Source organism: Oryza glaberrima, chromosome 2 (genome assembly GCF_000147395.1).
Source record: "Oryza glaberrima chromosome 2, OglaRS2, whole genome shotgun sequence".
Taxonomy (NCBI): domain Eukaryota; kingdom Viridiplantae; phylum Streptophyta; class Magnoliopsida; order Poales; family Poaceae; genus Oryza; species Oryza glaberrima.
This window is the reverse complement of record NC_068327.1, coordinates 20,369,404-20,510,566: the sequence shown is the minus strand read 5'-3', so window position 1 is coordinate 20,510,566 and position 141,163 is coordinate 20,369,404. Positions and strand designations below refer to the sequence as shown.

Genomic DNA, 141,163 nt, shown 5'->3' with positions numbered 1-141,163 from the left:
CACAAACAGGCGGGGCCGAGATAACCTAGTACAGTAGAGAATCTTTTGGTCCCAGAATAAAAATGGCACTATTCCACTACAGAGTGCTCGTCGTATGAAGCATTTGCCCAGCAGTTCGTTCAAATGGGACAACAATTGGATATAAAGAATCCTACACATTCTTTGTGAATTTGTACGTTACATAATGCCGAAATTCCCTTTGTCGCCGAAGTATTCCCTTCGGCATATACCAATGGTTGGGGCCTTAGGTGTGTACAATGGTAATTAATGAGACTATTGATTATGAATCTTTACTAAAATGTTAGAGATAGAAAGAAGAAAGGAAAAACATCATTTCTACAGTTAACAACAACGATTATTTGCTCTCTATAAAATGGAAGCTTGGCTTTACTAGGGTGCTTGGCTTTACTAGGGTGCGAAAAAGGAAATAACAGTAATAAAATAGTACTACCTCCGTTTTTAATAGATGATGGTTGACTTTTTGTCACACGTTTGATCACTCATCTTATTAAAAAAATTATATAATTCTAATTTGTTTTGTTGTGAGTTGTTTTTATCATACATATATACTTTAAGCATGATTTATATCTTATACATCTGCGTAAAATCTTTTAATAAGACGAATGGTTCAGAAATGTGTTTAAAATTCAACTGCGTTATCTATTAAAAAACAGAGGAAGTGGTATTTTGTTTAGTTTAATGATTAGAACCTTTGTTATGTCAACTATTGTAGAGGTATATCCGCTAAATAAATATGTATTATCTAACTGTACATATCAGGCTCTACCTTTGTACATAACCACCATTTACGACAGTTCAAAAAGATATTTATGCGAATATTGTAGTAGTATGAAAGTTTCCATGGAATACCATAGGAAGTACTCCATGCGTTCCAAAATATGATAATTTTTGTAATTTAAATTTTATACCATAATATAAAGAATTGCGCGCTGTTTCTCATGATTATCATTATTTCAATGATTCTAAAGCCAATCGGATGCCTCAAAGGAAATCCAAGTAAATAAAAGTTTTAAAATCAATAACTGAAATGACTTAAAATTTTTTTTACCTAAATTAGGAATTGATAAACAACGTAGAAATCATTATATTCGAGTACTAGTTTATTTCGGCTGAAATGGAAAATAATTTTCATGCTCCGAATGCGAACTTGGAGTACCATAAGAACTTACTACTTGTACAAACTACACATAAGTAGCAATAACTGTCTCTAACATATCCTCTCAGCTAAAAGCCATTGGACATGATATTCATCCAGGTTGGCATCTTTCGGTTTTAGGTCAATTCTACATTAAAAATTAAGAAACTTATAATAATTGCATAACTTTAGAAATATTACTAAAATATTATAGGGTCAATCGATCTACTTCGATCGTTTGGGCTCCGGTTGATAAACTGTGAAAAAATAAACAAATTTATAGGCTAATTTTTTTTGAACGGCGAATTTATAGGCTAATTTTTCACATCTACATTATTAGAGGTTTCAAAACTATGCTAAAAGTAGATTATGACAAAATAACTGTCAAACTCAACTTTTTTTCTCAAAAATATCAACCTTTTTTTTTAAAAAAAAAATAGATTTTAACTGCGGCCGATAATAATCTGATAAAAAGAAATTGAGAACTTAACCTTACCACGGATCAAATGTAACTTAATCGTGGCTGTGTTTAGTTCGTGTGCTAAAAATTTTTTAAGTATACAGACATTAAATATAGACTAATAACAAAATAAATTATAGATTCCGCCTGTAAATTGCGAGACGAATCTATTAAGCCTAATTAATCCATCATTAGCAAATGTTTACTATAGCACCACTGTCGACGTTTGATGTCGCGATTCCGGTATTTGATAGTATGAGGATAGTTGGTACTAGGATATACACGAGACTGAGGTAAAAGAGATGGAGACGGGGATTTTTATACAGGTTCGGGCCCCTGAATTGTCAGGTAATAACCCTACATCCTATTGGCCGAAGCCGGTATTGCTCTTATTCACCATAATCACACCAGTACAATATTTGGGGTAGCCTATCTAACTGTTGTCGACATGGCGGTCTGAAGGTCTGACTCGTAGTCGACAACAGGATAGTCTTCCTCCTCGAATCCGTGCCCGGCGAGATCAGAGATAGCGCTTTCGTCTCTCCTGACAGTACCCGGAGACACCGTAGGGGACTAGCCGTGCTTATCCCTGAAGTCAATATCCGGTGTCTTGTCTTGTCGTATGTTGGCTTGTATGTTGATCTTATGTCTTGATCTATTGTTTTGTGTATGTTGATTGTGGGTCTCTCTCCTCCTAGGGGGCCTTGTATTTATACCCATAGGTGTCCCCTTATCCAAGTAGAACTAGAAAAACCAATATGTATACAAACCGAATAGTCCATGTTGTTTCCATGTAGAACTCTGGTTGTCTTTCCTTATCCGGAACTCCCTCCATACCTCAAGTCAGTTTCCGTAAAAGACATGGTATGTGGTGGGTCCTGTCGAGATTTAGTCAACTACTATTAGGTATGTGGTATCCATAACCCTGACAACCATACTGTCAAATCATGGTGTAATTAGGCTCAAAAGATTCGTCTCGCGATTTATATGCAAACTGTACAATTGGTTTTTTTCTCTATATTTAATGCTCCATGTATGTGTCCGAATATTTGATGTGACGGAAAAGTTGAAAGTTTGAAGAAAAAAGTTTAAAACTAAACACGGCCCGTGTTTTTTTGTCGTGTGGAGAGAAGGAGAAGAGAGATTATGTAGGTGTGCCATCACCATCAACCCCAGCCTCAAACAAGTCAAACAAGTGCTTGGTAGCTGACACATATATACATCGTACATGATCATCACACACGCTCGTCCGGTCGCCCCCTCCCACGTGGCCCCCTCATGCCACCTTAATTAAGACTGACCATATGCAAATTAATATTATTATTGCCTAAATTAATTACCGAGGTAATCAAATGGTACATAATTAGGTGTTTCTCTCGTTGATCGTTACGCCTTCGTTGATCAGCTATCTCAGAGAGACGTGCCCTATGGTTTATGCAATTTGGCCATGAAAATCGTATCTTTGTGGATCTCATATCAATTTGGAACCGTCATAATATCTTATGCGTTGTCCGGGAGGAAAATCTGTTTGTCGATCACTTACTTGTGTTTAACTTATTAGAAGACCGGCTCTCATTGACAACACAAAAGTATGTATTTTTAGGCATCAACGATATGATTATGTATGTTTAGGATTGCCATGTAGGAAATGTTTGTGACTGATGTTTTTTTAGGAAAATTGCAAAACACCCCATAAGTCTCTTAAAGGTTGGCATTTGACATTATAAGTTATTTTGTTACAAATACCCATCCCTACTCAGTCTTGTTAAGAAAAAAAATCCCCATTATACACATGCTTAACTGAATTAGTCCGTTATCACCAATGTGAGCCACCCTAAGCTAAGCTAGTCAAGTCAATCTCATCCAAATACTTATTAGACTTATTCTCATGTTTCACTGAATTTTTGTGTGCATATAGTGAAACTTAGTTTGACAATGTTTGAGTTCCTATCAATAATTTTATTTATGAAATCTCCAAGAAAATTGTTAAGATTATAATCTTAGAAGTATTTAATTTTGGTAAAAATCACATTGATAACTCACAATTTATGAAAACATGTGATTCGGTTAAGCACGTGCATACTGGGGGGTGTTTTTTTTTTCAATAAAACTAAATAGGGGTGGGCATTTACAACAAAATTGCCTATGGGTTTTTCAAAAAAAAAAAAACTTATGAGATGGAATGTTAAACTTTAAGTGATTCTCTTGATTGGATAACTCATAGTTTTTGAATGGCATGGTTCTCTTGATCGAGGGGATGTTCAAAATTTCGAATATGGTTCTATCGCTACGTTGTGTCGATGTTTACTTCCATTGTACTAGTAACTTAAATTATTTACGCGTTAATTGAAACCAATGCATAGACTTTGGTACCTCCCCAACAAGTCAAAAGATATGCATACTAACCAACTAGTCGGATTTCACCCCCCCCTCCCCCCCCCCCCCCCCCCGCATACCACGTCGCTCGTAAGTGACACGGGTGGCGATCAACAGACAACGCTGTTGGTTATATTTGTCCTCTCCTCCGCCTTGCTGCCACTTGAGCTAATTACTAGCCACGCAATGGCAAGGATGATGGTGGCGGGGCTTCCTCTTTCCAATTTTCCCTAGTGCGATGGTGAAGACTCTAGGGATAAGAGCCAGTGGATCTAGGGCTTCTACGTCCGGATTTAGCCACACAACGACAGATGACGATAGTGAGTTCCTCTCTTTGCAAGCTTTCTCGGCTCCATCACTACTCCTCCTTGGCCTCCTGGCTAGGTTGTGGGGAGCTTCGAGGGGCTGGGTTGCCGGTGGTACGATGTTGCTGTGGTTTTAACTTTGGCTTTTGCGGATGACAATGTTACTATTTGGCATGTAGGCTGGTTATGTGTGATGAGGGAGTTGTCGAATGGTGAAAGCCTTGCTAGATTCTAGCTAGCTTCGATGACGGTGATGCTTTCGAGCATCGTTTTTCTTCTTGGAGGCATCCTCACTTCTTCCCATCCCTCCACATTGGCCTTCAGGTAAAACCTTTTGCTTTGGTCCTGGTAGAGTGGTAGCGGCATCTCACGTCGTGTCCTCCTCTGAGGCGTCGCTTTGGAGGACCTTCTTTGTGCGGCAATGGTCATTGTTGGGAACCTACGTCAGCTCAGTGGCTTTAATGGCTATGGCAGTGTGGTAAGATTTGGGCGAGCTATTGATTTGCACCAAAGTTATTCTCCGACGATATCTTCCACATTTGTTCGATATCAGTTGTCGGCGGTGATGTGAGTGAAATTCGACCAGTGCAATGATTGGCCACTGATTTTGGAGATTATATTTCCTAATTTGAGAAAGACAATGTCTTCTTACAACGTACTACTGAAGATACAACGGTTATGCAATTCCTCACCAACCATAGGTAGAAGTTATTAGTGTTATCTCTGTCATTAGTTTGGTGTTCTAAATATTTTTTTAGTTTTTAATTAAATTTTGATTTTGTAATTCAAACTATTGTTAGGTAATTCACTGTAATAATTGGCTATAGCTTCTTTTATTTCAAATAACGGAATGAATTATATTATTGAAAAAAATTGGTACCTCCAAATTTAGCTCCTTTTACTGTTAATTACTTGTGGGGCCTTTGGTACATACACATGTCTAATCAAGGTTTCATTTTCCAAATCGTTTAAACAAACTGTATGTTTGTGGAAATAATGTATATAGTCCTTGACTCCTTGTACCGCGGAACTCACCGTAGCACTGTCCCGAGAAAAGTTAGTGTGGAGTATAATTTATTGGGCTGCTTTACGGGAAGTTTGGAATTTTTATGTTCCAAATAGTACCAAAGAGAATGTACAAAGGTTATGTCTACGTTCTATAAGTACTTTCATATATATATTTTTTTCCTAAGGTGAAGAGAGAAGAGATGGGAAAAATGAGTAGACAACTGGTTTTTTTTCCCCGAAAGGACGACTTAAAGCACAAATATCCAACCAATTCATTTCAGATTTTACCTCCTCTCCTTGAGAAATACAAGGTGTATTAGATACTACTCCCTCCGTCCTAAAAAAATTCAATTTTTGGGTTTCCGTGTCTAATGTTTGACCGTTCGTCTTATTTAAAAAAAATATGAAAAAGTTTAAAAAGATAAGTCATGCATAAAGTATTATTCTTGTTTTATCATCTAATAATAATGAAAATACTAATAATAAAAAAATTCATATAAGACGGACGGTCAAACGTTAGACATGAAAACCCAGAAATTAAGTCTTTTTGGGACAGGGGGAGTATATAACCATTGATTTATCCTATAATACATAGTAAATTGTAATTTTCACCAAGTTAATTGTAACTTGTTTTACATTGTACAAGTATCAGATTTAGCATGTACTTTCACTTTACACCAGAGTACATTAAAATAAGTTTTACTTAACTTCAGAGTACACCATAAAACCTATATAAATTTCATGAAATTTGAACAACATTTCATAAAACGTGGTCTAAATTGAAAAAGTTTGATAATGTTCGCTTAGATTCACAAGATTTTTCCTTCAATTATATGACACAATTTAGTGTAAAGTGAAACTTATTTTAATCTAGCATGTAGTAAAGTGAAAGTATGTAGTAAGGCCTCCTTTGATTCAAAACAAAATCATAAGAATTTTGGAGGATTTCATTTATATATGATTTTTAGGTGAATCTTATGGAATCCTATAAAATTCCTATGAAATGACTCATTCCATGTAAGTTTCGGAGAAAATTTAACATGAGGTGAACTTCACCTCATGGGAAGTTTCATTTAAGTATTTCTCTCTCCTCAAATTCATGTGTTTTGTAATTCTCTATTTTACGTTTGCATCTATATCAGAATCCTATGCTTTTTCTAATCCTATGTTTTTTTATTTCTGCAATTCGAATGGGCTCTAAACCTGATGTTAAATGAAACGAGATACCATAATCTGTAATATATTATCAACAACTACAAAATTAATATATATAAAAATATTTTTAAATATAAATTCAGTGACACTACATACTACATAACACTAAATACATATATTTGTAAGTTTGGTTACTAGTTAAAACTTTTATTCGTTGACTCTGCAAAAAAGGACGCCATATATCTTCGAACGGTGCAGTACTGTACAAGAGAATTTATTTTGAACTTATCTATCAGTAATGTGATGTTGTCTATATCTATGGAGACAAAGGCGGTTTCAACTGCCGTACCATTCCAAGTTTCCAACACTTCTACAAAATTCGCCAATACACGTCGACTAATCACCGCATATGCTAATCCTAATCACTCAGATCAACGTTAACAATAATCACTCGGATTGCATGTACAAAGATTTATATTGACGTGCTCTCTTCGTTATGGTGCATGTAAGAGCATCTTCACTAGCTTCTTTAAATCGGATTCTCCAAACACCCATATAACCAACTCTCTATCTAATTTGGCTAGTCAAACTAGATGCTCACTTCAACAGACTCTCTATTGATCCTCTCTAAATTAACAATGGACCCACAACAGCATGTACTCTTCTTCCTCCCTCTCTCTCTCTCCCCTTTCTTCCTTCTCTTTTCTTCTTTTCCCCTTTCCTTCCTTCCCGTCGACCACGCAGATGCCAATGGCGTGGGGAGGCGGGAGGTGGCGCAGGGAGTCCGCAAGCGACGGGGACATCAGCTTGGGAGGGGCGGCGACAAAGCTCAGGGTGGGGATGGCGACATCGGCTTGGGGGGGAGCTCGGGATGGGGATGGCGACGGCGACTGGAGCGTGGATTTGCTCCTCGCCGGCCTGCCTTGCTCTCCCTCGCCGCCATGCCTTCCATCCTCGCCGTCGAGCCCTCCCTCCCTTGCCGTCGACGGCGCCCGGGGGGGAGACGGCGGCCGGCAAGGGGGAGGCGGCTGGAGGGGAGTTGGCGGCCGGATCGTGGGCGGCTGGAGAAGGAACTCGGCGTCGATGGGGGAGAGGCGGATGAGATTGCAGCTACTAGCCGTTGATGCTGTGTTTGGCCAGCCAAACTGGCTGGCTAGATTTGGCCACCTGAGCTGGTCATTTGGCCAACGAGATGGCTTAGCCATCCAAATGGAGAGGCTGTTGGACCTCATTTTCTTGCTATGTTTGCTAATTTTTAGCTTGGAGAGTGGGATGGCTAACCTATTGGAGATGATCTAACTCTTAGTGACGTGAAAAAGAAACAACTTTAATACAGATCATTTGTAGTACTACCCTTTAACTTTAAGTGACTAACATGTAAGTCCGAAAATCCTTATTCACGGGCACCCGATCAAAGAGAAAAATATCGGGCACGCCTCCCTCGCTCACGTCGCCTCCTCTCCCTGTTGATGCCGCCTCCTCTTCCACGAGTTCCCTCGCCCATGCTGCTTCCTCTCCCCCCTCCCCCCGCCAACCTCGCCCGCGCTGCCTCCTCTCTCCCGTCAACCTCGCCCACGTCGCCTTCTCCGTCGGATCCTCCGCCGCTTTTCGTCTTCCTTGACGTTGACAACATCTTCGTCCCCGTGGTGGCGGCCGACGCGGAGGACGACGCACGAGCAGCGAAGCGGTGGTGGCGGCAGTGGTGGTGGAGGAGGCTCGTCGGCTCCCTCTTTCTCTCCTGGGAGCACTCCCTCCTCATCTCCGCCATCCTCCCCCTTCTCCTCCTCCAGATCCGGTGATGGGGGCCGTGGAGAAGACCGACGCAGGCAACCCTGTGTTCGTCGGAGAGGAGGAAGATGCAGTCTAGACCAGGTTCTGTGTTTTTTTTTTGTGTGTTTCAGCTAGTGTACTCGTGATGTTCTTTGTGTTTGGATCAAATGTTGCAATAGATATTTGGACAGTGTTCTATATTTCTATTTTTGACATACGGGTTTGTTGATGTTTCAATGGTTCAAAAGCAATGTTTCAGCTAATATACTCGTGATGTTTCTTTGTGAGTGGATCAAATGTTACAGTGGATTTTAGATAGTATTTAATATTTTCATCTCGATGTACACGGGGTTTGTTTAGATGTACATGGGGTTTAAGTGCTTCAATGGCTTAAATCGTTTTGTTATATACGTTAAACCAAATTGTTTCATTTAGCGATCTCACTATGTTTCACATTTTTTTAAGAATTGAATCATTCTTTCGCTAAGTGCTAAAACATTATTTTTATAAAGGGTGAAACAACGCCAGACTTTTTGGGAAAAATTGAGCGCCTGATTTGTAGGCACCTTCATGTAAGTCACACACGTGACAGATCCACATATCAGTGATCAAGTCAGAGGACAATATTTGTTTTTACACATAGAGACTTATTTGCTTTACGCACGATAATGGCTCAGAGTCGACTCTTAGCATTTATTAAAAAAATTATTATATGGAGCTAAAATGGTTATCTCAGCAATTATATATTGAATAATTTAGTGATATGTAAGTATTAACTAAAGAGTCCATATCAAACCATTTGTACATGTTAAATCATGCTTAGAAAATTCCAAAAATAAAAGAACTTCTAATCACACCCAAATGGCCAAATCCCACCATAAAATGAGAGAAATCAAATTCACACAGGAGCAGGAGGAGAGAGAAACCGCTACTAATAAATAGGAGTATAAAAAAGAAGCCTCCTCGTTAAGCTTCGAATCCTCTTCCATTCCCTCCTTCCTCTCCTCTCCTCTCCAAGACCAAGAACCAGCAGGAGCAAGCAAGGAAGACGCCGAATTCGATCGGAGCAGGCAGGACGGGTCCGGGATCCCGCGCCGCCATGGAGAAGTACGAGCTGCTCAAGGACATCGGGTCGGGCAACTTCGGTGTGGCGCGGCTGATGCGGAACAGGGAGACCAAGGAGCTCGTCGCCATGAAGTACATACCGCGTGGCCTCAAGGTGCGTGCGTGATTCGAAGCGAGCTAGGGTTTCTTCTTCTTAATTTCTCGTTTTCTTGGCTGATTTTTGGCGGGGTTTGCGGGTGGTTTTTTGCAGATTGACGAGAATGTGGCGAGGGAGATCATAAACCACCGCTCGCTGCGGCACCCAAACATCATCCGGTTCAAGGAGGTGAGGCCGGCCGCGGAATTCGCGGGATTTCTGAGAAATTCGCGGTTCTTGCTCGCTATTTTTATTTTCTTTTTGAACATTTAGTTCGTAATTTTGGGGGAATTTTGTTTTGTTTAGGTCGTGCTCACGCCTACCCACCTCGCGATCGTCATGGAGTACGCCGCCGGCGGCGAGCTGTTCGACCGGATCTGCAGCGCCGGGAGATTCAGCGAGGACGAGGTGATAATCTAATCTCCTCGAATTAGACGGGTCCCAAGTCTTTTCCCTCTTTTTTTTTTGCCCCCTCAAAAATTCGTGAGGTTTGCGTGCTAATTTTAATTTTGTGTTTTCAAATTGGGGGACGTGTGGATTGCTACTGTTCTAGTCGAGGTATTTCTTCCAGCAACTAATTTGCGGCGTCAGCTACTGCCACTTCATGGTGAGGACATCAATAATTTGTTATTTTTCTGTTAATATAAAAAAAGCTTTAAGTATAAATTTTTCAAAATGTTAAGCTGATGAGGATTGCGTGTTTTGTTTGATCTCGCAGCAAATTTGCCACCGGGATTTGAAGCTGGAGAACACGCTGCTGGATGGCAGCCCTGCGCCGCGCCTCAAGATCTGCGACTTTGGCTACTCCAAGGTAACAATTTCTTCTCTCTTTTTTTTTTAAAAAAAGGAAGATTTTTATGTTCTTTCATACCGTGCATGTTTTTTGGTAGAAAGGTATACGGAAAGAAGCCTTCCTTGTTGAACTTGGCATGTTGGGGAGGACAAAAATTTTGACACGAAACTGGGTCGCTATCCTCATTATCCTTATTAAACTCGTGCCGCTATTGAGAATCAAACTTTGCGCCCTTTTTTTTTCTCAGTCTTTTTTATCGGATGATGTTATCAAGCAATCCTTTAGTTTCTTCACGTACATAAAAGAGGGACATCACTCGAACTAACTGATGGCAAAAAGAACACTTAGACTTACGAAAATATCGTATTTATTGCTCTTTAATTTAGCTCTATAGTGGGTTACTTACGCGTACTAAGACCGTTCTTTTTGCGAATGTTTTTGTGGTCAGTCATCACTGCTGCACTCAAAGCCGAAGTCGACGGTCGGGACTCCCGCGTACATCGCTCCGGAGGTGCTCTCTCGCCGGGAGTATGACGGCAAGGTCAGTCTCAGTCATCTTGCTCCTCTAGCTTGCCTGTCTCTCCAGTTGTGTCCAGGGCAGCTGGAGACTTTGTGCTTAATCCTTTTCTTTTCTTTCCTTTTTTGGTGTGTGCTCAATCCTTGTGTTATCTTAAGGCACCTGAATTTTACACGCAAAATTTTAATATCCCAAGGTAACTAAGAAGTTTCACACTAGAAAATGTATTGTAATTTTTTAAGGATGGTGAAATTAACCTTGTGTGGGTCACCTATGCTTGTGCTAGCTTGCTGCAGTCCCTCCGGCCCCAACCCAAACGTAGTCTGAACTTTTCATGTGAATGCCAGGACTGGAGTTTTAGTATGTGAACCCAAACGTAGCAGACATATATGCCTTGTAGACCAGGCTCATGGTATCATGGGGGCACCTCTCTAATCAGTGGTTTTACATTCTTGGAATTTTGTTCTGAGGTCAAGTAGACAGGGAATGGACCTGACCCCAATTGCCAGTGTTTTTCTTTGTCCTTACCTCTGTGGGGTGGGGATTCCAGTTTTCCAAGCTCCAACTTCCAAGTGCTCCTCCAATTATTTGTGTTGACAATTTTGTCAAAGGAGCAAAGAGGGGGGAAGAGATATTCTACCGAAATGTTCCCGATGTTGTCGCTGGGACATTTTTCTTTTTACTACCTCCATCCCAAAATAAGTGTAGTCGTGGGGATCCGTGTCCAACGTTTGACCGTTCGTCTTATTTAAAAAATTTATGAAAAAATTAAAAAAAAATAGTCACCCATAAAGTATTATTCATGTTTTATCATCTAATAACAATAAAAATACTAATAAAAAAAATTTCAAATAAGACGAACGGTCAAACGTTGGACATAAATAGTATAAAACTGTACTTATTTTGGGACGGAGGGAGTAGTAATCACAGCATGCTTGATGGTGATCTCTGCCCCCTCCGGGTGCGTGCCTGCTTTAATTGTTCCCTTGATCTGGTTCACAGTTGGTATACATGGTGAAGTCTTGTCTCGCATGGTGTTGTTGATGTGATGATCCAAAAAGAAAGTTAGATTTGATAGATAAGAGCACCAGATTCTGTTGATGGAGATCTTGTTATCATGCTTAATGATCTGCTTGATAGTGAGGATTAATAAAAACAAAATCGCTGTGTGCTTTGTTGTGTGGTGAATCCTTGACCAGCAAACAGACAGGATTCATATTGCCTAAAAAAATTGTGGAGTTCCAAAAACAATAATGTAGTTATTTCTTCAGAGGTAGTACATAGAAAAAAAAAAGCATGAAAAGATTTGAAATCGTTGCGCGTGATGATCTATGTATCGTGGGGAGGCCCCGTGGACATGTTCCATGAATCGAATTGTGTTCCCATTCATCATGCTTTATGTCCTTTTCTGGACCGTATTTCCATCATGTTGATGTGTACAATAGGGGCCCTCAGACCTGATCTTTTCATGTAGCCATCTTAGACTGAACATCTGGTTGGTAACCTGTGGTCCTTTGGGACTGTTTTTCTTCATCCTTTTTTTTGGGCGTTTCATTTTGCCATCTGTAGTTTGTCTGGTTAATATTGATGTTATTTGACCAATTGCTATTGCACTTTATTTCATACTTTTTTGGGATGCCATGCCAAACTACCAATTTAATTTCTTTCTAGCATGCAAGATTGGTTGCCTTTGCTGGTAGAGGCTATCATAAAGCGGCACTGAGATTGGTTCATTTTTTTAAAAGTGACATTGAGATCAGTTAGGAGAATATATGGTTGTTTCTAGACAAACTGCCCAAATGTCCATAGGCCTCTGCCATATTTTCTATTTTCTTCGGCTGCTTCCAGAACTCCGCTATCCTCAAATTGTGTTCTTCACTTTATTTCATCTGTCAGTTGTACATATTTTTCTTTATTTTTGATTTCAAAGATAATGACCTTCATGAATACCTATTTGCATATTATCTTTTTAATTAAGTGAGTGTAACTGATGTTCTCAAGCCACCATGTTGTACTCACATGTGACCAACTCCTAATTGACTCTTGCTAGTTTCACTTAAATTCGTTGCTTCACATTTTCCTGAACAATAGACTTAAATTCGCTAGTTTCACTTACTGGATACTCTTTCAAAGAGCTCTGTCCTTGAACTGCTGGGACTTGGGACTCTTCTGCTCCTTTTTTCTGTCCATCAGGATTCTTGAGTTCTTGATCCGTTAATATAGTGCCTTCTGTTTTTTTTTTTGACTACTCTCTAATTTCCTACGCTTTTTGAGGTTCATTCTTTCTTAAAATTATGCTTCTCTTGTTTTTGTAACACACTAACATTATTGTTTGCACTATGTGCAGATGGCAGATGTATGGTCTTGTGGGGTGACCCTTTATGTGATGCTCGTCGGTGCTTACCCTTTTGAGGACCCCGATGATCCCAAGAATTTCAGAAAAACAATCGGGGTAATAATTCACCCACTTCAGCCTCTCTAAATTCCAACTTCAAACGCCACACGAATGTACAAATATATTATGCTCACATTTTTATTTTGCAGAGAATCGTATCAATTCAGTACAAAATACCAGAGTACGTCCATATATCCCAAGATTGTAGACAACTCCTCTCTCGAATCTTTGTCGCGAATCCTGCAAAGGTATCCACTGAAGATGATACCTCGCGGAACTTCAATCCATGTTCCATTTAACATAATACCATTTCCACCATGTCATGCAGAGAATAACAATAAGAGAGATCAGAAACCACCCTTGGTTTATGAAGAACTTGCCGCGGGAGCTTACAGAAGCGGCGCAAGCGAAGTACTACAAGAAGGACAACAGTGCCCCTACATTCTCGGATCAGACCGTCGACGAGATCATGAAGATTGTACAAGAGGCAAAGACACCACCTCCATCGTCAACTCCAGTGGCCGGTTTCGGTTGGACCGAGGAAGAAGAGCAGGAGGACGGTAAGAATCCCGACGACGACGAGGGAGACAGGGATGAGGAGGAGGGCGAGGAAGGCGATAGTGAGGACGAGTACACCAAGCAGGTGAAGCAAGCCCATGCCAGCTGTGACTTGCAGAAGAGCTGATAAGATGTTGAGTTCAAGCTTTGCTGTTGCCGGCAAGAGGGTGTTTTTGTGCATGTTTGTACTTTGTGGTAGTTGTGGGGGTGATGAGATGTCGCATCCTTTTCGTTATTAGTTTGTCTTTGTAGCTTTTAACTTTCTGTTGTTGCCTTGGGTCTTCCTTTTCTTTTATCCTGTTCTTTTTTTTTATCTTGTGATATGTTAAGACTGTAAATTATTACTACCAAATAGGCTCTCCAGTGCCTTTGTAATGGTTGGATGGTTAAGGTAGCAAGGTTGTATATAGCTTGTGGAATAAACCTTATTTCTTGACAAGTGTTAATTTAGGGAGACAATATTTTTTCTTTTCACCAACGAGATAAGCAACACAAATGTGTATATATGCATGAGATCTGTTTAACCTCATTCTACGTATTGAAATAATTTTTTTGCCTCTGGACACATAGTTGAAATTGATCTAATAAAAACAAGAAGAAAATGGATATGTTTTCTAGATTATATTGTGCTTGCATGTTATTTTGGGAAAAAGATTGTTATTTTTTTAGTGTTAGTTGGAGCGTAATCGCTACTCCCTCTATCTACTTTTAATAGTCATATTTTATCTTGGCACACAGACCAAGGATAAGTAATTCTACTTATCATTCATTTAAACATGCTACTAATCATCCCTCATAAACAAGCGATTCATTAATATTTACATTTCTCAATATCCATGTAGCCAATCTTGTGTGGAAGAATGGAGAGTCATGCATTAAATCCGAGAAAGTAATTAAGATGATAGGTTGTTAAATTGAAATATGCTAATCAAAAATAAATTTTTCAGATTTGGAAATATGACAATCAAAAGTAGATGGAGGGAGTATAATGGAAGAGAACATCTTTAAAGAATAGTTTTCCTTTAATTTGACACTAATCAAATTAATTAGGTGCGACTGAGGTGTCTTAATTGATCTCATACATAGAAACATAAGAATGGTTATGCGTTTACCAAATCCTCCTATATGTTGTCAAATGTGTTGGGTCTTTCTGTGTCCACCCAGGCACGCATGTGCAACTCACAGCCCAAGAATAACACATTTCATTTAGCTGTGGGTTGTGTTGGCATAGCCCATCTAGCCACGTTGTGCTTGGGTTGTTACCTGGCCAGGCATGCCAACACGACAAGTGCATGTCGCGAGCAGGAGACAGGGGGAAATGAGAACTAAAGAATCGAGGAAGCTAGGGGATCAGGAAAGAGGAAGTAATGATGAACGCTCATTGGCGTAGGCCTGCATAGTAGCATTGTGGTGTGGCCAACCCTATTCACGAGCACAACCACTAAGCATGTCAGCAATTGGGAGCTCACTGGCTCGGGACGAAGGAAGTAGGAAGTGAAGGACCATGGTGGTTCTTGATGAGGAAGAGGAATGTGCTATCGGTGAGCGGAGAGCCTCGCTAAAGCTTCATCGAAGTTTGTGCAGCAGGATGCAACAGACTATGTTCACATTTTTTTCTTGGTATATATCAAATTTGGGGTAACCAGCCTCCACATAGCCAACGTAACCTAATCGTGTCAGGCCAAATGACATAACTCAACATCTCACTAGGTCATGCCTGAGCTCCAACCTAAAGCATGTAGGCCAACAGGGCACGGTCTATTTGATGAGCCATGCCTAATCGAGTAGTGTCCAATCGTACCTATTATATTTACCTACCATCTCAACCCTATAAAAAATAAAATAAAAATCCACGCCTCAAAAGTGCCAGTCAAGACTCCAGAGGCTTCATTTGAAAATTTGGGATTAGGACTGATGGACACTCTTATTTTTTTTAGGGACTGTCTATAGATCATTTGATAGAAAACCCCCTTAGAAATCTTGCAAATTTTAGACCATCCGATTGCTTTAAGATTCGTGCAGGCAACCAAACCCTAAAACATCACCTCCTCTCCCGATTCCTCCTCACATCGCCACTCTCCCTAGCGCGAGCGCGCCACCTCCACCGCCGCCCCAGCGTGCCGCTGTCCGGCCTCGCCGGCTGGTCGGAAGGTGTGAACGGCACCGACGAGGCCCATCCCCCCCCCCCCCCGGCCGGCCTCCTCCCACTCCCCCTCCCCCCTCACCTCCCTTCTCAAGCCATAGAAGGCGAGATAGATGCTCCCGCCCCGCCGTCTTCCTCGTCTCTAGCGACTCTTCGCCGCCGGATCCACTACCGTTGGCCACCACAAGATACAAGCTCGCTATGCCCCCGCCACCAACACCGGCCACTGTCACGCCCGGAAATCCACTAGTAATTTCCGAACTAATTTGTGCATAAAATCCTCGTCCAGGAATCAGCCGAGGTACACAAACTGACAATTTAATATACAAATCCATCTTAATAATAACGTTACATACTTACAAAAGAAAAGAAAAACAACAGCAGCGGAATTAACGGTCTAGCGATGGCTTCAGCTCCACTCCCACAGGCAGCTCAACTGGGGTATAAGCCAAATGTCTTCTCCTTCTGGATCTTTTTTCTTCAACTGAGGTTGATTGATTATTGCAAGAATGAGCATATGACATACTCAACAAGCCACACAGCAAATATGCAACTGCACAAGGATACCAAAGGATGGCATAAAATAGGCTCATTTGCAAAAGCAGCATTTAGCAAAGAGTTAAGAGTAGTAAAACAGTAGAGTAATTAATCAGAAATTTTAATCAACACTGAACAGCACACCCATTCTGCACAGGCCCAACCATCCTAAACAACCATACCCGGCTGTACAGATCTAACTCCAAACCAGGAGCTAAGAAAATTATTACCAGTTATAACATCCATAATTATTGTGAGAGGTGTGAGACTAATCACGAAAAACATTGCTCAACTCGCCCATAACCGCGGGCACGGCTATTCGAATAGTTTTACTCTGGCCAGAGGTGTACCACTGTACCCACAAGACACAGCCTCAACATCATGTCTACCATGCGTCGCGATACTAGAAAGTACCCGAATAGAGGCTGTGACAATACCCCCTGCACAACACAACTCACCACAGTGCACCATTCCTGGATCATAATCACCCCCTCAAAAACCAGAGGCATGGACTCCCTAGCGACCCCCACGGACTTCTCGCCGCTTCTCAGTCTGGTGCCCCGCAATGAACCATGCTATACAAAAGGTAAAGTTGTTGCCCACGCTGGCTTGTGGTTGGCACGGTTAATGTTTCACAACAGTAGCTCGCGAACCGGTCCTTAATTGCCATGAGCACGACCTTCAAAACCATATGCTCACAACCCACCATTGTCAAGTTTTAGTTATCAATTAATTATCATAACACGATTAACCATCGTGAGCTACCATTAAATATAACCATAAGTGATAGTGTAACATTAATTATCCCAATTATGTGATAATGTTTCTAAGCATGGCTAAGCAATTATATATATATATATATATATATATATATATAGCATTTAGCTGAACCAAACCAATATATAAGGTTCTAGCTAATCAAATTATAACCCATAGGAAAATAAAGTCATCTTCGGCCATTAATTAATTGGGAAAGGCTCACCACCCGATGACATTCGAAAATAATGCATAAGTTGAAATCAAACAATAGCTTTAAACGGGTTCAACATGCTCAAAGGATTGTTTGGGATCTGTGTGACTTGCCTTGAGCTTCCTCAAACGCTTCTAAACCTTCCTCAACGAAAACGCTCTCCTCCGGAGCGTCGGAAACTAAAGCGAAGGAACAAAATCAACAAAACAGTACAAAAACAAGCATAAACAGTACATGTGGATATTTTTAACATGTAGATCATGATTTTAGATGAATTTAGCAACTTGAACCACTCGATTCCGAGTTACGATGATTTAGTTATGAATTTCCGAAGATTTAATCTATTAAAAAAAACTGAAAAAGAGGAGATGATGACGTCATGATGATGTCATCGACGGCAGCCACGGCACGGGTGGCGACCTCGCCGGAGCTAGGGCGGCCGGCTGCGGATTTGGAAGGCATGCACACGTAGAGAACGACGAGACGAACGCAACGGTGCTCACCAACAAGTCTAACGACGGACGACGATGACCGGCGGCGAGATGAGCGGCGGCGGCGGCTCGGACCTCGCCGGCGGCGAAGCTCCGGTGGTCTGCGGCTAAAGGGGACGGGCGGCCAGGCTTCCCCTCACCACGGCGCACCTCTTGGCGACGGCGGCAAGCGGCGGCGACGTCGGAGGCGGCGGCGCGACGGCTACGAGGCACGAGAGAGGACGGAAGATGGGGCAAACGAAAGAGGAGGATTAGGGGGTCCTATTTATAGCCTTGAATCGAAGAGATCGGACTCCTCTCGCAAGAAATATCGGCTTGGGAAATCAAAAACTCGGTTTTGGAGATAAACTCGAAAACGAGTTCGATTTGGATAAGATACTCAACGATTAGCTCCGATTTTTAGGGGTAAAGATAGAGGATGATAAGAGGAATATTTCCCCTCAACTAATTTGGAAAAAGGAGCAACGGGGAGGCGAGATTTGGAAGGAGGAGGCGGCGGCACTGTGTACGGCACGGTTGGCTCGGGCTCTGCTTGAGCTGGAAGATGACAGTAGCGCATGGAGGGAAAGTAGACTTTTCCGGCTGGGCTGAGAGGAGAGGAGGCGGCTCAGGTTGGGCCGGCGTGGGCTGCACAGCACGCGCGTGAGGAGGGAGAGAAGAGGAAGGAATGGGCCGAAAATGGCCCAAGCTGAGGAGGAGGATTTTTATTACTTTTCCAGTTAAAATAATCACTTAAATGATCTTTGAATTGTTAAAAATACTTCCAATGCTCAAATAATTTCAAGAAAAATCCTGAAAATACTTGGACACTCAAAGTACTTAACAAAATTATAATTAGACCATTTAATAATTAATTTAATATGTGGGTAATTACTGAAATGTTCTTTGTATGATTAAAATTAGGAATTGAACTCCGAAAAATCCGAGAAAATTCCAGAGAGTATAATTAACCATGAAGAATTTAATAAAAATTAAATCCATCCATGCTTTATATTTAGGAAATTTTATTTCCCACATTTAACTTCACTTGTAAATTAATGAACATTTCATATAAATTCTAATAATAATTTATTAGATAATTTATAAATCCTGAAACGAAAATCAGGATATGACAGCCACCACCCTCCTCCATCCCCACGGCTCTGCCACCGGCGCCGACGCTCACCGCCCACCCGTTCTGCCGCCCACCGCCGGGCCGCCGCCTCCCACGACCATCCCTCTAAGCCTGGCGAACTCCCCCTTCTTCCCCTCCCCCTCCCACCCTATCTCACCCCGGGACCCTAATTCGTCGGAGTTTGGGTTTTCACCGGCGCTAGACAAGAAGAGGAGTTCGTCGGAGTTGGATAAGAAGCAGCTGGAGCACGAATCGCGAAGCATATCTAGTGAACCAAAATTTGCAAGATTTGGAGGTAGGTTTTTTGTCGATTGCAGTTTAGCAATTCCGTTATTTTTATTTTTCATATTTTCACCGTTTGGGTAGAGTGGTGGTGGGGTGTGCAAGCAATCCGGATGGATTGAGTGCTAGGCGAAATTACTACGTTACCCTCGCCATTTCGACGCCTCTGTCGTGCTTGCGTGACAGCCTGAGTGGAGTAATCCTGACAGAGGCCTCCTCGTCAGTTTGCCCTTGCGCACCGCTGCCGCCTCCGGCTCCGGCTCCGGCGATCCCCATCCATCCCGCCGAGCGAGCAGGGGGCGCCGTCGTTCGTCCAGCTGCTTCCGCCGCATCCATCCTGGTGAGCACGTCCTCCGCCACCGCCGCCTGCGCCGATCCCCATCCGTCGCACCAGCGAGCGAGCGAGCGAGCAAGGTCGCCGTCGCTCGTCCCACTGCTTCCGCCGCATCCGTTACGCTTACGCTCCCATCTCTCTCTCTCTCTACCCACGCACTTCTGTTTTCTCGAATTTGCGTTAACCCTAACTTCTGTTCTAGAAATTTTGCCTTAACCTTAATACTACTAACAGTTTGATGGTTTCCCAAAAACTGAACCCCCCATGTCCTATGTTGGATCCGCCACTATGTCCGTTAGGAAGGTGCTGCATTTCTTTATTTTATTTCTATCTATGTGAGGGTTTGGGATTTTTTCGGTTGATATATAGGAATGATGATAGGTGTGTCGTTGTTACACTTGCCTTATGATGTGGCTTTGACACATTGATCCCAATTATCTCGGGGTTTTGCAGTGATGGTGAACACTGACGGTGAAGGTGGCTGTGAAGGCGGGGGTGGAGATCCGATGTGTGTTGACGATAATGCTATCGTCGCAGTTGAGATGGGCGTTGGTGTAGATCAAGGAATTGGGTCGCAGCATGACGATGCTGGTGGCGACAGGGTCATGGAAGGACAAGGGGCGGTTACTAACTCTGGTGATGAAATGGGGATGAGGGCGTATGGTGATGAAGCCGAGACTGAAGAGGCAGCAACGGTTCATGGCAGCAAGGAGGGCACCGAGGAACTACTCCGCAAGGTAGTGTACAGCGAGGAGGCGGCGTACAAGCTGTACTGTGACTATGGGCACCGCATGGGGTTCAGTATCCGAAAGGGGAAGCAGTCCTACTTTACTGGCACGAAAAGGATCAGGACCAAGGATTACTTCTGCTCCAAGGAAGGCCTGAAGGAAGGGGAGAGGCTTACTGATGCAAACTTCAATGACCCACATACTAGGACGAATTGCAAGGCCATGGTTCGCTTCAGAGTGAATAACCACGGGGAGTGGAAGGTTATCCGGCTGGTCTCTGATCACAACCACAACTTGGCAAGACCTGAAGAACGACATCTTTTACGGTCTGCAAGATCACTTATAGCAGGGAGGTCAAGTTCTGTAGAGACGTCAAAGCAAGATTCACTCTCATGCTACATTAGTATGGCACGGACACTTGCCATAGGGAATGCAGATTTGCAGAACCTTGTAAGACACCTTAAGAGCAGGGCAAATGAAGATGGTATGTTCTATTGGGATGTTCAAATAGACCGAGGCGGTCGGATGACTAATTTTTTCTGGCGTGATGGCAGGAGCAGGATTGACTTTGACTGTTTTGGTGATGTTGTTGTGTTTGATGCAACTTATCGCTTAAACAAACATAATTTGATATGTGCTCCGTTTGTTGGTGTGAACCACCATTGGCAGAACACCATGTATGGCTGTGCTCTATTAGCTGACGAGTCTATGTCATCTTTTGTGTGGCTATTTAAATCTTTCTTGGAGGCAATGGGCAATCGGCATCCTCGCTCTATTTTTACCAATCAAGATCAAGTTATGTCAAAGGCAATTGAGGAAGTATTTCCAAATACATGCCATCGCATCTCTCGCTGGCACATACAAAAGAATGCTGCTTCTCGTCTTGGTACACTTAATGGTTCCAAAGCATTTAATAAGCTGTTCACCAAGTGTATGCAGGGATGTGACTCAGAAGCTGAGTTTGAGGAAACATGGGCTGGGATGCTCAGAGAGTTTAAGTTGGAGGATAACAAATGGCTTAAGAAACTTTATAAACTCAAGCAGAAGTGGTGTGGTGCTCTCAACAAACACACTTTTGATGGTGGGGTTGAATATGAGCCACAATGTGACAGTCTGAGTAACATCTTTAACTGCATTGCCGAGAAATTTACCTCTCCGTCTACAATTGTTGTTGTTGTGGACAAGTTGACTGAAGATTGGCGTGAAAAAGAGATCGATGAAGACACGCGGTGCAGCCAAAAGCCTCCTGCTTGTATTATAAAGCACAGTGATATTTTGAATCATGCAGCAAAAGTTTATACACACAGAATCTACAAGTTGTTTGAGACGTATTTTCTTGATGGATGTGGAGCCACAAAATTCAAGGAGCTTCATTGCGAAGACAATAACAGATTTCAATTTGAGATGACAATGCAAGGGCGAGGATCAAGAGTCTGCACAGTTCATTTTGATATGATGACAATGCAACTCAATTGCAGCTGTAGTAAGTTTGAAACAATGGGTTTGCTTTGTCCACATGCTCTTAAAGCTCTTAGCATCAAGAATGTGTGCAGTATTCCAGAAACCTATATACTGAAGAGGTGGACCAAAGGTGCTAAGAAGTGTGTTTTTAATCCAAAGCAATATGAATCATCCTATCAAGAATGTATGGATGATGAAGCTGCATACTGCAGCCATGTTATGCGCTATGCTTATGACCTTGTTACAAAAAGTCAAGGAAACGAGGAATTGAGGAAATCACTTTGGGAGACTCTTGAGAGTGGAGAAAAGGAATTGGAAAAATATCTAGAAAATGTTACCCAGTATGCACTTTCCTATGCCACTTGAAAGAAGCATCGACTAACCTTTTAGACTTACTGCTGACAATGAGAAAGATGTACTTCTGGGTTCTTTAGAAGATGTGCCCGAGTTTCCACCGACTCAGACTCAAACTGTACTCTAAGAAATGAAAATATAAACTTTTGAAACAAGGTACAAGTTTGTGTAAGTCGTTATTCTTTAAGCTTCTCTCATCTTTGTGAATACCCATGAATCCATGTTTATTAAATTGATACACAATTCAGTGGTGTTTTTAGGAATATATTGATGGTAGCCGGTTGGAACTGGGCAACTGGCCAGTTTGTGTTAGTTTAGATTGGTAATAAGGCAAGTGTAGTATGAACATAAGTTAGTTTAGATTGGTTTATTTTGTGTTGAATGACGTTTCTGAAGTCTGAACACCTCTTATGACAAGAACCAGTGTGCCAAACTATGTAGGATTGTGTAGCTAATGGACATGGTGTTGTGGCAAGCGCTAAGTCCTACTACCTCTGTCCCTAAAAGAGTGTCTTTTGACCACTGTCCAAGTTCATAGCTCAAAAGACACTCTTTAGGGATGGATGTAGTAATTCAGTGCCATAGTTCTGATCAGTAGGAAGACCGAAGACCCTTCTGTGGGCTGTGGCGTTCTAATAAGCGTGGCTTCATACTGTGATAATAGAAATAGGTACAATATAGATTATGTATGTTCCCTATCTGAATATTTTGCATGTGTAGCAGTTTCCTCCCTGTGTACTTGTGATTATGCATTATGATCGATAGCATGCTACTTGCATCTTTTAGATGTCAGTTGGTGCAAGTTCTTTAGTGCTTTTGTTTGGGAAAAAAGAAAGTTGAAATCCACAGAAAATTAATGTAATGATTCTAATGCTTGCATCAACCATGGCATGAACAACTGCTATAATACGAGGGATGAATAAGCTAATTTCTTGTTTTTGTCCTCTATATGATTGTATTTTTTTCTGCCCATCTGCTGGCACCTGTTCCATCAATTGATTGCTGAAAAAAAGACAATTATATTTCTTTTTCCTCAATAAAGTGGGTACTGTTCAAACATTCTGTGTCACTCCTACAGAGACACCACTATGTGTGCTCTCATTGTGGTGGGTCATGTCATTGAGCTCTCCCTCTGCCCAGATAGCATATGCCTCCTCACCGTGTACAGCATCATCTCCAATAAGCAGTTCTTGATCAGCTATACGGAGGGGCAGGATTAGGCTGATGATGACACAGATGATGGAGGTGATAACAATATTCCAGGCAGTGACAAATAGTGCGCCAGCAATCTGCTTCCCGAACTGTGATCCACCGGGGCCACCGTAGAATGCACCTTTAGAATCTGGGATAGATAGGAAGAGACTGCATAGGATGGGCTCGGCGAAGAGTCCAGTGGTGGCGCCACCAAGGAACCCAGCCACCGCATGGGTGTGGAAGACACCAAGCGTGTCATCAATCCTCTGCATGAATGACCATTTCTTGTGCAGCACCATCATGGTGTACCATGGAATGCTACCAGAGAGAATTCCCATCACAATAGCTGCCCAACCTTGCACCAGGCCTGTTCATGAATCAGGACACATCTAGTTAGTCTTTGCTGAACAATTAAAATGGCAAAATAACCACATATTTACATACTTTCACACCTAGCATGAAAATTGTTGAACTCCACATTGTTTTTTTTTCTGTCTCGTATCTTTACTTCTTCTGTTTTGTTTATTGTTATGATACTCAGGGGAACAAATCTAAATGGTGACATGGAATGTTATTGTTTCCTATGTGTTTGTGCATGCTAGCACACATTTTGTGGGTGGATAGGTTTGAATATTGAACCTGTAAAATTTCAAAAGTGTGCCTGGTCCAGAGAATAAAAGAAACGAGCTTGTACATAACAATTAACTCAATTTAATTACTAGAAGGCATTATTCCTCTATGTTGAAACCAATCAGGAAAGTTGCTAGCTTCCTAAGGCAATTTGGTAGAAAACCCAAGGTCAGCATCATGTTCAGTCAGTCATGGTTGATAATTATCCTTGCATAAGATAGAAAGTGACACATAAATTTTCTAAGCCAAGGAGAGCCAAAACAAAATTAGTCGAACTTGGGACAAAACAGAGGCTTTCTTACACAATGGATCGAGTTAGTTTAGCATTTATGAAAGCAAAATAGTAGTTTGTGAACAGCAGCTGAATCCATTTCTCATAAAATAATCAATCAGTAGTGCTAAATGGATGGATTCTGACTGGCACATGTTTTAAAATCCTGGGTCAATAGATGCCCTTTGCTGGTAACTTAGTAGCAAGAGTGTCGCATCAGAGAAAACAAGATTACAATATACACTAATAAAATTAGCTGTGTTCCTTAAGGCCATTGATGCTGTAGTAAGCACCAGCACTGGAATTAAAAAAAAAGCATTTCTTTTCCTTTTCAATGCAAACAATACTGTGCAGGTTATAGAAGATGCTGGTATTGGATTCTTGGTATTGACTTCGTCAGATGCAGACCTGATTGGCTGAAGGTACTATTGCTTGTTTTTCTTTAGTTTGAGACTTTTCAATTGATTCCTATGGTGACAAGGTACTGATGCAAATTGCAATATTTTAAGGGGTTGGTCTTAGCTGAGCTAGTCCACCTGCTAATGGAGGAAGGGGAGGCTTCTCACCTGCACCAGGGGTGATGCATACCAGGCCAGTGATCATGCCCTGCACCGCGCCAATTACCGATGGCTTCCCGAAGAAGAAGACATCCAGGATTGTCCACACGAGTAGGCTGGTGGATGCGCAGATATGTGTGTTGAGCACTGCCATGGATGAATCAATATTGGCTGAATATGGGTCTCCTCCATTGAAACCTGTCCACCCAAGCCACAGCAGCCCCGCCCCTGCTAGCACCAGCAGTATGTTGTTGGGCGGAAATCTCTCCCTATCTGATGCTGACCTTGGTCCAACCTGCATGGTGCGAGATGTCAGAAATCATAGATGCAGAAGTGGCATGGTGAATTTAACCAGAGAGAGATCTTTGCCGTACCCAGTAGGCAGCAGTGAGGCCTGCGATGCCAGAAGAGAGATGGATGACATAGCCACCAGAGTAGTCTATGACACCCCACTGGAAGAGGAAGCCGCCGCCCCAGAGCGAGAAGGCGCAGACCGTGTAAGAGAAGGTGATCCAGAGCGGCACAAAGGCCATCCACGCCTTGATGTTCATGCGCCCAAGCAGTGAGCCTGCGAGGATGATGATGGTGATGCTCGCAAACATGCACTGGAAGTACACCATGGTGGCGACTGGGTACATCGGCTTGAGCATGGGCGCCTCAGCTGACCCATTGTGGTAGCGAATAGCGGTAGCAGTGAGCTCAGACTGCGCCACGAGGAAGCTCTGCCCGAGTGCTGGCCGTGCCTTACCCCAGAATGGCAGGAGGCGGTCGCCGAACGACATGTTGTATGCCCAGACAACCCAGCAGATCCAGACAGCAGCGAAGGCATACAGCGCCATGAACGCCGAGTTGATAGCCCACTTCTTCTTGACAATGCTGCCGTACAGGATCACCAGCCCTGGCATGCTCTGCAGGCCGACGAGGGTCGCCGATGTCATCTGCCATGCGTTGTCGCCCTTGTTCAGCCAGTCTGGCGATGACGGAGTGGTCTGGTACGCCATTGGAATCGCTCCAGCCGCCATGGTCAGAACTCAGAACCTGGAAGAGCTGGCAGGAGAAGAGGGGAAGAATCTCTCTACTGATCACTCAATGAACTGGGTTGGGTGTATATATGCCTCGATCCCCGACTACAAACAAGTAAGCTGTCTCAACTCTCAAAACGACCTTAAACTCTGGAGTTGGGCATGATGCAAGTATATATTCCTATTGGTACTAACTGGCTTGCACTTGCACGAGTATAATATTTTGAAAGTTTTGCTTCGTGCAGTGCTGTGATCTTACTACTTAACTGCAATTCTGTTTTGATAATTAAGCTTACCCATATGAATCGCAAGGTCATGCTACTTCACATCATTGTCAAGGCATGAAGTAATCAATCCTCTGGAGTAGTCGCCTGACACAGCACACCAAGTTCAGTAAAAAGTTGCAAATATACTTTAAGTACTGCTCCCTCCGTCCCAATATAAATACACCTAGTATAGTATGTGACATATCCTAGGACTATGAATATGAACAGACAACTGTCCAGATTTGTAGTCCTAGGATATATCACATCCTGTCCTAAATGCACTTATATTGGGACGGAGGGAGTACTAGTGCTCTCTGCCTTATGTGACTTGGAACTAAATAAGATCTGGCCACTTGGCATGGAGTCATGAGCAATAGTACAGGACAAAGTATTGTAGAGAAAAACAGTAAAGAACTGATATTGGTATATTTTCCTTTGTCAATATCTTTTCCTTTTCTCCTTTCAGGGGTGGCCGAATGCGTGGACTAAACCGCATACTGAAACAATACAAAGAGAAGAAAGCAACATTCAGAAAGGTACTTGGTTGACCTAGAAGAGCTGCATTTCCATCTTGAACGGCTCGCGAAAAGGACATCACCTCACGAGGAAGAATAACTGAACAAAAGCAGCTGAGTATCTTTCCCTTCACTCTCTTTCACGACCCCTTCAATGAACTGTAAGAATCATCAAATCAACTCCGAGGTATAGATGGAATTATTCTACGCTTTGATACTTTCACCGTCCATTCGTTCAAGAAAGTTCAAAGATGTAGCAGTTTGGCATGCATGTTGTTCCTCTCCTATTGGAGATTCGCACTACTTTTCTAATGAGGCGAGGCTGTTTGGTACTGTTTTTTTAAGGGACTTTGGTGATACTAAATGCATTTCTGTCAGTGGCCGATCGAGACAGAAGGGGTTGCTGTTGACTTGTTTTGTTTGTGTGCTGTGTAGTACTTATACCAGCTAGAAACCCATTTACCACCCATAAACTAGCACATTGTAATGATCCTTGGGAATGGATGAAAAGTATTAAAGCCTAGGACATGTTGCATGCATTCCCAAGTGATGCCCATGCTTCCCCTGGCTGGACAACCAAAAGAATCACGATATTGGAAGAATGAAGGGGGCAGCTTCCAGTGTCCCCTGATATGCATTTCTTCCCTGGGTAGAACCTTTGGCGAACTAGAGAGCTGTAATGTTCAACTGCATCCAACTTTCTTTATTTACGCACATGTGGCATATTTCAATAGAGAGTTTCTGGATTTATAGTAATAAAGCTGAAAAATAGTACTCCCTCTGGTTGGCTTTCAATGATCGATGTTGTTGACTTTTAGACACACTTTTGATCACTCGTCTTATTTAAAAAAATATATAATTATCATTTTTATTTTATTTCTTTTATCATTAAAGGTACTTTAAATATTATTTATATTAATTTTTTATGTGTATAATTTTTTTTAATAAGGCAAATTGTCGAATATACACCCTAAAGTCAATGGTGTCAAATATTAAAACCTAGTGAGTATATATTAAAGTTTTTCTAAGCAATTTTAATGTAGAATTTTTTTTCCTTCTGAGAAATAGAGGCATAATCCATACCCCGTAAACTGGTCGGAAAGCCACAATTGTATATTTTCATTCTAGAAACTAAGCGGGATATTATCTGTAAAAATAAGTCCAAGTGGAGTATCATATACGGTTGAAGACGTTAAGTGACCTGGTTTTGAACAAGTGGCGAGAGAGAGCTCGGCTGTTCGGAATCTTGTGTGCATTGCATTTGCATCGCGAGTCGTCGATGCCCAGTGGAGATGCAAGAAACTTCGTCGTCGGCGTCCGCCTTCTTCGACTCCTGCACTTGAATGCGGCTGCATAACCGTTTCGTCTTTTTCCGTTGACGCACTGTGCTTTCGATTGTGACTAGTTAACTTTTCTGGGCTTCGTGAAAAAAAAAATTTTAAGAGTTACATCGGATATTTGATCGGATGTCAGAAGAGATTTTCGGATACGAATGAAAAAACTAATTTCATAACTTGTCTGGAAACCGCGAGAGCCTAATTAAGTCGTCATTAGCACATGTAGGTTATTGTAGCACATATGGCTAATCATAGACTAATTAAAAGATTCGTCTCGTGATTTTCATACAAACTGTGCAATTAGTTTTTGTTTTTATCTATATTTAGTGCTTCATGGATATGTCAAAGATTCGATGTTACTTTTTTAGGAAAAAAAATTGGAACAAAACCAGGCCTTAAAACATGCTTTCGTTTTCAAAGCCTATGACTTCACATGGATACTAGGTGCTACTCGTAATAAAAAATCAAGGTATTTGCTAGAACTCGGACAGATTGAAAAATATTATGTACAGTCAGCCGTGCTTTCAACGTAACATTAGTGAAATCAAAGATGTGATGTTGATTTTCATCTCTTAGAAAGTGTTAGGGAAGCACATTCGGGGGGTGTAAATGTGGTGTTACATGTGTATGGTTATTTGAGGGCTAAATTCTCTGTTTGAGAGGCTAAGTTCCTAATTTAAAAATACCATTCTTAAAAAAAAATAAGTGTAGGTGCTTTGTTACTCGAAACGAAAAAAAAAAAAACACAAAGAACAAGAGGAGGTGCTTTGTTTTGGGCCTTTTTGGGCTGAGAGTGAATGGGCGGCGCGTGGCCGAGGCCGGAGGTGGGCCGAGCACGGACAGCCCAACACAGCTCCAAAAATCCACTGGGCGTTAACTCTCTCTCTCTCTCTCCCTCTCGCTTTACCCCGCCGCGCGGCCGCTAAAACCCTAGCCACCACCCCCGCCGCCGGCGAGCGACGCGAACGGCGAACGCCATGGACCACCACCAGCGGTGGCGCCCCACGGTGAACGAGCGCGAGTTCATCGAGCGCGCCCTCCAGTCCGACCTCCGCGTCGACGGCCGCCGCCCCTTCGACTTCCGCCGCCTCAAGATCCTCTTCGGCAGGTCGCCTTCCTTGCGTCCCCCTCCTCCTCCTCCTTCCATGGCGTTTCGCTGGGGGTTTCGTTTCTCTGAAGCTCCTGGAGTGTGTGTGTGCGTGTGCAGGGAGGACGGCTCGGCGGAGGTGCAGCTCGGGGACACGCGCGTCATGGGCTACGCCACGGCGCAGCTGGTGCAGCCGTACAAGGACAGGCCCAACGAGGGGACGCTCGCGATATTCACCGAGTTCTCGCCCATGGCCGACCCCGCCTTCGAGCCGGGGCGGCCAGGGGAGTCGGCGATCGAGCTCGGTCGCGTCGTCGATCGCGGCCTAAGGTGGTCTCCCCCCTGAGATTGCTGTTTGGTATATTTTGCCGAAGAGCTCAGTGAGCGTGTAGTCTGATGAGCATCTTTTTGGTGATTCTCAGGGAGAGCCGAGCCGTCGATATGGAGTCCCTGTGTGTTGTTGCTGGGAAGCATGTTTGGTCGGTGCGCGTCGACCTTCATATCTTGGATAATGGAGGGTATGAGATATACCTTGCCTTGTGACATGACTGATTTGTGATGTTTCTGGCTAAGAGAGCTAAATGTGCCCGATGCAATGGTTTTATCCCTCAGGAATCTCATTGATGCAGCTAACATTGCCGCGCTGGCAGCTCTGTCTACTTTCCGGAGGCCTGAATGTACGGTCGGAGGGGAAGATGGTCAACAGGTTACAGTACATGACCCTGAGGTAAGCTAGTATTGTCTTGCAAACGTATTTCCCAGAGTTCAAAGTTCAATGATAAGGAATGACATTTCCTATTATGTTTCATCGATGTCAGGAGTAGTTAATTTGGGCATCTGTAGCTTCTTGTAGTGTGTAACTGAAACATGATTTCCTAGTTCAAAGTTCACCAATAAGGAATGGCATTTCCTAGTTTGTTTCAGCACTCATCAGTGTAAGCGGGACTAGCTACTTTATATGGTGTCTGTAACTTCTTGTAGTGTTGTTGAAACATATCCTCGTTAAAATGTCATATGCTACTATGCTAGTTACTTTGTTTGCGCTTACACATAAGTTATCTTATGCCCTATTTGATCTATTGAATAGTTTTAAGTATTTTACAGGTAAGGGACCCACTCCCTTTGACAATTCATCATCTCCCTATTGCTGTGACATTTGCATATTTTGGCGAGGGCAACATCATGGTATGTTCCAATATATTTCTAAAAATGCCAGGGTGTATTATTGATGTCCATCATGTTCTGGTCTTTTTATCCACAACTTTTTAATTGAATTTCATGTTTAGGTTATTGATCCGACATATAAGGAAGAAGCTGTTATGGGAGGACGAATGACTGCTACAATTAACTCAAACGGTGATGTATGTTCCATCCAGAAAGCTGGTGGAGAGGGTGTCATGTCAAGTGTTATCATGCAGTGTTTAAGAATTGCTTCAGTTAAAGCTGCTGATATAACAAGCAAAATAAAGAATGAGGTTTGTGAGGAAACATACGATGTTGCAATTTATATGCCTGCTTTGATGTTCTATGAACTGTGAAAATACTTGGCTTCTCACCATCCATTGTATTTCATTGATTTGGGTTTGCATTTCATCCTAAGCATCTCTTTGTTCAGGTTAACTCATACACCTCTGCGAAGGCACTGCAGAAAGTAAAGCGTTTGCCAGCCTCAGCACTGAAAAAGGATAATGCTCCTGATGTGGCTATGAAGGAAAGTTCTGATGGTGCATTGGAAACTCAAAGTACAAAACCATCCAGCGATGGTCAGCAGATAAACAAAGGTGATGATGAGGATCATCGAAATATAAAACGGAATTCATCCTTGACTGTGGACAGAACTGCTAAACAAAAACAAACATCCAAATTCATTGGTGGTCCATCAAATTGGTAGTTATTGGAGCATTGTACTTGTTTGTAAATCTACATTGAAGTTTTGCCAACCTGTTCTGATTTTCTTGCAATGTAGGGATCCATACTCTAAAGGAGTTTCATTAAGCTCCCTCAGAATTTCTCAATTGCCTGGTACTGTTAATATTGTTTACCTGTTATTCTATTTCTGATTATGATAGCCAGTGCATGAGCATGTGTTAAACATGTATGAATTTCCCCATTTCTCTATAATGTTTCTACCTTAGAGCATCATAGTACAGGGAGTTCAGGTTTTGGCTGAGTGAAGCTATAATCTATATGGCATTACAATATTTTAGATGGGACAATAGATATTCTTCCTCCTGCCAGTCCTCCAATATCAAGTTATCAACTAGTCGTGTCGGATATAAAGTACAGATTGCTTTTTATCTGTGATAAATTTAGGGAGAACTTCTGTTATCTTAGATGGGACACAAATGATTCTTAAATATCATTATGCATGCCCATCCTTGTGATAATTTATCTTGCAATATCAATATGCGGACATCTGATAAGTTACATTGCAATATGCAGAACCACCATCTGTGGTTGAGGACAACAAGCAGGAGGATGTTGAACCAATGTTATCTGAATGTAATCCTGAGGCGCAAAGTGAATCAAGGTTGACTGCTGGAGGGTCAGATGAGATGCAGGAAGCTATATCGCCAAAGAGTCTAAAAGACGCTGTCAAGCCAAAACACAAAAGAAAGAAAAAACAACACAGCAAGAGTTAGATTTCATGTAACTTATAGGCCTGTCAGGTAAGACTTTTTAGTTGTTCCTGCTTTGTATAAATACCCTCTTTTTAACATATTTGTACTGACTATTTTTATTTCATCTAATTGCAGCAGTGTTAGATAGCGCAATGTTTGTGGGCATGGTTGGCAAAATTCCGTTGTTCTCTTGATGGTGTACATGCTAGATTCTACAGCACGATGTATTTTCATGAGATTCAAATCAACGTGGAACTGTGGAAGGTTTCTATCATTTTTAGTTCCTCTATTTTTTTGTGGAAGTCTTCACTACCACCATTTGTTATGATGTTGATTGTTTCTGCAGTCAATGTCTGAACATCTCTGTAACACCTAGCCAAGCTTTCCTGACTGAAAAGATCCCTTCACCATAGCACCATGAGTTGAGTTTCTTCTTCTGATGTTTTGTGTAATTGTGCGCCTTCGTTGTGACGAATGCTAGCCGCAAAAATTGAAAAGTTTTGTACAAGCTGTAGAACGCCCATTTTCCAGAAATGGATCCTAGTTAATTTTCAAGGCAAATTCTACCATTTGTCTTTGCAGGCTATCGCAACATTATATCATTGCCCATATGTCAATACTTTGTCAGAAAAACTTCAGCTTCGGTCTTTGTTTGGATGGTGCTGCGTTGAATAGGGAGGATTGGGAACCTTCCCTCCGGGCCGTGAAATGAAGAGATGGTTTAATGTATGATTAATTAAATATTATAATAAAACTTGAAAAATAAATTAATATGATTTTTGAAGTAATTTTTTTATAGAAAAAAATTGAAAAAAAACACAGCCTAGCCCATACGGATATGGTTGTGCCAGCAATTTGCCTTGGACCCTTGGTGCAATTCGGTTTATAAAACAAGCTCTGAAATACTCCCTTCGTCCAAGTCTATATATTTTTTTTGAGATACTCCCTCTGTCCAAGTCTATACTCCCTCTGTTTCTAAATATTTGACACCGTTAACTTTTTAGCACATGTTTGATTGTTCGTCTTATTCAAAAACTTTTGTGAAATATGTAAAACTATATGTATACATATAAGTATATTTAACAATAAATCAAATGATAGGAAAAGAATTAATAATTACTTAAATTTTTTGAATAAGACAAACAGTCAAACATATTTAGAAAAGTCAACAGCGTCAAATATTTAGAAACAGAGGGAGTATTATTTTACGCAGTATTCAGGAAGATATTTTGACCATTAATATATTTCATGATATGTTTTCAACGAATATATGAAATTAGCATCACTTGATATAATACTTTAAAATATCAAACTAATGATATAACATTTATAATGTATATCAAGTATGATTATTAGTTAAAAGTTACCGAGTTTACTTTTTCTTAAAAAGAGGATGGTCTATAATTTGATTCGGAGGGAGTAAAGAAGGGCAATTCGGCTTTGTAGAACAAGCTCTGATATGGGGAAGGACCATGTGAAAGATACGTTATAATCGAACATAAGTGCATCTTATAAATTTATATTGACTTTAAAGTGTAGGGACTCCACATTCTAAGCATGCTCCATTTCTTATGGACAAATATCCGCTTTATTTCACCGTCAAGGTTCCCTTCTCAGATCTGCTTATCTGGCCTTGACTTGAAGCCTCCAACCCACGTGCTTGTTTGTCTGGTGTGAGAGATTTGCCAACATGAGGAGTATATCTCTCATATTTTTTTTTACACGTTGCAATGACGTAGCTGTTCATTTATCCAACAGAGACTTGATACACACTCTTCAACCAGAGAGTTAGCATTAATTATGTTCTGCACAGGCTTGAAAGCAACCGAGTATCAGCAGAGGGATGGGGTGGTGGCCCACCTGCCAGCTGCAGCACATGGCCTCTGACAAGTTAGCCCCAGCCTCCTCATCCATGGCAGCTGCAGTGATCGGATCAGATGAGATGGGATGAGAGAGATTCGCTGTGGCTAGAGAGCGAGTCGGTGTGTGTCTGAAAATGGGGAAGGGGAAGGCTGCCGCCGTTGGCAGGTCGCTGTGCCGGGCCAGTGCTCACCTGCGCTTTGCAGTTGCACTCAAATAAAAAATATTTCATCCGTCCTAAAATATACCAACATAGTATATATATATATATATATGTTTAAAATATACCAATATGTGCGAGCTTCAATAAAAAGATTGTTTAAAGTATATACCAATATGAGTACGACGGATCTTTTCTTATTCTCCTGGATTTTTTGTTTGCTATTAAAAAAATCCTTGAATTCTAAAGATGTGTTTTGTATAAAACTTTTCTATATAAAAACTTTATAGTAGTTAATTCTTTTATACCCTTAAATTACTAAAAAATCAGATTATTCGTCATTTTATGTTTTCCACGTAAAAATATGGTATATATTTTTTTCTTAAATATTTTTTAGAGTAAATTTTCAACTTCATAGTGGTTAATTCTTTTGTAATCTGAAATAACTATATCAAATTCGGATTATCCATAAATTTTAATTATCACAAACAAGAGTAGAGCCAGGGAGGTACTCCCTCCGTTCCGATTTTGACTTTTTCCTTACACTGTTTGATCACTCGTCTTATTTAAAACATTTGTGCAAATATAAAAAATGAAAAGTTATGCTTAAAATACTTTAGATAATAAAGTAAGTCACAAATAAGGACACGACTCCTCGTCGGGCGCCCGATCGGAAGGAGGTGAAATCAAGCGCTAACGTCAGCATGACGTCAGTGTCCGATTTACGTGCAAACTTACTTTAAACTGATTTTTCTCTTAAATTACTTATCCAAATTATGATCCGATTGCACCATTAAATTCGTTGCAATTAAATCTTCAAAACAAGACCACACATGGATATATTCTGACGAAATTTTTTTACCTAATTATTGAATTATTTTTAAATGTTACACGATGTTCCACCAGGTATATCGGAATTGTTGTACTAAGTAGATCGAAAATGTTTCACTCGTTTAAATCGGGTGTTGTTTCACCTTATATAAAAATAATGTTTCAGCAAATAACGAAAGAATGTTTCAGTTCACTGTAACATTTGATCCATACATAGTGAAACATTATAAGTACACTAGCTGAAACATTTTTTGGTGGAACAAAAAATGAAACAAATTCCCTTAATAGGGGGTTTCCAAAATATGTAGGTTTTTTGTTGCAATGGAATGTTTTAGTTCACTGCAACATTAGATCTATATATAGTAAAATATTGTGAGTACACTAGGTGAAACATTTTTGGTGGAACAGAAAAAGAAATAAATTTCCTTAATAGAGGATCTCCAAAATATGTGAGTGATTTGTTGCAACGATGCGTTATATAATATCAAAATCCAATGCAACATTTGATCCATATATAGTGAAACATCACGAGTACACTAGTTGAAACATTGTAAAACTATTGGTTGAAACATCTAAATAACCATATGCAGCATTTTAAAAAAATATCATTAAAAAAGCTAAAATATTTTTTTGTCGAAATATAATCATGTGTAGTCTTATTATAAAGATTTAATTATAACGAATACAACGACGTGATCGAATCATAGATTAGATAATTAGTTTATGAGAAAAATCATTTTAAAGCTATTTAAAATACTCAGCACGTGGTTCGAGTGTCCGATTTTTTTCGGGCGCTCGGGCGCCCGACACATAGCATTTCCTATGTAAAATAAATAATAATTTTAGTTTTTTTAATAAGACGAATGAATAAAGTAGGTTATAGGGAGTAAGTATCACTACAAATATCTTCTGAAGGTGGGCCCAAGGTGTCAGCAGCTACCAGAAGTTTTTCGTACGGAGTACTATCTATTGGAGGTGGGCCCGAGGTGTCAGGGCAGAGGCTTGACCGTTGGGCGAGGCTTCACGTGCGGTGCGGTGGGTTATAGGGTACTTTTTAGTTTTGGCGTGTGGACACGAAACGGAACGGAAGTAGCGTGTCCCGCGCGCGTGATCGCCGTCCGGTCGGGTCGCACCCAAACCCACCCACCAGCCAACCGACCCACCACCACCAGCCGACTCCGCTCCCCATCTCGGCTGCCCCTTCCACGTCGGCGGGCCCACTCGCTGCCCACTGGGCCTCGTGCCGCCGTGTACGGCCTGCCAGTGCCAGGCCCCGACTCACGAGCGCTGGGATCGTCAACGTGTGCTCTGCACGTGTACAGGTACTACTCTACTAGGAGTAGAATAAAAGGAAAATAAAAAAAGTAAAAAAGAAAAAAAGGGGCTCCCCTTGATTACGGCGGTAAAGCTAGTTTGTGTCTCCTCGTGATGCTGATGAGCCTCTTCTTTTTTTTCACCGAAATGGCCTATTAACTGGAGTAGCCTTTTCTTTTTTCACCCAAATGGCCTAACTGCATCAAGCTAGGTCCCGTCGAAAATCTTTGGGCTCGTCCGCTCTTGGCCACCGCGTAAGGTCAAGTGTGCATGTACACAAAAATGTTTTGAGAAACCATATTTAAGTCATACTATCTCCGTTTTTTTAATCTTTAATTTAATCAAATCTATAGGGAAATTAGCAACATCTATAACACCAAATTAATTTTATTAAAACTAACATTTAATATATTTTTATTAAAAAATATTGCTATATTTTTCTATAAACTTGATCAAACTTAAAAATAATTGATTAAAAAAAATCAAAATGACTTATAATATAAAATAGTTGGAGTATTTAGGAGATGTCAAGTTGGTGAGAAACAACTATTAAGTGTAAGAATCAATTTTTAATATATTTTTTTCTGAATTGTATAGCTATACATTCTCAATTGTATAGAACCAACTGTTAAGTGTATCCTTGTTGGCCAAGTGGCCAAAATAACATTATCATGCAGGACACGGGGGCGTTGAGGTGCAACAAGCGACATAGTCAAAGTCCAGAGAGAGCAAGAGGGTGATTAATAACTGGGAGCAGCATCTCATCCAACAAACAGCAGGATGCATTGTTTAACTTTAACCTGCATTTTTGTGCCACAACATGGTAATCAATCCCTTTTGCTGGCTGGGTGTCGGATATCCAGGACAGTACGCGTATATACTTCCAATGACACTATATATCCGACATGGAATGGTGCAAGAAAGCGCTGTTAACGGTAACAGGATCAGAGCGGGGCCATCTCTGATTTGTACTCATCAAGACCCCTCGAGAAAAATGCAGGCAATATGACAAAATTGAAATGACTATTAGTTTTCAGCAATCAACACGATGAACGAAACACCAAAACAAGCTCGACCGTGGAAACACTAAACGTTGTCCCTTTTTGTTTTGTCCAGCCTGATCGATAACTATTGCCTCGTTTCCCATCTCGTGTTCCTTGTGTCTTATTGGTAATTGATGATTCCGATATAGAACAAATAATCTTGTAAAAATAAGTAGATTATTTGTTTGTGTAAGTCTCCTCTAAGCTCGTGTTTGCTGTGCGTCATGCATGACGGCATATCATTTACTGTAGCATTTTAAGTTAGTGGGCTGTTTATAGGTCCTCGATCTCTTTTTTTTCTTGTTAGTTTTTTCTTTCACTTTTTAAATGTCATTTGCGATGCATTATTTAGGCAAGTTGGCGTCGTTCTAAGCATGCTTTATTACTTTATCGATTATAGCGCTTTGAACAGCTGAAATCATGCATCAATTTGGGGAAAAGATAATTACTCCCTCCGTTTTAAAATATTTGACACCGTTGACTTTTTAGTACATGTTTGACCATTCGTCTTATTAAAAAAATTAAGTAATTATTTATTCTTTTCATATCATTTGATTCATTGTTAAATATACTTTCATGTACACACATAGTTTTATATATTTCACAAATTTTTTTAATAAGACAACGGTCAAACATGTACTTAAAAAGTTAACGGTGTCAAACATTTTGAAACAGATGGAGTATTATCTTCACTTAAAAGGGAAGAGTACAGAAGATGATCTAAAGAAATCTCATAATATTATAACTGGCGGATCCATATGCCACTAGTTATATGATATTAAAATATATAACATGCCACACGATAATGTTTTATAGTATGTTCATCTTCAATCCATATAATTTTTTTTCTATCCTCAGTCGGAGTAATTTGTAATTCACACACAATATGATAATAATCAACTGCAGTACCTTTCATAAAAAGAGATACAAGTATCACTATTTTACACTAATTGATAAAGAGAAATCAAAATTTTTGTACTACAGTATAATCAATACGAAGTATATTCGACTACATACGGACTACGACTAGAGCCCAGTATGACCAACTCATATGGTGTTCTTTTTTCAATTATTGTGGCTATGTTGGCTGCACCAAGCAGCCAAATACGAATACTCTATTTGCATAGATTATACAAGTACATATCCAGAGAACTCATTTAGGTTAAATATACCAGCCCTCTTTAGAAGTTGGATTATTATCGTTCGATTCCTATCGATTATAATTAGTCAAAAGTGAAGTGTTAAACCAATCTACTGTACTTTCTTCAAACATTGATGACACAAAATAGTAGCAACTAAACAAACCAGAATATATTGGTGCAAAAGTCTGAGATATATAGTCTTGCTAGAACAAACCAGAATATATTTGTACAGAAGTCCGAGATACAGTCTTACTAGAAAGCCGTATAATAATCACTGATTTCCCTATCACACGGGTCTCGCTATCGTATGCTACGATTGAAATTGATTACCAAGAGAGGACCGGCCAGCCTACGAACACCCTTCCACGGCTGCCCCCGCTGCCCTCCTCCGCCTCCCCAAAATCGCCGGACACTCTCGCCGCCGGTCATCCGCCGTCGCCGTCCAACCATCCCCTTCCGGCGGCGACCAAACCCATCCGCTGTTGAGCCCTCCACGTCAGCGCCTCGTCCTCCCCCCTCCTCTTCCTCCAACCTTCCCCGAATCCCCGGGCCCCACCCGCCACCAACCCCACGTGCTCCCGTATTCGCGATAAATAAAAAGCGAAACCTAAGCACACCACCTCCGCGCCCGTTTCGCCTCCCCCCGAATTAACAAAAAAAAAGCCCCTCCTCGCCTACCCCCCACCGACGTGTGGGCCCCACTCTCCCGGCCCCACCCGTCATACACCCCGGGTGTACGGACCCCCGCCGGAATCCCGCACCGCCGGCGATATATAGTAGGGGAGCTCGAGGCAGCTAGATTTTTTTTTTCTCCCCATCGAGATTCGCGTGGCCTTGTGGTCACCGCCGCCGCCGCCGCCTAGATCTCTCGCTGCGTCTCTCCCTCCCTCCCCTCCGGCGATCCGCGTAGATCTGGGCGGGAGGCGGCGGAGATCCGCGGCGAGGAGGGGAGGGAGGGGAAGCAAGCAAGCAAAGCGGAGGGGCATGGAGCTGGCGGTGGGAGCGGGCGGGATGCGGAGGTCGGCGTCGCACACGTCGCTGTCGGAGTCGGACGACTTCGACCTGTCGCGGCTGCTGAACAAGCCGCGGATCAACGTCGAGCGGCAGCGCTCGTTCGACGACCGCTCGCTCAGCGACGTCTCCTACTCCGGCGGCGGCCACGGCGGCACCAGGGGCGGCTTCGACGGCATGTACTCGCCGGGGGGTGGCCTGCGGTCGCTCGTCGGCACCCCGGCCTCCTCCGCGCTCCACTCCTTCGAGCCCCACCCCATCGTCGGCGACGCCTGGGAGGCGCTCCGCCGCTCGCTCGTCTTCTTCCGCGGCCAGCCCCTCGGCACCATCGCCGCCTTCGACCACGCCTCCGAGGAGGTCCTCAACTACGACCAGGTTGGTTAGCTATTCGCGGCGGCGGCGCTTCCGGATTGTGCGGATTCAGCTCATCTGGAAACCGTATGGCTTGTCTCATCTGGGGAGCTTTTGCTTTGCTTTGCTTTGCTCGCAGGTGTTCGTGAGGGATTTCGTGCCGAGCGCGCTGGCGTTCCTGATGAACGGCGAGCCGGAGATCGTGAGGCACTTCCTGCTCAAGACGCTCCTGCTGCAGGGCTGGGAGAAGAAGGTCGATCGGTTCAAGCTCGGGGAGGGCGCCATGCCGGCCAGCTTCAAAGTGCTCCATGACTCCAAGAAGGGCGTCGACACCCTGCATGCGGATTTCGGGGAGAGCGCCATTGGCAGGGTGGCTCCCGTGGATTCGGGGTTCTGGTGGATCATACTTCTACGGGCATACACCAAGTCCACCGGGGATCTCACGCTCGCGGAGACGCCGGAATGCCAGAAGGGGATGAGGCTGATACTGAGCCTGTGCTTGTCTGAGGGGTTTGATACCTTCCCAACATTGCTGTGTGCAGACGGTTGCTGCATGATAGATCGCAGAATGGTAAACTTTACTGTGGCGCTCAAGTTTTTTTTTTTTTAAAAAAAACATGTTTCAAACTCACAAGTGTATAAACTATAATTAACATTTCTATTATAACGGAAGCATCTGGTCTGATTTTTGCTGACAGTAACATCACTAATAAACTTTTGGATAATTTACCATTTGTACCAAAAGTCATGACGCTGTAGATTTAATTTTACATTGGTATTGGTTAAATTATGTGAGATTTCAGTAATTTCATGACAATTTGCTTGATTTCTGTGATCTGCCTGCAACATATTTGATTCTTCATATGATAACTTTCTTGTGGTTTGAATGATTCTTCATCTTCATACAGTTAATATATTGTACATTGGCAGCACTATTTTATAACTGGGACAGGGCTCTCAGTTCGTTCTTGTGGGCGCGGTTTATATTTCAAATGCCATTACTATATTTGAACCTACATTTGCTAATGAGTGGAGAATATCATATAGGCATGTAGCCTTCTGCTTGCTTCATCTGCTGGATCCTGCTTTTACCATTTGTATGGGTCCATGCCCTAATACGTGGACATGCAACACTCTACTCAGTCCTGATAACTGTCCCCTTTCTTGTTATATGAAGTTCCAGATGCTATTTTGGTTACACAGAAGTGTAGAATAGAAATTAGAATTATGGAAATCGCTGATAGATCTGTTTACTCATGAACATTTTTTTCTGACTTTTCACATATGCTTCTGATATGTCTTATGTCTTTATGAGTAACTGATGAGCTCATGGGCTGTAATGCTTACTTAAATCAAAATGGCCTATGGCTAAGCTTCCTTTTGCTCACTCCTGTTGTTGATCTTTGTTGTAGGGTGTTTATGGGTACCCTATTGAGATTCAAGCCCTTTTCTTTATGGCACTAAGGTGTGCTCTTCAATTGCTTAAGCATGATAACGAAGGGAAAGAGTTTGTAGAGAGGATTGCAACTCGTCTTCACGCTCTAAGTTATCACATGCGGAGTTACTATTGGCTTGATTTCCAGCAGCTAAATGATATTTATCGCTATAAGACAGAGGAATATTCCCACACTGCTGTCAACAAATTCAATGTCATCCCAGATTCTATTCCGGATTGGTTATTTGATTTTATGCCTTGCCAGGGTGGTTTTTTCATTGGTAATGTTAGTCCTGCAAGGATGGACTTCCGGTGGTTTGCACTTGGAAACATGATTGCTATACTATCATCCCTTGCTACACCTGAGCAATCAACGGCCATAATGGATCTCATTGAGGAGCGATGGGAAGAGCTTATTGGTGAAATGCCTCTGAAGATATGCTACCCTGCTATTGAGAATCACGAATGGCGTATTGTGACAGGCTGTGATCCGAAGAATACTAGATGGAGTTACCACAATGGAGGATCTTGGCCAGGTTAGAAGGTTTTCTTATTATTTAAATCTCTCTTAAATATTACAGTTTTTAGTCGCAAAAATGTTATCATGCTTCCCTTTTATCATTATGTGATTTGGACGCTGAATTAAACCAATTGATAACCATATACCATCTTTCGGTGATTAGTGAAGGACCATATACATTTGTGCCCAAGATTTCTGTTTATGAGCTATGGCCTTAAATGAATCTTTTATGTGCTGAGAAGAGCAATGTTTATTAAATTTGATGCCTTCTCTTTTTTCCTCACGGAGTCAGGGTACATGTGCCCATGAAACCTACATATAAACATATAACATCACATTATATCTCTTCTGATTTTCTGTGTTATTTGTACTACAAACGGATAGCATGACATTGAGTAACTTCAACATGTTATAACTTTAACACAATTTTTCCCATTCTTTCTGCAGTACTACTATGGCTGCTCACAGCAGCCTGCATCAAGACTGGCCGGCCGCAAATTGCAAGGCGTGCAATTGACTTAGCTGAGAGAAGGCTGTTGAAGGATGGTTGGCCAGAGTACTATGATGGGAAGCTTGGGCGGTATGTCGGCAAGCAGGCAAGGAAATTCCAGACTTGGTCTATCGCAGGGTATTTGGTCGCCAAGATGATGCTTGAGGACCCTTCTCATCTCGGAATGATATCACTAGAGGAGGATAAGGCAATGAAGCCTGTTTTGAAGAGGTCTGCCTCATGGACAAACTAAGATGTCGACGAAAATTTTTAGGGAAGCAAAGTCAGTTTGGGAACAAAAATTCTTTTGGTAGCTCTTCTCTGCTCATCCCTCCGTTTGACTTTTCGAACCGGAAAGGTTTGTTTCATCTGGATTTCCCGGTTGTACAATATGTCAGCCCATTTCTTAGCTAAAAAGAAGCAATTGCGGAAATGGGTGTTTTGGTTTCAATCCCTGCTTGTAAGAAGATTCCTGCTTTGGGTCAAAAATCTTAAAGCTGATTCCAGTTTCCTGGTCTTTTGATGGAGAGAAGTGCTACTCTAACGAATAATAAAAGCTCATTTTTCTGCAGTGCCTCCTATCCAGAGGGTTAGTTAACTTGCTGCCTGAGAAGGGCAAGTCATACAAACTGTGTGCCTTGTATGTTTCTTCCTCTTTTCGTTCTCTTACAAAATTGAAGTTGTACTTGTGTTCAAGGAAAGATCTTGGCAAAAGCTTTTCCCTGGTCCCCTGGTTGGATATCACAGTATCTTGGGTTCTTGAGACATTGTTGGAACATGCTTGCTAGTTTGTGCAAGCAAGTGATAATAATTCATTTGGAGTTATCTCAACGACTTTATCTTCGAAAGTTGCAAAGTTTCTCTGCTCATTACATTTTCTTTGCTTACGCTATCCTTAACTGAGCCATCTCTTAATGAGAAAATCCAAAAAATGCTATTGATAATAAGAGTTCAAATTCCAGAAATAGAAATAACATTAACAAGTACGGGTTTTATGAGATACATCTTGCAATTGACTTTGTTGTTATAGAAATCCGTTAGGATTTCGATCGTAGCTCTCCATCAAGTGCTATGAGATAAATACTGCATTTAACGGTGATGGATGAAATCTTAACGGTGATGACTTTCTAGGATAAATCGCTTGTACGATGGTATTTTATGGTATTCACACTTTGTCGATGATATTTCTTAGATTTAGGTGTTTGTCAATAATATTTCTTGGTTTTTCTCTGAATAGATACTACTTCTTTCGTTTCACAATGTAAAACTTTCTAGCATTGCCCATATTTATTTAAATGATAATGAATCTAGACATATGTATGCGTTTAGATTTATTAACATTTATATGTATGTGTGTAATGGAAAAATTTTTGAAATTAATCGTGTTCTTGACCGGAATTGCAAGATTAAGCTGATTAGGGGCGGATTTGCGGAAATATACCGGTGTAGCGGTTTGAAACAGCGATAGTGTGATATCGCGTAATGCGTGCGCGAAAGCGGCGGCGCTATCGCTAATTGGGAGTGAGGGAGCGCTAATGCATCGGTCTCGCGGTCCTAAAGCGCGAGAGCGAGGCGGTGTCGCGCTTTTGTAAAGCAATAGTGCGGTCTGTATGATGCCGCCTGACGCACGCGGGACACGAAGCGGTCTCGCGCTTCGAGTGCGCGATAGCGCGTGCGGTATCGCGGTCGGGCTGCGCGAGACCGTAGCAGCATGGGCCGACTGATGCCTGTGGGGTCCGAGGAATGACCGGAGCGGTCTCGCGCTACCGTTTAGCGAGAGCGAGTCGGTCTCATGCGAGAGCGCCAGCGGTATCGCTCATTGAAAGCGCGATACTGTTGACGCGTGGTCCACGCCCCTAATCCATCTGCTAATCCTGAGAGGCGGCAGTGCGACAGGGACGGCTTCGGTCTCGCTCTTTGAAAGAGCGAGACCGCGAGCGATATCGCTCTCCCCGTGCGCAAGAGCGATTAGCTAATTACATTTTGCAAATCGCTAATATTTCATGTCACCGTTGGTACGTACTCCCTCCGTCCCATAAAAAACCAAACTAGTACTAGCTTTGTTTTTTTTTCGAGTGAGAGAGTAAAAAGTATAATTTTTTCCTTCCGTCCTAAAAAATCCAACGTAGTACTAGATTCGTTTTTTTAGGACGGAGAGAGTAGAAAGGATAATTTTTTTTCATAATTTTTTTATTATGTGTGCAACATATATATATATATATATACATAAATGAACATGAGAAACAAGTTTATATTGAAAATAGGCAAAGATTGTGTACGCGGCTACGAGAAGAAAGATAAATATCTTGGAATTTGCAAAATAATGATATCAGAGAAAGAAACAATATATTACCTATAGAAAAATAGAAATTGAATATATATTTATTAAAAATATATAAAGGAGTAGAGAGATCATTCGGGAGCAATTTTTACAAAGTTGATAAAGAATAGTAATTTAGAATATGTCATATTCACAAAGAAAACCACCTTTGCATATTCACAGGCTCGGTCTTGTGACAAGAACCGCGTAGCGAGTTAACGAACTACTCAGTTCTTGCTACAAGATTGGGTCTAAGAATATGCAACACCGAGTTTATGAATTTGCAGGAGTAGGTCATATTCACAAACGGATGCTAGAACTTGAAAAAAAGAGTGGGTGTAAGAATGTAGTAAAAAAAATCATATTTGTATATTCACAGACTCGATCTTGGGACAGGAACCGAATAGTGGGTGAATGAACAACATAGAGCGAGTTCACGAACTACTCAGTTCTTGCCTCAAGATCGGGCCTAAGAATATGCAAGACGAAGTTAGAACCAGCAAAACGTTTATGAAGAAGAGATGTAGTTGTGTGCTAGGTTTGGTTGTTATTTATAGGGGATGGCAAGAAGCTGCGCAGTTTCAATTATTAGAAAGAGACGACGGCGCGTCGGACTGCTTCACTAATCAATTCAATAGCGCCAGACTGTTTCACTCGTGATGACAATAATTGCAAAGCGACACCGTCACTTTCGGCAGCACATGCTGCATAACTGTTTGCTTTATTAATTACAAAGCGACGAAGTCACTTTCGGCGCAGCGCAACGGAATCTTGAAAGTTTAATTGTGTATGATTTGATGCTCTGGCGCATGTCCCGTGATTGGAAAGAGAGGATGCCATTGTAGGTGCGTATCATTGCATCTCTGTGAAAAGAAATTAGTAGGCAATTTAAGTCATAGTAGTAAAAAGTAAAAGTAATATGTAATTTTAACCGCACGAGTAACATCGAAACTGCACTATTAATTTAGTTTGTGAGACTATTATTTTTGTTAGCTCTCGTACGAAAAATTAATAGTTAACCAAAAATCATATTTGTTAACTAGCTACAAAATAGGGCATAAAAATGTGAGATATTTATGAACTACGAAACATCGTACATAACATGAAGAATAAGCAGTACAAATAAATAATGTTCATTGTAGTACAAATAACATGAAGAATAAGCCAAAATCACAGCAAGGTTTAGATAGGGTTGCCAGTGAACTGAAAGACATAATGTTCAGTTCTACTCGTCATCATCGTCATGGTCAGTCGTAGTCCTAGATGTTCCATCTCGCTTTTTTGTAGTTTTTTTCCTTTGTCCTGCGGCATGTCGAGGGCCTGAGAGTGACACACGGTTTGGCTCATGGCGCTCACGGTTAGATCTACGCGGGTCATTGTCATTTCCTTCGCCAACCTCTGGTTGTGTGGCCTATGTCACAGGGGGCGCATCATCAGTTTGTGAAGTCCGAAGCTCATTGGGTACCGATGACGACCCTCCACCGAAGCTGGACATGTCGTTGTACGATGCAGTGTAAGGCCTAAACCCTGACATTGGTTCAGGGCGAAATGACCCTACAGAAGCAATGTAGATATAAAAGAAATTATCAAAGCTGGAGCAAACAACAATAACACAAAAAAAAAATCCAAACCTGTTGACGGTGCTTGCATATATGGAATTTCATTAGGATGCGAGGAATATTGACCAAATAGCCAATCACCTTGTTGCAACAAGTCCATATAACCCTGTACTCCACCACCAAACGACGTGCCTTGCATCCATATAAAATGTCACGGAGTTATTGTCTTAAGTTGAAGTGGGAGTCATGTATGGCATGAAAGTGCCATCGATATATGTGTATGGAGAATGATGGCTGTGCGTACCACCGTAATCCATGGATTGTCCTTGCCATGGGTTGGTGCCATATGTAGGTGCATGCAGTGGAACCGACTGAGTAGGCCCTATTAATATCAGGAAGTAAATAGTTAATAAGATTCATATACATGAAAATTTAATAAATTGAAATAATAAAAATATGAAATTAGAGTTAGGGGAGACTGACCGCCTAACGACGTAAACCCTCCTTGACCGATAAAATCTGCAGACAATTGGGGTATGGTAGGGATACCTTGGCTAGTCCCTGTATGTGCAATTAATTAACAAAAAGTAAAATTACGAGTGGACATATGCATGCCAATATGGTACTGAATGTACACGGACCTACAAAAGGTGCAAATCCTCCTTGCCAGTGTGAGGTTGGCACATCGGGAGCCATTTGAGGAATCATTTGTGGCCTTGCAGGAGGCATATGAGGCACGGGACGGACCATTCGCGTTCCCTCTGTCATCAATTGGAAAACATCATTTAGTAATTTCACATAAACAATTGGGGAAAAAATTAGCATAATGATGAACTATCCCGTACCAGTAAACGACGCAAACCCACCCTGCCATTGAGAGGTGATGGGCGTAGAGCTATGTGGGGGTACCTGTTCCGGTTGTGCTGCGAACAAATAAATTAGTCTTTAATATAAATGGCATTTATTTTAGCATTCTGCAATAACGTATTTTACCTTGAGTTGAACCAAAGCCTCCTAGGCGTTCCGAAATTTCAGCGATTTCTGGGATAGTCGGAATAGGTGTGGCTCACGAAACGAAGTTGACCTTACTCCTGCACGACCATCACTGGATCGTCGCACGGAGGCTGAAGGGCGGGCTGAGGTGGACGGCCGGGAGGAGGTAGAGGGACGCTTCGGCATTGGCTCGAACGTCCTTCTTGATGTTGCCGGAGTATAGACGTCCGAGGAATGTCGGCACGATGCGAGCCGCATGATTCGCTTTCCTTTTCGACGGAGGGAGTCGACCGCGGCCATAACTTCCTGGTTGGTACCCGCCATTCCATCTCTAAGCTTCTCCCACAATGTTTTCGCATCTCTTTTTAATTCCCCTGCAATGTCGGTTTGCATGGAGCGTAGCAATAATGTTAAAAAGTGGAACCCCATGTATAAGGACACACCGATGCAACGAAATATTTAAATGGTAGTAGTATCGTCAAGTGAGCGGGGGGTGCTAGCTGCATATCATATATTTGATCAATTGTTGGTGGACCTTGCTCGTCGGGATCCTCGGGTGCAAGCAGCCGGATGCAAGTCTGCGATGAGTACCAGGCCATGTATAGTTCGTAATTGTTGTGGTCGTATGCCCTGGTCTCATGGACGACATCATTCAAGGCCTGTGACCATGCCTCTATCCATGGGGTCATCCTTGAGTGCATAGATCGACGATACCTGCTGTTAGCTTGCCTCTTTTGCCTGCAACAAAAATACAACAATTAGTTGTTAGTTATATCTGACAATTTTTAGTGCACAGAAATTAGACAGGATTGAAATAACAACATACATGTGCACATCTGGTGGAAGGTGAAGTCCAACAGGAACTGGGACTTGTTGGTACAGTCCCATCTGACGCATTACCCTTGAACATTATACCCCTCGACGAATATGTCGTACACCAGCATTTTTCGTGTCATCCAGTACGGTTCATCGCGGTAGCATAAGATGCTTACTCCATGTGGTGCACGCAAAATGGCCTCTTCGTTCGTGTACGGAGTCCACCGAACTTCGTTTTCCCTAAGGCTTTCGAACGCCTCGGTGAAGTACTCGTACATATTGTGCACCTGGATTCTCGCCCACTATGGCTGCACGATCAGAGATTGTAGATTTAGTTATGCAGTTTCATTGAAATGACAGAAATATTCCTTTAATGCAAGCATGCGTATCGGTCTGTAGCACCAGCGAGTACCGAAGGTAGGACGATCATCAACTGCGTCAGTGTAATCGTCCTTGTGGGCCACGGCCACGCTCATGTATGGACGTCCGAACGAGAAGTGCTCGTACGACCACAACATGACCAAAAGTGGACACTCCGTGAAAACTGCCTCCCTTTGTCCGGTCTTAATACAAGCGTCGCAGAATCCACGGTATGTGGCTGCAAGGACGGCTGATCCCCAGCTAAACTGTGTAGAAGGCGCTATATTACCTTTAGCAATTTGGCGAGCAAGGGGGATTAGCCTGGCGTCCACAGTGTTCCCGTGCGAGCCGGTGAACATGACCCAACCAAACAGCCAAAGTAGATAAGCCTCAAGGTACAACGTCAGTTGGTACTCCTGGACATCGTCGGGCATATATCGCACCTAACAAAAAAACAATGTGTTGTCAGATATGTGAATGTGAACGAAATATGCCTTAATTAAAAATATTCAATTACCTCAAACTGTGACAACCACTTCAATGTGGGGCCATGAGTTTCTTTTTCAGAGAAAAATATATTGTCCTCATCATCGTCTGTATCACCGGTAGCATACCGTGGCAAAATACAGGCATACCGTGATACAATATCATCTCTCCAATCTTCCGGAGGGTCCGAAAGTACAATTGCCTGGCCGGCTAGTGGCAGCCCCGTGAGCATGGACACATCCTGCAATGTTATGGTCATTTCTCCGCACGGTAGATGGAATGTATGTGTCTCTGGCCTCCACCTATCAACCAGTGCCATAAGTAGGGACTTGTCGATATTTTGTCATCGTTTGCTATGTGCCCCCATTTGTTTTTGTTTAGGTTCTCTAGTATCGTAATGCATCCTTGCCTGCGTCATCTGAACGAAGGTAAGAAGACCTGCAGCTGACAACCTATGAGGAAATTTATTAGTCACATTAGGCAATGTTATAGTACGATATCATGATGTTGCAAACTTTAACCATTTATGCACCTCGGCTTCCATCGTGGATCAATCCCCCACTATCCGGCTGTACGCGGTATCAGGACAGCTAGACTAGAGCAAGAATTTCCATCAAATATCTTCTTTGCACGATGTCGTGCATCGATCTCTTTGCTAAGCAACGGGTAAGGCCACTCATCTTCCATATCTGCATGTACATCCTGAAGGGTAAATTAGAAATTTTATCAAGTGCACATACGAAAAAGTACATAATGCATTAAATTAAGGAAACAAATTTTCTCATAGTACAAGTACAAACTCGAGCAGTATCATTGAAATAAATAGTACAACAATAGGTTTACAAACTTGGTAACACCTTACAATAAAATATTACAACATTACCATAATAAAATAAATATTACACATGCTTATTGACTAACATATTATAAACTTATTGAAATACAACGTCATGCAGCAAACATATCATGACCGAACATAAATAACCGGACAGTGTAGATTATAACTACTGTAGGTTTCCTTCCTCCCTATCGTGAGCACCCTGAGAGCCCCTTCTATTCTTCCTCGCACGTTGTTGCCTAGGTTCCATGTTTGAAGATGCACCCTCCTTATTATTCTTGCAATCTCTAGTGCGGTGCCCGTACTGAAGACAGTCCTCACATCGCCTCACAGGCCCTCCCGCTTCGGATGCATCCATATCATTTCTTAAGCGCCGTGTTTGTCTTCTACCCTTACCAGCCTTAAACAAATCCAAGTCTGGCACATAGATCATTTTATCACCCCCAGTTTCGACTAGGTGTTGGAGGGACCTCCACCCGAGGATCTCAGCACTCCATGCATTCAGAACTCTATCCTTTAGGTAGAACGTCGACACGTATGATGTTGAATCAAGCTTAGTTTTAGCGCACGCGGCCAGGACATGGCTACATGGCTTATGAAGAAGCTTCGGCTTATTGCAAGAGCACGAACATGTGTTATCAGATTTGTGCCCTAGAGTAACTTCAGGAGTGATGACCCCAGTAGAAGATCCAAAACCCCCCTTAGTGCGACATGTGACTTCCCACCTTCGTCTGACGTTCCCAGTGGTAATGACCGTGTGAAATCTTGCCTTGTTAGCCTTCTCTTGGAGGTACTCTGCCATCTTTTTGCAGAAAGGTGTTTGTGCGTTAGACATTTGTTGCAACGCCGCGGCCCACCTTGTCCTCATCCACATCGTTGTCCTGTGCATAATGCCTTCAACAATAGCAGTCAGAGGTAAAGGCCTTAATTTGTGAAGAACCGCATTGTACGCCTCTGCAAGATTAGTGGTCATTATGCCATGCCTAGCCCCATTAGTGTCATGCAGGAGTGCCCACTTATCATTCGGCTCGCACTCAATCCAATGGGTAAAACATTTGATATTCTTTGATGACCTACGCTTCTTTCCATTTGATGGAATAAGATCATCCATTGGTTCCAGGGCCTGGGGGACATGTACATCCTGCGGGTTGTTGTTGGTCCGCTTTGACCGGATATGTGTCCTTGTCGCCTCGTCAAGTTGTTTCCAAAGCTCATCGAACTTTGTAGACTGATTTGCCTTGCACAACCGCTTGAACATGTTCATCAGCCACTGGCTGTTGAATTGTTTGAAAAAATTGGCTCCCATGTGCCGCATGCACCAACGGCTGTGCATGTCAAGCCAGTAGTATGCACCATCACCATCCTCCTGGAGCTCTTTGATTGCCTTCAACAGACCGGCATTCCAGTTATGGATGATGCATATCGATGTGCGTGTTTGCACCACTCCCCACTTTAGATGTTGCAAGAACCACAACCAGCTTTCATAGTTCTCGCTTTCAACAAAAGCAAAAGCTACTGGAATTATCTGGTTGTTCGCATCCGCACCAACAGCTGTTGATATCTGGCCTCGGTACTTCCCATTTAGGAAAGTACCGTCGACACACAGCACCGGCCTTGAGCACTGGAACACATGAATGCATGCTCCGAATGCAAAGAATGCCCGTTGCATCACAAGATAATTTGGAGGACGAATTGACTCCCGATCCTGCACAGCAACATTGGTCCCAGGGTTCCTGCTCTTTAAAATGTTAAGCATCTGTGGCAGAGTGTCATATGCTTCCTCAAATGTCCCATATCTTTTCTCCATGGCCTTCTGCTTCGCCCTCCAAGCCTTGTGGTAACTAATTGTGTATTGTTCATCTTTCTCCACCAGTTTTATTATGTGCCGCACAGGCAGGTCATCACCTTCAATAATTTCTTTGTAGTACTTGTTCGTGACGTATGCCACGGTCAGGTTGCGGTGCGACTCCCTAGTGTCCCGAATCAGACAGGAGTGTTCCTGCAGTTTGGACACAATCCAGTAAGACTCGTACTTTGGCACATGACCATGAAGACGGAAGGTGCAACCTTCCGTCTCACAGACGACCGTGTACTCAGTCTTGTTAGACTTCACAACCCTGAACTGCCTTTGCATCTGGAATGACCATGACTACACTGCGTCTTGCAACCCCGTTTTGTCCCGGAACATTGCACCCAGATTGATTTGGCCGTTCCCGTAGAACCATATTGAATCATGACAAGAGTTTTCTGCAATATAACCAGGGTCTTCAAGGTTCAACGAAGCAGGCATAGGTACTTCCTCAACTTCTTGTTCATCTTCGTCATCATTCTCTTTAGCAGCGAGGTTTTCCTCATCTTCGACTGCATGTCGGTCCACCCTCTCAATTTCTTCAACTATAGCAGGTATGTCCTCCCCTTCATCGGCTTCATCTGTATGATGGCGGTTGACCACTTCATCTCCTTGTATGGATAGATTTTGAATGTCAGGACCAACATCGCCACCACGATGGGGAGCTACAACTTCATCTTCTTCGTGTGAACTAGACCCCAACTCCTCACGGTTGCTGGATTGCCCCGCTGCGTTCTTCGTGGGGACTCTTCCTTGACATGCTTGCACCAGCATGACATATTCATATCCCCGTCTCCTACAGCCAGCGAGCCAATCCTGCCAGGCCTTACTCCGTGTCACATTTTTTAACTCCCATCTTATGTTGTTGGCCGATCGGCTCCACATAACCCTCACGTTAACACTATATATACCCGGATCTAAAGAAAATATGCATGCTAGCCAGTACCAAACTTCGGGCATGGTAAGGGTGTCAGGATTTGGATGGTATAATGTGCATCGCCTAAAGTTGCTCAGATCGACACCACTTTCATTTTCCATAATTTCACCTTCACCGAAATACACTCTAAATGCCGACATTCCTGCCATTGCAGACAACACGGACTAGTCCGTAAGGAAGTCCTACAGAACAAACGTGTCCTATTCGCGACCAAAATTCGTTTACACGCATACTGTTTTTTTGATAAAAAATTCTTTATCAATAACTACTTATTTATATTTCTATATTATTTATAAATAAAATCATGTACTTGTAATAAAAAATTTACAAATAAATAATTACGTAAACATAAATTATTTACTTACGAATACATGACAATGCAATTCATTATTTATAATTTTACTACAACTTACATAAAAAATATACACATGACAATAAAATTAATACATATTAATTAATTAAAACACGTAATTAAACATAACTATGGCAATTAATTTAAGTAAAAGAGTACGTAATACTTAAAACAACACAACCATACCATATCGTACATAAATATGATGACGAAATATTTACCTGCGTTTATCAGATACCGCCTACTCCTTTTTAACCAGCTTGCTCGTATAACAATTGCTGCCTCAAAGTTTAGTTCACTGCATAATCCATATGTTTAACTAACAAATTAATTATACATATCAATTAATTTTAATACAACAAATGACTATTTGCACCGAAGAAACATTGACGGAAGCTAAGTTAAAAATCATTTTGGTTAGCTCTTTATATTCTTTATCTAAGACAATGACACTCATTGAGCCGCATCATGTTCTTTGCTACGGACTATTTGTACCTACTTAGATATGACCTCCGAAACAATACTACTATTGCAAATTTGGATGAGTACATTTAATATATTACTACTTTAACTATAAATTATCTAACGGACCGTAACTTTACTTAAATACGAAATATTTGTAACTATCAGTTAGTACAAAATTATCTTTAAATTTATCATAACATGATAAATTAATAGAACTAAGTTTAACTTCACTTGATTAATTACATAATCAAATTAATCATAACTACCAATTTATTATAGTATAAAACTATTTGCAGCGACATAAATTTATTTAACTGCACTTTAATTACAATACCAAATAAATTACAAACTGTCTATTAATTGCAAATTGTCTTCCATTATAGTACCATACCTTGTCTTGCCTTCTTCTTTTCAACCAATTTGCTCATATAAAAGTCCCAATTTCAAAGTTCCTTGTAGTACTGCATTTCTTTGTTCGTTCGTAACAACCTAAAATGTAAAGCACGTGTTTAAGTACACCATATATTTCCCGCTTCTTAACGAATATTTATACATTTTCCATTTCTTACAAAATAAATAAATGCATGAACTACTAAGTAATTGTAACTTAAAATTACTACAAATTAATTACAACTTTAATTTAATTTTTGTACCACATTTAATAATTATCAATACTATTAATATCAATATCAATAACTACAAATATAGTTTTTTTCATTTCTTACATATAATATTGGCCGTATATATAAAATTAAACATCACATGAACTACTAATTAATTATAACTTATAATTACTACTACGTACAAATTAGTTCTAACTTATATTATACTCATGTACCTTATAAATTAATTATGTCTACCTATTTTTTAACCTGAATCGACTCTATTAACTTTCTACATTTCTATTTTTACATACGACCTAACAGAATATAATGTAGTTGTAACTAATACATACCTAAATTTTTCTCTGACATAATTAAAAACAAATATTAACTACGTGAACTAATATTTTCTAAATCCTCATCGTAGAATTTGTGCTAATAGAAAACTAATCAACTTACGTGTCTTTTTTTCCTTCTCTCCACTGGCTACACTGCCTCCTCTCTTATCTTGCTCTTCCTCTCCTCAGTTCACTCCCTTATGTCTTCCTCTGTGAGGACCATCTCCTCTCCTCTCAATTTAACCCCGTGAGCGCATTGGATTCCAGCGCTAGCAGTTACAAATGGCCCGCATGATGTGACTGCAATAGTAAACTGATAAGAGAATACACAGAGCTCTTCCACCTCTCCCTAAAAAGCTAAGGTAGATGGCTAGAACCCGTGCAAAAAGCAGTCTCGCGCATGCAAAGCGGTGGCGAAAAGCGGCGATGCTCTCGCGCATGTGGAGCGCGATACCGAGGGCAGTCTCGCGCGTGCGTACCGTGATACCGAGCCTGCTGCCGTGCCCTTGATGCACTCGCTCTCGCGCACACAAAGCGCGACACCGCGCGGTCTCGCGCCCTCAAAGCGCGACAGCGCTGACCCACTGCGCTCCTCGCTCTCGCCTCGCTCTCGCGCACGCGTATAGCGACACCGCGTTTGGTCTCGCGCTCCCAAAGCGCGACGCCGCGGGCCCACTGCCCTCTCCCAGGCTTTCTCTCTCGTGCGCATGCCGCGTCAGCAGTCTCGTGCGCGCAAAGCGCGATACCGCGTGCCCACGTCTTCCCCGTCGCGTCATAATCGGTCTCGCGGTTTCATATTACGATACCGGCCTCGGTCTCGCACAACGAAAGTGCGAGAGCGATGGCTCCGCCCGAGGTAGTCGTGGGGATTTCTCCACGCGGCGCTCTCGCTCGTGGGAAAAGTGATACCGCTGCGGTCTCGCGTCTCGCTTGCGCGAGGGCACCAGCTCAACTTCGCTATCGCTTTGTCAGATCGCGATTTCGCCACGCTATCGCACTTTCAACGAGCGAACATCGGTATCGCTCTTCCAAAAAGCGATACCGATGGTTTATTTCCGCAAATCGTTCGCTATCCTGTATATTTTTGCACAATCAATCGATAAACGGTATAATTTCAAAAAATTTTTGTGTGTAATGCTAGAAAGTTTTACATTGTGAAACAGAGGGAGTAGTAAAAGGACCATATGTTAAAAGATTAAAATATAGAGCAAATCAGAATGCCTATTTGTCAAATTCTTGATTTCGTGTTAAATCTGGACAACTAGACTAGACTTGCTGCATCAGTTATAAAAACTAACCGTCTCTCTTCCCGATCGAACCCTTTCTTACTCATGCCATCCTAAGCTTTCCTCCGTTGCCACCCTCCCTCTTTTGCTGCTACCACTGTTAGCCTCCTAACAATTCAAGTTTATCACTATTGGCCTTTCACCCTCCTGTGAGGCTACTATCTCTCTTTCCACTAGATCCAAAGTTTGTCATTGATACCATTGCGAAAATACCAGTCTATCATCGTGTCTTCATCTCTTGTAGCTGAGTGACACCTCACCGTTTGGTTTTCACCCTCCCATGACCTTCCTTCCTCCCACCGGACCCCAACCACTATGCCGTAATTTAGCGTGTTTTCCCGGTAATTGATAGTACTGTGAAAATACTACTCCTGATGAGTTTACATCCGTCGGTCTTTTTTCCTTGAAATTGACTATCTAACCTTCAGATTTAAATTGAATTGGGGCAACTAATAGCAGAAAAGGGATCACCTTTTCTTTTTTTAATCTACTTATTCACTTGTGATTGTGATGATTAGCGAACAGAGTTGAGACAGCCCAAAAGCCCAATAATACGTTATCTGTGTACAAAGTGTACAACCCAAGCCCACTTCGTCGACCAGCCTCTGTCTTCTTCTTCTTCTTCTTCTTCTGATCCTCCGATTCCAACCTCCGAGATCCCGATCCAGCCATGGCGGAGGCCGCCGCCGCCGCGTCCAACTCCACCCCCGCCTCGCCTCCTCCTCCGCCCGCCGCCGCCGCCGCCGCCGCGCTCGGCCTCCCCGACCTCTCCGTGCCCTACGATCTGGCGACGCGCGGGCAGTGGAAGTCGCTGCTCTCCCACCTCGACGACGCGTCGCACCCGCGGCACCGCCTCCTCCTCTCCGCGCTCTCCGCCCTCTCGCTCGCCAAGCTCCGCCGCTACGCGGACGCCGCGGCGCTCATCGCCTCGCTCCGCCCGGACCCGGGCTGCCCGCCGCCGCCCTTCCTCCTCCGCCTCCTCCACGCCCTGCTCCCGCTCTTCCTCCCCGCCGACCGCCCCCTCGCCCTCGACCGCCTCTACACCCTCCTCTCCTCCGTCCGCGCCCGCCCCGACGCCTCCCACCCGGAGTGGCGCCGCCGCGAGTCCCTCGTCGCGTCCCTCCTCGCCGCCGACCACCTCGCCCACCGCGAGTTCGACGTCGCCCTCGCGCTCCTCGCGTCCGTCGCGGCGCTGGACCCGGGCAACCCGGCGGTCCTCTCCCGCCTCGGCTACGCCCACCTCCAGATCGGCAACCTCGCCGCCGCCGCGGCCGCGTTCCGCCACGTGGAGTCGGTGGCCGGCGGCGACCCGGCCCACGCCAGCCTCCTCGCCCGCAACCGCGCGCTGGAGTGCGTGGTGGCCAAGGACTACGCGGCGGCGGTGCGGGAGTACGAGCGGTGCATCGAGGCGGACGCCGCGGACGCGGTGGCCGTGAACAACAAGGCGCTGTGCCTCATGTACTCGCGCGACCTCGGCGACGCGATCAAGGTGCTCGAGGCGGCGCTGGAGGGCCACCCGACGGCGGCGTTGAACGAGACGGTGGTGGTGAACCTGTGCAGCATGTACGAGCTCGCCTTCGTCAACCACGCCGACGTCAAGCGCAGCCTCACCGACTGGATCGCCAGGGTCGCCCCCGACGACTTCGACCCCTCCTGCACTCGCATGTAGGGGAAATTGTTGGAATTCTGTTCTTCAAATTCGCTTGAATTTGTGTGAAAGATTTGCTGAAATTGGGATGTACAATTTGGGGGTTAGCAAACAATGGGTTTCGGTTGATTGTCCTACCTGGGATCAATAGCTTTCTGTTGTTGCTCAATTAATATCGATATATTACTCTTGTGAATTTCATTACTTAATGAAATTATCTATTATCTAAAAATGATGGAAAATTATCGAAAGCAAGTCGTCGATTTCCTTAGAATTGTTCTTTTTACACATGAACATAATAATAGACGATGCACATATTCAGATAATTTGAAGTGCAGAGAAGATAATAAACGAAGCCTTGAGGCTAGTAGCAAAATTCAATGAAATTGTTTCTGGGTTGGAACTTGGAAGTGAAAGTAAAACAATATCCATAAGCTAATCTCTTCACATTAAGAAAAAAAATGTGAGGGGTTGATAACTGACAAGTGGCACAATTAGATATCAGGACAGATGCTGGGATGAAACCCTCCAGAGATAAATGCCATGAAAATCAGATAACATTCTATCTGCCGCGCGGATTCAGATTGGATGACATAGTATAGGCATGTCACAGTGTGAGATAGCGTAGTACAGCCCACTACTTACTACAAGCCAATGTTAAAGCTAACATGTATAATAGGTTAGCTATAAGGTTGGCTTTATTTTTTCATCCTCTCTCTTTATCTCACTATGAATTTAATACATATTTCTTGGAGCTTGTGTAGAGCTAGCTCTTGCATGAGAGCCAACACTCCCCACTTTTCTTTATCTCTCTCTTCCACATAAACATATAGCTTGCTTAGCTCACCATTATCCTTGCTCTCAGCCCTCCAAACCAAATCCAACGGCTGAGATTCGTCCACGTTATCACGAGTTAAAATTTAACTCCAGTAAAATTTTAACTCCTGAAATTTTACTCCCAGTAAAATTTTTACTCCTACGAGTTAAATTTTAACTCGCGATGACGTGGATGAATCTCAGCTGTTGGATTTGGTTTGGAGGACTGAGATCTACGCTGTCACCTTGTGACATGCATATGCTATGTCATCCAATCTGAATCCCTACCGCGCTACCCCCCTCTCTGAGTCACAAGAGCCATCTACTGCAGACCAGAAGCAGGAACTCATTGGACCTTTTAATCTTTCAAGAATGACACTATTGTACATCTTCAATCTTCATGGGCTCGTTGTCTTGGTCGTTGATCTTCCTCGCCTTGCCCAGAGAAATACATGAGAAGAACAAGAACAGCAACCAGAAAGATGAGAATGTACACCGCATTCACACCAAGCAGGGTCGGGGATCGACCGCCCACTTTCTTCTTTATTGTTCTTCCTGCCCTGTATCCCTCAAGGAAACGGCTAATCTGGGACCCATAGTCACCTTCTTCAAGCCTTTCTGAACCCTCAACCTTGAACAAGAAGCATGCCAATTAGTCATGCGGAAAACTGAATAGATGAACAAGACAGGAATTTCAAGCTAGAGTAAGTAGTAAATATGAAGAGATCATTTCAAACAGAATGTGATGACAATATGAGAGTATGAGACATGAATTAAACTTAAGAAATAAAAATAGGCAAATTCTTTGGCATCTCATAAGAAAAAAACACAAGCGTTTGTTTTGAAAGAGGAATGTGAAAATTGATCTACTTACTATTTCATACTCCTCTTTTTTGTCCCAGACTATCATCGTTGGCAGCTCTGAGCTCTTAACATCAAAAGTCTCAGTGAATTCCTCCCACTGGTTGACTCCTACATAACCAAACACTAGATCACGATTTGCACTGGCTGCAGACCTCAATACTTTTATCAGCCGTGGGGATTTTTCATCGGATTCATCATCCTGTAAAATCATAAGAACTACTTTCCTCCCATCATCATTCAACATCTTGACAGTCTCTCTGTTCATGGGCACAACTAAAGGCAGAAGGGAATTCCGTATAAAATCTTCCAAGAAGGCTCCTACATCAACAAATGCAGCAACAAATCATCAAGCTTGAAAAAAAGGATGTATTCCATGTGTCCACGTTTGTTAGTTTGTACAAAACGTGGTGTCTACACTATGTAAACTACATGTTTACATTACTAGATAAGTGGAGAACAAAAAGGAGGATCGAGCAGAATGAGACTGTTATTGAGGCTTTCCCTCAGAGTACATGAATAAAAAATGAGTAGTAGATGATTATAGCAAGCATACCATCATCAAAAGGGCCATAGAAAATGCTCTGCTCACGATACTTTGGGTTAACAGAAACCAATGCAGGGACCTTGTCGAAATCATAAAAGACCATCATATCTTCAGAGAAATCCTTTGCTACAGAAAACCAGGCCCTGTTCTTGTACTTCGCTCCATACTCAACAATCAAGGATTCATCCACCCCAAACCCGAGAAACAATGGAAAACCCATGCCAGCATCCTCAACGAAGCTTTTGATCGCTGAGTCCGATTCGAGAACAGAAACATCAGGCGCAACAAGCTTCTTAAGGTTCTCAACGAGCAAATCGGCCTTCCTTGAACCAGTGTACTCTGTTGGGGTTCCGTGGTCAAAGAGCATCAGAGTGGGGAACCCACTGCATTTAGAAATACAGAAACATTAGGCATCTCAATCTTTTCAGTGTTCAGTGAACCACACATCTCTATTTAAGGTGGTGCCTTACTCTACTCCATATTTCGATCCGAGCTTTTTGTATTTGTCGGCATTCACCTTGGCGACTACGATGGGTGTGCTCAATCCAGCCAGCACCGGAGCAGCTTCATCTAACTGCAACACAAGCAACGGCTCACCTATCCACCATTTCATAAAGAGGCAAAGACATCCACACACAGATGAACAAAGCATAATAAAAATCGCGCTCAATCCATTAGGTGGCAAAACTCTAGAGTCACCACAAGTAGAGTGGAGTTGAATTTTTCTCTTCCCTTTTGAGATGTCTGCGATGACACCCAAGTCATCTGAATTCAAAATGGCAGTGTCAACCTGCACACCTTTGAATCACTCGCTCGCTGCTTAAAAACAAAAACAAAAATCCTCAAATCCCCCAGCCGATTTGCCTACTTGATCGTGAGTAGCACCACCAACACTGCAGTTGCTAACAAGGGAAACGGAGCCTGACGGGGGCCATGGTGCAGCGCGAGCATAGCAGTTCACCGGCGGCGGTCGCAGCAAAGCTATATAGTATGGCAGGGGCCAGGGGGATGGGTCGGTGGAGGTAGAGGGCAGGGGTACCTGAGGGGCGAGGCGCTTGCAGTGGCCGCACCATGGCGCGTAGAAGTCGACGAAGAGGAGGCCGGCGGCGCGAACCGCCGCGTCGAAGTTGCCGTCGTCCAGCTCCAGCACCCTCCCGTCCCGGGGGATCTGGAACTCCTCCGCCTCCCCTCCGCCGCCCGCGTCCGCCCCGCAGGTCGTCGCCGGCAGCACGACGACGAGGAGGAGGACGACGACGACGACAACGACGGGTGGCAGCGTCGGCTTGCCCATCGCCGGCGACGGGGGCTCGCCGCTCTCCTCACTTCGGCTTCGGTTCGATTCGATCTCTTTTCGCACCGGTCGTGTGCGATCTGTATGTAGTCTTGATGTTTCTCACTGCACTTTGACCCAAGATATATGTGTGTTTTTGGGCCCCCCCCCCCCCCCCCCTTTTTTTTTCTATAACACCACTGTCTCGGAAAAAAAAATAAAATTCTGTACGTCAATCTAAACATATCCTATATTGGAATATACGTATATGAAAGTTAAATTTATTTTACAAAGAAGGGATTACACGATGTTTAAAATCCTAGCACGAAATAATTCGGTTTTTACTATATTTATTATCATTACACACTAGTACTTCAACTATTTGTATTCAAATTTTGACCATCCATTAGTAAGTTCACAAATATTCCAAATAATACACCCTCCATGGCTCCGTCCTACTCACTAAGATGCGTACGCATAAACTCTTTAAATAGTTGATCAATAATTATTTTATTATGAATTAAATTTTATTTGATGAAAATAATAAATTTAGATTATTATTTAAATTTATTTTTATGTGATTATGATTTGTTGTTACAAACATTATAGTATATAAGAAATTTAAAGTAAAAAAATAGTTTTTAAAACTGTACCTAATTTAACCATGCTTAAGTGGGGACGGATAGAGTAAGTTCTAATCAACAAACGAGATGGTTGTGGTAAACCTTAGCTTAGTCAACCACTTCAATGTCAATCGGAACCTTACCTTACCAATTGGATCGTCAGAGTCGCTCCCAATGACCTCGACTACTCCGCACTCGCGTAGACGCATGTAGGAAGAGCCTTAAACTGACCACTACTAAAGTATTTTTGGAAATACTAGCTAATGCTCGTGCTTTGACACGGATAAAAGGAAAATATCACACTTTTTTCTAAAATAAATAAATTATATTTTCCATGCAATATATTACCCACATTTTCCTAAAATATGGCTATCCACGTTAATTTTATATGTGGATATCCATTTAGATTTAAGATTTATTAGTTATTATATATTTAAGAAGTTAAAGGGTGATACATAGAAATAGAAAATGGGAGTAGGTGGATTGGCAGATTCACTACTACTACCGCTGTTGGAGTCTTTTTAAAGGAGCAATGCAGATACTTGGACTGGAGAAGAAACCGACAAGATTGCTCAACACGGATAATAGCTCTTTATGCCGTAGTCGATGTTGAGATGATAGGCATATAATGATTTAATATATTCCATAAATAAATCATGACATTGCAGATGTATACTAGCATTAACGCATCATTAGATCTACACATGTAAACTAAGCAGTAAAACATGAACAGATCAAATATGCGCAACATATTGAATATGTACCGAGGTTGAGAAACAACCACTTGCTCGGCAGGAATCACTCACGGTTGCGGACATCGACGAAGGCGCGCAGCACGCGAGCGAAGAGGAAGACGAGCCGTCGCGAACGAACAGGGAGCAGTCGCGCGAAGCGCTTCCCAAAAACCTTATTACCGCCTTCTCCTTGTGCATGACGTCGAAGGCACAGGTTCCGAAGATCTGCTCTCCCGATCGCCGGTGCACGCCGGCGAACGGGATGGAGTAGTCTACGAGCGACGGCGCAGCACAGAGTAGGAGGCAAACCCTAGATTGATTTCGCGTGTGTTGTGTGAAGGCGGCGACTCGGTTTATATAGAGATAGGTCGCTTGATCAAGGCGCCCGCACGATCTTCACTCCGCATAACCGAACCGAATAAGTCGCGCGTAACTTATCTGGACTCCACGCCGTTTTCATGCACCGGATTTTTCGGAATGTTTCCAAAACAAAACAAATCTGAATTTCCCGTAGCAAAACAAAACTGCAAAAGGAGGCTGCATCTACGCAAGGGCGAGGAGCCAATTTTGCGGACCATTGACGCGTACGTCGTGCACGCACGCCGCCTGCCATGCCAGGCCAGGCCAGGCTAGCGAGCGCGCGCATGTGTTCCCTTTCTTCTCTCCACCACACATGCTTCAAGTGGCTAGGAGGGCATCCTCCCTTTTAAGGAGGTCCCCCTCTCCTAGAATAAGCAAGGTGGTACTAAACTCCCCATGCATGCCATCCCATGAGGTAGGCTTTTGTGATTTTCCAAAGAATTAATCTTTGAGTGGGCCTTAGCCCATCCATTAATTCCAACAATCCCCCACCAAATCTCAAAATCCCACTGAGATTTGCCTTTTCCAATGTACTGTTTATATACCAGTGGTTCGATGGAGACCGATTAAGATTGAACATCCACCTAGAACTCCAAGCTACACTTACTCACAACTTGACCAATGGACTGCGCCTTGAATTGCAAGTCTTGTGCAAGCAAGTTTCACTCAGAGTCTTATCTGGTACTAGACCGTCTATAGACTACCCCTCGGGTGGAGCGTATAAGTCATACTCCCAGGTCTTTAGTAAGCTTCCTAGAAGATTCACCCAAAATTTCCATAGACTGCGACCAACAGTCAAGCTCACAAAAGTGAGTTCTTTCAAGAATGTTCTGCAGGACAGCATCTTCGCTAATTAAAGCCAACAGAACACATTAAGGCATAGCCAACCAGCCTTGCAGCTCACGAGAGTACATGCATCTTCACTTAGAGAGGGTATAGATTAGTACTCTCCTCTAGTTTACTAATGGTTTGTTCTTCCCAGGTTCTAATTCACGGGATCTCCGATCACATAGATTGGGTTACCACCATAGTATAACTCACATGGGTCTCAAACCCATCTCCTTCGATGCATTGTCTATCACATTTCGTGATAGTCCCTTCGTGAAGGGATCAGCCAGGTTTCTAGCTGTTTGGATGTAATCCAACGTTATAACTTCGGAGTTTCTCAATTTCCTGACAGACTTCAATCGTCTTTTCACATGTCTAGACGATTTCATATATCCTTAGAACTATTCACTTTGACAATCACCGTTTGATTGTCACAATTTATAAGGATAGCCGGCACCGGTTTTTCAACAATAGGCAGATCCATTAATAGATCATGCAGCCATTCTGCCTCAACAGTAGCAGTATCCAGTGCCGTCAGCTCTGCTTCCATGGTTGACTTCGTCAAAATGGTCTGTTTGCAAGACCTCCACGAAACAGCACCACCACCTAGTATGAAGACATATCCACTAGTGGTTTTGATCTCATCCACATCAAAGATCCAGTTAGAATCACTATATCCCTCTAGTACTGCAGGATACCCAGTATAGTGAAGCCCCAATTCCATAGTACCTTTCAGATAGCGCATTACTCGCTCAAGCGCACACCAGTGATCATCTCCCGGATTAGAGGTAAACTGGCTCAACTTGCTCACAGCAAAGGAGATATCAGGCCTAGTTGCACTAGCCAGGTACATAAGCGAGCCAATGATTTGGGAGTATTCCAGTTGATTCCTAGCAATTCTCTTGTTCTTGCGAAGCAACAAGCTGGGATCATAAGGTGTTGGAGAAGGCTTACTATCAATGTAGCCAAAGTGATTCAAGATCTTCTCCACATAATGGGACTGCAAGAGTGTAATCTCATTCTCACCTCTAATTAGCTTAATGTTTAGGATAACATCAGCTACACCCAAATCCTTCATATCAAAATTTTGAGACAAGAATGATTTAACCTCATTTATCCCAAATCCTCAAGGTTTGTCCCAAATTTTTTGTTCAACCGTTAATCAATCGTTATTACTAAACTTTCTAAAGTGCATAGGAATGCCAAGATATCTAATATGAAAATCTCGTAGTAGCACCCAAAAATATTTGAATATTACTTATGACATTCCTTTGCTTGGCCAAAGCAAAATAATTCATTGTTATGAAAATTTATCTTGAGGTTACATAATTTTTCTAAAGCAGTGAAAATCAATTTCATATATATATTTTTTGCTTTCTCTATATCATTCTCTAAAAAATAATAGTATCATCAGCATATTGTAAAATAGATAAACTATTATCAAGCAGATGTGGGACCACTCCAGAAATCTGACCATCATCTTTTGCTATCTTTATTAATATATCTAACATATCAACAACTATATTAAAAATAATTGGAGATAAAGGATCCCCTTGCCTTAAACCTTTATAGGTTTGAAAATTCTCAAAGTTTGCTGAATAAAAGACCATTTTACACTATCATAAGCTTTTTCAAAATCAATCTTAAAAAGTACACTACTCCTTTTTTTTTGAGATAATACAAGAAATACCATTGACAAGTGTCCAAATCTCAGAAATGCCATCGACAAGTGTGAGTTCTAAGAAATGTCATCGTACAAATGACTTTGTCCCAAAAATGCCATCACCGTTAGGGTTCTGTCCATTCCACGCCATTAAGTTATATAGGATGAACAGTGTATTTAACGGCGCAAATTGGACGGAACCCTAACGACGATGGCATTTTTGGGACAAAATTGTTTGTACGATGGCATTTCTTGGAACTCACACTTGTCAATGGCATTTCTGGGACTTGGACGCTTGTCAATAGCATTTCTTGTATTATCTCTTTTTTTATGGTGAAATTTATGTATTGTTTCATGAAGAATGAAAAGCCCTTCCATAATATTCCTCCCAAGTATAAAAGTTGTCTGTGTGGGACTAATAACCTTCTGAGCCACTCCAGAAATTCTATCTGTAGCAACTTTAGTAAAAAATTTGAAACTGACATTAAGTAAACAAATAGGCCTATATTGTTGTATCTACATAACCTGTTTACACTTTGGCAATAAAATAATAGTACCAATGTTAAGAGAGTAAAGAGGTAAACTACCACTATAAAAATCTTTAAATAAATCAACCAAATTTGGCTTAATAACAATCCAAAAAACTTGATAAAACTCAGCTGGGAATCCATCCGGAAAGCTTTATTACGTTCCATTTGAAAAATTGCATCTTTAATTTCCTTCTTAGTAAAATCTTATACTAAAGCATTATTTTTTAATTGAGAAACATGGGGAATATCACTTATTTGACTTTCATTCAACGTCAAAGAAGAAGCTTCAGGAAGGCCAAAAAGATCTTTATAGTAAGTTTGTGATATGCACTTTCAAATTAGCATCACCATTATTTACCCGACCACCATGATGTAGCTGATAAATCCTTGTTTTCCTATGCTTACCATTTGCTACCAAATGAAAATATTTAGTATTTGAGTCCCCTTTCAAAATATCTTTAGTCTTAGCTCGTTGATACCATTTAATTTCCTCTTCTCTTAGCAAACAAAATGACCCATTCATCAAATAAAGTTTAGTATCAAGCTCTTCTTGACTTAACAAAGTTGAATCAGCTTTTTATCAAGAAAATCAAGATTTTCTAACAAAACCTTCTTCTCTATTTTATAAGAGCCAATATTCTACTTGGCCCAACCTTTTAAAAATTTGACCATATCCACAAATCCATCCCTTAACAGCCAACCTAAATCAATCTTAAAGTTTTGATGGCTATTACAAGTAGAAGAAGAATTTGTGTTTAAAAGTAAAGAAGTGTAATTAGTTATGTCTCTATGGCTATTACAAGTAGAAGAAGAATTTATGTTAAAAGTAAAGAAGTGTAATTAGTTATGTCTCTATTGAAAGCAAACACTATGGACAGTGGAATTTTTTTGTTCCCACACTGTCGACATTAATATTCTATCTAACTTCTCATAAGTTGGCATGTTGGCCCATGTAAAATTCCTCCTCAATATTGTAAGCTCTGTAAGACTAATGTCATCTATAATAACATTAAATAGAAAATGCCATCTGTTATCAAAATTATCATTATTCTTTTTTCACAGGACTACTCCTTAAATTCATTGTGTGATGGATCATACACCAAAACTAAAGCTCATTTAAACTTATCAATCTTATTCCAAAAATGGGACTTAATATAAAAATTACCATTATCAAATAAGCCAATATCAAAAGTCTGTAAATTAATCCCTAATAACATACCACCAGAATGTCCCTTAGGAGGTTTACAGAATGTCCCTTAGGAGGTTTACAGCACCATAAAAAATCTTTGCCAGCAAAGAGATTTTTAAGGACAGAATTTGTAAAATCTCTCTTAATAGTTTCTGATAAAGCAATGAAATCTAATTAATGTTCTTTAGTACAGTCAGAAATAAACTTATGTTTTTTCTGTTTGTTAAACCCATCATAATTCCAAAAATTTCTTTCATTAAAACAACTTTGATTTTATTTCTTGCACCTAACTTTCTTACCATTTCTCTTTTCCAGAGAAGATAATACAAAACCTAAGGTGGTATGAAAATTACAATCATAATCACCTCCTCCATAATTTCAGTACAAAGTTTTTCCAAAATTGAATTATCCTCCAACTGGTCATCAACCAAATCATTTTTAGAAGAAACAATAGAAATTTGCTTATCTTTCAATTCTAAACATTACTTAACCTAGATATTTCTAAACTCCTTATATCCTTAATAGCATTCACAAAATTACTATCGTTATCAAAATTAATAATTCCTAATTTGAAAAGTGAAGATTAAATTTCTTTGTCAGACAATTATAAAAAGGAATCATTAAATTTCAAATTACATTTAACATTCTGATTGTCTATATTATTCCCAGCTTTAATCTTTTATGACCTATGTAAAGTGAGCTGCCACTATCATTTGCCCGATCTATAGATGGTGTATAGATTATGAAATGCCAGATTCCGAATCCTAATAGTGTTGCTCAGTGATTTGGCTTAGCGGTTGTCAACCTACGCTAAAGTATCACTTTTTCGGAGGCATTACGACACTTTGTTGGACGATGATTGTGAAAGAATGATGTGGTATTTAATGGTATCAAAATTAACTTATTTTTGCAGGTGATCTTTAAAGAGACATATTGGGCACGACAATGGGCATTGTTGCTTGAGGATGAATGAGGAAGTTTGATGAAAAAAAAACTGCATAATATTGGAATCCAATGTGCTTAGCTTTTTATCTAGGAATGGCTGGAATTTTAGAGGAAGATTAAAAGCTTAAACTTTCTCTTATTCCTTTCTTTCATTTGGAGTTTTTGTGTGGTTATACTCTTTAAAGGTGGCTGTTCTCTTATATGAACCGGTGGGTCTATGAACCCATATACTTTGTTTGTCTGCATACACCCATGTTGGTCTATGAACCCATATATGGGTTTTACCTATTATCTAAAAAAGAATACTAAACATGCTGTGAAATTAAAGTTATTTGTACATTTCATTTGCAAATAGATTGACTTGATTAGAGGTATACTTTCTCACGCACCATGTTTGAGATGTTAAGAAAAACTACAGATATAAACATTGTGTAATTAACTGCAAAGAAACCACCCCCCCCCCCCGCTATGTACATTTTCAAATACATCATTCTATTTCTCACCTTTCTCACAATGGTACAACTCCATCGCTAGATCCAAAACAGAGAGAGGATGGCCATCATGGCCGATGCCAAAGCAAAGCAACGAGCTGGAGCATGGAGAAGGAAGGAGAACAGCGAGAGAGAAGAACTGCTGGTCAATTGTGTGGTTGCGTGAGGAGACGTGGTGCGCGGTGGTGGAGGAGGTGACGGCTTGTGGGCTCCGAGCATACTTGTTTGCACAAAGGAAACATTTGTAAAGAACCACTCCATCAACTTTCTTGTGTTGTCCTATACGGATTGAAAACCCAACTCTATGAGCATAGCATTCATAAAACTCCTTGGCTGATTCCACATCCATAAAAGTCATCCCTATGTGTGGCACCATGGAATCATCACATTCTGGAACAAAATATGAACCCTATGAAGTGCATACTGAGAAAAAAAAATCAAAGAATATATTGGAAATACTAAAGTTAACGAAAATAGGGCGTTGATACTACTTACACAAAATGGGATGCTTGTAGACTTTTGAGGTCTGATGTACTGTGCTCGCCGATGCGGAACACCTGTAGTAACTGACTCCGCATCAGAATGTACATCATCAAATTCTAATCTCCTTGCCATGCTCATTTCACTCTCCTGGAACACTTCGTAGGATTGGAATCCTATATGTAAGAGTTTTATTTTTATAATAGGGCACACCCAATTAATGGTAAAAACTAAGCAACAAAATATATGAAATGAAATCATCATTGTTGCCATGTTCTATTGTTGTTCATGTGTTAAAATGCACAATTCTATTAATTTGTACAAGAGGCATAATTTTTACATTGGATTTTTTTTCAGATCAGTCATGTTCACTAATGAACCATTTTAATTAGTAGTAGGGCTCGATGAGCACATCCTAAAAAGGAGGTACCGCATCAGTTGAACAGTAATAGTTTAAAAATGGAATAAAGAGCATAACTAGTCCCAGCCTCCCAAGCAACAGTTCGTGGATGACCTCACAGTAACCAGGACAACAACACAAACTAGTGAAAAAAGAACTGGCTATAAAATATAAGAGCAACATCAGCATCTTGTGTGTGAGAGGAAGGGCTCCAGGAGAATCAGTTGAACAAATAAAATGGAGGAACACCATTAGTACCTCTTGTGTGGAAGGAACTGGCAGGCCAATGGATGAGGGACCAGATGCAAGAGGGGGAAGAGACGGGAGAAGGATATGCAGGCAGCTACAGGTGGAGAATTCGCATGCCTTCCCTACATGAGCACCGATAGAGTCGAACCCCTAGCTCATCTGAAATTAGGAACATGTCCAACTCAACAGGAAGTACATTTTGGGGAAAAACAGAGTACGGACCAACGGGATAGGGGGGAGAGCATGTGGGAGGAGGGAGGAGAGTAAGACCTATAATGTCGGCCGAGGCAGCCGCCGACCGTCGACTCCCTGACATCGCTGGAGCTTGGAGTAGCCAATTTAGGGATGGATTTTGAATCGGAGCCCTGCCCCTGTGCATTTGGACAGTGGGTAGAGTGAGGGGGTTAACGTGCTAAATGTCTGGATGAGACGGGGTTGTTTCTGAAAGTTTCAACATGTACGACGTAGATACTCCCTCTATCCCAGAATATAACAACCTAAGATGAGATGAGACCTATCTTAGGACAATGTATTTGGACACGCCTCATATCTAAATACATTGTCCATCCTAGATTGATACATTCTGAGATTGGAGGTAGTAGATCACGGACGTACATTTTATATTTAACAGAAATTTACTATAGTTTACACGGTAGATGTAGGGGCTGTTTGGTTCTTAACTAACATTGCCATAACTCACTTTAGGCAATGTTAGATAAGTGTGGCTTGTCACATTTTTTATGGCCTACAAATTGTAAGCCACACTTGTGGCAAAGGTAGACAAAGAATTGAGTCTATGACATGTGGGGTAAGATGGTAAGAAAATGCGACTTGCCATAACCATGGCAATGAACCAAACACAAGGCTAAAAAGATGTGGCAGCCTAAAGTATGGTGTGGCAAGTTTAAAGCATTGAGCCCCGTAGTTTCCGCCACATATCTCTTTCCTTCTTCCCCACCCCCACCACCACCTCTTCTCTTTCCCCCACCAACACCAACCCCACGCGACCACCCCCAATCCTCGATCAAACGCCCTAGGGTTTCATCGCAAGCAAGGAAGGAGGAGACCAAATCCAATCCAATCCCCCATGGCCGGCGCGTCGACCTTCAGTGGCGACGAGACGGCGCCCTTCTTCGGCTTCCTGGGCGCCGCGGCGGCGCTCGTCTTCTCCTGCATGGGCGCCGCCTACGGCACGGCCAAGAGCGGCGTCGGGGTGGCGTCCATGGGCGTCATGCGCCCGGAGCTCGTCATGAAGTCCATCGTGCCCGTCGTCATGGCCGGGGTGCTCGGGATCTACGGCCTCATCATCGCCGTCATCATCAGCACCGGGATCAACCCCAAGGCCAAGCCCTACTTCCTCTTCGACGGCTACGCGCACCTCTCCTCCGGCCTCGCGTGCGGCCTCGCCGGCCTCGCCGCCGGGATGGCCATCGGCATCGTCGGCGACGCCGGCGTCAGGTTATCCCCATCCCGAAATCCCCCCCACCCAAAATGTGTTAAACTTTTTTTGATGTGGATTTGTTAATAATACTCCGGAATGAGGTAAAATTGCTGAACTGCTATAGTGCCTAATGCCATTAAATTGTGATTTGTTTGGAGTCATTAGAAAAGAAGAGAAATCCTTTACTCATTCTCACATGTCTACATCCTTAGAATCTTTGAGCTTTCTAATGTGATATGCGGATATGAGCAATGATCCTAAACCCACTTTACAGCTGTTATGGATGTAATTTATGTTTGATATGTTAACTTAGTTAGAAATAGCCATCATGTTTCACTTCACTAATAACTTTACAATAGTTACTGTAACTGAACTTTACATAAATTGTATCATCAATTTTTGATGGCATTGCATTTTCTTAAAGGAAAAAAAGAATACAAAGGGGAAACATCTCTATGCTTATGATTCTCAGAGTTTGGGCAGCAAAGTCAATCCCATGCATATCAGGGGTTCAGCGCCATGTAAATGTTGACCCTTATTCTAGGGGCTATTGTTCTAGAATGCAAAATTCTTCTGTTACTAAATAAACAGAGTTTCACTTGGCTCCAAGTAATTGACCCTTTCTTTAATAAATTAAAACTGGCTATATGTATGGTATGGATAGGTCTATGTGCTATTTAAATGCCTAGCAGAAATATTCAAATGTCTCAGGTAATTGAGGTTCTTAATGAGTTGAGTTTTGTATTTTAAAATTTGCTCTGATAGTCAAGTTTGACTTTCCTTGTCTTTATTATTATTTATTGAACACTTTTGGCCCTTCTAGGAACGTACCAATGGATGCGGTTATACTTTTTTTTTCCTTTTCAATGCAAAGTTATGTCCTTGTAGTTCAGCCAAACTTTACTAGCCATTTTGTCAATCTACATTACTGCACAATTCATGCCTGCGGTCAGTTCATGTGATCGCAGCTAAGATTCTTTTGGTATACTGACCTACTGGATAACTGGATGTTGCATGATCTATGATTAAATTTCAAATCATGATTTACAGTAATTTATCGTTGTACCTTGATTTGTGACAAAGGAAACCATGCATGTATGTCTCTCAATGGATATATGTTCCTTCTACAGTTTCATGGATTATATGATCGCATTTAGTACCATTTCATGACACTTTGTGCAGCTTGATTGGAACCACAGGAATTTTGATTTTTATGCTTTGCTTGGTGCGCTGTTCTAACATAATCTACTTTTGCTCTCAGGGCAAATGCTCAACAGCCAAAACTGTTTGTGGGTATGATCCTCATCCTTATCTTTGCGGAAGCGCTTGCACTCTATGGTCTCATTGTTGGTATCATCTTGTCATCTCGTGCTGGTCAATCCCGAGCGGACTAATTTATCAGGCTATAATGCCTGTAACACTTGTCTGTCATGAATATAATGGCATGTCAATATTCTTTTGCTGTATCTTTGTGGTTACGTACTGTTGTTCAGACTACGTTTTCTTTTGCTTATTCTTGGGATAGTACAACCAACTTATAATTTTTGACTCACCCCAGAGCCATGGCTACATTTGTTGCATGGGAACATGGACTTGTATGGTGCTAGACGATTTGGTGAATAAACAACAAATTTTTGTACTGAATATTTATCACTTGTGCTATGGACACATCGCTTGCCCCAATAGAGGATTGCAGGACTGTTTGTGTGTTCTGGGAAGGTATGTGTTGGACTGTTTGTGTGCTCTGGACGGATCATCTGTAGTGCACACATATTGCAGGACATATAAACGAGGTTAAGAGTTAATTATTCTGAGTGACGTCACGGCAGCATTTGTCCAGGCAGTTGCCGACCTGCGGTTCTCTTTTCAAATAGTTAATTCAACGGAACAGAACTGTCGTTTATATTTAGGTAAAATCTGACGAGGACATCCTGTTACCCGCTGGCAAAGACACCAAAGCTTAGCTTGAGAGTAGGAAGCCACCTTAAAAGAGAGAGCCACCCTTCTCCTATTGGACTAGTCTTTATTGGGCCTCGGCCAACCCCACCTGGGCCGGATTGTTATCAAAATCTATTTGGAGAGGGCTCTCGCTTTTGCCTTAACGAGCGACGCCCGAACCGTCTCATGCACGTGGAGTGGTCTACTATATGCATGCTATTTTTTAAAAAGATATGTATGTCTTTTTCCTCTTCAAATCAAGATTTCTCTCAAATTACTTATCCGATCTACAATCCGATTACACCATTATGTTTGTTACAATTAAATCTTCACAACAATATCTTACATGATTATATTACGATGAAAAAATATTTATATTTGTAAATTACTTTTATTATACACGTAAATTATTTTTATCTCACACACACACACACACACACACACACACACACACACACACACACACACATATATATATATATATATATATATATATATATGTTACTTTTAGATTTGACTAAATTACTTCTTAGACATATAAAAGTAAATTCAATAAAGTCTAAAAGTAATTTACATATATTATAAAAGTAACTTAAAACAAAACGGAAGTAACTTTGTCACGACATTAGAAGTAAATTCGTTGTAGGGATAAAAATATGACTTTATCTAGAAAACATTATTTAATCAGTACAGATTAACACATGTAAGTTTAACAATTTTTAAAAGTAACTTTAATGTGAATTGAAAATAACTTTTGTATGGTTCAGAAGTAACTCTCTATAAATCTGTTTAATCACCGATTTGTTTTTTTCCTTTCATTTTTGTTTTTCATGTAGAATGAGAAAAGAAGATAAAACCTTTGATGGATTGTAAATAACATTGATGAAATAACTAATGAGAATTAACCATGTATAAGATGTAATAGTTACTTCCTGATAACATGAAAGTTACTTTCTAACATGTAATAAATTACTTTTAAATTAATAAAATGTTTAAATATATTCAATATGAATATCGTTTTGTCACATATTTTGAATGGAGTACAATGATGCAAATAGATCTTAAAAACAATATGTGATTTAAAAGATATAAGTTATTAAAGAGATTAAAAAAGATATATAATATTGCATTTTTCAAGTTGAAAGGAGACACTAAATGGAGTATAAACCAGCTATCACTAGCTGTATAGTCACGTCCAATGAAAAAAGGCATTCATTAAAGTTACTTTCTTTTGGGTGAATAGCCAAAGTGGTCCTCGAAGTTTCATCTGAGGCTCAGTTTAGTCCTTGATGTTTCAATATATCCATATTAGTCCTTTAAGTTTTCACTTTAGTTCAAACTTATCCTTGAACCAACAACTCTCTTCATAAATGACACTTATACCCCTCATCATTCACATGTATAAGAGAGAAATTGCATGCTTGAGTTTTTTATAGATAATGCATAGTATATTATGTAAAACGAAAAAAATTATGTACTAGCAAGTGTATACAATAGCAATTGCTTAAGTTTCATGTGTATATGTTGAAATAATGGGAAGTACATCTGTAATATTGTTTATTCATGTTGGCTTTCTCTTTTCTAGTATACAGATGTATACAAATTAAGAGCAAAAATGACATTTTCTAATAGAAATATTGACTAGAAATAGCCATATGGCATATTAAGTGAACCCAAGGATGATTTCAAGCCAAAACAAATATTTGAAGGATCTATGTGGACCAAATGAAACGTGAAGGACCAAATTGAGCCTTCACTGAAACTGGAGGGACTAAATTAGCTATTCACCCCTTTCTTTTTGTTATAAGTTACTCCTATATAATATATATGTAAGTTACCTTTAGGCTTGAATTTACTTTTATATGTCTAATAAGTAATTTAGTGAAATCTAAAGGTAATTTAGATACACTATAAAAGTAATTTATAATTTTTAATCAAAATATAATCATGTGATATCTTATTATAAAAATTTAATTGTTACAAACACAACGGTGTAATCGAATCGTAGATCTGATGAGTAGTTTAAGAGAAAATTTTATTTGAAGTATAGGTGGATATGGTGTCTTATAGATGGAGTGGTAGTTGGTTTAGACGGACCAGCTACCGCTAGCTGTGTAGTCACGTCCTTATATTTAGCTTATACGAAAGTATCTCGGATCAAATACTCCTTTCGTCCCAAATTTGATGTCGTTTTGACTTTATGCTGGCAATGTTTAATCATTCGTCTTATTTAAAAAATAGTATAAATATAAAATATGACAAGTCATACTTAAACTACTTTTGATAATAAAGCAAGTCACAAACAAAATCAATAAATAAATAATAATTTCATAGTCTTTTAAATAAGACGTTTATATATTAGAAGTCGTTTATATTTTGAAAAGGAATAGAATTGCAGGATTAGTAATTTAGTATAAACGGAACAGAACTGCATATATTAGAAGTCGTTTATATTTTGAAACGGAAGTATATACGAAGTGTCTCGGATCTGCTTTGAAGTCGCTATCGTGCCAACGAGATAAAAACCCATTAGATCCAGACGCAGCATTTGCCTGTAGGAACTAGCATACACTGATCCAAACGGAATCATTCTACAGAACAGAACACCAACATATCAAAAAGGGAAACAAGAAAAAAGCTATCCATCCTGTGCTGTCCGGCTGTTTGGCCTTACACATGTCTTCTACTACACCTCTGATTAAACAACCACCATTCACCCCCAACAACCTGAGTACCAACGCTAAACTAAGACCGATACAGCATTTTCTTTGAGACGAGGGCACAATCTACTTTACTTATTCTCGCCTAAGCTACCGATTACTCAGGTTTATTTGTAAAGTTCCTCAACAATCTCAGCCCTCTTTGGGCAGCGGACTAGAAGAACTTCTCGTAGTCATCCTGTGTTGGCTGCCCCCAGACATCCATGAAACCTGAAACCATAATAGCATATGAGGTTAGCCTCTAGGCGAAAATCGGGAAAAAAAGATGCATGGGACTTTCGAAGTGCTAAACAATATCAAAAGGTTACACCATAGAAAACCAAAGCGGCAACACTTGCAACAAAAATGAACTTAACACCATGCCAACATTTCAACGGTGTATCAAGTAATCCTGAACAACTCTATTTAACAAGGTGTTGTACAATCCAATATATTCACTTTGGTTCCTAGTCTAATATAACTGGCAGATAGTCATATAGACTGTTGCCGTGTACTAATGAACAAATGTTTTGTGCTCATGTGCCAAACATCTATTCAGTAAAATTAGAAGCAGAGTTTGATGCAGTAATTTGCTGTACAGAACGAGAAGCATAGAAAAACAAGGGCATAATAAATCAGGTGGTTTGTGAAGGTAGAGTTCTGTGCGGTGGACTGTGGGGATGCATGAACATGAGGCCCACTCATACAGGGGTAAACATGCCCTATTATCAAAAGGAAAGCAATGGCATGAATCTGTAAATCACTGGTTCAAATCCCAGTAATGGCACGCAAGTTCCTCTATGCTATCCTATATTCCAGTTCCACGAAAAGTAACAAATAATAAGGTTCTAGTTATTATCCCAGTGCAGCTACTTATAGCTACATATTGAGCATGTTTTCTTTCGGCTGCTATAGAGGCCTTTAAAGCTTTTCGAGGGCTGCTAAAGTGGATTTCTAAATCTTGAAATTCGACAGATATGCACATGGCACCAGGGTAGACATACTATTACTTGCTGCCTTCATGGCGCCTGATGTTGAGATCATGAAGGCTGCTATTTAGAAGAGTGATTTCGTCACAATTATCTAGGCACTCTGGACATAAATGGATTTCTATATGGCAATCATGCCCGTAGAAGTTCTACAAAGACCTACAGTGTATACATGTGTTTTCTCATGAGTGATTAATTATTCTGATTGAATTCAGAGTTACTCCGACCTGAAATTTGCTCCCTCCATATTGTGTGGATCTCCTGTTGTGTCTAATTAATCTCCAAATTAATTGAAATCACTTGTAAACTGAGAGAATATTTTTTCTTAGTTTTGAAGTTAGCAGGAACTGCACCTTGCGGGTCTACCCATTAAAGAGTCTTCCAGCTGGAACGGTTGGAAGTCTAGAACATTCTACTTTTCTTTCCTAACACAAAGGATGTGGGTGTGTTTTTTTGCCTCGAAATCTCGTTGCTACGGGCCATTTCAACTATTCTAATACCAGAGAGAAGTTGACAACCATCACAGCCTTTTCCTTCCTGGCATGTATGGTCCTTCTATCCATGATTTTCAATGTGTGTCAAGTCTTGTTATTCCACCAGGAATCCCCATTTGTTCAACATGTGCCATCTAAAGGCTCACTTGTAACTTGTATGCGACAAGACAAAGTGAAGTATAGGATGACTCTATGGAGTAACTACCACCTGAAGAGGCCACACGGCATGGATTGAGGAGAAAGTGCTAAAGATGATGCTTGGTAGGAGAAGTGATTGAGGAGAGAGGACCTGGTTCTATTTTTATTTTAGGTGATTTTATTTTTATTTTTGGCTTCCAATTACATCAGATATAGTATCTTGGGAGGAACCAGCGAACATCTCAACAATTTGTTCCTGAAGGGGTATATCCATAAGGGAATACAACTAATGTTTTATCCCCTTCCTAAGTCAATCAACTAGCCACTGCCTTCCTGCATACGTGCTACTGCTGCTTCATGACAAGTTGACACTACCACTGTTGCTGTCCAACTTGCCATGGCCACTCTTGGCTATCATGGACCATTGAATCCAGAATCAGAATACATGCTCTGTTACTTAATTGTGGAGTTATCTGGGGTTCTCTGCATGGAGTATGTGATAAAAACAGTATATAAAATAGAACACGTTTGTAAATGTTTCTATACCAGAACCATACAACAGATCAGCCTAGTACTAGAATGTTCCATCCCCCCAAAAAATTAAACTGAAAATGGCAACTACTTATTATGTATCTTAGACTGACAAAGTGGCCATACAGAACAAGAAAGAAAAGAGATAATGCAGATTAAGGAAACTTAAAGTTTAGTCACAATTACCAATATCAGTGAGAGACCCATATATTGGATCATCCATGACAGTGATACCCTGAAAAGGAAAACAAAAACATCAAAACATCATCTACGGAAATAAATACAGTGCAATATTACATTCTTGCAAAGTTCTCTTGGAACTCTACTAGCCTCCACGTGATAACTAATCAGGATGTCTCACCTCAGAATCATTAGCACCTATACCACCATGAAGATCTGATTGCATTGATGGGTAGCATGGTATATCACCACCAAGATAATCAGAAATTGCAAGATTGTAACCATCTTGAATACCAGGAAGATCACCACTGTGTACAACAGGGCCCATCATGTTATCCATGTTAGAGCATATCATGTCGCTCCTGATCAAAAGCACATTATATCTTTTAAATACAAACACTACAATGAGATTTAACAATCATATTATTTATGTCCTGATGCAACAAGGTGGCCCCCATGAACAATTAACACAGCTCTTTGACCATGAAAGAAAAACAGTGATACAAATAGTTTTAAGGAGACTAGCAACTAATTCCTACACCATTATACAGTGACACTAATGGAAAAAAAGGGGCAGAAAACACTACGGTAGAAACAGAACAAATTCAAACAGCATGCTAGACAAGAAAAATAACTGGAATAGAAGCAACTCACTTTGCTTTTGAAGAATCAAAGCCACCAACTTCAATCGGTGTGTCATCTTCTATATCAATTACTTGGACACCCTTATTATTTAATGGAAGTTGGCACATATTATTTGTACTACCAGCAATATCACCTGAAGTGGTTACAAAATCTTGATGCTGGTTTTTCTGTGACTCTGTGCAAGATCCTTCTGTAGAGCATTGGGCCAAACCAGGATTATTATGTATCACAGAAACCTCAGAACTACCAATCAAGTTCTGATCGCATATTTTAAATGGATTTGGTTGCTCTAGATTTTCATCTTCCATTTTGGAGGCAGCTTCAGCTCCAACATTGGAAAATAGTTCACCACCAACACTTTTCCGTTGACCAGACAATTCAATCAAGTCTACATCTTGTGGCAGCATATCAATGCCACAACTTTCCTTAAATTGCAATTTCAAGTTATTCTCATGAGAAGATATTGTCTGAGATAAGTCCGTTTCCTGTTTCAAGTTGCCCTTGTGAGAAGTTGTCAAGGACGAGAGATTGGTTTCTTCAACCATGCTATCCTCATGGGAATGTGTCAATGGAGGTCCAGTTTCCTCAATCAAGCTATTGTGAGAATCTGTCAACAGGGGTAAGTTACCCTCAAGCAAGCTATCCTTGTGAGAAGCCGTTGATGGAGATAAGTCAGTTTCTTGCATCAAGCTATCCTTGTGAGAAGGCACGAATGCAGATACATTTACTTCTTCCTCTGGTTCCTTGACCACATGGAGCTGTACATCATTCTTTTCTTCTATTATATTTCCAGTCGCAGCTGACTCATTGTTTTCTTCAAGAAGAATTGGCTCCAATGTACCATTGCAGGAAGTGCTAAAGTCAGTGTTTTCTCGGTAGATTTGATCTTCTCTATTTTCTGACTTGAGGTTGGTCACTGAGATCTCATTTGCAACTTCACCAGGTACTATCTGGGAAGCTTCTCCAATAGAAATCTGATCGGTTGTTTCAGATACTGCTGGTTCTATTTGGACAGATGCTGCATTCCTTTGTGGACGTGATGACCTGCGCTTAGTTGGAGCTTTTGCATATTCACAGTATTTAAGCAAATTCCTCTCATCACCGTGCAAGTTATTTTCCGTATTTGCCACCTCATCATCCAAAGCAATACTGTCCAAAGCAGACTCAACCAAAACTTTGTCGTCATCTTCGGCTTTCTCACCTGGAACGTTACCATTGAGCGAACGCTGCAACTCTGTCTCCATATCAACACCAACAGAAGCATTATTAACATCGTCATTTGTGTCCATCCTTAGCTCCACAACCTCTGGTTCCGAATTCAACACCATGCCATCCTCCTCCATCTCACCTTCCTCATTCTCTTCACTCTGCACCATCTGCGGAGCATCAGCTTCCTTAACTTCACCACTGGGATTCGCGGCCCTTGACTCAGTACCATTCATTTCCAAATCCCCTAGTTCCTTCCTCATCAATGGTGTTGCCTCCCTATACACGTCGGCAACGCTACTCCTCGCATCATCATTCCCTCCACTGCCCCTCCGCTCCCTCCGGAAACCAGGAGCCCCATCCTCATCGTCATTCTCCTCATAGCGGCGGCCATTCGAACCCGGCCTCCCTCTCTCCTTCTCCCTATCCCTCCCCCAATCCGAATACCCTCTCCTGTAATCCCCATACTTCCTCTTGCCTCTCCCATTGTAGCTACCACCACTGTAATCATCTCTGCTGCTGCTGCTGCTGCTACTGTTGCTACTGTTCCTCCTAGGCCGGGCGCTAGAGTTGTTGCTATACTCATCATCATACCTTCTCCGGCCATAGAACGCCGGGTCCTCCCGCTGCTGCTGCGGCGGGGGCGGCGCCGCCCCCGCCGCAGCAGGAGGAGGAGGAGGAGAAGGAGCGCCCCACGCCCCGACGCCGCGCTGCAAGGAGGACGGCGGGAGCACGCCCTTGGCCACCAGGTACTCGGCCGCGAGGCGGCCGGCCTCCATGAGCACCTCGTACCTTCGCTGCTGCTGATGCTGCGGCGGCGGCGGAGGCGGAGGCGCGTACAGCTGCTTGTGTCCGCGGGGGTACCCGGCGCCACCCCCGCCGCGCCCGAACGGCGGCGGCGGCGGCAGCCTGCTCCGGTGCTGGTGGTACTGCATCGCGCGCGGTCCACGCCTTCCTCCACCCTTGCCGCGCCGGAGTCCACGAGAAATTCACCACAATTTTTCCTGCGGGTTAAAGCCAAAAGGACGCAACAACAACAAAAGAGATTACGATTTCCGCAACTTTTTCCTTCCCTCGCGTGGAGGAGGAATCGAGAACCCTAGAATCCAAAATAAAAAAAAAACTCACGAATTCGCAAATTAAACCGCCGATCGAGCCATCGAAATGGGATTATCCACCAACCGGCAGCAATTACCACTCGCTAATACGAATTCCTGTTCCTAAAACCTACGATTTCCATTGTGCTCTTGGGAAACGGACGAATCGAAGAGGAGGGGGGGCGACGACGACGAAGAAGAAGAAAAAAAAACCAGGAAATCCGGAGAAGAGTTCTCGATTGGAAGAATGACGCGACGCGATGGCGTCGCTGTTTGTTTCTGCTTCGGAATTGTGATTTCTACGGCGAAGAATTAGTCGCCTCGTTTAATATAATATATGTTAAAAAAAAGGGAGGAAATCAGTGGGGGGTGGGAAAAAAAATAAAGGAGAGGGGAAATTAAATTAAATTAAATGGATGCTGCTTTTGGTGGGTCGCAGAGTATCAGTTTATGATGCGGGCGTGAATGAGCACGTGGAAATGGAAGGTGGGCTCTGCGAAGGGGGAGGATTTGGGTTTCGTCGGTTGGAGTGTGCCACTGATAGGTGGGGACAAGGGATATGTGGGGGTAGAGGTGTCATTGACTGGAGTGAAGATAAAACCAAAGGAATTGTAAAAAAGAAAAAAGGACAGCTAGACTTGCCATGGCCCATGGGCAGCCCGGCCCGGTCAAGCCGGCCCAGAGGAGGATTGGCCTTCGTTGTCACTTTTTAACTCGACGAATAATGGGTCTTAGGGTTGTTTTGGTTTAAAGCTCTACCAAAATTTTGGTAATGCCAGATCTTAGGCAGGTTTTGGTACTATAAAATTTTTTTTGTTCTAACTGTATTAAATTTGTAAGATTTGGCCTCAATCCAAATAGCTAACAGGTACTATTCAAAACTACCAAATAATTGATAGGGCAAGAATTGGCTTCAATCCAAACATGCCCTTAAATCACTATTTACTTTTGCCACTTCTATGTTAAGTCATTGATTTTACCATTCTTCTTATTATTTTTTTTTCAAAAACGTGAGAATGGATCTTGCCTACGGCCTCTGCCATCCACAAGGTTGCTAGTATCGAGACTCTAGGTAGGGATGAAAATGGTTCAGATAGTTTCCGTTATCCGGACATATTTCGGAAACAGATAGTATCGGATGGATAATTTTCTAATACAGAAATGGATATCGATATTTTTTCCCTATAAAGGGAAACGAATATGGTAGACTAGTATTCGGAAATCGGAAACAGTCATAAACTATGTGGAGTTTTTTTTCTGGATATCCGTAGGTAACAATTAATTTTTAGAAAACACGTATATATACATAACTTTATCATATGAAGTTGGATCAAGAATAACTTCATATCAAAATTGTAGAGCTCGATGAGTTCTACTACTTTGTTATTGACAAATTTATCATTTGACATCATTTACAAGTGTAAATATTTGTTATAAAAAGCCATATATGTTTTTACAAAATCTGGAATTTACAATTCAAACGACCTTCTATGGAGACATGCTTTATATCAAATTTGTTGACCTCAATAAGGTCTAATACTTTGTAGTTTATGACATTTGTATTTGAAAATATTTGAAGCTTAAAACAAATATTACTAGTTTCGGAGAGGCGAAATAAAATGAATAGTATCTTTAATCTAGCCAATAAGAACTTGATAAATGAGATGGTAAGTAAGCTATGCATGAAGGAAGAGGTCATGGGTTTGATCAAGGGACTAGGATGTGGATAATCATATTGACATGTGGGTCTCTTAGAAAATGCTAGGAAAATAGATTTTCACATACGATTGTGGTCCTACCTACCAAATTGGTGATATAAAATTTGGAAATGTTGACCAATTATTTCAAAAAAAAAACAAGCGATATCTCTTGAGGGGTTTTTATTATTCTGAGAAATATTTGTTACCGTATTCGTTTCGTTTCTTATTCACTATGTTATCTGTATTCGATTCCATTTCCATATCCGGGGTTTTCGTTTTTGATTTCGATTCACAAAAAAAAGAAGAAAGAAAACAAATATGTTATAGCTAGTTTCTGTCCATTTCCAATCCATGTTTATCCCTAATTTTAGGTAGTATCGGATCGTAGGATTGTATTGTATTATCGGGATACTATAAGATTTTCATTTTTAAGTTTAATTTAATATTTATATTAATTATATATAGCCATTCTATAAAAATGTAGTCATAATAATATATAACATAAAAAAGAGAGATTTGTCAAGAGAAAACCACCCACTTAGTGCTAATAGTTTTATTGAACAACGATTCTGAAGATACATGAACACAAATGCATTCAGATAGTTTTGATTTTTGAATTCAAATATTGTTAGTTTGAAACAGTTAGTATCTCGATCCTAGCATGATTCTAATGGTCCTACGCTCATATCCTGATATTAGCGCGATACCACCGAAAATGATCCTAAAACCGGCACGTACCGTTTTGCCCGGGTAATATCATAGTGTATCTCGATACTGTCAATCTTGCTCACGACCAATTGACTGCTCTATCACAGTATCACCCAAATTGTAACCTGCTATCACTTATTATGTTTAATTATTTGCTCTTCTCCCATGTGGCGCAACAAGTATATTACTTTTCTAGTGGATAAGCTCTCAATCCAACCTATTAATCGTCTTATACTAGTTATTGTGTATAGACTAACTAACTAGCCTAGAGGATATAGCCCAACATGGTTCAATGGTCCAGCATGACTTTAGGTATCTCCTTCCGTAAGTCGTCAATCATCATCCTTGTTGCTCTTTGATGATGATTTGACCAACTAACTCGTGCCATAATGAAAGTATACGTAGGGTTCCAAGTGAAAGCCCAATGGATTGATTCGCCCTTGTACGTAATATATGAGGACCTAAGGAAAATACAACATCTAACAATAAATGCAAGAAGTGGGTTCCACTAGGCCACCACCACATTGGTCCATCTCCTCATCCTCCTCTTTCTTGTTCTCTTAGTGCTAACTAGCTAGGGGATAAGAAAAAATGGATAGTTTTCGTCTGCTCCGGAGAAAACTGAATATGAATACGGTTCGGAGCGGATAATACTTGGATAATCTAGATGTGAATACAAATACGGATATTTTTCATCATATACGAATACGAATATGGTATCTAAGTTTCCGATGGATATGGATAGTAATAAGGATATCTGATGAACAATATTATTCAAATATCTGATGAAGACATGAAATATACCCCTTTTTTTGCTAACTCTACGCCTACAACCTACCTCTTTAGATTTTAATAGTAGCCCATCTAACAGTACTAGTCCACACTATTAATATTAGTTAAACATTTAAATATTTTATAAAATATGTTATAATACTAGTTAGGCATGCATTTATACTAGTAATGTTGTATGTGTTGAACTTCATTGGTATTGTTTAGTCTATGATGAAACTTTTTATATAAAATAAGCTAATTATGTGTGATTTTATTTGTTTCTATTATAAGTTTAGGTGGTTTTTGTATTCTGAGAAATATTATTTACGTATTCGTGTCCATCATACGATCCTTATATTGGTTCGAGATAATTCGTATGTTTCCGTATCCAAGCTATTCATTTTTAGAGATGGCAACGGGGCCCCGCGACCTGAAACCCGTTGGGTTTTTACTCTACTAGAGTGTATATATGTTCCAAACATCATACCCATGGGTACGTTAACGGGCAAAACCTTCACCCATCGGGTACACGGGTGTGGGTACGTTCTCCTGTCACCCGAACCCATTAACCCGTGGGTTGAAAATACCCATAGGCCTAGCCCAATATGCAGATGGCCCAAGACCCACAACCATCAAAACCCTAGGTATAAATCCTCAATTCCTCACTCCTCTAAACCCTATTCCCCTTCTCCTCCTCTCCTCTCCATCCTGCCTCCGTTTCTTCGCCGCCCCTTCCATCCCCCAAGCGGCCAAGCCACGGCCGCACCACACGGGCGCACGCGGCGCGCCACCGCGCACGGGCGCACACCACACGCCGGCACGACACCGCGCAGGCGCGCATGGCCGCAGCACCAGCTGCCGGCCGGTCTCAGTCGCGCCGGTGGAGCAGGGGCGCCGCCGTGCGGGGAACCGCCAGCGTGGGGGCGGACATCCAATGCGTCGGTCGCCGCCTGGGGGCAGGAAGCCAGGGACGCCGCCTCCTAGGGTTGCATAGCTTTCTGGTTGATTTTGCAATGTGGTTGCATGGCTTGCTGTTGATTTTGCAATGTGGCAGTCTTTATGTATCCTGTATGGTTTGTTTGAGCCTTAGTTTTTCAATCCTACCGTGTACATATCACTGCAGCCTATAACCTTATTGAGTTATTGTTGTGCAATATTGAAATTGTTGCAACGGGTGTAGGTACCCAATGGGTACCCATCACCCGTGCGGGTGCGGGTATGGGGGAATTTCTCACCCGCGAGCGGGTGTGGGTTTTGTAGTGGGCAGATTTAATTTCAATGGGTGTGGGTACGGGGAGTGGAAACCCGTCGGGTCCATACCCGTTGCCATCTCTATTCATTTTCGTATCCATCTAAAAATATGAAAAATAATATGGTATCAATGTTATCTGTTCGTATCCGCTCCGTTTACATTCCCTATGGCTCAACCTAGGTCAAGCAAAAAAAAACAGAAGTCAACATTGTTCAGTACGTAATAGGCTATCAGAGTTACACGTGATTGCAGCATGTGCCTCTTATCATTACATCTTCTCAACTTCATGCCTATGCTGGGATGTCTCTCCGATAGAGTCAACTTTTTTTTTGTTCTCTATCCCTTGATCAACACAAAAAGAAAGTGGTGGCAACTTTGAGCAATGGTGGCAATATCCACTGAACCTAGCCATCCAATCCATGATTGCAACTCGCTTCTCCACATTGGTAGGTCATGCTTTATAGCTCATGATGATAGAGTTGATGACAGAGCTTGAACTTCGATTACATGGTCTTCCACAGATTGAAAAATGAACACTGGTAGAGTAGTTTGGCTTGTGCTCATCACCGTTGTGCCAATCCCTCCTTTTGAATAAAGCTGGTGGTACTTGTACGGACTTCCTCTCCAAGCCGATTATCATACTCACAAGACGTGAGCTTCTTCCTCGTCACCGGTAAAGGCGGAGGGGGGGGCGGGGTACAAGGCACATGCTTCATGCTAGGAACTACATACCCAACACCTAGTTTTCTTGAAAAAAATTGAGTTTGTGTGGAATTTGAAATCTAAGGTGTTACAGTTATTCTAAATTTTGAAAGTAAATAGTGGCATCTTTAGACCAAGTATCTAATTAATTATGTTTGAATCATTTACTCCTTATATTTTAGAAATTAGGCCATACTGCAAAATTGTATGTCATGTTCAAGGTAGATAGGACAAAATGAATCAGGTTGTTATTGGAACTTCCATAAGGTAAAAATGAAATGTTCAATGCATCATGTTTCATTACTATTACTTATCATCGATAAAGTTCCTTTGAGTAATTTCAGGAGGAATTGCTTAATGGTCTTTGTTTGGTTTCAATATATGTTCAATAAATTCTCCAATGATATTCAAGAGTTCATAGATTCAATATTAACATCAAAATTGGAATGGATTAATGTTCCACATGTCTAGTTTCAGTTGTTTTAAATGGTTTGTTCATGTCCTAGAAATTTGTTGATGATAGTATAGTGGTAAGACCAAGCAAAAAAAATCAAACTATTGTTGGAACATTATGTTTAATGTAAAAATTGGCGTCAAGAGACATTTCTCTAAAGATTTCATATACGATAGAACACATGATGGTTCAAACCGATCGAAAATCAATATTAAGAATTCCAAATTCAAGTAATGCATCAACTATCTTATCTTGTAATGGGATAGTTTTTGGTGGGCCACATGTTTCTCCTACCATTTGGGATGGTGCACATTACTCCCTCCGTTTAAAATTGCTTGTCATTCTAGCTTTGTCCTAAATCAAACATGTCTATCTTTGACCATTAATTTTTAGAAATCATGTTGTTTAACAACATATGAATTATATATTATCAAAATATTTATCATAGAGATTCTAAAAATATAAATCTTAAGAAAACTATGTGTTTATAAAAATTGATGGTCATAGATTAAAATGTTTGACTTAGGGCAAATCTAGGCGACAATTAATTTGAAACGAAGAGAGTAAGTCATAAAATATTTAAGGTAAAAACAAATGAAGATTGGAGGATGGTTAGATGATAACATTCAAATGTGATCACAATCTTTAAGATGTAATGATATTTAATTGATATATTTGCTTGGTGAATAAAATGGCATGCATAAGGTAGCTCATTCATCACTCATTCATGTTTTGATGTTTGGCAAATACACTGTTTGTGGCATGAGAAACCAAGTACTATTATTCAGATGAATTTACCATAAAGGAGGCCAGTTGCCTAATCAATATGTAGCTATACTCTTAGTAGTATAATTACACTATAATGTTTACAATATTGTGGAATGTAAATGAATAAATGCAACTAACAACAAGCATAAGTAACAAATTGGAAGCTCTTCCAATGCACCGAGATGATAAAATCTTATTTAAATGGTTTGAGGACCGACTATAAATAATCAAAAGAATTTGAAGACATGTTTATGCTTGCATTGAATACTTGTTACACACACAAATACAACACACATGATGATAGGCGACTCTCCATGCTGCATAATTTTGCACCTCTTACTGGAGCTTCTATTTGTCACTTTCTATGTCATCGGCTATAACTTCTTTGCCAATGGCCAAAGCACCATATGTACATATGGTGCAAGGTGTGGTGTTGATTTTGAATCACTTTCCTTTGAGGCCATTTTCTAGGTTTCAAGGCCACTCACATTGAGGATATCATTGTCCAGTAGGTCCGCCAAGTCCCTTATTTTTGCTAGTATGTTATTCATCAAATATGTCAGTTTTTTATTCAGAATGATGCTCACTGAATGTGTCAGATACAGTGCCTTTCAGATCACGTTGCTCACTAGGTGTGTCCAATGCATCATTTACTCTAGATGATTGCTCATTGGGAGTACCAGATTTACTATCTTGAGTAGTATATCGATACCAGGAGCACTTTAGGACCGCCTACTTGTTTTTTCCTTTTGTTCTGAAAATGCAAACACATATTAGTTCTTGTTAAAACTACATGAAAGGTACAATATATGAGTGATTAAAACTCTTATATATGATGATCTCCATCTTCTAATATAGAAGATAACTGTATATTTCCACCATTATCACCTTTTTTTTCAGAAATACCTTAGGGCACTCAAGGTGTCATGATCGGCAACGACCCCTTGTTTAAGGAGTATCCTTTTTGGGTAGCTCGGTATTATGAGCTTGAACATCATTTAAAGATTCAAATGAAAATGCATATATATATATATTTGAATTTTATTATACAAAATGAATGTGATCCAATTTTCTTGGTGCCATCAAAAAAATTAGGTTCCACATATAATTTTCACATGCGATGACATTTTTCCATTTGCTATCTTTATGATGGTGCTTCCTAATTTTCTCAAAGTATTCACAGTACTTACAAGTACGAGCATTTTCAACATTGTGAGATTCCTTTGGGATATGAACATCCTAATTAGTACCTTGAGCACCTTCTGAATGTTCAGAAATTGTAAAATGTAGTTTAATATAAATGTGTATGGAGTTGTAGAAAAATATTATGTAGCATCATGATTTCACCTTTTCCCGTCAGGTCGGATTCACTAGAAACTTTTGTAACATTATTGTTGATAGTAGCCTTGGAATCATGACCATCATGCACCTTACTCTGAGAGTTACTAGATTCTAGAGCATATGGAAATAGGGAATGTAGTTATATAGTAGAAGTGTGAAAAACTATAGAAATCAATTGCATGCTCAAAATTTACTAAAGGCAAGATAGTAGGTGAAGTGTGTACCTTTGCTTCCATCCCCATCACCCTCACAGCCTTTGCCCTTCTTGTTTTGATCAACTTCCTTTTGATCATTCTCCGACACCCGATGCTCATCCAAGGTAGAATCTGGTATGCCCATATTTTTTTTGATCTCCGCCATATGTTTTTCCTCTTCCTCCTTTGCCTTCTTTTGATCAGCTTCCTTTTGATCCTTCTCCCACACCCCATGCTCATCCAAGGTAGAATCTGGTATGCTCATATTTTTTTTGATCTCCGCCATACATTTTTCCTCTTCCTCCTTTACCTTCTTTTCCTTCTCCTTAATCATGTGAGGTTGTAGCTCGACATTATCTGTTTGATGTTTTATCTTTTCACTCTTCATCACCTTAGGATCCTTGTAAACAACTTCCACATAATGGAGATTGTTCATCATACCCAATATTTCTTCCCATTTCATCTTGAATTCCTTGAGATATCTTAGGCGCAGAGTCTCAATATGGTTATCTTTGGGAAGATTTAGTTTCTTAACGGCTCCACCTCTCACATATAGTTTCTTGAGCTTTGTGGGCTTAATGGCCCCTTTTTGTTCAAACCACTCAAATGGGATCTCTTCACTGGGATAGCATCGAACATCTAGTTTCACAAGACTTGACGGCAACACTAGGCTAGTCCACCTCTCAAGGAGTTGCTTTTTCTCCTTTTCTCTTTCTACAGATGTTAAGATGCTTGGCAACTCACCCCATGTTATTGTTAGTGATTGGAGGCTTTCAAGATGCTTAAGTTGCCCCATATCATTCTTGTCAACATTTGCATCAGTTGTAACATTGATACTGAGCTTCCGGAGATTCTTCATCGCCTTGAGGTCTTGCAAATGACACGCATGCCTATCTCGACATTGGAATACATATCTCCTTGGTGCATCAATGCCAAAGACAAAACCCTTGAATACTTGAAGCTCTGAGAGGGAGGTGATCTCCCATCCAATATGCTCCAGCATGTAGCATTCAGTGAGATCCAAATGGGTCAACTGCCTAAGGTTCCTGACAGTAGATGACATCACACTGGTCAGGTTTTGGCACCCACGAACATCCAGGACTTCAAGTTGTTGTAGTTTGTTGACATTCTTGGGTAGCTCCGTCAGCTTTGACAACCCACGAATGCCAAGGTATCGGAGTTTCTTGAGGTTGCCAATGGCATTCAGTTTCTCTAGCCCCTCCACCTCCATGTATGTGCTATTATCGGAGTTCCACCATCGACCAAGTTGTAGGACTACCAGGCGATCACCAAGATAGGATAACAAGCAATATGGGAGCCGATACACATGTGCATTGATGTTGAGGATTACATGTATGTTTTGAAACTTCTGGAGCTCAAGCTTGAGATTGATCTTGTCATTTTCATTTTGTTGCTCCTAGAGCAAAGAAGAGATAGAAGAATATCAATTCAAATGTGCATGCAGCACAAAGCACAACACTTTGGTAGTCTATGTTTACATCTTTCACACAAACTAGACCTTCACTATATGTACTCTATTTTTCAAATAAAAAAAGTGAACACATGGGAGATGAATCATGCATCTTTGAATCATTACCTGACCACTCCTTCCTCATGCATTCAAAATTCAAATCTAGGGTACAAATGTGTATTTATTTAGACATACAAATAATTAAAAAATTTATTGCCCAGATATGTGACAATATCTTATCCCCACACCGATTAGAAATACTTATTTGTTTTGGATATTCACACCACCTTCAAAGTAGAGTAAAAGTACTTGTTGCATGATGCTAATACATAAACATGTTGCTTTGCATCTGAATATAGGTTTGTATTTTTCATAAAGATCAAATGCTAATGGTTAAGGAGTATATAAATTTCCCATACAATTGAGTGGAGCTAGATTAAAGTTTATTTGAAAATGTCTATAATTGATATACAACCCTTTCTTCTAATAATATAAAGACAATTGTCTCTTGTATATAGCTGTCAATCAATTTACACCATTATAATCTAGACTGATCATTATGATCGACAAAATAAGTCTTTTTTTCCTTCGCTGATTAATGTAGTAATTTCTAACACATTGGGAGAAAATATGGTGTCTAGCATGGCTTTTATAGTATTATATATAATTGCATAAGCTTTTATATTTCTAACTGATAAAAAATCTGGATTGTTTTGGATATATGAAAAATAAGTTCTTCCCATTTTTCTCTAATAACTATGTTAATAAATATGCCAAGGATATGATGGACATCACATATCAGTTCAGAGATTTGGGCATATACAATGTACTGCTTCTATTTCTGAATGTATGCCATTAGATAATATTTATACATCATCCCGTTCAACATGGTTAACATAACTAAAAAATAACATTTAAATTTACAAATTAATATATATGTACATATAGGAATTTGACTAATATTTGGATATGACTTTATTTTTCCTTCATTATACATTTTTAGGCCAAATTTTAGGTACTTATGAGTTTTCTAGTTTCATAATTTCAAATAAAGGCCAAAGTGCTTTTAATTCTATAGCATGTGTACTAGCACCGGATAAATAGTGTGAAACTAATTAATAGGGGTTTTCTATTAGATGGAATATTTTTATTTGTATTTGAGCCACACTATTAGAAATTTACATTTCTTTTCCATATTGTGGTAATGCTTCCCTAAATTATGCACATGGTAGAAAAGAACTTTGTTACTGCCTCAATACCAAAATAACTCCAATTTTAGCCACTAGAATGCAAATTATTATTTTTTAAAAAAAAACTCACTAGAATGAAAATTAAGATAGGGCTAAAAAGACCAACTGCCCCTTATTAATTGAAAATGCACCATTCGTTTTAAATTACTAGTTGTTTTAGTCTGTCCTAAGTCAAACATTATAATATTTGACCATAATTTTCTATACTCATATAGTTTGATTTCTAAGATTTGTAATTTTAGATTCATCATGAGAAATAATTTCATAATATATAATTCACATGCCATTAAATTACACGGGTTTTTTAAATCAATGGTGAAAGATATACATGTTTGACTTAGGATAAAACTAGAACGACAAGTAACTTAAAACGAAGAGAGTTTATAAATAACCTTGGCAGTAGATTTCGTAATGTAGGATATATATATACCACGGTGCCCGGGCACCAAGGTATGAAATACACAAATTCACTCAATTTTTCACAACCCCTTTCTATTAATACTATCAAATATGGCAAACTATTGCCCCGCAAAAAAAAAGTCATACTATTTAAAATATGTTGCACCATATAAATATGTTATATTGTAAACCATACCCTAACCATATAAAACTATTAATAACAACAAAGTTGAAAACAGTAAATCGGTAATAATCCACACCCAATTTGAAAATGAGAGGGGAGTCTAAACGTACCTTCATCTCGCCCTCAAATTTGCTGACGGCCATTTTGGAAGGCATTCCTATTGGGTTTGGCTTCTTTTGCTGACGAGTCAAAGTTGAAAATAGTAATTCGGTAATAATCCACACCCAATTTGAAAATGAGAGGGGATTCTGTACGTACCTTCGTCTCGCCCTCAAGTTTGCTGACGGCTATTTCGGAAGGCGTTCCTGTTGGGTTTGGCTTCTTTTGCTGATGAGTCAAAGTTGAAAAGAGTAAATCAGTAATAATCCACACCCAATTTGAAAATGAGAGGGGAGGAGTCTATACGTACTGTCGTCTCGCCCTCAAGTTTGCTGACGGCTATTTTGGAGGGCGTTCCTGTTGGGTTTGGCTCCTTTTGCTGACGGTCTTCTTTTTCCTCTTTTTGCTGACGGTCTTGTTGGCTGGGCGTTTTGACTTTCGAAAGTTTTCTCGTCGGGGACGGTGGCGCCGACGGCGACTCGTCGGCCCTGCCTAGCCTCTGCAGCAGCTCGCGGTGGCTCGCCGTGAGGCAGAGGACCCTGGACTTGCCCGGATCGACGGTGGGGTGGCCGTGCTGGTCCAGGCCGGCGAATCCGCCCCTCGCCGTCCGCTTCACCATCCAGTGGACAAGCGGGTTCACGCGGCAGCCGTGGGACGCGCCGCTGCAGCGGCTGGTGATCGGCTCGAGGAAGCCGCTGGCGCAGAGCTCGGCGAAGATCTCCTCCGACCCGCGGGGCTCCGCCGCGACGCCGGGGGCGCGGCGGTGCGGGAGGCCGAACTGGGCGGCCCACCAGTAGGTGACCGCCTGCTTCTTCACCTTGTGGTTGACGGGGAAGAAGGAGAAGGTGAGGAGGCACTGCCGCCACTGATCCTTGAGCTTGTTGAACTCGCCGGCGAGCAGCGCTTCGAAGGCGGCCTCGAGGATCTCCTGCAGGAGCGCCTCCCCGCGTTCCTTCCACCTCCGCCGTGACTTCTCCTCCTCTAGCCGCTGCGCTTTCGCCTCTGGCGTCTCCTCCTCCTTCTCCTTCTTCTCCTCCTCCTCTTGCTGCGGCGCCGGCGTCTTCTCCTTCGCTTGCCCCAGCTCCGGGTCCGCCGGCTTTTTGTCCTTCCCCGTCGTCTCCGGTGGCTTTTTGTCCTTCGTCTCCGGAGACGGCTTCTGCTCCTCTTTGGCTTTACCGTCCTCCGGTGGGCGATTCCTCCAGTTCTTCAACCGCGTGATGAATTGGACGGCCCGTAGCACTTTCACGAGCCTCCTCCGCGTAGACCGGCTACGGCTAGCCGCGTCATCGTCGGGAGCGGGAGGTGGAGCCGGCGGCGGCGGCGGCAGCTTGCTGGCTTCATCGGGCCCGGCGGTCTTCTTGCTCTTCTCCTCCTCCTCCTTCCGCGGCTTCGTGAGAGCGGCGGCCTTCACGGCGTCGCGCAGTGAGCCCTTGTGGCGGCGGAAGAGGTTGCGGAGGAAGTTCCAACGGCTGTGCCTCTTTTTACCTCCGTCCTCGTCGTCGGCAGACGGCGCCGCCTGCTTCGCGTCGCCTGCTTGCTGCTGCTGCTGCTGCTGTGTTGGTTCCGGCGGCGCAGGGGGCTCGCTCGCCGGAGTACTGGTGGGCGGTGGAAGAGGCTGGCCATGGCCGGCCACCTCCTCTTTCACTCCGGTTGATGCCGGTGGTGGTGGCTCGTCACCCTTCTTCTCCTCTGTTGCTCGCGGTGGTTCCGGCGGCGCAGTGGGTTCGCTCGCCGGATCAGTGGCGGGCGGTTGAGGAGGCTCGCCGTTGCCGGCCACCTCCTCTGCACCACCGGTTGCTGGCGGCGGCGGGTCACCCTCCGCCACCGTTGCTTGCTGTGGTTGCGGCTGGGCAGCTGCCAGCGGGGGCGGCGGAACGGCCGTTCCGGTCAGCAGCGGTGGCGGAGGAACAGCCAGCGTTGCGTCGCCGCCGGCCGCGTTGGCCGTGTCGGTTGCGCCGCTGGGCCCGTCCATGGCCGGCCGCCGTTTGCAGTGCAAATGCAAATTAACACACGATGAGATGAGATGTAACGAGAAGGGTGAGGTTTTTATATAGACGACGGCGCGGATTGTTTGACGAGGAAACTATTCTAAACTCTCTCTCTCGGAGGGGACTGATACTTTGCTCTCTTCGGTTGATCTCTACAGCTAAATAATCTTCTCCTTATTTGCTCTTTATTACTTTTATAGCCCTCTTCTTTTTTTTTTCCTCCTTGTGACTAGTTTCAGTTTTCTATATACAATCACAGTCAAATTTTATTTATGTACTCTCTGTTCTTAAAAAAAACAAAATTCCATTTAGAAATATGTCAAGTTTCTCGAGGAACCAGCTATAAACATATTTTAATAATAAGATAAAATATGAGAGATAAGAGCAGCGGGCTACAGATCTATAGCTAGCTGCAGCACGGATCTAAGACGCAGTGTGTGTATGATAAGTAGGACCATATATTAATAGTATAGTAAGCAACTATTGTATGAATTGGCTCTATAGATGAATTGGAACTAGTAGTGGGCTATACTATTAAACTTGCTCTTAACACGGGCTAGACTTAATAGTAAAAGTTAGTTAAATGGAATTGCTTGAATACGTCCGAGTTTTTTTTTTCTCCCCAAACTTTTGAATCTATGACCGTTGGATTGTGCCTCAGGGTTCGTGCAGGGTAGGAAATCACATGCAAGCGCATGAACAAGGAGTTAAACTGTCAACTTGGTGTATCACCGCATTCGCTGCTAGACAACATGCCACCCTTCATGTGTATACAAGTTATATTATATAGTACAAGTTATAGTGTGTATAGTGTAATTATACTTTAGTTATAACTTTAGTTATATTTGAAAGTTTTTTAAAAAAACGGTCAAATGCTTTATATCTAGTTCCTATTTAAATATAAAATGTTGAATAATGAAGAAAATAAGAGAGGTTCTTAGGCTGAAAAAGAAAAGGAAAGCTTGCAGCTGTAGAGCTTTATTTCGATAGACTACTGTCTCAGCTAAGAATAAAACCCAGCTGCATCGGAAGGTTGTACTACCTCTGAACTCCACAGCCAGGCATCGAACAAGTACTTTGCTTTGGGCGCCACAAAAGCCATCCAGCAACCGGGGCAAGGCAACGTATCATGCGAACACTTGTGTGTGTGTGTTTGCTCAGCGTAAGCCTTTTTCTAGCTCTCGTCTTAATCTTCTCAGTGTAAGCCTTTTTCTTGCTCTCGAGTTTGTTCCGTTCGATCCCACCCAGAGAATATCCCAACCGTCAGATCAAGCAAGGCCTTATGCGGGGCATCATACTGAAGAAGGCATCATGTGTAGCGGTGAACTCTGTGTCCTAGCAAGGGTTTAATGTTTTGGTTTGCTGATTTGTATGAGGGGTGGCCGAAATTTTATGAATTTTTTAATAAAATTTGAACAAAATATTACCAAATTCACGAAAAAAATAAAAAAAATAAAATTTCGGCCGAAATTATATCATATTGGGGGGGGGGGGGGAGGGGTCCGATAGGACTGAAATTTCCAAAATTTCAGAAATTTTGATCCGAAATTGTGAACCCAGGTCCTAGCCAATGAGGCCGGCGATGCCACCGCCAGGATCTGCGCCATCACGATGATCCTAGGCCTCCGCGCCCTGAGATCAAAATGTCGCTGCCACTGTTGGCCCTCGCCATTTGTTGGTGGTTGTTAAAAGCCATCTGAAATCCTAACCATCAACTTCCGGCGAGTAAAAGGGCAAAAAATCTAGAGTTTAGTGCATCCTTTTCCTTCAAACTAGTGTATTTTCATGCGTTTTCATAGAATTGTCAGCGTAGGTTGAAAGACAGGCTGTCAAGGCTACGTAGGTTGTTGGCCAGCGCTTCCTAAGCTTAAACTAGATCTAAGATCTAGCGGGGAGGTCCACGTACCTATCATCCATCTAGTAGTACGCTTTAAAGAGGATGCACTCTATTTGGGTCAGCGGACCCAATTCAAGGCCGTGCCCTTAGAGCTGCTCGAAGGTGGCCATGCATCCTTTGCGTTGTTGCATGGGACCAATTGGCTAGCCGCCTGAGAACCGAGTCATGGCGCCATTTCAAGATGAGAACATGATTCTAGAGGTTGTCCGAGGACTGCTAGGTATGTGATTAAAACTGGTTAATAAGAGTAGGCAGGAACAGTCATCCTTCACGAGATGCAACACGTAGCTGCATTCGGGAACGGATTAAATCGTGCACTCCAGGATTCTTCAAACAAGAACCCGCCAACAGCCCAAGGAGGGGTATGTGGTGTTCTCGCTGACAGAAGATAGGTGGACGTGTATCCTATTGGATACCATTACATGTCGTAATGGCTACAGAGCACGTCCATCGCATTAAGTTCAGATTCCATTACGTTATCTCAATGTATTAATGAAGCGAGATATGTTGAATCTAAAGTCAAGTTTTCACATAGGCGTGGATACATAGGTTGTGGGAAAAGACTGGGACTGTGCGAAAGGGCCTTGCATTGCGTCCCACAGGATGTCTGCCACTACAACAAACCGGCATGGAGCTCGAAGAGTTAGTTCAGCTGTATTATTGCATACAGAGTTCTTCTTTTCTTGGTAGAGAGAGGGTTGGACGATAGAATCAGCAAGAACTTTAGGTTTGTTAGCTAGCTCGAGAGCTTCACACCCTTTGTACAAACCTTCCATACAGTGACCAAGAACATAAGTATGGTTATTATCCTTCGGGAATCCTGAATCTGTATACATGCCTCATGTTTTTTTACTCATGGGCACATCAATTGCACCAATTGCACAAGCCAGCTCTCTAGATTCGTATTATTACTAGGGTATGTCTCATCCAATACTAACTCGCTATTTTTTTTGGAACGAAGAGAGTCTTAAAGAGCAAGATTCTGGCAAGCCACAATTTGATCATATTGCTCTAAGATTTATAGACATGTTGTTCATAAACATGCATTGCTTACGGTACACATGAATTCAATCGGCCTCGGAGTGTATGTGTGTCTACAAACCAATGGACCAACCCAATAGTTACATTACTTTATGATATTTAATGAATATATGTTAATTGAACAGAATGGAGTGCACTTATTAGGTAGTATATATATTATTATTATTTTATGTGCAAGATAAACTACCTTTGCTAATACAATATTTGTGACACGAGGAAACCAAGTTCTATTATCTCGATTAATTTACCATAAAGGTGGCTGGTAAGATTAACCAATACATAACAATACTCGTATTGGCACAATTACATTGTAATATTTACATTAATACGGAATGGCGATGAACAAATACAACTACCAACAATCATAAGTAAGTAGATTGGAAGCACTTCCGAAGTGAAACTTTGGTAACAAATGTGGCCCTAAACACAATTCAGTCTTTTGGATATTCCATGTTTATGTCCAACAAGTTTACCATTAAGTTTGTCAACTACCTTGTTTTCCCTAGAAGTCATCCATCAAATGTGTCATTTTTTTGTTCTGAATGTTGCTCACCAGATGTGTCAAATACTTCTTCCTCAGCACATAGTTCACCGGATGTGCCAAATGCATTGTTTTCTCAGGAAGATTGCTCGTTGGGTGTACCACATTAACCATCTTCTATAGTAGATTTCTCATTGGATGCAAGAAGCACTTTAGCAACACTCACTTATTATTTCCTTTTTTCTGAAAATGCAAACACATGTTAATTTCTTATTAAAACTAAGCCAAAGGAACAATACACTAGTTGATTGAGAACTTTAATGATAATATTCTAAATAAATAGAATTGTATATTATAACATTAGCACTTTTTAAGCAAAACTTTAGCGTCACTCAAGGTGTGATGATTGCCAACAGCCCCGATTTTAGGGGTATCATAATTTAGCTGGTCTATATTAGGAGCTTGAACACCATCTGAATGTTTGTACTCTAAAAAAAAGGGTAATATCCAATTTTGGCCATTGAACTATTCTTGAAGTTCAATTAATTTCACCCTAAACTGGAAAAGTGGTTATTATTCAACCCCTAGGTTTGAAAACCAAACATAACACCTTAAAACATATTCCATGGTGGTTTTGGTCTATATATAGATGGCCAAACAGGCGGCCTGGCCCGGCACGGCCCAGGCACGACCGTGCTTGGGCTAAAATCTGTCGGGCCGGCACGGCCCGACCAACACACCAGGAATTGTCGTGCCGGCCCATGGGCTGCACCTTCGGCCCAGGCACGGCCCACCAGCAGTCGGGCCGTGCCATGCCAGCTCGAAGGCACGAGTGTCCCATCGTGCCTTTTTAAAAATAAGTCTATTTTCCCTCCCTCCTCTTTGGGTTGTGACATATATATATATAGCTAAAATAAGTCTAGTTTCCCTCCCTCCTCTTTGGGCTAACATATATATAGCTAAAATAAGTCTATTTTACATCCCTATTCTTTGGACCGTGGCATATAATATGTCTATTTTTACTCCATATTCTTTATGTGTCGAGCCTGGCCTGCCGGCCCATCGTGCCGTGCCAGCCCGGTCGTGCCGGTGGGGAGGCCCAGGCACGGCCAGGCGGTCGGGATAGGCCGGTACGGGCCTGACCCCATCGGGTTGTGCCGTGTTTGGGCCGGGCCAAAATGTCGTGCCATGGGCCGGGCCGTCGGGCCTCGGGCCTTATGGCCATCTATAGGTCTATATGAAAAGGTTTTCGCTAGCATGAGAGTCAACTTAGTAATTAAGTTTTATGGTTGTGAGCCTAATTAAGCGTGACATGTGAATCAACAAGACGTGCATGATAAGGGTTTGAACTAGGAAAACCACAACCACTTCAAACAAAACCAGAACAACATATGCTTCAGGGGTTTAACCTAATTTTGAAACTTGGGGAGTGGAAAACATTCGGTTTTGTAGGTCAGGGTGAAAATTGGACTTTGAGCAAAGTCTAAGGGAAAAAATGGACTTTACCCTGTACAAGAAGTAAAGTCCATTTTTTTGCATATCATGTTTTGTGTCATTAATGTGGAAACCAAGGTTCATACCATTCTCACACGTAATGACATTTTACAATTTGCATATATTCATCATGGAACTTTCCTAATTTTTAGTACTTAACACTATGAACATTTTCAACATTGTGAGAAACCTTCAGCATGCCTATATTGGTTGTGATTGGTACTGGTCCTGGTTTAGGTTATCATTACTTGGTTGCTCCCTACTAGAAGCTTGAGCACCTTCTGAATGTTTTGAAACTTAAAAAGTGTAGTTTAGTATCAAGGTGCTTGAAATGAAAGAAAAACATAATATATCCTCATAGTATCAAGGTGCTTGAAATCAAAGAAAAACATCCGTACTTATTTTGGGGACGGTTACTAAACCACTTCAGAATCTTATATCATACAAATCAAATGCTTATTGTTGAGGACAATCCGCATTTCCCATACAATTTAGCAGAGCTAGAATAAAGGATAAATGAAAATATGACATGTGCTTCTAATAATAAAAACATAATTGTCTTTCTTATAAAGCTACACCGATTAATTTACACCATCATAATCTAGATCACGATGTTAAAAAATAAACCCTTCTTCCTTCAATGGTTAATGTGATAATTTCTACACCTTTGGAGCGATTGTGGTATCTAGCATGGTTTTGATACTATAATATATTATGTACAATTCATTTGTTGTTATAATGTGATAACCTCTTATATTTCTGCTCGATCCACGTTATTCTTCTCTGTAAAAAAACTTATTTTTTCTGAAAATAAAAAACTAATCTCATTTTTCTCTAATAAGAATAAGTGACCAAGAATAGAATGGTGTACAAACACTAATAGATAAGAGGAATCTAGATCATATTTTAAATGCCTCTATTTTATAATCTAAACATTATATACTATTAATCCTTAAACTTTGGCAACTTAGTTTTGATAATAGATTATAAATAATATAAAATGTCATATTATCGAAGTGCATTGTATCATCGTATAACAAGAGAGTACTAGTAACATTTTGCTCATCGCATTTTAATCATATAAAAATCAGTGGTACTCAAAGTTAAAACAGTAAATCAGGATAGTCAATACTCCATGGGTATGTTAGAAGTGCCATTTATATTTGAGCAGCTTTTATACCCGGTTAGACGACGCAAAATGGACTTTTTTTTTCCAAAATGAGAGAACATGGCAAAAGAAAATCCATAAATACCCATGCTACTGCAGCTCAGTGTACTGAATGGGCTCCTACAGTCCTAACTGTGTAGCCCGTTCATCGGCCCGTTAATGATTTTCCAAGATAACAGTGAAAACTGAAGGAAAAAGTCCAATTTGACTCCCTTAATTGTACGCCGAATCTAATTCATACCCTATAACCAAAAAACCGGATAGGACGAATCCCCGAACTAATGAAACCAGTGCAATTTGACTCCCTCAGCGGTTTTGGAGAGCGGTTTTGCTGACGTGGCGCTGACGTGGCAGTGTTGACCCGGTCTTCGTCCCACGTGGCGCTGACGTGGCATTAGAATTGAAAAAAAATCAGTAGGACCCATCTGTCATTCACACAAAAAATACTGTGGGACCAACTGACATGTGGGGTCCACATGTCATCCTCTCTCCTTTCCTCCTTCCTTCTCTTTCTCTCCCCCTCTCTTGGTCGGAGTGGTGACGGCGACGGCGGCATGCGGGCGAGGGCCACAGCGGTGGCGACGGCGGCATGCGGGCAAGGACCAGAGCGGCGGCGACAGCGGCATGTGGGTGAGGGCCACAGCAGAGGCGACGGCGGCATGCGGACGACGACCAAAGCGGCGGCGGCGGCCGGCAGGAGGCGGGGGATCCAGGCGGCGTTGTTGCTGGAACCACACCCACGACGGCATTGCCAGACGAGCACGGGGAGCTTGGCCTCGGCAGTGGTGGCAACGTAGTCGAGGCGGAGCGTAGAGACGTTGGGGGAGATGGCGCGGTCATGGGAGGCGGCGTCGGTGGAGCGCAACGCCGCCGAGCTCGTGTGCGCCCTCCGCGCCGTTGTGATACTCCTCTACCTGCATCGCCGCTAACCGAAGCGCCGCTGCCTTCTGAGGCTATCGCCGGTGGTGGAGAAGGGAAAGGGGAGAGGCAGCGCCGCGGAGATCTCGCCCACCCTCCGCCGCTGAGCTCGGGAGCGTCCTCCACGCCGTCGAGCTACTCCTCTACCTCCGCCATCGCCTGCCGAAGCGCCGCTAGTGTCCGAGAAGGGAGAAGGGAGAGGCAGCGCAGCGGAAGGGGGGAAGGGGACGCGGATGACGATGACGACATGGATATGGCGAGGTGGAGCTGGAGGGGGTGGTGGACGCTCCAGCGCCCGCCTCCCGTACACCACCGATCTATCTCTAGCCCCGCACGTACGCCGCCGTCGCCACTCCGGCCCCCGCTTGCCGCCGCTATCGATCCCCACGTGCGTCCGGAGGGGGGGAGAGAAAAGAGAGAAGGGAGAGAGAGAGGGAGGAGGAAGAAGGGAAGAAGGATGACATGTGGGCCCCACATGCTAGTGGGTCCCACAATATATTTTGTGTGAATAACAGATGGGTCCAACTGATTATTTTTTTCAATTCTAAAACCATGTCAGCGCCACGTGGGACGAAGTCCGGGTCAACACTGCCACGTCAGCAAAACCGCCGAGGGAGTCAAACGGGGAGTCATTCTATCCGGTTTTCTGGTTAAGGGGTATGAATTAGATTCGGCGTACAATTAAGGGAGTCAAATTGGACTTTTTCCAAAACTAAACTGTTAAGCTTGGAATGTGCAGCCCATCCAACGATCGTGATCCAAGGTAACACGGGATGAAGTGCAAACGGCCCAAGACCAATGGATTAAACAAATCTTAGAACTGGGTTTGGTTGGGGTGCGCCAGGCCCGGGCAGCAGTGCAACGCCTGGGCGACGCGCGAGGGTGAGCCCTCCCCCACAAAAAATAAATTTAATATCGAAGTGGGCACATGGCCCACATATCTTAATCTTAACTAATATAAATATTAGTATTTTTCATGTCGTCACATCTCTGTAATCGCGCGTTTTCGTCCGTCATTATGTGCTAATTTTCATCCGATGCGCTACTTTCCGATTCTGGTTCAATTCTGGTTAGATTAATGCACCACAAGCCCAAAACAGATTCCAGGATTTCAGGTCCATCTACAAGCCCATACTCCTTCATCCAAAAAGAGATTCTAGGTCCATCTACAAGCCCACAATCCCATGCAAACATGAGTTCAGGAACAAATAAAAAACAAAAAAACACAGAAGTCCAAGTTCAGGTTCACATACAAATCAGGTTCAAAAACACAGGAGTCCAGGAACAAATAAAAAACAAAAAATAACACAGGAGTCTAGGTTCAAGTTCACGCACAAATCAGGTTCAAAATAGAACACAGGAATATACCCACGTTAGGGAAGTTGCCCAGCCCACGTCAGGAGTCAGATTCTACCCCGAGTGAGATTATATCCCGCTTTTCTTTCGTCGAGTCAGGCTGGTTCCCCCACATTGTTTCCTACTCCAGCTCTCAGGAGTCATATTCTATCTCGAGTCAGATTCTATCCCGCTTTTCTTTCCACTATTTTTAGCTAGCACTCTCACTAACATGATTGTACAGATTTTTTTCTTAGGCCAAAATACAAGAAAATATAGATCGTAAGACTCTTCCTCTAGGACGTCAAGGCACCTCCAATCAATGTCGATTTCAGGTTATCAATGAGCTCAACCTTGTATGCAATTTCAATTTCATTAGATTCTACCCAAGGAGCTTGAATAATTACTAACATAAGCACTTCCATTAATCAAGACTTGTAAGGTAGTTTATGAATGAACTAAAAGTACCATCTAATTAATTAACATATAGTGGTAATGTCTAGATTCGTTTCACCTGCGAAGGTCTGTCTGCTCATACCATTATGTATCCAAATCTTTTTCCTGTTGATGCAGAACACAAAGCAAGTTAGCAACAGGCATATTTTTTAGTTGTTCAGTGGCTATTATCACGACTCCTTATGAGACCACAAATCTCTGAGTTGCAAACCCAAATATGAAAATCTCTTTTTAGGTGGCTTTATATAACTAGAAGAAAGAAAACTTAAAAGTACTGGTAATTGCAGCAACAGCAATTTTATGCAGAAAAGCATTAACTGTGCAGATAGCTGAACCATTGTTTAATTATTGCAATTTTTAATCATGCTCCACCATAATGTTAATCATGCTCTAAAAACCACACTGTAGCAAGTAATTAAAATACAACTAGATGGCGGCAGTACCGCTGTGCGGCGAATGTCACAAGTACCACCTAGATTTATATTCATCTCAATATTCCATAAGTAGTAGAGCTCCAAAAGAGACATAATAATTTGTTTCTTACCGTTGTTTTCGAGAAGATACATCCTGCTTTTGTTGGTGATAATGTTTATCTACAGCTTCAACTTCCAAGATAGATGTTGATGCCACATAAATGTTTGGCAAACTTGTGTTACAACACAGTAGCCCAACAAAATCCATGTGCTTATCTGGTGTGCTTCCATGCTGTTCCCATCAAAACACAAATCAAAACAAAACTGGTGATATGTGTTTGTGTTACAGATATGTGATGATTATTGATTATGATCACAGAACTGGTGCTCCGCAATTTCACATTTGAAAACACAAGCTGAGATAAGAACTGTATTCTAAGCAACAGGATTACTACTATGCAAGATGATCCCAAGATTTCACATGAACAACATGATGTATTGTCTTAAAAAAAAATAAAGTACCTAGGCGGTTATGGCTGGAACTGATGGCGAGTCAAGGACGTCGGTCGCTGGTAAGCACGGCGCGGGCGAGATCTCCTCGAAGTCAGTCGGCCGCAGCCCGGCCTCAAGAGCTGACTAGGCGAGGTATGCACCGCCCTGGATTCCAGCTCCTGCAGCAGAGCCGCGTCGGCACCCACCATGCTCCCCGCCCGGAGCAGCTTGAGCAGGAAGTCGCACGTGATGCCGTCCTCGGCAACTCCGCTGTCGCTGCCGCAGCAGATGCCGGGAACTGGGTCAGCCCACATCCACCAATCGTTGTAGTCACCATAGGAGAGGCTGCTGGGTCCGCCCCTCCCGTTGTCGCAAGCGGCGGATCCGCGCGAGCAGGGAGCGGGGAGATGACGGGATTGTCACGCCCGGAATTTCTATCCAAAATTCCAAACGCTTACATGTGAGTGAACCCTCGTCCAGGAATCAGCCGAGGCACACAATAACAAATTGATAATAGAGTACAATTATTACTCTAATTAATAAGCGAATAAAATGTCATTACAGAGGTAGATAGTTCCTCTCAATCAATAAAGATCTAAGCAGCGGAAAATAAGATAAACGGCGTAGACGACTCCACTCCACAGGCATCTTGACCAGGGCTACACCTAATCCTCCACACCATCAGCATCACTGTAGAACTCCTCCTCTGATGAATGATTGCAAGGTGAGTATATGACATACTCAGCAAGCCACGCAGCAATTATGCAAGTGCACAGGATAACAAAGGATGGCATAGTAGGGTTTTATTTGCACAAACAGCATTTAATAAACATTTCAGAATTTAATAAAATAGTTAAGTAATAATTAAACAATATTAATCCAACGCTATACAACATACCCTGTTGCATAGGCCCAACCATTCTGAACAACCATCCCGGCTGCACAGTTCTATCTCCAAACCAGGAATATACCATTCCAAACCAGGAGCTAATCAAATTATTACCAGTTATAGCATCTTTTATTATGATGAGAGGTGTGAAACTAATCACGAAAGACATTGTTAGACCCACCCATAACCGCGGGCACGGCTATTCGAATAGTTTTACTCTGGCCAGAGGTGTACCACTGTACCCACAAGACACAGCCTCACGACATGTCACCATGCGCCTCGATACCACCACGGTACCTCGGAAAGGAGCTGTGACAGTACCCCTCGCACAACACAATCCACCACAGCGCACCGTTCCTGGATCATAATCACCCCCTTATAAACAAGGCATGGACTCCCCAGCGACCCCCGTGGGCTTATCTCCGCCACTTCTCAGTCTGGTGCCCCGCAATGAACCATGCTATACAAAAGGTAAAGCCGTCCACGCTGGCTTGTGGTTGGCACGGTTAATGTTTCACAACCGAAACTCGTGAACCGGTCCTTAATTGTCATGAGCACGACCATCAAAACCATGTGCTCACAACCCACCATTATCAGGTTTTAGTTGGCAAATTAATTAATTAACCAATCATGATTAACCATCACGAGCTATCATTAAGCCATCATTAAATAATAGTGAGTCATAAGTTATCCCAATAGTGTGCTAATGTTTCTAAGCATGGCTAAGCAATCATATCTAATATCTAGCTGAACCAATATATAAAGCCCAACTAGTCGAGTTATAATAACCCAAGGTATCAAAGAATAAAGTAATCAAGAACAAAAGGGCTATAACAAACAATAGGTTAATTCCACCCAATGACATTCGAAAATAAATGCAATAGTTGAATAGAAACAATAGTTTTAAACGGCATCAACATGCTCAAAGGGTTGTTTGGGATCTGTGTGACTTGCCTTGCTGGCCTTGGAACTCTTCAAAATCTTCTCCCGCAAACTCAGACTCTCCGGGAACGTCGGAATCTAAACAGAAAAGAGCAAAAACACCAAAACAGCACATAAACAAGCATGAACAGTACATGTGGATATTTTTAACATGTAGATCTCAATTTTAGAAAAATTTAGAGACTTGAACCAACTAAATCCGAGCTAAGATGAATTAGTTATGAATTTTCAAAGATTAAATCGGATTAAATCATTTATTTAGATTTTAATTGAATTATGACGCGATAATGAATTATTTTTGAAAAGGAAAAGGGAATTATTGCGTCAGCGGCTAGGGTTCGCGGTGGACCGGGTGCACGGCGATGGTTCACGGGAACGGATGGCCGAGATTGATCCAACCAAAACGAACGGCCGAGATCGATCGGTCCACAGCCAGACCACGGCGGACGGCATCGATGACGTCAGCGGTGACGTCACCACCGGCGGCGGCTCGGGCGCGCAAGCTCGCCGACGAACGACGGCACGACGACGCAAACGGAGAGCACCTACGGGTAGCGGACGGCACGGCGAACTCACCGGTAACCAAAGCAACGGCGGAAGATCAATCGGACGGCGACGGCGTCGAGGAAAAGGCGGCGGCGACCTTCGGCTTGACAACGACGACGGTGCTCCGGCGGTCTACGGCGACGACGGAGGGGCGGACGAGGACGGCAACGAGACGGTGAACACGACGGCGGCCTCCCCGAGCGACGGCAACGACTGGAGCGACGGCGATGCACGGCTGGAGCGGCGGCGACGACGGCGGCGCGAAGCTTCACGGGGCTAGGGCGCTACGGGCGGCGGTGGACGAAGGCGAGGGTGGCGACGGGTAGCGGAGGACCTGGGGATCCTTTTATAGGGGCAAGGAGGCGGCGGCGAAGGCCCACGGCGACCGGCGACGGAAGGAAAGGTCTAGGGTTCGGGAAAAGAGATGGATCTGATTCGAGATCGAATCCACGAATTTCCAAAGCGATTTAGATGAAGTTTCCAAAAGGGAAAAGGTAGAGGAGGTCCCGAAGATCATTTCCCCTCTATTGATTTCACCGGAGAAGGAAAGGCGCGGCCGGATTTGGAAGGAGACGGCGGCGGCGCGGCGCTAGGGTTCGGGCGCGGCGGCGGCGCGAGGAGGACGACGAGTCCGACAGGCGGGCCCCACCTGTCAGCGGGCAGACGCGCGAGCGGGCGGCGGCTGCGGGCCGGCTTGGGCCGAGGGAGAGAGAGAGGGTTTTGGGCCGACTTTCGACCCAAAGCCGAAAGAGACTTTTAAAAACCTTTTTCAATTTAAATTATTCATGAAATGCAATTCCATTTATTAAAAATACTTCCTTAGCTCAAATAAATCCCAGAAAAATCTAGGAATTATAGAATCAAGCAAAGTATTTAATGAAATTTTATCTGGCCCCATTTTATATTGGAATTTATTATTTAAAATTAGAGCTTCTTTTTTAGGCTTTTAAAATCATTTCTAATAATTCCAATTTAGACAACAATTTATATATTTGGGATTTTTAGGGTGTGACAGGGATCCATGCGGGAGGAGAAGAGGTCACCGGATCCACCCCTCCTGTCGACGCCAATGGCGGATCCGCGCGAGGGAAGGGCGGAGAGGATGGGATCCAGGCGCCGGTGGCAGATCCACGCAAGAGGGGAGCGGAGAGACAACGGGATGCATGCGGGAGGGGAAGAGGTCGCCGTTGGTTTGCTCCCCACCCACCCGCCTCGCTCACCCGTCCGCCGCTTCGCTTTGCTCCGCCCGTGGCCCTCCTCGTCGGCCAGAGGCGAGTGAGCCGGAGCCGAGGGGGTGGAGATTTGGGAGGGAGAGAAGAGCAGCCACTCCACTCCCACCGGCCAACGCGCCCTGCTACTCTCCAGCCGGCTGCCACACGCTGCCTTGCAGCGAGGGAGAGCAGCAACGCCGGCTAGGAACCTAGGAGAGAGAACGAGAGAGTGAGAGGATAATGATCTCCAAGTTGGAGACAGCCAACCACACAATTCTCGCCTCAAGGCCACATGCGAACCTGCACGTGGCATCTAATTCCTAGCAGTTTTTCATTTTCACCCCTAATAATATATTTTATCCCATACTTCAGTAAATACAAAATATTGTTAAAAATGCCCCCAGATTAGTACTCACACATTGATGTCCAGGACCTTGGAACTTTTATCTTTTCATGACTAATCGGATGTACAAATAGTAACCTTTTATAGCTACATATTGAGTTGACCAATAGAAGTAATTAACCTAAAAAAATTATATACGTTATATAATTTTTGTGATTTTCATGTGGTTTGACAATTTTTGTAAATCTATATCTACACCTATATACCTAATAAAAAATACAAAAGGTTTTCGAGTATTTTTTGTCTATTGTTTTTTTCACTATTTTTTCCGATTTTCTTCCACCGCTATTTTGTCGCTTAAGTTGTGTTTTTCTTTTCATACGCAAGGGTGTGCGCATACATAAGGATTTGGTTTTTTTATATGTCCTTTCCTTTTAATTTCTATTAAACAGTCATCGTTTTTATCGTTTTGATATCAATTGAATCAAAAGTCATCAACCAATTTTGGAAGATCGGAAAAGATTCAACTATTTTTTCCGATTTTCTTCCACCGCTATTTTGTCGCTTAAGTTGTGTTTTTCTTTTCATACGCAAGGGTGTGCGCATACATAAGGATTTGGTTTTTTTATCCGTCCTTTCCTTTTAATTTCTATTAAACAGTCATCGTTTTTATCATTTTGATATCAATTGAATCAAAAGTCATCAACCAATTTTGGAAGATCGGAAAAGATTCAACTAGATATGATGGCGAGGATCAGCTCCAGTATCGTACATGCACGAGACTGATCAGCTCCAGTATCTACTGATTTTTTCCTATATACTGATTTTTTTCCGAGTATCTACTGATTTTTTCCTAGATACTGATTTTTTTTCCGAGACTGATCAGCTCCAATATACTGATTTTTTTCCGAGTATCTACTGATTTTTTCCTAGATACTGATTTTTTTTCCGAGACTGATCAGCTCCAGTATCTACTGATTTTTTTCTAGATACTGATTTTTTCCGAGACTGATCAGATACTGATTTTTTCCGAGACTGATCAGTTTCTAAGATACTGATTTTTTCCGATACTGATCAGTTTCTAGATACTGATTTTTTCCGATACTGATCCGATACTGATCAGTTTCTAGATACTGATTTTTTCCGATACTGATCAGATACTGATTTTTTCCGAGACTGATCAGCTCCAGTATCTACTGATTTTTTCCTAGATACTGATTTTTTTTCCTAGATACTGATTTTTTCCAGCTTCAGTATCTACTGATTTTTTCCAAAGGTTGAAGACAGTAAAAATCCTAGATACTGATTTTTTCCAGCTTCAGTATCTACTAATTTTTTCCAGAGGTTGAAGAACTAATTTTTTCCAGAGGTTGAAGAACTAATTTTTTCCAGAGGTTGAAGACAGTAGTTTTTTTCTAGATACTGCTACTGATTTTTTCCAGAGGTTGAAGACAGTAGTTTTTTCCAGATACTGATTTTTTCCAGAGGTTGCGAGGAGCTCCAGAGGTTGCGAGGTTGCTCCAGTATCGTACATGCACTAGACTGATCAGCTTCAGTATCTACTGATTTTTCTGATTTTTTCCAGAGGTTGCTCCAGTATCGTACATGCACGAGACTGATCAGCTTTAGTATCTACTGATTTTTTTTTCCAGAGGTTGCAAGTCGGCTTAAAACCAGAGGTTGAAGACAGTAGTATCGGCTTAAAACCAGAGGTTGAAGACAGTAGTATGTGCAAGTCGGCTTAAAACCATAAGTATAATATATAGCAATAAAAACATTTTACCCAGAGGTTGCAAGTCGGCTTAAAACCAGATGTTGAAGACATTTTACCCAGAGGTTGCAAGTCGGCTTAAAACCAGAGGTTGAAGACAGTAGTATGTGCAAGTCGGCTTAAAACCATAAGTATAATATATAGCAATAAAAACATTTTACCCAGAGGTTGCAAGTCGGCTTAAAACCAGATGTTGAAGACATTTTACCCAGAGGTTGCAAGTCGGCTTAAAACCAGATGTTGAAGACAGTAGTATCGGCTTAAAACCAGAGGTTGAAGAGAGGTTGAAGACAGTAGTATGTGCAAGTCGGCTTAAAACCAAAGAATAAGTATAATATATAGCAATAAATACATGAGGATATAGCAATAAATACATGAGGTTGAAGAGAGGTTGAAAGGTTGAAGACCAGAGGTTGAAGACAGTAGTATGTACAAGTCGGCTTAAAACCAAGGAATAAGTATAATATATAGCAATAAATACATGAGGATATAGCAATAAATACATGAGGTTGAAGAGAGGTTGAAAGACCAAGGAATAAGTATAATATATAGGAATAAGTATAATATATAGCAATAAATACATGAGGATATAGCAATAAATACATGAGGTTGAAGAGAGGTTGAAAGACCAAGGAATAAGTATAATATATAGCAATAAATACATGAGGATATAGCAATAAATACATGAGGTTGAAGAGAGGTTGAAAGGTATAGCAATAAATACATGAGGTTGAAGAGAATAAATACATGAGGTTGAAGAGAATAAATACATGAGGTTGAAGAGAGGTTGAAAGGTTGTATAGCAATAAATACATGAGGTTGAAGAGAATAAATACATGAGGTTGAAGAGAATAAATACATGAGGTTGAAGAGAGGTTGAAAGGTTGAAGAGAGTAGTATGTGCAAGTCGGCAAGTCAGCTTAAAACCAAGAAATAAGTATAATATATAGCAATAAATACATTTTATCCGTTGCAACACAAAACCAAGATAAAAACATTTTACCCGTTGCAACACAAAACCAAGAAATGAGTATAATATATAGCAATAAAAACATTTTACCCGTTGTAACGCACGGGCATTATGCTAGTCAGATATTAAACTGATAAGAACAAATACTACACTTAGATCTTAGCAAAAAGACTGAGAAAGGTAGAGAAAGGTATGAGTTGGAACGGTGCAGCCTCCCCCTCTTTTGTAGCGCTCCTCCCGCCTCGCTTCCTCTCGAATTGGCGAGGTGGTACTAAACCGAGTGCTCGCTCGTTGCCCTCTCCGCTCGCGCTCTCTGCTCTGCTGGTTGTCTGGGCCTCTGCTTCGGAAACGAGAAGTCCACGCATTATTGGGCTCTATTCTGTGTGGGCCCAACTGGAAAGCCCATGTGGCCACGCTGCGGAATCCATCTAGTGCGCGCTCCAATCCCTTTTTTTAGAGATATAAAGAGAGAATAAACCTTCCAAATTCCAATCCTTTTGCTATTCTTTGAAATTTCATGAAATTTAATTTGGAGTCGTAGTAGACAGACACGGAATGGTTTTGTAATGCAGGGATGCATTATGCTATGTCAGTAATTCGTTCCTGAAAAACAGAGGATATTAGCAGTTCAGATACGTTGTAAACTGTACAGTAGTTGAGATTTAACGTGTTTTATTTCACTTTTTTTGTGCATTTCGCCTAAAGAAACATGCAGCATGTATGTTATGCCTCACAATGGAAAAAAGCAGACTAATACATCAAAAATCAAGAAATTTGACAGGTAGAAATTGGGGAGGAAAAACTTGATTGCTGAGTAGCTGAACGATATTTCCATTGGCATTGGCTTCTACAGAGGGTTTGGGATAAACTCTCAAGCCATCAACACCAGGAGAATTACACTTGAATCTCTTAAGGTTTCAACATAGGTGCTACGCATTGATCTCTACTGCAAACACCACTGCAAAACTTGAATACTAAAATGTCTCCTGCGACAAGAATCCTGAGCTCCTTTCACTCCATGGAGGAAGAGGTTGGACCAGCACCGAAACCACCGCCGCCACCGCGTCCAAAGCCAGGTCTACCACCAGAACTCTAAACATTTCAGGACAAGAAACATCATTTGAGTGAAATCATGGTGTGGTGTACCATCATTGAGAAATGAGAAGATTGGAAATAAATAATACAAATAAGAACAAATAAAAACATCCTCCAGTTATTAATCATATGCACCAAAACCAAACAAAGAAAAGTGCAAGTGTTAGAAAAAAAGTAAGAGTAGGAACGGAACATCCGAATGTTGTAATATAGTTTAATTTTAAACAACAAAATCAGTTGTTATGCCCTTTTCCAATTAGCTTATGTAGGATGGCGAGTTGCTATTCAATAATCATGTTTATCTCCTCACATACTCACATAGTGAAACACTAATAATAGGCAGAATTGATTGATTACCCTGAATGATGGCTGGAATTCTGCAGGAGCACCACCCTTCTCACCACCAAAATCACCAGGCGCACCACGAGGTCCACCACGGTAGCCATCCCGGTCTCCAAACCTTGGTCTGTCCCCTTCGAACCGAGGTGGGCCCCTAAACACATCACAGGAATCAGAAATCAGCCAAACGACAACTAGAAAATATTGCCACAGTAGCTCAAGAATTCAACAGAACATGCAGATATGCCTCAGTTTGAGTTCTGAACACAATTGCATCCACATTTTTTACAGTTGCAATGTGACTACAATGAACTATGAGAAAAATGGATCTTATTAAGTTAGAAGTACAAGGCATCAACCCACCTTTCCTTCCCTTTTAAAATTAAAATACAGCACATAGAGATAGATCTACTTTCAGTTAAAAATGTACCATGTATTACTTGTGTGTTTAACATCTTGTTTCAGCCACTATATGAATGCAAATACATGATTATTAATGCAAACGTCATCACATTTGCATATAAACCAAACGTGCTTAGAGCTCAAAGATATACAATTCCTAAGTTTCTGAAAACAAGAGTTAGTTATCAACACTAAATTCACTCATGCTCCCCAAAGTAAACCGCGATAAAATAACCTTCAAATTAGCAAGTAAGTTATTAAATGTAAGTTACACTTGAAACCCCAGAAAGATTGAAGAGAGAAGAAAATTAGGACCTTGGGCGATCACCAGGGGGGCCAGAGCCAAATGGGCGGCCTGGTGGCCTTGCAGACTTCTTGAGTGTAGCAGGTACAATCTCAGACGGCAAGTTAAGGTAATTCCTCAGGTGCTCAATGCCATCATTAGTGAGGTACCAGTAGTAGTACTGCCAGGAGAAGGTCTCCCTGACATACTCCTTGGACTTGAAGCTCTGCATGAGCTTGATGACCTGAAGGTTTGGCACATCAATCTGTGGGTGTTTTGCCAAATTGTAGTCCTTCTTGGCGTACAAAACCCCCTCTGTGATGCACCACAATGCACACAAACAAATGAAGAAATGAGAAACAATATCCTTCTAGTTCCTCAGTCGAAATAGGACGAAGACATATGGTCTTATTATGTAGAAGCATTTTTCTATTCTGGAAAGGCAAAATTGGTTATATAGCATCGAAAGTTCACGTTTTTGGTTTTATAGCACCGAAAGTTACCGGTTCACTTTAATAGCACCCAAAGTTCACCATGTTTCCATTTTTAACACTTCCGTCAATTCTCGATCGTTTTCCGTCCGTCTTGATCGTTATTGATCCAGCCACACACACGATATGACGTTTCTACCCCTCACAAGTACAAGTATAATGCATGTCAATGAGGGGTAGAAATGTCATATCGTGTGTGTGGCTGGATCAATAACGATCTAAGACGGACGGAAAAATTGACGGAAGTGCTAAAAATGGGAACAGGGTGAATTTTGGGTGCTATTAAAGTGAACCGGTAACTTTCGGTGCTATAAAACCAAAAAGGTGAACTTTTGATGCTATATAACCAATTTTGCCTTCTGGAAATGTTACCAAGAGGTGAAAGCTGAAATTTCTGTACCCCTTTACTGATTGTGGAATAATGCAGCACAGACTTGCATGTTGCATCGATAAATCAGTCCAGTATTTGACATTTCTATTATATTTTGTTAGAGAAACTTAAAATTGATTGGTCGCTTGGCTCTTCAAACCAAAAAAAACAGAGAATTACATAAAGCACATGCACAAATTAGGATTTCTTTCGCTTCGTATACATTCAGCAGCTATTCAATCACTCCAAACTTTCAATTAAACGAGGGATTAAAACAATCACCCAATTTCCTGTTTACGCAATCCATTTTGTAATGAGATCGAAACCAATCAAGGAGAGCAGAGTGAGCCAACCTTGGAAGAGGTACTTGCAGATCTCATTCCGGTTCTTCTTGGGGATGATCTAACAGGAAAAAAAAAAAAACACCACAACATCAGCGCCAGTATTCACCAACGAATTGAAGCGACGGGACACATTGATTTTGGGCTCAGATGCGTACCATGGCGACAACCGTCGAGCAGGCGACCTCCAAGCGCGCGGGACGACGGCGGCGAGAGGTCGAGGAACCCGAAACCCTAGCGCCCGCCAGTTCGCGGCGGCCGTAGAGCTTTATACACAGTGCTAATCTATTCGGTACTTGTGCAATAATACCCTTGAGGAGATTGTGAATTGCGGTCTGTTCGCAATGTCGACCTTCGTCAGGGGTGTGATATGAGAAATAAATGTAGGAGGGGTGAATGTGTGAATGACTGAATTTAGTGGGCTTAGCGGCTAATATGGTGATGGGCCCATATGCTTTCGTAGAGCACACGCTGTTGTGTTAGCTTTGAGATGGAGTAAGTCTATTCTGCCTCCATCGACTATTGCCCTCGGCTAATAGATACCTCAACAGCAAAACTAGATATATTACATCCTTCAACTATCAAAACCAGTAAAATTTGAGTCCCTCGGTGGTTGGTCGGGTGGTTTTGTCCTATGTGGCATCCTCGTGATGTGTTGACTTAGTCTTTATGCCACGTGGCGTCGACGTGTTGCTTGCGCGGCAATAAAATAAGAATAAAAAACAAAATGGGACCCATATTTTCAGAGAGAAAAAAATTAAAAAATAACAGGTCCACATGTCAGCCACTTCTTTTCCCTTTACCCTTTCTCTCTCCCCGGATTCCTCTTCGCGGGAGGACAACAAGGGAGCATGTGGCGGCTGCAGGATAGAGCTCGATCGGGGTCTCGAGACCAGAATCAATTGGAGACCGTGAGGCAGTGGAGATGGCATGACCCCCTCTATTTCCCGCCACTGCTAAAGCCCCTCTATTTCACAAAACCAACTAGGAAGCTCGAGGTGCTCGTCGACCCTTGGCATGCCATATGGTTGGTGAGTCCGTCGCACGTCGCCTTAGCCCATCACGCCTGTCTCCATATGAACACAACCTCGACTCCGACTCCACCTCGCCACTGCCCGTGCCCTTGAGCTTGGTTACTCCACCGTCGCCCTCGACTACTGTCCACGGAATGAAGAGGACAGGGAGAGAAAGAGGGAGAGAAGAGAAGAAAAGAGAAGGAACGAAAGAAGAGGAGGAGGCCATATTTTACCGCTTCGTGAGCTTGGTTTGGCCGACGAGGACGACCATTAAGGAGACGGAGGGAGAGGACCCAAAGGGGAGGAGGTTGTCGGTAAGGACAGAGAAGTGGAGGGAGAGATAATGGAGAGGCGGAGGTCGTCGAGCTCACTTTACATTGAGCTCACAGAGGAGGAGGCGATGGAAAGGTGTTAACAACCAAATTTGGTAATCCAAGTATCGGAGATGAAGAAGGAATCGAAACGGAGTTCGAGATGGAAATCGTTCCGGAAACAGAGTAAGGATCAGCTGGAGTCTGAATCGGCTGCGATCAGGATCAGCAGAGTCCGAGTTGGACAGGGTTAGCCGATTGAGCCGAATCCGACAATATGACATGGCATACATTGTCGGGTTGGGTTGATGTACTTCATGAGGATTGCCACGCATGGATAGAGACCTAAGAAGGCAATTGTATCTGTTAATTAGGATATTTCATGTAATTTCCTTAGAGATATGTTTGGGCAAAAGTCTGCCGCAAAGACTTATGGTATCTTAGAGTTTGTTAGAGATAAGAGTCTTGTCCGATATGGACATATTTTGTAATCTCGGGTATAAATAGACCCCGAGCCCTATGTAATCAAACAACTCACGTTCAATACAATCTCAGCGCATCGCCACCCTTTTACTTTCGTTTTGTTTCGACGAGTTCTTGCTTTCGGGTTGAGCTGCATCGGTTTCAATCTTCAACAAGAGGTAAAACTTTTTATGGCGGCTTGCATTCTCGGGTTTAGTGCTTCCATCTTTATGATACTCTAATCTTGTTTATGTAATTCGTCAAGTTATCATATATCTTACATAATCTCCGGCAATATCGCTATTTAACCTTCAATCGGCTAACGTCTGTTACTAGAAGGCAGCTGATTAGGTTAAATACCGACGTTGACTTAGATTATATAAGATATCTACCACTCTATGAAACATCCAACGGCTTGATTGTCTAGATATTGTCCTTCTTTTCATACTTATAGATGCATCAGTTGAGTTTGATCTTATGAGTCGTGATTAGAATCTCAATCTCTAGCCTGTCTTTGGTTGCCGATTAGGGTAGCATCGGGGTTTCAGCCGATCTTACCTGATTTAACTACATTTATCTTATATGCTTGATTGATATGTTAAATCCGCCCTTTATGTTAAGATCTTGTTGCATTTAAGTATATTAGGCTTTTGTTTGGTATATTCTACTTGCTTTGATATCTTAATATAGAGTAGTATCGGAGTATTAGCCGATATATGCTAGATCTGATCGGCTGTGCTATGAACATATATAGTCTTGTTGTTAATATATATTTCGATCTAAGTGATTTATACTGTCTCGGCATGGCAACCGATCTATCCCAATTACTTGATTTAAGTATATATCGACATAAGGATTATATATTGTTAGTATCTACAGCCGATCAAGTAGGTTTAATTCTTTCTTATTTATTCATGACTGCTGATCGATCTACATATGACATCGGCTCAAAGATAAATGATATGTCATCGGCAACTAGCCGATCGGCTATCGTTTATAGATTTAACCGCGGTTTCCTTGTCTTTGTTTCTTGTTGATTGCAGGATCAAATCAACTGGCATGCTCGTACACCTAAAGGCAAGCTTTTGGACCTGCACTGGAGTTAAGCAGATCTCCTAGGCCTCGTGTTTTTACATCAACAAAAGGTTGCGGCGAGATGATGGCATCAAGAGATGGGCCATCGGGGCAGGTGTGGGGAAGAGGACTAGGTGGCGACGCCGAGATGTAGCCGTTGTAGGTGCAAAGGTCGCCCACCTCCTCTCCACCCGCCATCCTCCTCTTCCTTGCCAGGGTGAGCTGTTGGCCACCACGCCTATGCATTGCGGTCAAGGCCATGGCCAACAAACACTAGGGAAGAGATGTAGCAGCACAGAGGAGCCTGGAGGAGACAACGAGCAGCGATGGGAATGGGAGGACGGCCCGGTCGACGGTAGCAGCTGCCTAGTGGTGATGAGCGGTAATGGGTAGAGGGTAGGAAGGGGGAGGAGAGATATGGAGGAGTTAGACCCATTGACATGTGGGCTCTCACTAGGAATTTTTTTTAATTGGTAATGCCACAAGGAAGAAGATGACACGAGGACCCACTATGTTTTATCCGATTGACATGTGGGTCCCATTATTTTTTTTATTTTTGTATTGTCAGTGAGACGTAGACACCACATGGCACGAAGACTAAGTCAACATGCCAAATGTACGCCACATAAAACAAAACCGCAGGCCAAACCAATGAGGGACTCAAAATTGAACTGGTTTGGTAGTTGGAGGATGTGATGTGCCCAGTTTTACGGTCGAGGGATGTGATTCAACCAAGAGCAATAATTGAGGGAGGAAAAAAGACTTCTTCCCTTGGAGATTAACGGCTATAATTTTCTCGAGAGTAAATTGCTCCCACGAGATGTGTTCATATACATCATGACTTGTAAAAGGACTCAATTTTAAGCACTATAACAACTTGTTTTGTACATGGGAAACAAAGTTAAGTATGCTACATAGGCAAGATGAATTGCAATCAGTCATAGCTTTTGGAATACGGTCATGATTTGGTATATTTTAATCTAGAAAAATAAGATAATAAACATGGCATGTGTGTAGTTGAATGATCCAGTGCTAGTGCTAAACATGAATATGCTAATAGAAAGAAAAGCATCATCTACAAACATGTGTAACATTAGAAATAGAAATGCTACATACCCAGAGAACGCTCCGGTCCTAGATGATGCTTTTTCAGTGTTGTTGGCTCCATTGGTGTAGTCGTTCTTGCTCCCAGTCCCACTGTTGGTTCGTCCTCCGTTGACGCCTCCTCCAGTCGACATGTTGGTGTAGTGGAAGTAGACGATGCAGACAACGTGAAGTAGAGGAAGCAGACGTAGCAGTGCAGAACTGGCTCCATTGGTGTAGTCGTTCTTGCTCCCAGTCCCACTGTTGGTTCGTCCTCCGTTGACGCCTCCTCCAGTCGACATGTTGGTGTAGTGGAAGTAGACGATGCAGACAACGTGAAGTAGAGGAAGCAGACGTAGCAGTGCAGAACTGTTGTCGATGCAGAGGTAGCAGATGTGTCGTAGAGCAGTTGCGCCGGAAGACGCTCCCCAAAAGCTTGATCACCCCGGAAGACGCTCCCCAAAAGCTTGATCACCCCGCCTACTCGTGCAGGTACACAAGTGGATGGAGTTTCGGAGGCCTGCTCATTATAGTGTGCGAGAGGGAGAGGAATCTCCTCGTCAGTTACCAGAGTAAACAACATAATCAATCCGATAATCAAATGGTAATGGCGCTGAATTGTGTTGATTCAATCCCATTCAATTCATGTCCGTTGCAAAACGAGAGAGAGAGCGCAACAGCCTCGCCGATTCTCTCATTTGTTATAGGGGTAATGACTTTGATTCAATGGCATTGAATTGTGTTGATTCAATCCCATTCAATTCCTGTCCAGAGAGTGGCAGCAGCTCCCTATTTAAGTTGAAATCTCTCCACTTAAATTTTTCAAGGTGGTATTAATCCTCATTAATTGTAGGTGAATGGAATTTATCAAAAATAAATTGGGCCTAGCCCATTTATTCCAACCCATCTACACAAGACTGACAAGACTTTTAATAGATAACGTCAAATCATATGTCTAAAATTTAACAAATTTTATCATTTAAAAACTGAAAGGAGTATTTCAGGGCTCCTTTGGAATGGAAAATTGTCTAGAAATTTCACATGATTTAGTTCAGTTCGTTCAAAATTTGTTCATTTCAAAATTCTTCGTCGCCGCTACCTTCATTGTCTGATTTTGGGATGGCCTTTTTACTCTGGAGCTAAGTCCTATTGATTGTCTTGTCTCGCTTGGTATCACATAGAAGTTATATTGAAAACTGAAAGAGATTCTGATGGCCAAATATATACTACAACAAGACTAGGGGTTTAGTGAAAAACACTAAGACATCTATATCTATATAGATATATCTGTACTAATATAAAAAGAAAGAGTTGTACCCCTCCATCCTACTAGACAAATCATCACCTTTAATCTCATCCGTTCATCCGCATCTCATCTAATCTCCTCGCTCCACCGCCTGCACTCGCGTCCCTACGACTCCGCGAGCCCGTCCCCGCGCGCTAATCGCTCCCTCCTCCCATCCCCGCGCGCTAATCGCTCTGCCCCCACGCTATTACGTTTACGCGCAGCGCGCCTCCTCGATCCGCTAATCGCTCTCTCCTCCCGTCCGCACGCGCTAATCGCTCTGCCCCCGCACTACTCCTCAAGGCGCGCCTCCTCGCTCTGCGCCTCATCTCTTGTTCCCGCGGCCGCCGCCGCCGCCGCAGCATTCCCCCACGGCCTGCCCCTGCCGGCGCCGTGGTGGTTCCCGCACGGGAAACCGGTGCCGACAGCCATCGTCGCCGCGTCAATCAAGGTGCCCAACGTCATTCTCTCTCTCTCCGTGATCACTCGGTTGGAGTTGGTGAAATGTCTCCCGATTAGCCCAGTTCGGCTGATTCGACTGGAATTATTTTGTTTATGTGCATGAGGAATTATGGAAGGTTCGATCTGATGATTCTGGACGCGCTTAAGGTCAAAGTAACTCAGTTTCGCAGAAGCTATGTTGGTTTGCATCATTGCATTGAAAGGCGCATGTGCTGCTTCTGTTGGTGCTTGATATAATGGCTTTAAAATTAAGGGAGCTTTGTTCATTTCCCTCTTGTTGTGCTATTGATCGCATTTAGTGGACAAAAGTAAGGATATAGGTACGATTTCTTCTGCCTAGCTGCCTGTCAGTCCACGAGGAGTTTCATATGCTTTATTCCTGCATGTTGGACTTGTTGCATCTCCTGCTTCCTTTACTTGGAAACATGCATGCTTGATTCTCTATAAACACATAGGGTGGATCAGTACAAAGCTAACATATATTTAAACTGCAATTTAGGGGGATAGAGAATACCAAGGGATGTATTATTTGCCGGGGTTTCAAAATTCGTGTAATACTGCTAGCACCTGTAATATTTGATGGCAGTTTGATGGTTTCTCTACAATTAGAAAATATTAGTTCTCTAAGCAGCTGCCATCTTTTGATGGCAGTTTGAACAGATGGTTCCTCTACAATTAGAAAAGGAGAAGTTCTCTAAGCAGCTGCCATTAGAAGGAGATAAGTTTTTGAACTCATGATGCATACTTAACTTTGTCCCAGATTTTCTTTTTGAAGTTGTGTATAAGCACTAATACTGAGATGTGCACCTCTGCATCAGCATACCAGAGACATGAGTGAAATCATGGAGTCACAAGGTATTTTGAAATATTTGATTGAGAAGACATGCTTGAGCATGATAAGGTTTATCTCTATTTTCCCCCCAAATGTTGCATTATATCCTCAAAGACAACGGTGTTATACATGCAAATATTGATGATGGTATTAATTAATCATGGCTTGCATTTGACAAACATGAGGCTAAAAACATGATGGTATTAGCAGATCTTTTGGTCTCAACAATGGTCATGATGTATATGACATTCATCGTCCGTACAGGCAAGGCATTATTACTTTTATTAGCCTACACTGCGACACTGGATGTGGTTCAAATAAACACTGGTCATGCTTTTCTTTGACGGAAAAAGTGGCTGTGCAGCAGGATATTCACACACCAGTGTCTGACTGGTCTTGCATTCATGCTTACAATTTGATTCTGATGGAAAATTAAATTTTGCGTTGACCATTTATCCAGATTATTGTTTCTTGCGGTCCTAGCGAATAGATCATGGAATTGAGCAAGCTGAATGATCCTTCCATGTGGGATGAGAAGAGGATGAAAGTGAAGCTTGGTCTTAGAAGATGGTAATCAATTTGGAGTTATATTAACAAATTATCAGTTTACCGCTGAATTTCCTTATGAGCCTACTCCAGACCAAAATTAGTTCTGCTTTGAATCAAATATTGTTGCTCTTTCTTTCTTTCTTTCTCTCACTTGAAAATTCTGATGACATTTTTTTCAAAAAAAAGTCAAATTGTTGCTTTTATTTTCTTATTTAATAATTATTGGCAAAGTGATGAATTCTAATAGTGCTGGGATGTTGCTTTAATTTCAATCTACAATCAGGCTGCCGGTGAGGTCTGAAACCTTAAGTTACTTAAATGTAGCTTCTCCTAAATCCAGCATTGTCATCCCTGAATTGGTTGTGTTTAATGATGTAAAAAAATGATCCAGCTATCCAGTATGCTTTTCCTTTTCATTGTATGGGCCTTGTTTCAGGCCTTCTCTAAAAAAAATCGGTTTATAAAATGATATTCGAATTTTTCAAAAATGGACTTATTTGGAATTTAGTCATACTGTTGTCGATGGGCAACTAATGTGAGACATGCATGTTTGTTCTTGAACAGTTCTTGGGAGAACACCACGAGTAATTTAAATTAGTTACTGCTGAAACCCCTCCAAGCATATCTATTCATTAAGTTCTATAGTTGACATTTAAATTGTTTGTGGAAGTAACCCGATTTTGTTTAGTCCAGTTTTGTGGATAGCTGGATAGTGTTCTGTTATGAATTTGTGATGATTATCCATTTTGCTTGATATGTCACTTAGTCATTGGATTTTTACATGTGCTTTCTCTTCTTGTAGATTCAGTAGTAGACAACTGTTTATGACTGATGAAAGGAAATTTGTGATTCACTTATTTAAACCAAAGAGGCAAAGACGCCATCAGAATTCTGTCATCTGCTCACCATTAAGATGGCTTGATGTTATCATGCTCTGAATCCAAGCAACATTTTTTTCAGGATGTGTACAAGTTGAACAGAGATCAAGTTCTACATAATGTTCAGGTCATAATTATTTATGCAATAAATAATTCAGTCCTACTTCTGTAGCTTGGTTTGGTGCTTCAAAACAATATGTTTTACACTGCGTCACGGCGTTAATTTGAATAAAAATGCAATGCTATTGGTTATTTTTGTAATTAACAGCCTTTTCAATTCAATAGATGATGAAGAGCAAGAATGTTCACAAAATATATTTATGCACTGGTTCTGGCATTTTATTATACTTCCTAATTTTAAAATGTAATTTACATTTTATAATTCCTTTTTTATACGTGCAAGATGTAATTTACATTTTATAATTCCTTTTTTATACGTGCCTTGCACGTGCACGACTCCTAGCATGTAATAAATAATTCAGTCCTACTCCTGTAGCTTGATTTGGTGCTTCAAAACAATATGTTTACATTGCGTCGCTGCGTTAATTTGAATAAAAATGCAAAATATGTTTTGCATTTTTTTATTGCTATTGGTTATTTTTGTAATTAACAGCCTTTTCAATTCAATAGATGATGAAGAGCAAGAATGTTCACAAAATATGTTTATGCACTGGTTCTGGCATTTTATTATACTTCCTAATTTTTAAATGTAATTTACATTTTATAATTTCTTTTTTTTACGTGCCTTGCACATGCACGACTCCTAGTTTATCTTAAATGATAACACTAACTCATGGCCAAACCAATACCAGCTACAGGGTCGTCCAGGACTACAAGGGGATTGGTTCGTGTGTCCTCAATCATTGTTAGCGTCAGTGGCCTAGCACAACCCCAGACGTTGGTGGAAAAAAATACAGTAAAAAACTACTACCACCATCCCATACAAATTAAAATTCTAGCTAATTTAGAACATATTAGTATGATTAGATAGTGATCACAAATAGTAATTATTTACTTGTTTCAGTTTTATCTTAATTAAACATTCCTAACTCTAACTATTAATTTCTAAAGATTCAATAAGTTATTGTATTAATTTGATTTTGATAGTTAAAGTTATGAATATTTGAATTAGAACAAACATAAAACGACAAACAATTTCTAAAAGGATGGATTGCTAACTTCAATGGTTTAGCACTAGTCTTGAGAAAAGCCTAGTTTCACCCATTTCTAGCGTCCTTTATCGATGCAACGTGAACTGAACTGATTTTGCAAATTGCTACACTACTTGTACCTGTAACACGATCTCGTGCGCTGCGAGGGTAATATACTCTTTCCTCGATTTTGTTCCTAGAGAGGGACTTGTATGTCTCATGTTACCTAACTTACATTATTTTATTAGTGCAGGTGAACACGACTAATTCTACACTTTCGCTTTCCAATTACTAGTAATCATTTGAGTGATGCAGCTGCGGTGCCTAAACCTAGGAGTATGTTTGAGGCCATGTTCTTTAGTGTGTTGGAAACTAACCTTCAAACACATAAATAAAACGATGAATTAGCATATATTTAATCAAGTATTAGTTAAAAAATCTTAAAATGGACTAATAACAATTTAATAAACCTGTGTGAAAAAAAATGAGAAGTGGAAATTGGAAACATTCACTACCATATACAACCTTAATGATGTTTAACAATTTTATGCCAAACCTTACCATAAATATAGCTAACAATTTGCTAGCGGAAAGGATATAAGGCCATTCACAGTGTGGTGAGGTGGCGTTCAGCCTCTATTCGCCAGCGCGTAGATTCCAAGCCACGTTGGCATGGAGGGAGGAGCAGCCAGGAACGGGGAGCTTCATTTAGCCACCCGAACCTCCTCAAAATTTGTCAGAGAAAGCTAGAATTTATCAGGAGAAAGCAGGGAGGAGAGAAGGAAGGGTTGATGAAAAAGTGACTTGTGACCTGTGTGACCCACTAAAAATAGTCTGCACAGGGATTTCGCACTGTGAGTCTTGTGACCTGTGAAGTTCCTCATCCTACCTAGCATCCCAGGAACAACAAAATTGCCCGACGCATTGTAAACGCCCTAAAGGTATCGTGTCCTATAGTTGTTGCAGTGGACTAAAATACTCATGTAACTTTTAGGCTGTCAGGGTTATGGATACCACATACCTAATAGTAGTTGACTAAATCTCGGCAGGATCCACCACATACCATGTCTTATACGGAAACAACCTTCGGATATAGGAGGAGTTCCGTATAAAGAATGATGAATAGAGTTCTACATGCAAACGACAAGGACTACTCGAATTGTATTCATATTGGTTTCCCTAGTTCTACTTGGACAAGAGGGCACCTATGGGTATAAATACAAGGTCCCCTAGGAGGAGAGGGGACACGGAACAATAGATCAAGACACAAGATCAACATACAAGCCAACATACACCAAGGCAAGCTGCCAGATATCGACATCAGAGATAAGCCTAGGAAAACCCCATATGGTACCTACGGGAACCAAAGAGAGGAATCTAGCGCTATCTCTGATCTCGTCGGGCACGGATTCGAGGAGGAAGACTACCTTGTTGTCGACTACGTGATGATACTTCAGTCCGCTAAGTCGACAACAGTTAGATATGCTACCCCAAATATCGTACTGGTGTGATTATGATGAATAAAAGTAACGACCGGCTTTGGCCAACAGGATGTAGGGCTATTACCTGACAATTCAGGGGCCCGAACATGTATAAAAATCCTCGCCTCCATCTCTTTTATTACGATCTCGCATATATCCTAGTACCAACGATCCCTATACTATGCAAATACCGGAATCGCGACATTAAACGTCGACATAGGCCCCTTTAAATCGTAGGAATGAAAAAACAAAGAATAAGAAAAATACATGATTCTATAAGGAATATAAGTGTAAAGCAGAGGATGGCAAAACATAGAAAAAACACAGCAATAAGCGTTTGATTGGACTGTAGGAAGAACACAGGAATCGGATGAGAGAGATAGACTCAAAAGAAATTTTCGAAGAGCTTTAAACTCTTGCTAAGTTTCCTCCAAAATATTTATAAGATTGTTCATTCCATAAAAAATTCAAAGAATAGGATAAGATTCAATCTTTTGATTCAAAGACATTCATAGGAATTTTTCCTACAGGATTGAAATCCTCCAAAATTTCAGGGCCCCTTTGAAATGCAGGATAGAAAAAACACAAGAATAGAAAAAACGTAGGAATTGAGGGCCCTTTTGAATCGTAGGATTGAGAAAACGTAGGAATAGGAAAAACGTAGGATTTTGATAGGAATGTAAGTGTAAAATAGAGGATTGCAAAAATGTAGGAAAATCACAGGAATAACCGTTTGATTGAATCGTAGGAAAATCGCATGAATTGGATGAGAGAGATAGACTCAAAGGAAAGTTACCAAGAGGTTAAAGCTCTTGCTAAATTTCCTCCAAAATCTCTATAGGATTGTCCATTCCATAGGAATTTCAAAGGATTGGATATGATTCAATCCTTTGTTTCAAAGGGCTTCTTAGGAAATTTTCCTATAGGATTGAAATCCTCCAAAATTCTTATGTTTTTCCTCCAAATCAAAGGGGTCTTGAAGTTGTACGTTTTTCCAATCCTACAATCAAAGGGGTCCTGAAGTTGTATGTTTTTCCAATCCTACAGGAATTGAATACGCAGGAAATGGAGAGAAGAGCCCTTTGATTATACCACAGGATACACTTAATAAAGGAAAGTTTCACAAGAGATCTAACATCTTGCTTATTTTCCTATGGAATTGATCATATAAATGCAATCCTATGGAAGTTTTTCTATCCACTTCCTATGAATCAAAGGGCTCTGTAGGAAAAAATCCTTAGGAAAATGAATCCTCGCTAATCCTCCGTTTCAAAGAGGCCCTCAATTTTTTTTTTTTGCCAAATCAAGGAGCCCAAACAAACGGCGGAATGTTCAGCTACTGCCGCAACTCCCATATCAATCCCAATCCTCACTCCCAGAAGCGTCCCTCCTGATAACAACCATGCAGCACAAGAGGAGGCAGGAAGACGAAGAAAACCAAGCGGGGGCGATCCGTCGCCGTCGACACTCGGACTCGAGCGGCAGCTGCACGGTCGCCGTCCATCTCAGCGCGCCGACGGCGAGCGACCGCACGCACGCGGCAGCGGAAGCGCCCCGGGCGGGCGGATGGATGATCGAAAGGGAGAGCGAAGCCAACAGAAACAACCAACACACAAAAAGCGATCGGAAAAAGAAACCAAAGGTAGGAGGACGCCGAACCTAACGAGGAATCGGTCAAATGGACGCCGACGTGTCCGTCCAGCCAGGCAGGGAGCTGACCTGTCACACCCGCCTCTCCGATGGACACGTGGCGGACGGTGATAGGGTCTCCCCGTCTCGGATTCTCCTGCGCATTTATTGTACAGTGTTCTTTGCTTATCTGTACTGTAGCCTGGCATTTTTGGTCAGGCTGTTCTCATTGTTGCTGCTTTGCATCGGTTCTCTAATCTGTACTACTCCCTTTTTTCTAAAAAATCTCACATCCCCTTCAAGGATAACAAATCTAGATTTTCTTTTGTCCAGGTTTATTATTCTAGAAGGAGTCACATTCTCTTTTAGGATGAGTTTTTTTGGATGGAGAGAGTACTATTCTAATCTTCAGTAGAGATCTGATTTTGCAAAATGCAAAATTGGTTGTTGGCAGTTTCGCGATGTGGTCAAGCGAATCATTTTTAGTTCAGTATCATGACAAATGCATTGCTGACAGCCAATTGTTCTTTTTCTTTTCCTGATGAAAACAAATTATTTCAGTTTTTGTAACGTTAACATGAAAAAAAAAATCGATGCTGATTATTCAGTCAGAAAGGGATGGCGGTGTAATGCTTAAGGAATTTTGTGACGGTGAGTTTGGTACAAGTGTCAAAGTATTTCAAAATGGAAGGAGTGTCATACAAGTACTCTACTTAATGGTGGATCTGATAGAAAGTCAAGAGAACAACTAGGCGCATATTCAACAGAAAAGTAGAGTTTTAAATATTAATCTAGTAGTAGAATCCAAGGCAAGATTAGACGTTGATGTCCATCACTCCATCAGTGATTAGTGACCTGCTAACTATACATGTCCTAGTCACTCATGTCTCGTAGTGCTTGAATGTTTCTACTAACCCTTTTATTGGAGTAACATCTAAAAGAACTTGATTTATTGGAGTACACAAATACACTGAAAAGTACAGCAACATACAGACATTCCCAGAATCCCAGGTGCAGTGGTACAGAAAAATTGCAGGCATGATCGGGCTTAGACTGAGTTCGGGAACTCCACCTCTCCAAAACGGTGTTACCCATTAACACGTGATTAATTAAATTAGCTTAAAAAATTTAAAAATGGATTAATATGATTTTTTTTAAAAAACGCACCGTTTGATAGTTTGAAAAGTGTACGCGTGGAAAAAGGAGGTGAGTTGGGAAAAAAGGGGAAGAACACAGCCTTAAACACTTTGCATATTTCAGGAGTAGCTTATAAACAATTTCCATATTTACTCTTATACCAATATTAGCTTGGTAAGTTGGCATCTGACATCCAAAATTACACCACAGTATTATGTCCAGCAAGGGACACAAGCAGCAACTGGCCCCTTCTTATACCATTGGGATTTGATTACGCTCCATTTCTTTTAACTTAGAAGAGTAACTTTTTTCATACAAAAGTGTCTCTAATCGGATAAATAAACCGAGAAAAAAAATTACTAGGGCTAATATGTTCCTTCGGCATGTACAGATGATATGGTGATGAAGGCAACAAATGAGCACTTTGCAACTTCAGTGGTGGACACTGTTCTTGTTCAAGGAATCAAGTGAAAATTTCTGAACAAATGCCTAGGACTCTGGGTTTCTCCATCTGAAGGGTTCGGTTTGTCGCGCGCTGTTGTTACCGCTGCTGTCGGATTCACGGTCGCCTGCTTCAATGGCCACCGGTTTGTCAGCCACTCTTGCCTGCACCGGAGCTCGAGCGCCTCGTCGTTCCTGAAATCACAAAGTAGACATAAATCGACATAAATATGAGCTGATGAAATATCCAACAGATTATGGTCCCTCAGGATAAGTTCAAATATAATCTGAAACCTCAATACATTTGCTAGTGATTAACACAAGAAATGCTTTCCCCTGAAAATTAGAGCAGGTAAACTCAGAAGTGTCTGAACTGTGAGATATCATGCAAATCAAGAATCGTAAATCAGCTTTTCAGATGATTCCGTCATATGGTCTGAAGGAACGTTAAGCAAGCTTGGTGATGAAACGTTAACAGGGATTGGTCACCCAAAATTAAAGGCAAGTACTGGAAAAACAGGTGGATATGTACTTCTATTGACTTACATCTCTATACGGGAAATCATCAACTTCAAGCATGTGAATGACATGGCCGATCTTTGGCCTCTTACGAGCATCTGGGTCTACACACCGCAATGCCACTAGCAAAGCCTTCTTCAGAGCTCTAGAGGTAGGCTTCTGAGGCATCTTTGGATCAACGACCCCCTCAGAATTCCGGGTGCTCACCATCGTCTTCAGCCAATCAACCAAATTAACCTGAAAAGTTTGATCTGTAGATTTGATAAATCCAGTTAACAAGATCATAAACGAGCATTGGCAATATGTGGTCGCTAACCTCTCCTGGTGGCCTATTATAATCCACCGGTACTCGACCGGATATTATTTCCATGATAAGAATTCCAAAACTATATACATCGCTTGTTTCGTTTAGCATTCCAGTCCCTGCATACTCTGGAGCAACATACCTGTAGAGAGTGGAAAAAATTAGTAACCATGAACATTCATCTGGGATTCTAGGGGTATGTTCATAGTGTGCCGAATCTAACCCGAAAGTTCCCATAACTCGTGTAGTGACATAACTCCGCTCTGAGCCTAGAAGCTTTGCTAGACCAAAATCAGAGAGCTTAGCATTCCAGTGCTTATCAAGGAGGATGTTGCTCGACTTGACATCACGGTGAACCACCTTCGGCTCAAGTCCCTCATGCAAATACATTAACCTACAGAACAGCAGAATTTATGTAAACAGATAGAATGGCAGCAAGATTCACTGGGCCGCAACAATGAGATACAAGGCACAGACCCTTTCGCCGTTCCCAGTATAATCTTCACCCTGGAATCCCACGAAAGAGGGCTTACAGGTCCAACTTCCCCATGGAGCCACTGCTCTAGGTTCCCGTTGTCGACATACTCATACACAAGCATCCTGGTCAGAGCCACATAAACATCATTTACATTATCAAACCTTTTGATTTTGCAATTCAACAAGGTTACCAAATAATGTGCACATGCAAGAAAATACCTCTGATTGCCCTCTGCGCAGTATCCTAGAAGCCGCACTAAGTTCTTGTGCCGCACACGCCCAATCGCTTCGACCTCGACCTTGAATTCCTTCTCTGCTTGCCCCCTATCAACTCAACAAGACAAGCATACAAAATTTACTAAATTTCATTACAGAAAGCCAGACATGCTAAATTGAACAGAATTCAGTAACTGTAAGGTACTACCAACCAAAGGTACTACCATCAAATGTAACCGAATTGTAGTATAATAAACATGCTTCCCAATTTGGAATACAAAATGCTAGTAACTGTTATCAGAAATTGCATCATTATCCACCCGCAATTGACGCCACAAACCTGTTCTTGGATGATCAATCCCCATGGCAATCACACGAAGACAATCAAGTTGGGTAGCTGCAGTAATTTCAGTGCAACGGAGTTGACTACTATTAGTGGTAGGGTACCTGTTGTTGAGCAAGTTCTTGACGGCGACCTGGGTGCCGTTCTCGAGCACGCCGTGGTACACGATGCCGTACCCGCCCTCGCCGATCACGTTCTCGTCGGCGAACATCTCGGTCGCCGCCTCCAGCTCCTTGAGCGTGTACCAGTGGCCCCACCCGAGGTGGGACACCTCCGGCACCGACGGCGCCTCGCCGCTGCCGTGCGACGACGAGCCGCTGCGGTGCGGCGGCTCCGGGTACGTAATGCGGTGCTCCTTGCCGGTGGCGATCTGGACGGTCTCCGGAGGCGGTGCCGCCGCCGCCATCGGCGGCGGCGGCGGCGGCGCGGGCATCTGGAGCACCTGGGCGAGCGGCGTCTTCGCCGCGGCGGCGGCGGTGGCCTGGGCGGGGACTTCCTGGATGTCCTTGGGCGCCTTGACCTTCTGGGGGTTCTTGGGTGGGGCGGAGACGGGGAGCTGCTGCACCGGGGAGGTGTTCGGCCCCCGCCGCCGGCGGCGGCGGCGAGAGGCGAGGAGGCATAGCACGGAGAGGAGCACGAGGAACAGCACGAACGCCGCGCCGACGGCCACGCCGACGAGCACCCACATGCGGAGCCCGAACACCACCGTGCTCTGGGACAGTTCCGAGTCCGACATGGGAGCACCTTCCTCGAGCTTTTCTCGAGCAAAATTGAGCTCAAAACAACATCAACTTTTGGATTCTTGAACACAAAAGAAGAAGGCAAGAACAGCGAATTTGGTTGGATTCGTTGGGCGATTGGACGCAAAAACGGGAAAAAAAAAAGGAAAGAAAAGGAAGAGGATGTTGTGGGGGAGAAACAACAACAATGTGGTTGCAAAGATTGGATTTGCTTGGGGGAAAAGTGATGAGCGGTGGATGGTTTGGTGTGATGAAAATTTTGGATTCTGGTGAGGACATATGATGTGGCTGGCTGGCTGGCTGGATGGATGGTGGTTGTTGTGATGAATCAACAAAAACTCCAGGAGAAAAGAAAAGAAAAGAAAAGAGAACCCAAGAAATGCTTGCAAGGAGGAGGATTTTCCAGCAACAGATGGTACTAGACTAGTACTGTGGGCAATGTACTTGTACTACTCTACAGTCCAAGCTTGCCATAGAAGAGGACGAGAGAGAGGCTTTGAGATTGGAGGTAGAAGAAGGGAGAGTGAGTGAGAGAGAGAGGTGACTATTGGCAAGTGGAGTAATGAGAAGTAATGAGGCTCCTGCTGCTCTGCATGCATGGAGAGGTGGAAGTTCAATATGAAAAGGCTAGCACAGAGCAGCAACAATTTGAAAAAGTGTAGATTTTTTTTTAATTACTTGGTGGATTACAGTGAGGAGTGCCTACTGTCATGAGGATGAGAGAGCAGAGCATGTTGCAAATTTCTTATGATCTGATAGAGCTGTCATGAGAGTATCATGTTTTGGAGGGCAGGTTGCTTTGGGTCCCCCAGCTATGTGGCACCTTGTGCTTGTCTCTCACTGACATGAATGGACAGTTCTCCCTCTTTTTCGCAGAAACATGTCATTTTGGGCATGTTTCAAGTCAAACTTTAAAAGAAAATTAAACTTCAATAGATTTATAAATATTTAGATTGGATGTAAAGAAAACGATATAATGTAAATTTGGGGAAGCATCAGTGATGCGGTAGTGAAGTTGTGAGTATATGACTTCAACCACCAAGGTTAAAATTCTGGTGTATATGGTTGTGTACATTTTTAGTGGGTATAGAAGTCAAAAGTTATACTTCCTTTGTAGAAAAAAATATATATGCATATTTTCCTTGAAAAATTTATTCGTGATATTATAATTTTGTCTAGTTTTTCAAATGGCTTGCCATAGAAATTAAATGTCTAAGTTACATTTTCAAAACCTGGTTGATATCCAAAAGGAGGTTAGAGATGAATAGTATTGGCGAGATCAAGTTCGCAAAACTGCCTCTATTGACCTTGAGTATGGTGTACAACATATTCATGAACTATTAAGCCAGCAGAATAAAGTCATAAACCAAGGAGCTTCAAGCCATCGGATCCTTAAAAGGCCATCGGACGCTAACCTGTTTAATTACACACGCTATCCATTACATAAAAAAAAAAGGCCATGTTAACAGCCAAGACGATTTTTTCAACAAAGACATGACTAATCAAGGCATAAATTAATCACGCTTCTCATTATAATGCTAATGATATGCCACTTTCAACATGGTGCATATCAATAATTAAATTGCTATATGCAACTTTCTCCAAGTACGAATTAATACTACTCCGTATTAAATTTGTTGACCCATCATCCTTTTGATAATGTCGACATTAATTAAGTACTAATGATGTTCAGATGATGGGGGGAAGGAATAGCATTTGTCATTGCTTCTTCCATGTCAGCCCGTACTACTGTACTAGACAAATGCTTAAGCTAATTGCCATGCATCTCTGATCTCTCTTCTCTGTCATGAAATTTGGCTGATTTTGTCATGACTGCTGACCAGATTAGGGTGGGCTAAACTCAGCATCCAGGTCAACCATGTGCTCATAACACCACCCCTCTTAAATCCAGGAAAATCTCGGACCACAAGAAATCAATTCAAACCGACATGTCCAGATCGAACATAATTTACTCCCCACACTGGTACACTGACACTGAAACCATTATTTTGTTGCAAGCATATTTCTAAGCAGAGCAGGATCGAGCTTCTTTTTGGATTAATTGCCGTAGCATGTTGATGTTGCATATAATGTGTGAAAATTAATCATGCCGTTTTCAGCTGTTTGAGCAGCAAACCACTCCTGATCTTTCATCTTTCAGTAGCCACCAAGCATCGGTTGGTTTCTTCAGGAAATAATGGCCACTCTCGCACACTGAACACTGTGCTTGTCTCTGCATTTTTTTCTTTATATTTCCAGGATTTATGTTTGTACAGATTTGTACAGCTAGCGGTTGTGAAAAAGGTATGATATGTTTTGTTTTTCTCACACACTGAACAATGTGCTTGATCTGCATTTTTTTTCTTTATATTTCCAGGACTTATTATGTTTGTACAGATTTGTACATCTAGCGGTTGTGAGAAAGGTATGATATGTCTTCTCACCAAAGATTCGGTATGTGCATATATAGATATGAAATATTGGTGATGTGTGCACCCAAAATGTTTGTTGTTAGTACCAGATTAAGCTAATAATGTAGTAATTACTTAGCAGTGCTGAGGCATATATATATATCTATATATATAGTGGAATAGAATTAAGCTACTGTACCAAAGCTATGGGGCATTCTTATGTGAACAACTACCATCCACGTGGTAAGAGTGGTAGAGCATGCCCATCGAATTAATAATTAAGGTGGATTTGCTGTTGCAGGCCGACATGTTTATGGTGGTTGGAACAGCAATATCTCCTAGTTTCTTTTCTACACCTTCTCCTGATCCGTCAGTAATATAATTATGCTCCATCTAACTAGCTTGCTCACGCACTTTATGTAGATAAGATTGTATACCCAAGATCTCTGGTGATTGTATACCCAAGATCTCTAGTGATTACATAGGTTGTAGCATCGTCGTTTCTCCTCATTAGCTAAGCTAGCTTCTCTTTCTTTTGTATGAACAAACTGTGTAAGTATAGAAAAAGTAGAATTATATCAGGTGAAAACGGGCGTGGAAGACAAGGTAGAAAAACATTAATTTTCATCCAAAAAAGAGTATATTTACTGTGGTGTTTGTTGGTAGTTCTATATTATCGACAGTAAAAATAATTTTGATTAATGATTTATGAGTATCTATAACCTACGGAGCAAATTGTAGTACTGTAAGTAGTTGAGATGGTAATATAAATAAATACTATGATTTATTTGATTAGAAATGACGAATGTTTTAGATTGATTTCTACTATCAATAGAGACTATTGTAAAACATCTCAAGAAAGAATAACCATAAATTTTGCTTTTATTTTGTATCAGCACAAACAATTGAGGAACCGAGCTTCCTTTTAGTTTAAAGCCACTTAAATTTTCAAGCTGTCGTAAAAAGTGAGTAAATTTTACTCTGGGTCACCTTTTATTACCAAAGTTCCGATTTGTACCACACTTTGATTGATGTTTTCACTTTCAACCAGGTAATATTATCTTTGTTACACTTTGGATCATCTCAACTCTTTTCTCAATCATAAGAATAATTTCGAGTATGGCAGCTTCTACTAGTCAATGAACTCGTGCAGTTATATGTAAATCGTTTATTTGACATATGACAAGTTGAAAATAGATGGGGCTAAAAGAGTTAACAGTGGTCCAAAGTATCACAAATGTAAGATTATCTGATCCAAAGTAAAAACATTAGTTAAATGGTGGTCTAAAAGCGAAATAGCAAAGTGATGTATAGTAAAATTTACTTAAAATTGACATCTTAGTTATATAGGTCCGCCTATTCGTAAAGTTGCCCTACGATAACCATCTTTCATTTGTAAAAAAAAAAAAAAAAAAAAAAAAACCTACAAATAGTCGTTGAAAATTCTGAGAGAATGTACTAAGGGTTATAAGCAACTGTCACTCTGCATAATTCAAATCTAAATTCAACCTTAACAGAGGGAGAAAAAACATAATTGTCCTTTTATTTTTTATATATTTAATTGAATTTTTTTAAAAAAGATGAATGGCGCAATCACTGATTTTTTTTACATGTAAGCACATGAGTCAATTTAATTCCAAATATAAGCAGGTCAAACCTATATTTCAATTTTAATGTTTGACATATTTATTAAGTATGGTTCAAAATATGGTATTTTGCTTTTACAAATCATTGTTACACATTTTTTAAAGTATAATCTGAATATAGCAAGCTAATATACCTAAAAAAATTGCTACTAGTTTACAAATAAATGAGTTTACATTACCGGGCTGCTAACTTGTGGACGTTATTGGTCCATTTATTTTGTTAGGCATTAGATCGAGGGATTGACTGTAAAATAAAGGTGTTTTTGATGATTATTCTGTGATGAATAATTGGGCATCGGAGATTATTGGTTTTGTTATTTGGAATTTATTTACGAAGTGGTTTTGGAGATGATTGGATTTCACATGTGATCGCAGGATTCATTATTTCATGTGACCGGTCAGACCGGGCTCTGGTAGCCGGTCGGACCGGCGGTATGCGCGCGGTCAGACCGGGCTCTGGTAGCCGGTTGGACCGGCGGTATGCGCGCGGTCAGACCGGCCGACACTGTGTCAGTTTCGGTTTCGGGTTGTTTGTTTGGATATCCATGATTATTTCATGATTATGACTTCTAGATGGATACTATACGTATGTAATACTGTTGTTTGCTAACAATGAGTCAAGTTGAAGTTAGCTTGGTCTCGGAATATGGTTTCTTTGTTTGTTCCATGTGTAGGTGACTTGATGTCTCGGGAGAGTATTTGCGGTGATGGACTGGGAGTCGGCTTGGGGATAAGACGATGTCCGTGGTGGTCAGAGATCATGCAGGATACTTAGGCTAGAGTTGATGATGTGGTTGATGGAGATTCCATATGGCATACGATGGAGGTATTGTGTGCGTATGGGATGTGGAGTCGAATTTGGAAGGAGTCCAAATTTGGTACGATTGGTTATGTAAAGTTTCTTTCTTGTACTAGAGGGTTTCCTAAAGTGTTTAGGACTCTTAGTATGAGTTTGGTTTGTGGCTTTAGGATGCCTACCTCATGTATAAATAGAGGGGGAGCGTGAGGCTTCCCGGTATCGCTTTTGAGAGCAATCGAGTTCAGTTTTGAGTTAGGGTTTCGAGTTTAGTCGAAATTTTTGTAACGAGTGTTGTTGGTGCACTTTGTAAACACAGAGAGAATCAATAAAGTCGTCATCCACTTTAAGAGTTCTTCGATTTGTGTTTACCGGATTTCGGCGGTCTAACCGGTGATCTACCGGCGGTCAGACCGGCGACAAGCGGCGGTCAGACCGGCAGGAGCACGGCGGTCAGACCAACAGCGGCGACAGCGAGCAGCAGCTGATCTCGGCGGTCGGACTGGATATATAATCGTGGTCAGACCGACGGCAACCAGGCGGTCAGACCGGCAGGACAACTTCGGTCAGACCGCGATCCGTCGATTTCGAGAGTAACTTTTATTTCCGCTAAAAGTTTTCGGTTTTTGGGTATACCAACCATTCACCCTTCTCTGGTTGGCTTAGTTCTTGTGATTTGATCCTACATTGACGTGGTCCTGTACATGTAGTACATGTTTAGAAATGGAATTACGAATATCGTGTGCTCAAATACATAATAAAAGGGCTGCATGTGTTTAGATTAAAAAAATCGGACGTAATCACCTTTGTTGATATTTCTCCGAACTTTTCATAACTACTATTTTGCATACCCTAGATTACGGCGGAGGATTTGTAATTATGACACTGCAAATATTAACCTTTGCTTTACAATTATGACACTGTAAATATTAACCTTTGCTATAATGACACTGGACCCACATTTCATAGATATAGATGGGCCCATTTGTCATTCACTCGAAGTGTCAAAACAGCGAAGCCCCCATGTTTGCAGTCCCAATATTATAATTTTCTCGATTACGGCACACTCTTTCGCACCAGATATTTTCTGGCTGGAGATTTGTCTCAGTGCAGAAAATCAAAAACTGAAATCAGCTATCGCTGGCAGAGTGGCAGTTCAATCAGTGCAAATCATTGTGCGTCATCAGCTGGGTGGCCAGCTGGGCTTGAAAGAACCACTTGAATATGCATACAAATGACCCATATATTTTGTCTAGCTAAGTCCTCTACATAATGGTAGGTAGGAAATAAACTAATTAATTTGCTCACACCATCAGGACTCCATCATTTGGCTTCATCTTCTAACTGGTCCTTTTCTAAGAAAACAATGGAGTATGAATAAATCTGTAAAGACACCGCGTACAACAACTTAACACTATAAATGCTTGAAAGTTTGGACCTTGAGAATAAACGGTGTAACAACCTTGTGCTTACTTAATTAAAGATATGTGAGCAAAGGATAAGATTTTTTAGTTGACACTAGAGAGATACTTTTGTTGACGAACATGAATGCAAGATTGTGGATCAACCATGCTAAAAATGAGGAAAAGAAGTAAAGAACTGTCCCATCCATTGGCATTTTGAGACCCTTTATAAAAAGGAGTCATCATAAGGATACAAAATCGCATCTTTGATCTTATAGCAAATTAAACGGATATCTAGACGTCAGTAACATATGAAATGTCAGGACAAGAATTGATGTTCGCTGATGTCTACACAAAATGGTAAGTGTATGGGTACACCTTGTATAATCGGGTGAAAAAAAGCATCGGTGGTGTAGTGGTGGAGTCGTGGATGCAGGACCCCACTTAAAAATGTTTAAATTCTGATGTCCATGAATATTGCACACACATAAATAGATTTCAACTAGAATTTAGTAAGATCAGTGGTGTATCATTGGTTTCCATCTCTTTAATTAGTGTGCGTCAATGGGCATATTCCCGAGTGTGAGTATGATGTAGCATGTGTAGTGGTTCTTGCCGTGTAATGTATGAAAAAAAAATAAATGGAGAAAAACTATCGGAAAGAGACAACGAAGGCATAGGAATCCCAAAGTGTCGAACCTGCTGTAGTATTGTTTGCGTTGGCAGGCTTTAGCCTGAAGCGGCTGCTCCCCGGCCCATCAGGACAACGGCCCACTCCGGTTCTACAAGTGGGACAGGGCCCATTTGTGGCCTGTGAAAGAAAATACAGGAACGGCAGTCCAGCTATAAATCAGCGCAGGGCTACTCACGTTGGGTGGTCGAGGAGATCCAATTTGGTTTTAAGTCCATGCACACAAGCAAACCATCGTGGCACTGTTGGATTTTTCAGGGGAGTAAGTCCACTTCGTGTCCCTTAAAATCAGGCGCTGGCCACAGAGAAATTTCTGAAAAAATAAAATCGGAGAAAACAAAGCTTCCATATTGAAGTGCAAATGAGAAAGAGTTTGATCTGATTTCATACTAGGATTATCATAAAAAGTACTAGGATGAAAAGAAAATGCAATGGATGAGGCGAGAGAGATGATCGAACAAAACTGACAACCTCCTTTGGTTTGGCTCCCTTGATTTCCTTCTCCACTTGGACGCACAAACCGCACACCTCGTGCCGTCGATCGCCAATGTCCGCCTCCCCTGGCACGGGTTGCGTGCATGATGGGGCTAGTCCTCTATACCAGGACCATCACCAACCCCCCCGTGGTGCCACCTAAGCTGGGCGACGTTCCTCTCGCCGCGCGCCCGCCGTCGTGGGAGTGAGGTTTAGACGTGGCGGTGGTGGGTGGCGTACGTTTGGGTTCCCTGCTCCGGTGCGGCCAGGGACTACACGGGCATCGGCGTCATGGGTGGCGCCATGGCCACGCGTCTCCTCCTCGCCACGGGCTGGGTTCGCGGTGACCGCGTACGCTCGCACGCCGGTCAAGGCGCATGCCCTAGTCGCTGCCGGCACTTCCCGTCGTCGTCGATCACCGCTGCTCCCCCTCATCTTCTCACCGTTGCCGTCGTTGTGGTGAAGCCGGCCAGGAAAGAAAGGTCAAAACCCGAATTGAGAATGAGAAGAGAGGGAGAGAGGGTGAGGAACAAAGGGAAGAAGAGAGGATGCATGACATGTGGGCCCCCACATGCTGACTCAGCATAGAGGACCAAGTCTACATGTCATGTCATTGGAAATCACTCTCGAAATCACTCATCTACCCTATAGTTGAACAAATGGTTTTACTCATTCATCATTCATCATGTCACACATCCACATTGCCGGTCTGCATTCGCGCCGCCCCCCGGTCTCTCTCTTGGTGATTGATTGATTATCGTTTTGACGGTTTTGCTGTTGGAGATGGTTGTCGCGAGGATGGCGGTGCGCGAGCGCAGCGGCGCCGGACCCGGTGCCATCAGAGGAGCCCGCGTCGGCGTCGGCGTCCACCGTCGTCGTCACGGAGGACAAGCCCGATCCGCCGCCGGCGGAGGAGAAGAGCGAGGAGGTCGCGGCGGTCTCTAATGGCGGGTCTCTGGAGACAGCGGCAGCGCGCCGGTGTCGTCGGAGGCAGCCGAGGAGGACGGCGGCTTGGACGACATCCTGAGCAAGGTATTGTCTCGTTGTACCTGCTGATGTTTCTGAATTGATCGCCAATTCTGGCTTATCAATGCCCAATTACCTGTTGCAATCATGAGAGGAGAGACGAGTTGAAGAATATTACATACAAAAGTATGGTGAAGGTTCCAATGACAAATGCATACTTATGATAGATCTCAAAATGTAAAATTGAGTTCAGTCACCGACTCGTGTAGCAAAATGTGGGGAGTTTGTGAGCTGGGTGATTAGGACCTAACATGAGGTTTGCAGAGACAGAGCTCCAAACCCCCAACACATGATTGTTTCATGTATAGTGTACCATGTTGTTTTTTTTTCCTTCTATTTCTGTTAACTCTGAAGCGAGTGTATGTATCACCATAATACCATCTTTCCTGCATCCATTTCTATATATTCAGCTTGCCTGTTCTTGTGTTTGCTATATGGGATGAGGCATTGAAACGCCTTTTCTGTACTGCATTTAGTACTGTTGCTCACACAAATTTTTTTATTGTTCATTTCAGCTGGACATCCAAGTGACACCAACTCTTGTCCTCTATGGATCCGGTGCTTTGGTTGTCCTATGGGTTTTATCTTCAGTTGTTTCTGCAATCGATTCCATTCCCTTGTTATCTAGATATGACATTTTTCACCAAACTAGTTGGGCTGCTGTAAGTTCAAGTGCCTTAATTTGGTTTCGGTGATTAATGACAAATCTAATTATGTGATACTAACGTTTTTATGAGCCTTTCTTTGACTAGTCTCATTTGGATATGGAAGTAAAATGATGAGAGGTATGTATTAAACTTCACATATTCTAACTTGGTCTCTCTTATGGATCCAAAATATAGTGTGAGCTTCCTATTTGATCTTTATTGATTATGTGCATATGCGTTCCTTCATATCCATATGTATGCACATCTTGAGGAGGAGCTTATTCTATATTTTGTTTATTATAAGATTTCTATCTTGATTTGAAATCATTTTTCATCTCATCTCTCTATATTGTTTATATCGGGTTATTATCCATCACCAAAGAGAGAAAAGATTAAAAGATCTTAGATTAAACAATTTGTGTAATTGTTACTTTGGTGATAGATGATAAACCGATGTTTATGGGATTAACCTCTCTTTTGCATAAGTTGTCTACTAGGTTATTTCCCGATAATGAGATGTGGAAGACATGCATTCTTTTATGATAGACCTTAATCATGAGAAGGATGAAATGCATGGAGATAAAACGATATGTACCACTTCTTATCTCCTACTTTTTGATAGGTTCATATATATGATTTCCATGTTATTGATATATAAGTGTGAGACTAATGTTTACTTGAATGTTATCTTATTTAGTCTCATTTACATTGAGAACATGGAGATCATGAAGGTATATGTTTTATGTTGGTCTACATCATTACTACATATGCCTTCTCTATATGTATAGGATAAACCCCCATTGGTCATTCTCTAATTATGCATACACTTGCATCTCTTGTATATTTATTTGTATGCATATATTTAGGGGGAGCAAATCCTATACATTTATTGTGCATGTTCTAGATCCATGTTGTTCACCTATTATTTATATCGGATCTTTGCACTTGAGCTTGCATACGAGTATATGACACTTGTGATGTTAATGAATACTCAACAAACATATCCATATCTTTCATATGCAACCGATTGGTCATCAAGTGAAGGATGACAACCGATTTGTTGAGACTAATGTTCTCCTTAGAGGTGTGAAAAGGAATAGGTCCCACTACGATGAGGCTAATGAATGACACCATGGGTTAGTGGTCACCAAGCCAAGGACATCGTCATGTTGGCAAGAATGAAGTCAAGCTTGTGATGAGAATAAAGTCTTGACAAAGGATGGACAAGACCTCGGCATAAACATGGTTCAACCGGATGGTCACAAGTGTTGATCTCGGCTCAAGCTTGACTCCAAGATGGATGGCGCAAGGCAAAGGTATAATGTAGCTAAGAATGTTTTCTTAGTCTTTTCCCGGTCTTGGTGTTTGGTGTGGACCGGATTTGCTAGATAGGCGCCGTACTATCAAGAGGGGTCTATGAAGCGAGCTTGTGGATGATCTTGTGCCATATTAGTTCATATGCATGTAGATGCATTTTGTGGGCTTGTCTAACCAAGTGTGATGAGTTTTCTCAAGTCCTAAACCAAGAGAGAAGTGGGCATGTCCAATAGGAGTGAGTGACATCTTGTGGGTATGTTCGGTGGATATCCTTTGGAGTGTGAGCTCTTTATCCTTGACTTAAGTTGTGTTTCTTGGATGGATTTTTCATGGGTTGGATGGCCCTTTGAATAAGCTTTCCATAGAGTCCAAGAACACCAAATTCCGAGACCCGAGTCAACAGATATCGTCGTTTTACTAACGGTTTGTTGAGCTGAAAAGTGACCTGCGGTCTGACCGTGGGCCTTAGGCCGGTCTGACCGGGTCTGTTAGCCGGTCTGACCGGCGTGGTAAGGCCGGTTTGACCGGCCCCACTGGTCTGTTGCACTGGTCTAGTTTTTGGTGGCAATACAGAGCCGCCAGAGCCGCAACCGGTCAGACCGAGCCGACGGCGGTCTGACCGAGCCGTGGACGGTCTGACCGGCCAGGTTGAGTGGGCTCAATGATTGCCCTGTAACGGCTAGTTTTCTAGCCGTTACAAAGTAGTCCGATCTGACCGGCCTCACAACGGCGGTCTGACCGGCAGAGCACAAAGTTGGGGATTTCGGTTCCAACGGCTAGTTTTGGTGGTTGGGGATATATATACCCACTCCCCAGCAGCAAGGATAAGGTTTTGGCACTCCATTGCATTATCTTGAACCCTTGCAAGAGCTCTCACACCCTTGTGCACTTAGTTTATCTAGTGAGGTGTTAGAGAGTGAGTTAAGCCAATCCAAGTGCATTGCTTCATTGTTATAGCTAGTGTGGCACTTGATCATCCTCGGCAAGCATCCTAGACTTGTTACTCTTGGAGGTTGCCGCCTCCTAGATGGCTTGTGGAGGTGTTGCCCGGTGACCTCTCCGAGGAGATTGTGGAGGAGGCCCGGCACCGTTTGTGAGTGGTTTGGAATTCACCACCTTCGGAGTGAAGGAAGAACTACCCCGAGTGATCGAGGCTTGGGTAGTCCTCTCCATGGGCCGGCTCCCGCCTTGCCCACCCTTGACGAAGGGGGCGTGCGGTGGCTTTGTGGTTGAGCGGTGGAGTTGGGCTCGCCTCAACGGGGATTTGGAAACCGGCGAGTTTTTGAACCTCGGTGAAAAATTCCTTGTCTCTTGTCTCATTTATTTGTTGCATTTACATTTGTGCTATTTACATTCATAGAGACATATTTGAGCCCATATCACTTAGGTTTGCAAAACTTAACTTAGTTGTTTAGTTAACCTTGCACCTCACCTT

At 41.8% G+C, this 141,163-nt stretch overlaps 12 protein-coding genes, 2 long non-coding RNA genes and 2 pseudogenes across 27 annotated transcripts; 8 read left to right on the top strand and 8 right to left on the bottom strand.

Annotated features, from left to right (window-relative positions):
• Positions 1-9,162: 9,162 nt before the first annotated feature.
• LOC127762913 (serine/threonine-protein kinase SAPK6) lies at positions 9,163-14,088 on the top strand. The gene is made up of 9 exons (XM_052287446.1): positions 9,163-9,449; positions 9,546-9,620; positions 9,738-9,839; positions 9,985-10,038; positions 10,150-10,242; positions 10,673-10,765; positions 13,089-13,193; positions 13,286-13,384; positions 13,465-14,088. The coding sequence occupies exons 1-9, from the start codon at positions 9,330-9,332 to the stop codon at positions 13,819-13,821; spliced, it is 1,098 nt and encodes a 365-aa protein (XP_052143406.1). The 5' UTR covers positions 9,163-9,329; the 3' UTR covers positions 13,822-14,088.
• A 5,332-nt stretch (positions 14,089-19,420) lies between these two features.
• LOC127762760 (protein FAR1-RELATED SEQUENCE 5-like) lies at positions 19,421-25,228 on the top strand. The gene is made up of 4 exons (XM_052287238.1): positions 19,421-19,571; positions 20,019-22,264; positions 24,558-24,625; positions 24,713-25,228. The coding sequence occupies exon 2, from the start codon at positions 20,021-20,023 to the stop codon at positions 22,118-22,120; it is 2,100 nt and encodes a 699-aa protein (XP_052143198.1). The 5' UTR covers positions 19,421-19,571; positions 20,019-20,020; the 3' UTR covers positions 22,121-22,264; positions 24,558-24,625; positions 24,713-25,228.
• LOC127762761 (ammonium transporter 3 member 3) lies at positions 22,408-25,805 on the bottom strand. Its single transcript, XM_052287239.1, has 3 exons — positions 25,135-25,805; positions 24,770-25,055; positions 22,408-23,669 (listed from the first exon to the last, which is right to left on the bottom strand). Exons 1-3 carry the CDS (start codon positions 25,780-25,782, stop codon positions 23,161-23,163), a joined length of 1,443 nt encoding a protein of 480 aa, XP_052143199.1. The 5' UTR covers positions 25,783-25,805; the 3' UTR covers positions 22,408-23,160.
• A 2,990-nt stretch (positions 25,806-28,795) lies between these two features.
• On the top strand, positions 28,796-32,020 carry LOC127764805 (exosome complex component RRP45A-like). 4 transcript variants are annotated; one of them, XM_052289723.1, is made up of 10 exons: positions 28,796-29,008; positions 29,108-29,317; positions 29,410-29,505; positions 29,600-29,714; positions 30,092-30,172; positions 30,274-30,462; positions 30,603-30,874; positions 30,954-31,009; positions 31,430-31,656; positions 31,747-32,020. In XM_052289723.1, exons 1-9 carry the CDS (start codon positions 28,878-28,880, stop codon positions 31,627-31,629), a joined length of 1,350 nt encoding a protein of 449 aa, XP_052145683.1. In that variant the 5' UTR covers positions 28,796-28,877; the 3' UTR covers positions 31,630-31,656; positions 31,747-32,020. The 4 variants fall into 4 exon arrangements, with proteins under 4 accessions (XP_052145683.1, XP_052145682.1, XP_052145685.1 ...); XM_052289722.1 differs by having other exon boundaries at positions 31,744-32,020; XM_052289725.1 differs by lacking the exon at positions 30,954-31,009 and having other exon boundaries at positions 30,603-30,768; positions 31,744-32,020.
• A 6,549-nt stretch (positions 32,021-38,569) lies between these two features.
• Positions 38,570-42,596, top strand: LOC127762763 (cytosolic invertase 1). The gene is made up of 4 exons (XM_052287243.1): positions 38,570-39,344; positions 39,460-39,891; positions 40,733-41,291; positions 41,723-42,596. Exons 1-4 carry the CDS (start codon positions 38,943-38,945, stop codon positions 42,016-42,018), a joined length of 1,689 nt encoding a protein of 562 aa, XP_052143203.1. The 5' UTR covers positions 38,570-38,942; the 3' UTR covers positions 42,019-42,596.
• A 12,940-nt stretch (positions 42,597-55,536) lies between these two features.
• Positions 55,537-56,753, top strand: LOC127763465 (uncharacterized). The gene has a single exon (XM_052288173.1). It carries the CDS (start codon positions 55,637-55,639, stop codon positions 56,633-56,635), a length of 999 nt encoding a protein of 332 aa, XP_052144133.1. The 5' UTR covers positions 55,537-55,636; the 3' UTR covers positions 56,636-56,753.
• Positions 56,754-57,045: 292 nt separating this feature from the next.
• Positions 57,046-60,220, bottom strand: LOC127763464 (protein disulfide isomerase-like 5-3). The gene is made up of 5 exons (XM_052288172.1): positions 59,878-60,220; positions 59,309-59,412; positions 58,848-59,221; positions 58,305-58,612; positions 57,046-58,061 (listed from the first exon to the last, which is right to left on the bottom strand). The coding sequence occupies exons 1-5, from the start codon at positions 60,127-60,129 to the stop codon at positions 57,822-57,824; spliced, it is 1,278 nt and encodes a 425-aa protein (XP_052144132.1). The 5' UTR covers positions 60,130-60,220; the 3' UTR covers positions 57,046-57,821.
• A 6,898-nt stretch (positions 60,221-67,118) lies between these two features.
• On the bottom strand, positions 67,119-68,968 carry LOC127764092 (uncharacterized). Its single transcript, XR_008015802.1, has 4 exons — positions 68,871-68,968; positions 68,610-68,759; positions 67,967-68,127; positions 67,119-67,861 (listed from the first exon to the last, which is right to left on the bottom strand). It is a non-coding gene; the product is annotated as an uncharacterized LOC127764092 (long non-coding RNA).
• Positions 68,969-69,542: 574 nt separating this feature from the next.
• LOC127762179 (V-type proton ATPase 16 kDa proteolipid subunit-like) lies at positions 69,543-71,724 on the top strand. Its single transcript, XM_052286582.1, has 2 exons — positions 69,543-70,058; positions 71,303-71,724. The coding sequence occupies exons 1-2, from the start codon at positions 69,688-69,690 to the stop codon at positions 71,433-71,435; spliced, it is 504 nt and encodes a 167-aa protein (XP_052142542.1). The 5' UTR covers positions 69,543-69,687; the 3' UTR covers positions 71,436-71,724.
• Positions 71,725-74,526: 2,802 nt separating this feature from the next.
• Positions 74,527-80,353, bottom strand: LOC127762178 (uncharacterized protein At4g26450-like). Of its 2 annotated transcripts, none has more exons than XM_052286581.1 (5): positions 79,990-80,353; positions 77,665-79,865; positions 77,192-77,318; positions 77,017-77,065; positions 74,527-74,909 (listed from the first exon to the last, which is right to left on the bottom strand). In XM_052286581.1, the coding sequence occupies exons 2-5, from the start codon at positions 79,794-79,796 to the stop codon at positions 74,854-74,856; spliced, it is 2,364 nt and encodes a 787-aa protein (XP_052142541.1). In that variant the 5' UTR covers positions 79,797-79,865; positions 79,990-80,353; the 3' UTR covers positions 74,527-74,853. The 2 variants fall into 2 exon arrangements, with proteins under 2 accessions (XP_052142541.1, XP_052142540.1); XM_052286580.1 differs by having other exon boundaries at positions 77,192-77,372; positions 79,990-80,345.
• A 6,035-nt stretch (positions 80,354-86,388) lies between these two features.
• LOC127761612 (uncharacterized) lies at positions 86,389-93,229 on the bottom strand. 4 transcript variants are annotated; one of them, XM_052285924.1, is made up of 7 exons: positions 91,562-93,229; positions 91,411-91,479; positions 91,263-91,331; positions 87,879-89,265; positions 87,661-87,765; positions 87,504-87,575; positions 86,390-87,067 (listed from the first exon to the last, which is right to left on the bottom strand). In XM_052285924.1, exons 1-6 carry the CDS (start codon positions 93,221-93,223, stop codon positions 87,553-87,555), a joined length of 3,315 nt encoding a protein of 1,104 aa, XP_052141884.1. In that variant the 5' UTR covers positions 93,224-93,229; the 3' UTR covers positions 86,390-87,067; positions 87,504-87,552. The 4 variants fall into 4 exon arrangements, with proteins under 4 accessions (XP_052141886.1, XP_052141885.1, XP_052141884.1 ...); XM_052285923.1 differs by lacking the exon at positions 87,504-87,575 and having other exon boundaries at positions 86,391-87,067; XM_052285926.1 differs by lacking the exons at positions 87,504-87,575; positions 87,661-87,765 and having other exon boundaries at positions 86,389-87,067.
• A 16,394-nt stretch (positions 93,230-109,623) lies between these two features.
• Positions 109,624-109,790, bottom strand: LOC127764868 (U2 spliceosomal RNA; annotated as a pseudogene).
• Positions 109,791-110,270: 480 nt separating this feature from the next.
• On the bottom strand, positions 110,271-113,192 carry LOC127761313 (40S ribosomal protein S10-1). The gene is made up of 5 exons (XM_052285585.1): positions 113,086-113,192; positions 112,940-112,988; positions 111,758-112,040; positions 111,059-111,194; positions 110,271-110,698 (listed from the first exon to the last, which is right to left on the bottom strand). Exons 1-5 carry the CDS (start codon positions 113,086-113,088, stop codon positions 110,618-110,620), a joined length of 552 nt encoding a protein of 183 aa, XP_052141545.1. The 5' UTR covers positions 113,089-113,192; the 3' UTR covers positions 110,271-110,617.
• A 5,155-nt stretch (positions 113,193-118,347) lies between these two features.
• Positions 118,348-121,411, top strand: LOC127763786 (uncharacterized). Of its 6 annotated transcripts, none has more exons than XR_008015754.1 (4): positions 118,348-118,609; positions 119,381-119,521; positions 119,913-120,022; positions 120,962-121,411. It is a non-coding gene; the product is annotated as an uncharacterized LOC127763786 (long non-coding RNA). The 6 variants fall into 6 exon arrangements; XR_008015753.1 differs by having other exon boundaries at positions 119,281-119,521; XR_008015752.1 differs by having other exon boundaries at positions 119,272-119,521.
• Positions 121,412-126,394: 4,983 nt separating this feature from the next.
• Positions 126,395-129,895, bottom strand: LOC127764281 (probable serine/threonine-protein kinase At1g01540). 2 transcript variants are annotated; one of them, XM_052289135.1, is made up of 7 exons: positions 128,682-129,895; positions 128,238-128,342; positions 128,019-128,141; positions 127,765-127,935; positions 127,554-127,683; positions 127,265-127,474; positions 126,397-126,913 (listed from the first exon to the last, which is right to left on the bottom strand). In XM_052289135.1, the coding sequence occupies exons 1-7, from the start codon at positions 129,311-129,313 to the stop codon at positions 126,767-126,769; spliced, it is 1,518 nt and encodes a 505-aa protein (XP_052145095.1). In that variant the 5' UTR covers positions 129,314-129,895; the 3' UTR covers positions 126,397-126,766. The 2 variants fall into 2 exon arrangements, with proteins under 2 accessions (XP_052145094.1, XP_052145095.1); XM_052289134.1 differs by having other exon boundaries at positions 126,395-126,913; positions 127,554-127,935.
• A 7,134-nt stretch (positions 129,896-137,029) lies between these two features.
• Positions 137,030-141,163, top strand: part of LOC127762578 (uncharacterized) — a 4,860-nt pseudogene continuing 726 nt past the window's right edge.

Bases quoted from the DNA above. Each gene is read 5' to 3' on its own strand.
- LOC127762913 (XM_052287446.1), top strand. From the start codon at position 9,330: ATGGAGAAGTACGAGCTGCTCAAGGACATCGGGTCGGGCAACTTCGGT. The intron at 10,243-10,672 runs GTAACAATTTCT...TTTTGTGGTCAG, and splicing joins GCGACTTTGGCTACTCCAAG to TCATCACTGCTGCACTCAAA. The intron at 13,385-13,464 runs GTATCCACTGAA...CATGTCATGCAG, and splicing joins TTGTCGCGAATCCTGCAAAG to AGAATAACAATAAGAGAGAT.
- LOC127762760 (XM_052287238.1), top strand. From the start codon at position 20,021: ATGGTGAACACTGACGGTGAAGGTGGCTGTGAAGGCGGGGGTGGAGAT.
- LOC127762761 (XM_052287239.1), bottom strand. From the start codon at position 25,782: ATGGCGGCTGGAGCGATTCCAATGGCGTACCAGACCACTCCGTCATCG. The intron at 25,056-25,134 runs GTACGGCAAAGA...CGCACCATGCAG, and splicing joins GCCTCACTGCTGCCTACTGG to GTTGGACCAAGGTCAGCATC. The intron at 23,670-24,769 runs GTGAGAAGCCTC...ATTCATGAACAG, and splicing joins ATGCATCACCCCTGGTGCAG to GCCTGGTGCAAGGTTGGGCA.
- LOC127764805 (XM_052289723.1), top strand. From the start codon at position 28,878: ATGGACCACCACCAGCGGTGGCGCCCCACGGTGAACGAGCGCGAGTTC. The intron at 29,009-29,107 runs GTCGCCTTCCTT...GTGCGTGTGCAG, and splicing joins CTCAAGATCCTCTTCGGCAG to GGAGGACGGCTCGGCGGAGG. The intron at 30,463-30,602 runs GTTTGTGAGGAA...CTCTTTGTTCAG, and splicing joins CAAGCAAAATAAAGAATGAG to GTTAACTCATACACCTCTGC.
- LOC127762763 (XM_052287243.1), top strand. From the start codon at position 38,943: ATGGAGCTGGCGGTGGGAGCGGGCGGGATGCGGAGGTCGGCGTCGCAC. The intron at 39,892-40,732 runs GTAAACTTTACT...TCTTTGTTGTAG, and splicing joins GCATGATAGATCGCAGAATG to GGTGTTTATGGGTACCCTAT. The intron at 41,292-41,722 runs GTTAGAAGGTTT...TTCTTTCTGCAG, and splicing joins CAATGGAGGATCTTGGCCAG to TACTACTATGGCTGCTCACA.
- LOC127763465 (XM_052288173.1), top strand. From the start codon at position 55,637: ATGGCGGAGGCCGCCGCCGCCGCGTCCAACTCCACCCCCGCCTCGCCT.
- LOC127763464 (XM_052288172.1), bottom strand. From the start codon at position 60,129: ATGGGCAAGCCGACGCTGCCACCCGTCGTTGTCGTCGTCGTCGTCCTC. The intron at 59,413-59,877 runs GTACCCCTGCCC...CTTGTGTTGCAG, and splicing joins GCAAGCGCCTCGCCCCTCAG to TTAGATGAAGCTGCTCCGGT. The intron at 58,062-58,304 runs GTAAGTAGATCA...TTCTTGTTCAAG, and splicing joins AAAAAGAGGAGTATGAAATA to GTTGAGGGTTCAGAAAGGCT.
- LOC127762179 (XM_052286582.1), top strand. From the start codon at position 69,688: ATGGCCGGCGCGTCGACCTTCAGTGGCGACGAGACGGCGCCCTTCTTC. The intron at 70,059-71,302 runs GTTATCCCCATC...TTTTGCTCTCAG, and splicing joins GTCGGCGACGCCGGCGTCAG to GGCAAATGCTCAACAGCCAA.
- LOC127762178 (XM_052286580.1), bottom strand. From the start codon at position 79,796: ATGCAGTACCACCAGCACCGGAGCAGGCTGCCGCCGCCGCCGCCGTTC. The intron at 77,066-77,191 runs GTGAGACATCCT...TTTCCTTTTCAG, and splicing joins TAGGTGCTAATGATTCTGAG to GGTATCACTGTCATGGATGA. The intron at 74,910-77,016 runs GTAATTGTGACT...TTATGGTTTCAG, and splicing joins TGGGTCTCTCACTGATATTG to GTTTCATGGATGTCTGGGGG.
- LOC127761612 (XM_052285923.1), bottom strand. From the start codon at position 93,223: ATGGACGGGCCCAGCGGCGCAACCGACACGGCCAACGCGGCCGGCGGC. The intron at 91,480-91,561 runs GTACGTATAGAC...TTGACTCATCAG, and splicing joins AACTTGAGGGCGAGACGACA to CAAAAGAAGCCAAACCCAAC. The intron at 87,068-87,660 runs GTGAAATCATGA...TTGCATTTTCAG, and splicing joins ATCCGACCTGACGGGAAAAG to AACAAAAGGAAAAAACAAGT.
- LOC127761313 (XM_052285585.1), bottom strand. The intron at 112,041-112,939 runs GTTGGCTCACTC...GGTGCATCACAG, and splicing joins CTGCAAGTACCTCTTCCAAG to AGGGGGTTTTGTACGCCAAG. The intron at 111,195-111,757 runs GTCCTAATTTTC...TGATGTGTTTAG, and splicing joins CCCCCTGGTGATCGCCCAAG to GGGCCCACCTCGGTTCGAAG.
- LOC127764281 (XM_052289134.1), bottom strand. From the start codon at position 129,313: ATGTCGGACTCGGAACTGTCCCAGAGCACGGTGGTGTTCGGGCTCCGC. The intron at 128,343-128,681 runs GTACCCTACCAC...TTGAGTTGATAG, and splicing joins AAGAACTTGCTCAACAACAG to GGGGCAAGCAGAGAAGGAAT. The intron at 128,142-128,237 runs GTATTTTCTTGC...GGCTCTGACCAG, and splicing joins TGCGCAGAGGGCAATCAGAG to GATGCTTGTGTATGAGTATG.